Source organism: Dermacentor albipictus, unplaced genomic scaffold, assembly GCF_038994185.2.
Source record: "Dermacentor albipictus isolate Rhodes 1998 colony unplaced genomic scaffold, USDA_Dalb.pri_finalv2 scaffold_15, whole genome shotgun sequence".
Taxonomy (NCBI): Eukaryota; Metazoa; Arthropoda; class Arachnida; order Ixodida; family Ixodidae; genus Dermacentor; species Dermacentor albipictus.
The window spans coordinates 9,104,360-9,248,538 of NW_027225569.1; the positions used below are offsets into that span (position 1 = coordinate 9,104,360).

General features: G+C 51.2%; 2 protein-coding genes and 1 long non-coding RNA gene across 8 annotated transcripts; 2 read left to right on the forward strand and 1 right to left on the reverse strand.

The window, feature by feature from the left end:
* The first annotated feature begins 1,337 nt into the window (after positions 1 to 1,337).
* On the forward strand, positions 1,338 to 96,337 carry LOC135914147 (uncharacterized). 6 transcript variants are annotated; one of them, XM_070528876.1, is made up of 6 exons: positions 1,338 to 2,173; positions 27,992 to 28,774; positions 31,085 to 31,824; positions 40,385 to 40,467; positions 68,903 to 69,041; positions 96,127 to 96,337. In XM_070528876.1, exons 3-6 carry the CDS (start codon positions 31,136 to 31,138, stop codon positions 96,275 to 96,277), a joined length of 1,062 nt encoding a protein of 353 aa, XP_070384977.1. In that variant the 5' UTR covers positions 1,338 to 2,173; positions 27,992 to 28,774; positions 31,085 to 31,135; the 3' UTR covers positions 96,278 to 96,337. The 6 variants fall into 6 exon arrangements, 5 of the variants coding, with proteins under 5 accessions (XP_070384977.1, XP_070384974.1, XP_070384976.1 ...); XM_070528873.1 differs by lacking the exons at positions 1,338 to 2,173; positions 27,992 to 28,774 and having other exon boundaries at positions 30,918 to 31,824; XM_070528875.1 differs by lacking the exons at positions 1,338 to 2,173; positions 27,992 to 28,774; positions 40,385 to 40,467 and having other exon boundaries at positions 30,918 to 31,824.
* LOC135914118 (uncharacterized) lies at positions 29,603 to 30,676 on the forward strand. The gene has a single exon (XM_065446875.1). It carries the CDS (start codon positions 29,603 to 29,605, stop codon positions 30,674 to 30,676), a length of 1,074 nt encoding a protein of 357 aa, XP_065302947.1.
* LOC139051853 (uncharacterized) lies at positions 66,468 to 68,139 on the reverse strand. The gene is made up of 3 exons (XR_011509581.1): positions 67,971 to 68,139; positions 67,041 to 67,152; positions 66,468 to 66,829 (listed from the first exon to the last, which is right to left on the reverse strand). It is a non-coding gene; the product is annotated as an uncharacterized lncRNA (long non-coding RNA).
* Positions 96,338 to 144,179: the final 47,842 nt, after the last annotated feature.

Sequence of the window (144,179 nt, forward strand, 5' to 3'; positions counted from 1 at the left end):
TCCATGCCATCTTCCCTTTTCCCTTCCGGGGCACTCAGCATGCCGATCATCATCATTCTCTTTCTCTGGCGACATCAATAAACACTCTACGCGAGGCCCTTGTGCCCTCGCTGACCTCGCCTTGGGATACTGGCTGTTACCGTGCCCTCCATTTCTTTTTCCAATTGGCTTTTCTATCCAAACTTCCGCTTTGGGCTTTTGCCCCTCTTCATTTATTTTTGATTGGTTTAAGCCTGTTATTGCGTTAGTAGGAACGGGCTTTTCCCTCCTTTCTTTTATTTCATTTGAGGGAGCAGACTTCGAAAAGGGGCGGTACACGAGCGCTCGTGAGAGTGCTTGCCTGGCCGGCTGCATCGGGCTCCGTTTTTTCGGCAATAATGTGAGTACTTTTCGTCTTACGACTTATTCGCTTATCGTGGGCTGTTTCGGAACCCCCAGGGACCCCAGTCGACGCGCGGGAGGGGGAATAAACCGTCCATTTGCCTTTATTTTCCGTCAGTATTTCCCGGCCGCAGGCGGGGAAGCCAATATGGCTGCCCCCAGGCGGGTATGAGCCCATGTCGCGGCTGAAGCAGACGCGCGGGGGATCGCCCCAGGGTAACAGGCCACAGAGCATCGGTAGCTCGCCGGGATCGGGTACCAGTATCTTTTCGTAAGATGGCGATGAGCTGATAAATATGGTCGGGCAGGGAGTCGCAGTACCGAGGGGCGCGACGGCAGGCGTCGACTTAGGAAATGAACACACTACCGGGGCTCCAATTCCTGCTAATTTCACGGCAAACCCGATCAACCCGGCTGCGGATTTCAGGTTCACCGAGAAGTGGGATGAGATTGCCTCGCGTCAGCGGCGCGTTGAAGAAATCCTTTTCGACGACAAGACAAAAAATTACCGACGATTACGTTACTTCCTAATGCGAAATTTGAGCGCAGCAAATAAGCTGTTTCACCTTTTCGATAGATTGAGGCAAAGAAGTCGAGCAACACATGTATGCGCTATCACTGGCAGATAATTTCGCAGTGGCGAACGGCAGCGGCAATTTCGGCTCGGGCGGTGCACATATACAGATCCGCCGCCACCGATCTGGCTCTCTGATTGCCACCGCAAAGGGCGAACGGCAGCGGCAATTTCGGCTCGGGCGGTGCACATATACAGATCCGCCGCCACCGATCTGGCTCTCTGATTGCCACCGCATTGGAGGAGGAGCGAAGAAAGGAATTAAGTTCGAGCCGGCGCTTTGACAACCGGAGACTCGCAGGAAGAGGGGGGAGGGGGGCGGCGTGTACACCCAGCGGCAAACGATGGGGGCAGAAGCGCGCGCAGCAAGCGGACAACACGATAAAGGGAGCAGGGAAGAGATAGCAACGACTGACTGATGCCGCTGACGCCGATAGTGAGTCAACCCCAGCTGCGGAGTTGGTTTCAGGGACAACGCCGCCGATGCCGACACAAACAATATGATACCCTCGCTTCCGCAGCGCTAAGAACCAGGTCTAGCCGTGGGAAGGTGGTCACGTATTCGTCGACGTGCCGGGGCCTACGTGAAATAACCGGCGCGTCGGCAACTGAAGAGCACCCTATCCGCCACACAAGAACAGGGGGGGGGACCCTTTCCTCCTCTTTCTGCATGGTGGCGACGGTGTTCTATGCAGTCACGTTATCTTGACTCTCTAGCGGCGTCAGCGGCATCCAGCGGTATCAGTCGGTCGCTGCTAGCGCTGGGGGGATGAAAGGGGGGCGGAGCTGGTTACGAGGCCGACGACAACGCCGACGACGACGCGAAACCCAGGAACGGACGCCAAAGAGCTGCGCTCTAAAATTACTAATCTGGTTCGGGCTCAGATCATTACAGAGTTAAATGCAATTGTCAAGAACTGTGCAGATTTCCAGGCGGCGGCGGCACAAAGAGATGGTGAGATGCAGGAACTCCGCCGGCAGCTCGCCCAGGCCAGGCAGGAGGCCATGGAATCCCGGATACAGGCGGTCGTTGCGGGTATGTCGGGGCCCGACCGCTCGTACGCTGCGGCGGTGGCCGGCCGAGTCGATTGCCCGGTCACGTCGGCGGGGGCGCCGGGGCCTGGGCATGCCTCGGGGGCGCCTGATGGTCACGGGACTACGACAAGCATGGCGACCTTACGGCAATGGGTGCAGGGACACGTGGCATTTCTGACTCCGGTAAGTCCCACCAATTCTCCAGCTAAAGACATCATAGACCCTCGTAGTGCGGGACTAGTTGAATTAACTCTGCGCGAGACTCGTCTAGGAGTTACGGTCATTGCTAAGGAGACAACTACTCTTGACAGTTTACAAACGGCAGTTAATGGGAGCCCGATAACGCGTACGGCTATGACCATGCGCATTCCAGAGAAACGAAAACCACATGTTAAGCTCACTGGCGTCGACCCTGAGGTATCCTCGACGAACCTCATTGAAGCTATTAACGCCCGCAATCCCGGGTTCGAATTGGACACTGCCGCAAGTAAAGTATTAGTATCGTTTCAAGAGCGTGGCGGTAATATGACCCACATCGTTGAGGTAAACCCGGCAGATTTTCGGGAACTCATGCAAAAGGACAGAATTTGTGTCGGGTGGACCGCAGCGCGTGCAGTTGAAGACCTCTATGTCTCGTTGTGTACGTTCTGCGCGTCGTATGGCCACACGCGCCGCTTTCGCCCCGTTAAAGACGTCGCGTCTATGGCGACATGTACGAAATGTGCCAGTAATCACCTGGCAGAAAAGTGCACTGTGCGCATGGGGGATGCGGCGGTGGCCTGTGCGGCGTGCAGGGCGGCGGGAAGGGATTCTGCGGGACACCCGACGGGCGATATTGGCTGCCCGACGCCGGCAGAGCGGGTCGCAAGATTGAAAGCCCGTACTGACTACGGCAATTAGGTGGAGTGGGGCCCGCAGCGTTCCCCTCTTGGGGTTGGGGCGCTGCGGACCCTCTGCACAGGAGCTGGGTCCAGGGGTGGGGTGCGCGCAGACGGCGTGGTCGCATGCGGCGGGGCGTAGATTAAAGGGTGCGGGGACGCATGGGAGGGCGCTATTGGTAAGGGCACTCGGATTAATTGCCGATACTGTCAATAATCAGCTTTCAGCACGACTTTTAAATGATCACAGGCAATAATCTGAAATTCATTCAAGCGATTTGGATCATGCGAAGGCGGCGACAATGGTGCTGGTCCGAGCCATGCAGACGCAGGGAATCACATTTGCCGTCGCTTGTGATCCCTTGTCACAGACCGGCGCCAACCATGTTATATATATATATTTGTTTAGAGTGCGTTTTTCGGGCATCCCGCTCAGAGGCTACGGGAGGAGGCCGCGAGAGAGGGCGGAGAGGACTGCCCGGGGTCGAGGGGCATCTGGAGACGGTCGGCTTTGTGAGCCGCGCAAGCGGCTGTCTTCGGAGGCGGCTTCGCTGTCCCCTTCGACGGAGTCGGGGTTTGGCCGCGGTGTAAAATTACCAGAGTGGAGCAGGCAGAGCGCACGGCGAAGAGAGTTGTGCGCCCTGTGTCCACTGTTCGGTCGCTTCCGCTGGTCGGGATCGCGGAGACGGCCGGGGCCATAAATCGACAGTGCGCATGCTGTCTTCGGTGGCGCCGAGAAGAAAACGCCCGTAAATAACCGATGGGCACAGCACTGCCTTTCACCAGCGTCTTCCCTCCGCCAGCTCGTTAGCAGTTCGGTGGGAAGGGACACAGTCGGTTGGAAGCAGGCAGTGAAGAAGGTTGTGTGAGTCTTTGCGGCGTGCGGGGCCGAATTCCTGACGGCGAGGCGCGCGTTTCATCGCACCGGGCCCGCCGCCTTCGAGCCATCGCCGCAACGACTGCCACACGAGCCGTCCCCGTTCTTCGCTGCGCTACGATATGGTCTGTCCGCCGGCTTGTCCTCTTCTTCTTTTCTGTTAACTCTCAATGACTCCTGTGCCTCTAAACTCCTTTGTTTACTGTTGTTGTAACCCTGCCTGATTGTGTGTTCTGGTCGTGTTCCCAATTGTGTGTACTTCTCGCCAATTCTGTTCATTCCTACTTTGAGTTCTTTGTTACCTTATTGTCCGTGATCAGTTTTGTGTATGATTAAATGCTTGTCATCCCCCTTCAACGAGTTGCTTCGTGATTGCCGACGCACCGATACACGGGCGTCTTGCTCGGGCTGACCAACCCTGAATAAATAAATGTTGTACAGAAACCTCTCGCTTGTAGGCCGGGGCGAAGCGTAAAGCGGACCCCCTGTGCTCCGTCGGCTTGCGCCTGGCAGCCGGATCGGCGAGCGAGGTGTAAAAGGTTTTTTGTGACAATAATTGGCGTCCGCGACAGGACTTGGTCAGCCGCGTGTCGGTGCTGAGGATACGAAGGAACTCGTGTGAGGGGTCGTGCTAGTGGCAAGAAGTCCACTGTTTCTTTGAGCACGATGGCAGAGGCCGAGTTTGATAAACTCGTTGATCAGGGACGGAGCTTCGGCTTCGAAGGTAAAGAATTGTTTTCTTGGATAGAGCAAGAGAGAGCTAGACGTCGAGAAGAGCGCAATGCAGAACGCACTTGGCGGAGGGAAGAAGCTGAACGCGAAAAGACTATGAGAGAGGAGGAGTCCAAATTAAAGCTCGAGAGGGAAAGAGAGGAGTCCAAATTAAGGCTCGAGAGGGAAAGAGAGGAGTCCAAATTAAGGCTCGAGAGGGAAAGAGAGGAGTCCACCTTAAGAATGGCTCTGCTTGAAAAAGAAAAGGAGGTGTTGTTGCTGAGGCAGCAACCTGGCAGTTCCTCGGAAACGGACTCTAGGTCCGGGTCGGAAGAGAGGGCAGCTATGTCGGGAAACAAAGTGAACCCGCACAAAGTTATGCCTGTGTTCAATGAGCAACGTGATGACCTCGACGCGTATTTGATGCGTTTTGAGCGCGTGGCTCGAGGTCAAGTTTGGCCACGAGACCAGTGGTCCACTGCATTGAGCCTGTGTTTGAGCGGTGAGGCACTGAGCGTTTTCAGTAGGATGTCCGCGCCAGATTGCACGGATTATGATAAGTTAAAGCAAGCATTGATGCTACGTTTTAGAATGACCGAGGAAGGGTTTAGAGAAAAGTTTAAGGGTGCATCCCCTATGAACGGGGAAACGTGCTCCCAGTTTGTTACTCGGCTCACGAATTTCCTTGACCGGTGGGTCGAGCTGTCCAACACCAAGAAGGAATACAATGATCTGTTCGAGCTGATGGTGAAGGACCAGTTCCTTTCAAGCTGCGCGGCACCACTGGAACTCTTCCTAAAAGAGAAAAAAGATGCTACTCTTCACGAAATGATAGAAAGAGCGGAGCATTACGTAGACGCGCATGGATGGCCGAATTTCGCAAGACGTCTAGCTGCGAGGAAAGAGCCGTCAGCTACAACAGATGAGGAACAAAGAGCTGAAAGGAAAGACTGGAGCCAGTCAGCTGTGAAGGCGAGAGATCAGGAAGTGCAGAAATGCTTCCTTTGCTCTCGTACTGGCCATCGAGCCGAAAACTGTCGCGTGGGCAGAGCGGAGGGCAACAACCAACCTCTGAAATGTTTCAATTGTGGCAAAAGCGGCCACACTAGTTGGAAGTGTTGGCAGAAGGGTCCAAGCAAGCCAAAAGGCACGGCAGAAGAATCAGCGTCGTTGTGCATTGAGAACGGATACGTTGAGCTGAAGAATGGGGAAAAGGTCCCGGTCGTTGGCGCGGGCCTCACAGATGAGCCCGTAAATGTCAATGAGAAACTTCCAGTAGTCACCGGGGTGGTTGGGAACCAAAGGGTTCAGGTGCTTAGAGACACAGGGTGTAACACAGTGGTAGTAAGGAGGGGTCTGGTCAAGGATGGTGATCTCATAGGATCCAACTCTCCCGTGTACCTCCTCGATCGGTCGGTTCTCCTGCTTCCAGAGGCCTGGATAAGCGTGGACACACCGTATATCAAGGGCCGCCTTCGGGCGAAGTGTATGAAGGATCCCCTTTATGACCTGGTACTCGGCAACGTTGAAGGAGTTAGAAATGCCGCCGATCCGGATCTCGACTGGAGATTGGATACGATGGCCGCGACTGTGCCCTCCTCGAAAGAAGTACAAGCCTCAAGGAGTATTAGCGCTGAGCAGGGGTGCGACACTGCTGGAAACGAGCGCTCGGCTGTCGCAGACCCGTATGGTGACCAGGCAAACGCCGTAGTGACGAGATCGCAAGCCCGTGCGAAAAGACCGTTAAGGGGTCTTCGGGTGTCGGAGAATTCAGATAACGTAACCCGGCAAGACCTAATCAAGGCGCAGACTATAGGAGTCGGATAGACAAATTCGCGGAGGCGTGTTGTTATCACTGTATAATGATGTTTGTTTTTCTCAACGTCAGGGCTTCTATGTATCCATGCCACTGACGACCTCATGCAGTGTTCTGTATTATGTTTGTCCATGTGTTCTGTATGGATGCATTAGGCTTAGCTTTGTGTAGCTATAATGTAATACGATGTGGTTGCTGTCTTTGTGCCGTGCGACATCATGTGCTTCTTAGTACGGACAATACTGTGGACTTCGCGAGTGCAGTGGGTGCTCGTCAGCAGACAGTGCCAGAGGACTGACAGTGCCCATGAGACTGGGTCCAGATCCTCATGCCAGTGGGATTGGACTATTATTTTTTTTGGACAATGCAACTGTGAAGTGTGCATAATCCACCTGTGCGTCAGTAGATTCTATGCTAGTTTTGAGAGTACATTCCTGCTCTGCCGTTCGACGCTCACAAGTTTCCTGTTGTTATTGTGTGTGATTTGTCGCTGGCCTGTGGCTAGTAAAATATTACGCTGTAATATTCTTGAGCGGGGAGCTGTGTCACAGACCGGCGCCAACCATGTTATATATATATATTTGTTTAGAGTGCGTTTTTCGGGCATCCCGCTCAGAGGCTACGGGAGGAGGCCGCGAGAGAGGGCGGAGAGGACTGCCCGGGGTCGAGGGGCATCTGGAGACGGTCGGCTTTGTGAGCCGCGCAAGCGGCTGTCTTCGGAGGCGGCTTCGCTGTCCCCTTCGACGGAGTCGGGGTTTGGCCGCGGTGTAAAATTACCAGAGTGGAGCAGGCAGAGCGCACGGCGAAGAGAGTTGTGCGCCCTGTGTCCACTGTTCGGTCGCTTCCGCTGGTCGGGATCGCGGAGACGGCCGGGGCCATAAATCGACAGTGCGCATGCTGTCTTCGGTGGCGCCGAGAAGAAAACGCCCGTAAATAACCGATAGGCACAGCACTGCCTTTCACCAGCGTCTTCCCTCCGCCAGCTCGTTAGCAGTTCGGTGGGAAGGGACACAGTCGGTTGGAAGCAGGCAGTGAAGAAGGTTGTGTGAGTCTTTGCGGCGTGCGGGGCCGAATTCCTGACGGCGAGGCGCGCGTTTCATCGCACCGGGCCCGCCGCCTTCGAGCCATCGCCGCAACGACTGCCACACGAGCCGTCCCCGTTCTTCGCTGCGCTACGATATGGTCTGTCCGCCGGCTTGTCCTCTTCTTCTTTTCTGTTAACTCTCAATGACTCCTGTGCCTCTAAACTCCTTTGTTTACTGTTGTTGTAACCCTGCCTGATTGTGTGTTCTGGTCGTGTTCCCAATTGTGTGTACTTCTCGCCAATTCTGTTCATTCCTACTTTGAGTTCTTTGTTACCTTATTGTCCGTGATCAGTTTTGTGTATGATTAAATGCTTGTCATCCCCCTTCAACGAGTTGCTTCGTGATTGCCGACGCACCGATACACGGGCGTCTTGCTCGGGCTGACCAACCCTGAATAAATAAATGTTGTACAGAAACCTCTCGCTTGTAGGCCGGGGCGAAGCGTAAAGCGGACCCCCTGTGCTCCGTCGGCTTGCGCCTGGCAGCCGGATCGGCGAGCGAGGTGTAAAAGGTTTTTTGTGACATCCCTACATCAGGGCGGGTACGATTCCGCGTATTCCGGAGCCCGACAGTCCCCGCGTAGTCATTTTCGGGGACGGGTCGGGTTTCGATGGTTTTCCCGTCATGACCAGCACCAATATCGTTGCGGTGAAACTGTCAACGCCCTCTATAACATTTCTCTTGCTCGGACTGTACGCGCCGTTTAACACGCACCCAGGAGGATAACGTAATAATAGCGGGCGATTTTAACGCTAAACATGTCAACTGGGGTCGTGGCGGCTGCTATGGCCGGGGTGCAGCGGTGATGCAGCTGATCTGTGCATATGATCTGAATATCCAAAACGATCCCGAGTCGGCAGCTACGTACGAAAACCATTACACGGAGAGTCGGATAGACATCACCTTGGCTAGTGCCAACATGGCCAACAGAGGGTACATGTGGCAAGTGGCGGAAGAGGAGACACTTTCAGAGCACCGCCACATCGTATTCTCGTTCGAGGGAACGCCAATCATGCTCAGGAAAAAGTTAACGTTCGCGGGCCGCTTACGTCTAACACGTTGGCTCATAAACGAGCCTTGGTTCGCAAAGGTACAACGGCTGACGGTGCACACTGGCCAGGCCCTTGACCACATCATCAGGAAGTTTTACTTATTGTACGACAGCCATTACAAGAGCAACTTGCAGGTGCCGAAACGGGGGCCGCACAAGGCGAACGCATGGTGGTCGCCGCAACTAACCGTCGAACGCAACCGTGTTCGCGCATAGCGCAGACGCTATCAAAAGGCTCGAGACCCGTCCCTCCGCAACGAATTCCGATTAGCATTTGTGCGTGCGCGCGTCACCTACAGAAGATTATTTGAGGTAGCCAAGTCTCAAGCACTCAAGAACTTTTGTACGGAAAGTTCACGGAAATACATGTTCGGCGTAGCGTCTAAGTCGGCATTTGATAAACTCCGCCACCCCATCGTGTTGCCGCCCCTACGCACGCCGGAGGGTACAATGACCAAAGACGGGCTCGATTCCGCAGCATTACTGCTCCACACGCAGGTCGCCTGTGATGAATGATTCTGCGCAGGACACAGCTCTGCACAGGGAATTACGAGCAGTTGCAGGTGCCCCGGCTGTCGCCAGAAGGGACGATAAACCGTTCACCCTGCCTGAGATCGAATATGCCCTTCACATTGGTCGGACCGGTTCGGCCCCGGGCCTTGACGGCATTACCCTTCCCATACTAACATTACTTTTTCAATATCACTCGGGTTTCTTTTTATTTATTTTTACTCCGGCATTAAAATTGGGGCATTTTCCTGATACGTGGAAGAAGGGCAGGGTGGTTTTTATCCCTAAACCCGGACGACCTCCTGATTCTCCGGGCTCCTACAGGCTTATTGTAATGAATTCATTATTCGGCAAAATTCTTGAAAGATCATTAAATTCCCACTTCTATTACTTCTTACATTCCTCTCACCTCATTCACGCAAATCAATCCGGCTTTACACATGGAAGGAGTGCCGTCATGGCCCTGTACGAATTGCGCCGCGGACTCCAAGTCCTCAAGCAATCTAAAACGCCGGCTATTCTGATTGCCATCGATATTAAATGTGCCTTAGATTCGGTCTGGCACCCGCAAGTACTCTCATACATGCAGCGCAACGGTTGCCCACGTAACCTATTTAATTTACTCCGCTCATTTTTAACAGATCGAACCATTGTGTATCGTTCGCATTCGGGAGAAGTGTCTGCAACGCCAACGTTGGGGAGTCCCCAGGGGTCCCCCATCAGTCCGCTTTTGTGGAATGTGGTGGTCCGAGGGCTCTTAGAGTTGGATCTCCCAGGGGACGCGTTCGCTCAAGCGTACGCTGACGAGACCGTCATTGTTGTACCGGGTGCGAATCGAGCAGACATTGAAAGAAAGGCGGCCCGGATTCTGCAACGCGTGCAAGCATGGTCTCAGGAAGGAAGGGTCGCCAATAATGTAGACAAGTCCTTTTTTGTGGCGTTCCCTCACGGCTTTGCCTCGGTTGCGGGGCAGGGGCTCCAGGTGTGTATGGCCGAGGGACGTCTCCGTAAAAAAGACCGCTTGAAAATTCTCGGTGTAGTGTTTGATTCGCGATTAGGTTTTTAACCTCACGCGGATTACATTAGACAAAAATTGGAACGAACCACCCACAAAATTTTAGCTCATTTTCGCCTGCACTACTCGCTTCGAGCGGGTACCACACAGAAGCTATATCGTCAAGTCATTCTGCCAATCATCACGTACGCTGCACCGGTGTGGTGGTCTGATTGCCCCGGTAGCCAGCTTAGGGACAAGGTGGAATCCTAACAAAGAGTTCCGCTGCTTGCTCTAACAGGCGCGTATCGCACCACGCGAACAGCGGCACTGCAAATCCTTGCCCGGGCGCCGCCCTTGGACAGTTGGACAGAATGATTGCCGAGTTTAGATTATTTACCTTACGCCAGCCTATGTGTTTTGGAGCTCTGTATTTTCATCCGGCGAACATCGTATACGGATATGATCGGTGGACCGATCACCCGGCGGATCGATTCAGGTATCTGTTTAGCCGGCTCACACCCCGCGCAGCCATAAGCAAGTCACTTAGCCCTGCATTGCACACATATGATGGCTCCTATACGCAGTTTTCTGCAGGAGCCGCGTATGTAGTGATGAACTCTCACCAACACGTTCTTCGCATAGGGAAATTTAGCATACGCGGGGCCAGCAGTGCGTACTGCGCAGAAGCGGTTGCATTACAAGAAGCATTGGACTACTTAATGTTCTTACCCACATCGTTTCCCGTGGTTAATGTGTACTCCGATTGCCTTTCTCTTTTGTCGGCCCTCTCTGCCTTTACTTCTACCGACATGCGGGTAGTGCAGGTTAAGCGTGGCCTCCGGAGTCTATCAGCTCGCTTTTCCATTGCCCTGCACCATGTGCCCGAGCACCGTAACATTTCGGGAAACGAGTTGGCGGATGATGCTGCCGCTAGTGCTACACTTTACGGCCTCCCGCGCGTACTGAGCACCTCCATCCGAGCTATTAAATACCAACTCTACGCTCAGATGCAACCAACGTGAGTGGGGCCTCAAGTGGCGTTCTGCCAATGACGATACAGCTTTAATTCACTGGGTGCCCAGCGTCGTGCAGATTCTTGAGTTCTTCCCGCCATCCCGCTCGTTAATTCATATTCTCACAGAACACGGCCGCATCCCCTACTATTTGTACAGGTTTGGCCTTGCGCGCACCGCGCTCTGTCCATGTGGCATGCCTGCCGAAACATTTCACCATTACCTGACTGATTGTCCGTTGACGAGGGAGCTAGCGGGCCAACTGGACGGTCCCTCACGTGAGACCATTCGGGTTGCGGATTACCCGGTGCTGTTGAAAAGCGCCCGCAATCGAGCCATCCTTACCCGCATAGAACGCTTGGTCAGCGCGGCAGTGCCGGATTGCCCGCGGGATGTGCCTCCAGTGGATGCATGGTAAATGCTTTTTGGCCAAGATTCGTGGCTGCACCGCGGCCACTGCTGAACCGCTGGGCGTTCCAGCGACTGGGACAGCCGAACGCTGCGGAGCGGCCTGGGTGGGCGCCGTGGCTGGCCCCCTTGTATCCAGCGACTTGGACCCCGGCACTCCCTGATTCGGTGCTTGTTCTCCTCCCCTTTCTGAAGGCACCAACTACGCAGCATCGGCTGGGGGCTCGTGGCTGACCCCATGCCCATGCATTCAGCTCCTATACGGAGCTTAACCGGATGGTCAAAGCTCTAAACGTGCGAGAACGTCCGGCGTTGGAGCCGTGGCTGGCTCAAAACGTCCAGCTACTACACTGTAAACGAAAATAAACCCACCTGGGAGTTTTTAACAGGTGATGTGCCTTAAAACCTCCCCTCCTCAAGTGTTTACTCCGATGTATCGGAGCAAAACAGCGCCATTCCCTCGTTTCACTCCGCTGGCTAGCTGCGGGAGTATTAAGGCGACATGACGCGATTTTACTCCGCTGAAAAATCTTGTTCTCCCGTGAAACTCCGACAGGGAGTTTTAAAAAACTCCCCTCCGCCGAAGCAGGTTGGTCACGTGGCGCTTCCCATGAGGCTGTGCGCCTCGGCAGCGACCGGGCGCGTTCGGCCGAGTCGGCAGTGCTCATGGCTGACGGTTTGTTTATATCTGTGAAGTGTCGTTCCGTGACAGCGTTTCGTCAATTTGTTTCCCATATTTCCTTCCAGAAAGTGTTATAAGCATGCCTGAAGCTCACGGTATCTCAGCTTCAAGTACGTTAGCTCTGATCACTTTGCTGACAACGATGAATGCAAGAGCAACGTTTTCAAGTTCGGAAAAAGACTTAGGTATACCTCGAAGCTACTCACTGGCTCGTGATGTCGGCTCAGGTTCTGTGTTTTCGTGCTGCGTGACCTTGGCTTGTGTTCTTCAGTACGTGAAATACGACTTTTATGTCCTTTTGGGTACATGCTGACAACGTCCGGTGTAATGTTTGAAAGGACCGCGTAGCAATGGCAACAGCAGCCACTGTTCGAGCGACGATGTTCCTGCTAGTCGCAAATGAATGGCTTACCACAAGTTCGTTGCGGTGCTGTGTTGCCAGTGAGAAAGACCGGAGTACAAGCAACTGTTTTCATGTATCTGTGAACGGATATTCTCGCCCGAAGAAAAACGGTAGGACATAAGTATGCGTACTGTAAATAAAGCTTTTTATTGAGCGATGTGAATCGCATTGTTATCGCGCATATAGGTTATGGTGACGTCGTTGCTTCCGATAATGCATGAATATTACGCTCTATTTGAGACTGATTTAGACGCATGCCTGCTGGCTCCGAGTTTAAGGATTCACTCGACAGGTCAGCGATGTAGCTCCTTTTCACAACCGAGAGATATTGCTTGGACGCAGAGCAAGTGGTGCGGTGTATAAAACGTATGACTGCGCATTTTTCGGTGTTACGTCGGCTGCTGCGGGTCATGCTGACACGTAATAATTTCTTGCTACACTACCACTATATCGCAAAAATTTAATTTTGCTGTGAAGCACACGCACTTACATTTTTCTTGCTTACTCTAACTAACGCACTATTTTTTGGTCGCGAACGCCGGCAGTGTGCTAAGTCGCTTCAGCACTCACAAAATGGAATGATAATTTTGAAAAATTACGCCATTAACTTTTTTCTCTCACTAATCTGAATTAACAGTTTTGTGTTAATTAAGGTATTCTGTCAATTTCAGAGAGGCAGATCTCGTATGAACGAGCATGTGAGTCATAATTCTGAAAACAGCACAGCTGCTCCCTAGGCGGTTTCGAGGCACACAGTATCGTGGCTATATATACTGGAACCGTTGCTTCTTGAGTATCGCGTATACGTGGTATGGGGAACCAGCGCTGGATAGGCGGCGCGTCGAAAAGAGTGCGTTGCACGCCGCCCTGGCGACGAAACGCGGCATATTCCAGCCACACAACCAGACGACATACACACATACGCAGCCTTATAGTTCGTATGTTTCCGTTTTCGCGCCGCTTCAAGTGGAGTTTTTGTAAAGAAGCTAGCGCCATCAAGTGAAGAAGTGACGAAAGAAGCTTTTTAAGCTTTATATATTTTTCACAGTGCGTCGCGGCGAGCACGTGTGTTTCTTTAACGGTTGCGTCGTGTATCGATGCCATGCTTGCGTGGCTGCCTGCCTCGCAAATCTAGCAGTTATGGCTCCGGTCGTGCTGCGCTATGGTTTCGTAAGTATTAGTTGGCCTGAAGATATTCCATATTTCTCTGGCTAGACAAAAAATTCTGATGTTACTTCGCCACAGCAGTCAATGGAGAAGAAAGTTTTATCGCATCACTGACACGCGCAAGCAAAGGTTTGAGTGCTCCGCTGCTTGATCCGTAACAATCCTGGCTACATTTAGTACTAATTACATAAATTTGCCGGATGCATCTCAGCGCCGAGTCCTCATCCGCATGCGCATTTTTAAAACACATAGGTGGCTTAGTCGCGCGTGCGCTGGCACTATGCGCATACAACTCGAATTACAAGGCAGCTTCCCTCCCACATAATTCTTGACAATGAATGGATAATTTTTACCTTTCGTATCGTTCAGGAGAGCCGCCAGGGGGCCAGGGAGTGCGGACGTGGTTCAAGTCGGCTCCGTGAAAAGTTGCCTTGTCTGGTGGAAACAGTGCCGATTCATAGAAATAAGTGATGTGATCGCCTATCGGAAGACCCAAGGATCACCTGGATTACAATTTTATGACTATAAGTGGACTTTTGGATGTTTTACGGCCACTTTTATGACGACCGCGTCTCCCACCTAGCTAAAGGTAAAGCTAGCGTTGAACAAACGCGGCGGCTCGGCGGCAGCCGAAGCCCCCGGCATCCGCTTCGGAACCCCGCTGTGGAGGCACGAGGACCATGGAGGTGACCGTAGAGGGTAGAGAAATTACCCCCGAAGAACTGAGAACAGTGGATTGGATCACGAAAGTGGGAAAACATGTCAAGGAGCTGCAGGACCTTGCGAGAGGCGAACGGCGAGAAAGCCAAAACAACGGCGAGCGGACGGAACGCGGAACCGCGTTCGGGGAAGGCAAGAAGGCGGCAGCGGCGAACGCCGCGTATAAGCAGCTGGGGCACAAGATCGCGGAGCGTTCAATTGCGTCGCACCTCCCGCGATTACCGCCGAACGACTACAAGATCATCCTTCGGCCGAAGAACGGGCTGGCGCTCGCAAAAGTTCCGACTACCAGGCTGAGTGCGGCGGTGCGCATGGCAGCGCAAATCCCATGGGTTAAGGGACAAGAAAAGGACGTGCTTATTGTTAACGACAAGCAAGGCACCCTGATTTTCAGCACCCCAGATATGGACACTGTCTGGAAGGTGACCAAGATTAAGTCTATCAGGATCGAAAACAAGGACTACGAAGTCACGGCGTACCTCGCGCCGCACGAAGACAACGGGCGGGGTGTGGTGCACGGCATCGACCCGACATTGACAATAGAGGAACTGACTGAGGCCTTCGGTAACGCGAGGAACCCGCCGATACTTGGAGTTAGGAAGATGGGCAACTCCAGCTCGGCAATCGTCACCTTCAAGAACGAGACAGTGCCGAGGTGGATGTACTGTTATGGCGTACCTCTGAAGTGTGTGCTCTACAAGAAACGCTACGAGGTGTGCTACCAGTGTGGTGAGCTAGGACACAGATCGGACGTATGTGTCAGCGAACACGTTCAATGTCGGGGATGCGGAATGACGTCTCCACCTGAGGATCACGCATGTAAGCCCAAGTGTATGTTGTGCGGCAAAGGTCATTTAACGGCAGACCGGAAATGCAAGGAAGCTTTCAGGACCCCTTATACGATAAAGAAGAGGCAATGGGAAGCCAAGCTGCGCTTGAAGGAGGAAGAGCGGAAGGCGAAGGAGACCGACGTAGGAAGGAGCAGATGGGAAAAGAATCAAGGCAGATCCAGGAGTCCGTCAAGACAGCGGAGCATGTCGAGAGGGAGGTCGGATTCCTTTCCGCGACTGCCGCAGCGGCAGGAAGGGGAGACGCAACCGAAGGCTGGGCGCGGGATCCGGGGACCTCCGGCAGCGCTGTCGTCAACATTCCAGCGAGATCCACGTCTCCGAACAGAAAGGTGGGTTGGGCAAGCAGGGCCTCCCAGGATAAACGCGATGAGGAAATGTTTCAGATTAAGGAAGAGAATCGCATGCTTAAAGAACAGCAAGCCGCGATGAATAGGCAATTGGAGGAGCTTAAACTAGCCCTTAAGCCTAATACAGCACATGTTAAACAACCGCAGGTGTCGCAAAAGCCAAATATCGAAGGATCAGAGGAGCAGATAGCGTCTCCGCCTCCTGCTAAAAAGAGGGCGAAGGAAATGGAGAAGCCCATGATAGATAGGGACATAGAGACAGTGATAGACATTAAAATAGCGAAACTGGAGGAAAAATTTGAGACCAAGTCTGGTCAGGACGATGAATGGCGCAAGGCCTTCGAGGAACGCATGTTGGGGATGTTCCAAAATTTGACACAGCAGTTGCATCAGCGAGATAACAATCTCACAGAGCGACTGCATCAGAGGGATAATAAACTCACTGAAGAACTTAAGGCAGAATTTGCGAAGAGGGACCGGGCATATGAACAGCTCACCCAGCAAGTATTAGGAAATCAGCTAGTTGGCAGCCATGGCTCACAGATCCAGTAAAAACACCGTTTGGCAATGGAACTGTAGAGGCTTCACGCGCAAGCGTGCGGTCCTACAGGAATTCCTGAGGAACGGGGATCGACCGGAGCTAATAGCACTACAGGAATGCGGTAAAAAGGCAAAATTGTCGGGGTACAAATCCTACCTAGGCGAAGGTGAAAGCACGCAGGTGGCCGCCCTAATCAGGCGAAACGTCACAGCGGTGCAGCATGACACCGGGAATGCACAAATCGACCACGTCCTCGTAGAACTGATACCGCGAAGAAAGAAAGATTGTAGCTTGTTTGTATTAAATGTGTACAGCTCTCCCAGACAAAGAAAATGCGACTTCGGGGATCTCTTCGCGACGACGCTACGTAAAATTAGGAACAACCCGCTGTTGATCGTGGGGGACTTTAACGCTCACCACACGGCATGGGGATATAAGCGGACTTCGATTAAAGGTAGGCAATTGTGGGACGACATACAAACTCATAATCTGGATTTAATAACCGACCCGATGCAGCCTACGAGGAAGGGAAATAGTGTCGCGTGTGATACGACACCGGATCTCACCTTGACGGGGAGCGGCACTAAAGCCACGTGGTGCAATACAAACGAAGACTTAGTCAGCGATCACAAAATCATAGAAGTGGTGGTAGAAGGAGGCCCGACAACCTCCCGAAAAAGGAGGGTGGAAGCTGTAAATTGGGACTCTTTCAGGGCACTCAGGGGAGACCCGGCTCCCATCTCTAATATTGCAGAGTGGAGCGATGGCGTAGTGCGCACTGTTAAAGAGGCCACCGAAGTGGTGGAAACGGAGGGGGACAACGAAGCGGTAGACAGGAGATTAGTTAATCTCTGGAGGAAAAAGAAAAGGCTGGAGGAGCGACTTCGACAGAGGAGATGGGATCGAAATATCAGGAAACAGATAGCGGCTTTAAATAAGGACATTGAAGAGCACGCCATCACGCTCACGAAGCAAAATTGGGGAAACGTATGCGATCAGATGGAGAGGAATATGAGTACCGCGGGGACGTGGCGACTTCTTCGCCACCTCTTAGATCCGGATAGCACAAAGTCAGCGTCAAAACAACAGCTGGAAAGAATGGCACATCAGTTTGATGGCACTAAGGAGGAACTCTTAGAAGAAGTTAGGAATAGGTACATCAATCCCGCCGGACCTGAACCCCTCCCGGACTACGGAGGGGGAGAGAATTCGGAATTAGACGCCCCCATCACACTGGCTGAGGTCAGGGCGGAGATTAATCGGCTACGGACTAAGTCAGCGGCAGGGCCGGACAGAGTGAGCAACAAAATGCTCCGTAATTTAGACGACAGCTCAATCGCCAACCTCGCAACGTACATGCAGGACCTCATTTCATTCTCATTCCCAACCTCATTTTCATTCCCAAGCCGGGCAAAAAACTGGGCTTCGAGAACCTCAGGCCTATATCGCTCACCTCCTGCGTGGGTAAGCTTATGGAGCACGTCGTTCTGACGCGGCTCAATAGGTACATGGAGGACAATGGTCTGTATCCGGACACCATGATCGGTTTTCGACCAAAGTTATCGGCATGCGACGTGATGCTGCAGCTCAAAGACCAAACTATAGACAAGCAAACGCGAGACACGAAAGTGATCGTGGGGTTAGATGTGGCAAAGGCATTCGACAACGTGAAGCACGTGTCCATCTTGGAGAATTTGAACTCGCTCAATGTCGGGAAGAGAGTGTACGATTACATCAAGGACTTTCTTACCAACAGGAAAGCCACTCTCAAGATAGGGGAAGAATCTATAAAGAGCATTGACCTGGGTAACGTGGGGACGCCGCAGGGCTCGGTCTTATCACCTACCCTCTTCAACATTGCCATGTTGAAACTCCCCGAACGGTTGGGGGAAATTGAGAATCTAAACTTTACCATATACGCGGATGACTTAACACTATGGATAAACAAGGGCAGTGATGGGCAAATTGAAAGCTCCCTGCAAAATGCAATTGACATTATCGAGGAATACCTGAAACCCAAAGGACTTAAATGTTCGGCCGAAAAGTCGGAAGTACTGTTCCTGATGCCCCCCGGAAAACAGCGGCTTCACCAAAGGCGCGAAGCGGGCATCCACCTGTACGTTAACGGCGCCGAGATCCCCGCGGTCGACAGTATCCGCGTCCTCGGGCTGAGGATTCAGGCAAACCGGAAAAATTATGAAACGCTTGCTAGGTTAGAAGCCAGTTCAAATCAAACGTGTCCTCTTATCAGGCGAATAGCGAACAGGCACGCTGGGATGAAGGAGGCGAATCTCCTGAGGCTAGCACAAGCCTTTGTAATCAGTAGGATAGTGTACGTGGCACCCTACCTCAAGCTCAGTTCTGTAGAACGGAACAAGCTCGAAATCATTATTAGGAAAAGTGTCAAGGTCGCGCTCGGACTCCCCCCGAACACGCCCACCGGCAAACTTATGCAGCTGGGTGTGTCGAACACTCTCGAGGAACTGATTGAGGCTGCCGTTACCGCGCAGCACCAAAGGCTACTTGGATCTAAAACAGGTAGGAAAATTTTAGAGAAATTAGGCTACGAGCCAAAACATGAGCAAGTGCGCTCAGGCGACATACCCAGACAGATCAGGGACAGGATAAAAATACCTCCGCTACCCAGAAACATGAACCCTGCCTTTCACGACGGCAGACGTAAAGACAGGGCAGAGGCATTACAAGCTAGATACACTTGTCGACAGGACGTCCTATATACGGACGCTGCGGAATATGCAAGCAAAGCGGCACACGCGGCCGTGGCGGTTAGAGAAGATGGAACACCGGTGGCGTGCTGCACAGTCAGTGGCGTCGAGACGGTTGAAGCTGAGGAAGTAGCCATAGCCTTGGCCCTCAGCCAAAGGGGGGTAAATGTGGTCATCAGCGACTCCAAAGACGCTGTGAGAAATTACGAATCAGGGAGGGTGACGGAGACTGCCATCCGTATATTAAACAGGGAAGGAGGACCCAGGCAGCTTGTTCTGCTCGTTTGGGCACCAGCTCACCAGGGACTTAGAGGGAACGAGGAGGCTCATTCGGTCGCCCGAGGTCTCACTTACCGGTCGACCCCCGGAAGCCCCCAAACCACCGAAACTATAATCAGAAGAGAGGATATGCGCGCATACCATGAAATCATAGCATACTACAGACTAAATCGCCAAATCTACCCGGGAGCGGACAGAACGCTCAGTAAGAAAGATGAGGTTATGTGGAGGAAATTGCAGACGGGGGTTTTTCGAAACCCCGTACTCTACAGCAAGTGGCATCCAGGAGTGTACAGGTCAAAGTGCAGGTTCTGTGATGAGGCAGCAAATCTGGTTCACATGGTGTGGACATGTCCGGCTAAACATGATAGCTCGAGAACTCTAGAATCCTGGGAGGCTTTGCTCCGCAGCCCAGACCACAACGTCCAGCGGGACATCATCGGTCAAGCCCTTGCTGCTGCTGCGTCTCAAGGCATTCCGGCCGACGGCTAGGGGCGAAGGGGGAGAAGCATTTCTCTTCTGACGTTCATTGACTGGTGCTTTTAATAAAGTTCTTCCTCCTCCTCCTCGTATCGTTCACTTGGTGCGGTGGCGTTGGAAGGGGCTTGGCGGTGGCATTGCGAAGGAAAAATGGTACATATGCCGGATGGTGCATGCTATTGCTCATTTTGTTTCGGACGAAATACCGACTGCAGATTCTGCTGATTGGTACTGTCTGCCATGGCTGACCGTCTTCACTATCTAATAAACCAAGGATACACGCGAAATTTGATTTAGAAACCAGCCCGATACCGCTTGACAGGGCGACAAGACGGGAGCTTACTCCGCTCGCCTGACTGCCTGGATCCAACGCCGCCTCCGTTCTTGTTCGTAGGGTTTAGATAGAAAGACGCAGAAGGATACATCCTCCCTCATCCCGACTTAGTTGTGGCACTTGTATACGCAACAGTATCGTCGGCGCCCTTTTGTTTTCCTTCGACTTTAAGGGCACGCAACGCAATTTTCGTCCGCGGGGGAGGCTGCATTGTGCACGTTCTGACCGCCAGGGCGGCGCTGCAGGCGCCGCGAATACTCCAGCGCTGGTTCCCCATGTAGTTCAAATTTCTGCATTGGGCGTTTCTGAAATGTTTATGTGTGTTATGATATATGTGCTTTCATTCACGTGTTTCGTCGAACTTGACGCGGTCCCTTGTGCATATTTCCAAATTTGACCAGCAGCCTCTGTATGTAAAGATGTTCGCGCAAACTCACGCGATGCCTCTTTTTATAGTCCCGTTGCACCTCGAAAGAGCTCCGCCATTGCAAAGCAATAAATAAAGAAAAGAGAGAAAAAACTCCCATAATTCCATTCAAGAATTCCGCCCGCACGGAGTAAAATTTCTACTCCCATCATACGGAGCATAATAAACTCCGAACCGGGGGGTCGCTATAGGACAAGCATTATACTCCCACCTCGGAGTTATTTCAGTTTACAGTGCTATAGGACCCCGGCGTTCTCTGTTTGGCTTTCTGGCATTGACTGCTACCAGCACAATAATGGCTGCCAGATTGTGCTCAGCATGTTGCTGCTTGCACATCTGCTCCTCTGTATTTATAGACCCTACTGCATACCCTGCCTTATGCGGACATTTAACGGCGCTTTCGCGGGCTCCAGCTGGGTGCTGTGGATACTCGCGCCACTATGAGCCCTTTCGAGATACTATTGGTCACTTCTGTCTCGGGCTAAATGCAGCGGTCAGAATCCGGGTGGTCTCGGTGACCTGGCCATGTCCATTGGCTCCTTTAATACGCCAAGCCCCGAGTTATGTTTCCTGGCGTGCCGCCGCTGCGGTTTTGGGTGCAGCACTCATGCAAGCACGGTGCGGACCTAGGTGCGCGCCGGGTGATTACAAACCTTGCCAACCGTTCTGTTCACGTAGTTTTGCTAATTCGTTCCTTTATTTCTTTCCGTCCTCCGTCTCTTCATACCATTCCTCTTGTCCGTTTTTCTTCATTTTAGCGTTCTCCATTACCAACAATTCTGTTCTTTGTTCTCCTCCTCACATTCCTCACTTTAGCAGCGGATTTACTTTGGCACAGGAGCAGGCATCTGCACGCCGCATTGACAATTGTTCCGTGTGTTACATATACTTTTGCTTCCTTCTACTCTGCCATACGTCTACATATCTCGGATGGAGGCTTAAGTGGGCCATTATAGCTCGCTCTTTGGGTTTTGGTGACGGTGGCTGCCCGACGCTTAGTGTTGACCGGGCAGTCATTGTCACCACTTCTAATCAGTGCTCTCAAGTCTATTTTCAGCTTTTCACGTACCGGTTTTGGAGCCAACCGGCCGATCCAGGGACATGGCCGGCTTTTTCACCATCCCTGTCATCTTACCTCTTTCCCTACAAGGGCACTCCGCATGCGGATCATCATTATTAACTTTTCACATGAGAAATCAATGAACGCTCTACGCGAGGACCCTGTGCCCTCGCTGACCTCGCCTTGGGATATTAGCTGTTACCGTACCCAACCTTTCTTTTTCCAATTGGCTTTTCTATAAAAAATTTGCGCTTCGGGCTATTGGCCCCATTTTATTTATTTTTGATTGGTTTAAGCCTGTTATTGCATCAGTAGGAACGGGCTTTTCCCTCCATTCATTTATTTTCTTTTATATGAGGGAGCAGACTTCGAAAAGGGGCGGTACACCCGCCACATGGTAATTGAATAGCGCCAGCGCAAGCTCGGCGCAACAAACAAGGCGGAAACCTCAGCCCTAGATATTTTTCTTGTTTGAAGGTGCGGTTGTAGACCGCACGGGTAAGTGCCTCGCGAGCGCTGCAGTGACCACAGGACACACGGAGGCGGCCGAAGAAGGCGCAATAGCCGTATAGCACTGGCCACGGTGCCTAGCGCTGCGATCGTGATCAGCGACTCGCAGGCGGCAATCCGTGGCTTCGCGCGCGGTCGCGTCTCGCGGGAAGCGGTCCGCATACTCCAAATTTGTGACGACGGCGGCTCGTCATCGCCCTCGCAACCCCAAAATTCTACAGTTTTCCTCCTCTGGACCCCGGCACACACCGATGTCGCGCTCGCGGGCAACGAGGCGGCCCACGCCACGGCTCGAGGACTCACACGCCGAGCCGCCGCTGATTATGTGGCCGCCTCCGCCCCCGAGAGCGGGGCATCGGATATGCCGGATCGGGACACTACAACAGAAACACAGCAACAGGAATCACAATGGGCGTGGGGCGATCGCCTGACCACGTTCAGAGATCTCACCCAACACTACAGACTCCAAAGACGCACATTCCCGCCACCACACGACAAGTTAAACAGGAATGAGGCCGTAACTTTACGCTTGCTCCAGACGCACAGCTACCCTAGCCCCGCGGTCCTACATCACTTCTACCCAGGTTTATATCCAACAGATGCCTGTAAAGCTTGCGGACAGCGAGCAACGCTGCGACATATGCTATGGGAATGTGCCGGCAACCACGGTAATGGGACCACAGCCGTTCGCGACGCGTCCGTAATCGCGGCCGTTACCACAGTACGGGAAGCCTCGAGCTCGCTTCTCCCCGACGCCGCCCCAGCTGCGGGTCCCGCCGGGGACCTTCTCCATCGGCGCCGCAGCCGCTGGGAGGCGGCTCTCAAAAGTTCAGAGTTGACAGACCAACTCTGGGCCGTCCGTGAAGCCAAAGATGCCGCCCGAGTCCAAGGACTTGGAGCCGCCACCTGAGGCCACCACAACGAAATTGCCGGCCATTCATTAATAAAGTTTCTTCTCTCTCTCTCTTGAAGGGGCTGAGGTAAACGCGAGAGCGGGTTCCAAAAAGGACTTTTGTACGGCGTTTTATAAGAGTGCGTGACCGGACTAAGGCGTCAAAAGCGCTGCCACGTCCAGTGCACCGGACGTGGGCGTTCCTGCGGCTATGACGACTGGCCCGGGGCCCGCTGGTCGCGGTCCCGCCGCGTCTGCGGGTGCGGCGGCCGCGCTCTCGGGCGCTGGCGGCCCGGCGGGCGCGCCCGCGGGCCGCATGGACTACGCGGCCGCGTTGCGGGCGGGCCTGGCGCATGCTGTCGACGCGGCCCGCGCCGGACCCGGTGGTGCTGTGGCGGCGGGCGCCGAGGTGGCGGGGCCCGTCGCGCAGCACAAGCACGTCGCGTTCCTGACACCCGTGGCGACGACCCAGACGCCGGCTCGCGACGTGCTCCGGCTCCTCAAGACCAACGTGGACCCGACGGCCAAGGACATTCGGGACGTCACCCTACGTCAAACGAGGTACGGGCTGACCGTGTTTACCGATAATGGGCAATCGCTCAAGAACCTCGAACAGGCCATAAGCGACAATGCAGTCACGCGCGCGGCCATCATCGTGCGTGTCGCGGAAAGGAGAAAACCTCACGTCAAGTTCTCGGGGGTCGACCCTGATGTCGGCCCCGACGAGTTTCTAAAGCTATTAAACGAACGGAACAAGGGGCTCGACTTAGATCTTGAGCAGTGCAAGGTCCGTGTCGCGTTTCGCGAAAGGGCGGGCACGCGCGCATACTTGGCTGAGGTGGACTCGGCGAGCTTTCGAAAGCTCATGTCGCGACCGCGCCTGTCGGTCGGCTGGAATTCGGTGCGCGCGCGCGAGGACTTGCACGTCCCGACGTGTACCTACTGCGCGACTTACGGCCACGGGCGCACGACGTGCCCGCACCAGACAGACCCGGCAAAGGCGCAGTGTATGAAATGCGGTGGCAATCATCTGGCAGTCACGTGCAAGATAAAGATGGGTGACGTTGCGGTGTGCTGCTCAGAATGCGGCAGGGCGGGCCGCAGTGATAAGAGCCACCCTACCGGTTTTCCGGAATTCTCGATTCTTGTAGAGAGGGTGGCCCGCCTCCGAGCGCGCACCCAGTATGGCGAGCCCCAGTGAGGAGAGCGCCGCGGGGTGGGGGGGAGCGAACGGCGCGGCGCGGCGGCGGGCTGGCGGGCGTCGCGGACACACACGTTCGAGCGTCAACATGTCACCACCGGAAACGGTCGTGGTGATGCAACTTAACCTGGACCACGCGAAGCGCGCGCTGGCGGCCGCGACGCGTCGGATGCAGGACCTTGACATCACCATCGCGGCAATCAACGACCCGCCCTGTACCGGCAAAACGAAGCCACAACTGCCGCCGGACTTCGCTTATTTTGCAGTGGAAGAGGAGCCGCTAAGCGCAGTCCTTGTTCGCCGCCCGCGCTTTGACGTTTTCCCGATGTACGTTTCCCGGGGGGTGGTCGCGGTACGATGCACTACAGCACAGCGCGAGTGGTTGCTCGTCGCGGCGTACGCGCCGCCGCACTGCTCCATCGAGCCGACCCTGGACGAACTCTCGGCGTGCTTGGACAACTATAACCTGCACGAGATCCTGGTCATGGGCGACCTCAACGCGAAGCACGCCATGTGGGGCCCGCGTGGCCACGACAACCGCGGTTCCCGCGTGATCGAGTTTGCGGCGGCACGGGAGTTGGTCGTCCTGAACGACGCGGCGTCCCCCCCCCCCCCCCACCTACTGCAACATTTACACGGACAGTTGGATTGATGTGACGTTGGCGACCCCCGCGCTCGTCCGTCGTGGCTACAAGTGGAGCGTGTCGTCTGACGTCACATTCTCGGAGCACCGCGCGATCGATCTCGTGCTGTACAGCGGATGCGAGCGCGAGCGACGCCTGACAAAGTGCGGCCGGCTGCATTTCGTCGCCGAATTGCGCGACCACCAGTGGTTTGAGCGGGCCGGCGGAGCGAACATCAGCTCGCCGCAGACGCTTGAAGCGATGCTCAGCCAAATGTATACGGTTATCGAGAACGTGCGCCGCAAACATCTCAGGCCGGTCCTCCCGCACAAGCGTGGCAAGAGTTGGTGGACGCCGGACCTGCAGATAGAGAAGAGCCGAACGAGAGCCCTGCGGCGTCGTTTCCAACGGTGTCGGGACGACGCACTGCGGCCACTCCACCGCCTACGATACAGCGAGGCCCTGGCTAAGTTCCGACGCAGGATTGAACACGCGAAGGCGTCGGACGCACGCGAGAGATGCGACGATTGCAGCCGCAAGTCGCTGTTCTCGGCGCCGTTCCGGGCGGCCTTTGGTAAGGGGAAAGGGCAGCTGCATTTGCCGCCGTTGATAACACCTGACGGCGGTCGGACGGAAAGCGTCCTGCAGTCGGCTGCCCTGCTCTTAAACTCCTTGATAGCCAAGGACGACGCTCGAACGGACCTGCCAGAGCATGCAGCGATACGCGAGCAAAGCGCGCGGCCCAGCGTGTCACGTCTGCGGGACCGCCCTTTTACCGCCGGGGAGCTCGCTGCCACGCTTGCCAAGCTTGTCAACGGCTCGGCCCCAGGTCCGGACGGTTTAACGACTGACGTGGTCGTCGCCCTCTGCTCGTTCCACCGGCGTTTTGTCCTTAACATCTTTAATGCCGCACTAACACTGGGCCACTTCCCCAAGCTGTGGCGGAAGGGCAGGGTCATCTTTATTGCGAAACCTGGCAAACCACTGGACACGCCGCAGGCTTACCGCCCCATTTTCGTGACGTCTATCCTTGGGAAGGTGCTGGAGCGCCTGCTGTTCAGGCGCCTTTACCACTTTCTCCTCACGGGGAATTACTTGCATCCCAATCAATTTGGATTCATACACGGGCGTAGTGCAGTTCAGGCGCTGACATCTCTCTGCCAATACATCGGCGAGTACAGAGCGCGGGGCATGCCAGTCACGCTAATCTCTCTGGATTTTCAGGGGGCGTTTGATAGCGTGTGGCACCCCCTCGTGTTACAGTACTTCAGGGAGCGCCAGTGCCCCAGCAACTTGGTGGACCTGCTGCGGACGTTCCTCGGCGATCGCTCGGTGGCATTTCACTGCCACTCGGGAGTCGTCGTGACGGACGCGACACTGGGCAGTCCCCAAGGGTCGCCACTGTCCCCCCTGCTTTGGAACGTTGTCGTGGACGGCCTGCTGCGCTTGGAAATGCCGGAGGGAGTCCGCATTCAGGCGTACGCGGACGACACCGTGGTCCTAGTCCCGGCGAAAAACCGCCTTGAAACCATGGCGAAAGCCGCGGCCGCCCTGACCTCAATCAAGGCATGGACAACCACCACCAAGGTCCGCCTCAACCATGACAAGACCGAGTGTGTCCTCTTTTCATTCGGCAGGGGGGGCATGGAAAAGAGCAAACCGACCATCAAGATTGACGATAGTAAGAAGGGTCTTAAATTCAAGAATTCTGTCAAGATTCTCGGCGTTTTGGTCGACCGACGATTATCGTTTTTCGACCACGCGGAATACCTGCAACGCAAGGCCGAGACGCTCGCGATGAAGTCTCTCACCTTCATCCGCATGCACGCGTCCCTCGATGCCAAGATCCGCCGGCACCTCTACCGCCAGGTCCTGTTGCCGGCCATCACGTATGCTTCGCCCGTGTGGTGGAGTGCGCAACCCGACTGTCGTCTCCGAGCGCGCGTTAACACGGTGCAGCGCACGCTGCTGCTGGCGCTTACTGGGGCGTACCGCACCGCGCGCACGGAGGCGCTGCAAGTCCTTTTAGACCAACCACCACAGGAGCTCGAACTAGATCGATTAAACACCGAGTTCGACCTCTTCCAACGGCGACGACCCGTCACTTTTGGCCGTTCCAGTTACGCCCCGGCCGAAGTGTTGTGCCCGCGAACTGTTGGCGCGACCACCCTTCGGAGGCGCGAGGCTTCGGCTTCGAGCGCCTAGAAGCACACGAGGCGGCGGGCGCCGCCAGACGTCCGGGCACCCACCTTTACACGGACGGGTCGTTCACGTCCCGGTCGGCTGGAGCCGCAGTGGTAGTGCTGACGCCGCGTGAGCGGATTGTCGCCGTGCGGCGGTACCGGCTGAGCGTCGCGGCTAGCTCGTACTGTGCTGAAGTACTCGCCTTTCAAGAGGCGCTTGACTACATCCTTTCGCATGATCCGGCGCCACCGTTTTATGTCTACTCGGACAGCCTGTCTCTGCTCACGACACTCGAGCGCCCTACCACCAAGGACACCCGGATGCACGCCATCAAACAGAAGCTTCTGCGCCTGGAGAAACGCGCCCCGTTCGTTCTACATCACGTCCCCGCCCACAGGGGCGTGTATGGCAACGAACTGGCCGACATGGCGGCGAACGCGGCGGCATCACGAGGCATTTTGAGGCGCACGCAGTTCACGTTTCGCGTCGTGCGTTCCTCGTTCCACAGAGAGACGACGGCGCGATGGAACGCTCGTTGGTGGGCTGATCACAGGGATACGGCGTTATTTCAGTGGGTCCCTGTGACGTTCTGCATCCCGCGTTTCTTTCCGCCGTCGCGTCGATTGACTACCCTGTTTCCGTATTACTTCGCCCGCTTTGGACTGCAGAGCGCACCGACCTGTCCCTGCGGAAGGAAGTGCGAGAGCGTCGCACACTTCCTCACTGAGTGCATCTTGACGCGCGAAGTCACGGACGAGATAAAACAGTGTGCCATGCAACCACTAACGCCGCAGGTGTATCCTCTGCTGCTACGAAGCGCGCGAATACGGGCGCTATTAGAACGACTTGCACGAGCGCTCGTGCAAGTGTCTGGCCGGCCGGTTCCATCGGGCTCTTGATTTTCGCTGCAAAACAAGGTATTTCACATTCGGCATCTCTAAATTTTAGCAGGGGTTCTTTTTAAACGTGCAGGGACTCGATTCGGCGCAAAAACCGGGCGGGGTAGGGCTTTATTTTCGGTTTACGAGTGAATCCTTGATCGGCCGGCCACCGGGCACAATATGGCTAGGGCTCATACCCTTTGAGCCCCGGCCATGCCCCACACACGCAAGAGCAAGCCCGCGTCGCCGTCCCGCTCGCCCCCGCGGCCCTCGGCCGCCGGGGGTTCGCCCCGCTCGCGGGACTCCGAGTTTTCCGAGGACGGCGACGCGCTTGTTGCGCGTTTCAGTGCCCTCGTGGACCAGCTCCACGTCACCGCGGAGGAGAACCGGCCCCCGGCCGGCGATGGCGAGGAGGACGACGTCCAATCCTCCGTTTCGGAGGCCACGGCCGTGGCCGCGGCGCGACCGGCGGGCCCTGCGGGCGGTGCCTAGCGGCGGTGCCAGGACATCCAGGCCGAGCTGCTCGCCTTCTGCTCGGCGCCTGCGAACAAGGTGCCGGTGGACGCTCGCGTCTTCGTCATGCGCAAGGTGTCCGAGCTGGTCGCCCTGTGCTCCGGCCTGATGTCCGAGGCGGCCGCGGAGCGTGGCGCGGTTGCGGCCCTGCGGGGCCAGCTCGCTGAGGTGCGCCGGGAAATGGCCGCGGTGCAGCGAAGGGCGGGCGTCGCCGAGTGCAGGCTGGAGGGCCTTGTCGGGGCCGCGACTGACCCTGCGTGTGCCGGCCTTCCTGGCGCCGGGTTTGCGGCGGCGGTTGGCGCCGCGGCGTCGGAGGCCGGGCGCCTGTCGTCTGTTGGCGCCGCGGGCGCGTACGCTTCGGGCGCCGGGCCGATGGCGCCCGGTGCGGCGAGTTACGCCGCCGCCCTGCGGTCGGGCGGCTTCCTCGATGCCGGCGGGGCGCCGGTTGCGCCCGGAGGCGCGGCCCGGGGGCCCGCGCTACCCCTGCACGACCACGTCTGTTTCCTGACGCCGACGGCGCAGACGACCGCGCCGGCGAGGGATGTCGTCCGCCTCCTCAAGGCGAACATCGATCCTGCGGCCAAGGGTATCAAGGACGTGTCCCTCCGACACACACGGTACGGCGTTACGGTTTTTTTCGGACATAAAGCAGTCCATCGACAATTTACACAAGGCCATTCAGGAAAATGCAGTCACTAGAGCCGCGCTAATCGTCCGGGTTGCGGAAAAGCGTAATCCGCATGTGCGTTTTTCGGGCGTGGACCCTGACGTCGCGCCTCAGGATTTTATTGAGAGGCTCAACGACCGCAACCCGGGCCTTAACCTCGACCCCGCCAAATGTAGGGTGCGCGTGACCTTTAAAGAACGGTCGGGCACCAACGCCTATATTGCGGAGGTTGATCCGCCGGCTTTTCGCGCTCTTCTCAGTCGTCAACGCCTCTCCGTAGGCTGGACTATGGTGCGTGCCAACGAGGACCTTCACGTCACCACGTGCACCTTTTGTGCCACGTATGGTCACGGCCGCACCACGTGTCCAGTTCGCGCCGACGCTGCGAAAGCAGTCTGCATGCGGTGCGCGGGCAATCACCTGGGCGACACATGCCAGGTGCGCATGGGAGACGAGGCCGTGCGCTGCGCGGAGTGCGATCGGGCCGGTTTATCGTCTGCGCACCCTGCAGGATTCCCGCAGTGCCCCATCCTGATGGAGAGGGTGGCGCGGCTGCGCGCGCGCACTAACTATGGCGGACAGTAGCACGACAAGCGCTGCGGGAAGGGGGGGCGGAGCGCGCGTGGGGGAGAGGGGTGGCGCGGCGGCAGTGGGCGGGCGGCCCGGCGGGGCTAGCGCCCGTCGGGCCGCGGCGCACGCGGACACGGCGGTCAGCGTCGCGTTCATTCAATTAAACCTCGATCATGCCAGACTGGCCTCACACCACTTGGTCGATCGCATGTCGGAGACGGGCGCCTCTCTGGCGGCCGTATCCGACCCGTATAGGCCCGGGGGCAAGCTACCTCGTATGCCGCCGGAGTTCACCGTGTATGCCATCGACAGGGATCCGGCGGCGGTGGTGGTTACGCGACGACCGCCATACGACGTCTCCCCCCTTTTACTTTCCAAACTGGTCGTGGCCGTTTACTGTGAGGCACGCGATTTTCAATTCGTGTTTATCTCTGCATACGCGCCGCCACACCGACCGATGGACGACACCTTTCGCCGCATCGAAGAGGCTATGGCGAAGGCCCGCACGCCTAACATCGTCGTCGCGGGCGACTTCAACGCGAAGCACCCGGCGTGGGGCCCCTGTGCGGGGGATGAACGCGGCGCCCGCCTCATTGCGTTTGCCGGGGCGAACCGCCTCGTCGTCCTCAACGATCCCCAGTCGCCGCCAACGTACGAAACGCGCTACGCGGCCAGCTGGCTTGATGTCACGCTGGCGACGCCGGCCCTCGTCGCGGCTGGGTTCGATTGGACCGTTCGCGAGGACATCACGTTCTCAGAACACAAGAACGTTGCGGTTCGTATCGGCGCTTTTCGCGACGGCCGTCCTCGCCGTCTCACCCGCTATGCGCGGGAGGAATTGTTGACCGCCCTCTCAAGCGAGCCGTGGTTCGCGCGGGTTTCGGGGGCTACCCTGCATTCGCCTGGCGCCCTCGACGAGATCCTTGCCGGGTTCCAGCGCCTCTTTGACCGGTTTTGCCGGGCCAACCTCCGCCCTGTCAAGGGCCCGGGGAGGCCATGGTGGAACCCGGCGCTGGCGCGGGAGAGACGCGCCGTGAACGCGTTGCGGCGCAGATACCAGCGCTGCGCGGCGGACGATTTGCGGGCGGATTTTCGCACGGCGTACAGCAGGGCCCTCGCAGTTTTTCGCTGCCACGTTCGCGCGGCCAAGGCCTCGCACCTCCGCGGGTGGTATACTAGTTGTACGCGACGCTCCATCTTTTCCGCCGCGTATCGGGAAGCGTTCGACAGGGTGCGCCCGCGTCAGGGTGCAGGGTATACGCCTACAACCTGCAGGGTGTAGACACTTGCACGAGCGCTCGTGCAAGTGTCTGGCTGGCCGGCTGCGTCGGGCTCCGCGATTTCCCACGAAAAACCAGGTATTTCCTATTCGGTATGTCCAAATTGTAGCTGGGGTTGTTTTTAAGCGCGCGGGGATCGTATTCGACTCAAAAACCGCGGCAAAAAAGGGTTCAATTTGCGATTTTCCGCGACTGCCTTGTTCCCGGGTATTGAGCCCAATATGGCGTGGGCTCATGCCCGCTGAGCGCCGGCCATGCCCAGAACGCGCAAGGGCACGAACGCGTCGCCGTCTCGCTCCCCCCCGCGGCCCTCGGCCGCTGGGGAGTCGCCCCGCTCGCGGGGACCCGATTTATCGGAGGACGGCGACGCGGCGGTCGCTCGCTTTTCGGCTCTTGTTGATCGGATGCAGGCCGCTGAAGACGATCAACCCCCGGCCGCCGATGACGACAGGGACGAGGTGATGTCCGAGGCCTCGGCGAAAACCGCTGTCACGGCCGTGGAGGCAGCGGACCCTAACGCGACCCTGCTCCAGTCGATGAAGGACATGGAGGCCATCGAATGCGCGGTCCTCGAGTTCGCGTTCTTGCCGACCAACCGAGTCCCCACGGAGGCGCGCACCTTCTTCGCGACCAAGATCGTGGAGTCGTACGCCGTCTGCTCGCGCGTGACGTGCGAGGCGTCCAGGCAGTCTGCACTGGCCTCCTTACTGCGGAGGCAGCTCGCCGAGGCGCGGCGGGAGGCGGCCGAGTTGCGGGAGCGCCTGGCGGTCGCCGAGGCCCGGCTGGGCGGTCTCGTGGTCTCGGTGGACGGCCTGGAGCGTGGTGGCCGTGGTCCTGCCGTGCTCGCGGGCGGCGTTTCTGCGCCCTCGGCCGCTGGCGGCTCGGCGGGTTCGCCCGCCGGCCGCATGGATTACGCGGCTGCTCTGCGGACGGGCCTTGCGCCCTCTGCTGGCGCGGCCCGCGGCGGACCCGGTGCTGTTGCGGCGGCGGCCGCCGCGGCGGGGAGGCCCGGCGCCCTGCACAAACACGTCGCCTTCTTGACGCCTGTTTCGACGACCGCGACGCCGGCGAGGGACGTGCTTCGCCTCCTCAAGTCGAAAGTGGACCCGCGAGCCCAAAATATCCGGGACGTCACGCTGCATCACACTCGGTACGGACTGACCGTGTTTACGGATAATGATCAATCGTTAGCCAACCTCGAACAGGCTATAGCCGCCGACCCAGCCACGCGCGCGTCTATCTTCATGCGCGTCGCGCCGCCTCGCAACCCCTGGGTCAAGTTCACGGGTGTCGACCCCGACATCGGCCCGGATGACTTCCTGCGCACGCTGAACGAGTGTAATGAGGGTTTAGATCTCGACCTCGACAGGTGCAAGGTCCGCGTGACGTTCGGGGAACGGGCGGGCGCGCGGTCGTACGTGGCAGAACTCGACGCGGACGGGTTTAGGCGGGTCATGTCGCGGCCGCGGCTCACGGTGGGGTGGACGTCGGTGCGCGCGCGCGAAGACCTACACGTGCCCACCTGTACGTTTTGCGCGACGTATGGGCACGGGCGCACGACGTGTCCTCACAAGGCGGACCCGACTAAGGCGCGCTGCCTGAAGTGCGGCTCCAACCACCTCGCCGCCACGTGTAGAGTGAAGATGAGGGACGCCGAGGTGCACTGCACGGAGTGTGATAGGGCGGGCCTCGGCGACGCGTCCCACCCGACCGGCTTCCCGGCGTGTCCCGTGCTCGTTGAAAAGGTGGCGCGCCTCCGCGCGCGCACCAATTACGGCGACCCGCCGTACACTCTAAGCCAAAAAGGACTAAAACGGGTATGGCTGTTAGTCTCTTGGGGGACTAAATGACCTGCCACACATTTTGAACCAATTTTGGACTAACTGCGGGAGCAAATGCAGCGGCCTAACTGGGGGAGCAACTACGGCAGACTAAAAGTGAGGGCAACTTTTAGACCCTCCCAGTTAGTCCCTAGAGGATCAACGGTTAGTCTGTTAAAGTTAGTCTACAGGAGTAACTGCAGGAGCAACTTTTAGTCCCTCCCAGTTAGTCCCTAGAGGACCAACAGTTAGTCTGTTAAGGTTAGTCCACAGGGAGTAACTGCAGGAGCAACTTTTAGTCCCTCCCAGTTAGTCCCTAAAGGACCAACAGTTAGTCTGTTAAGGTTAGTCCACAGGGAGTAACTGCAGGAGCAACTTTTAGTCCTTCCCAGTTAGTCCCTAGAGGACCAATGGTTAGTCTGTTCAGGTTAGTCCACAGGGAGTAACTGCAGGAGCAACTTTTAAGCCAGGGAGGACCGTTGGTTGGGCTGGTTAAGTTAGCCCAGAGAGTCCTTGGTATACAGTAATGACATATAGATACAGAAGATTTAAAAAAAATTGACTGAAAATATGCAGCAGTTCAAACAAAATAAAACAACTCCAAAGTATACAGCAGATGAAACGTGTCATAGCCAGAGTAAAATCATGAAAATGAAATTAAGTCAGGAGCAGTCACAGTCAAATATAAGTTAGAAGCACTCTACAACCCCCGAATGCAGAGATCTAACTTGGCTCGAACTTGACTTCTGGCAGTCTCAAGACAGCTTCGCCGCGCGTCGTAAATCGTGCTTGATCTTGCGGACGACTTGGGAACGACTTGGCTGCGTCGAAGTCCGCTCAAGTTTGAAGTCTGCTCCCGGGCTAGCTTGAAACTGACTTCGTGTGTTATTCCAACATGGCAGCCTCCCGAACGGACGTCGCGCGGAAGTTAGCTGCTTTCGAGTTTGCTTGCTACGCCCTGGATACAGCATTTTCAGAGGCGCAGCCCTTGCCGAAAATTCCGCGGCTTGTATCCTACGTGACCGAGGGAATTCGATGGAGCTGTACGACGACGAACAATTCCTCGGTCGCTACAGATTCACGAAGAACGCCGTGCGACTTCTCGCTACGTTGCCTATCCGGGTAAGCGGGGACAATAGAGGACCGACTGTGTGCCCCCCATGCTGCAGTTGCTGATGCTTGTGATGTTTTACGGCGCTGGCACGTTTCAAACAGTCACCGGAGGTCGGGTCCGCATTCCTCAGTGAACAGTGTGCCGCGCACTTGGAAAGGTGACTCTGCTCATCGCGAAGCACCCGCGCCCGACGCTGGTGCGCTTCCCGCAGTCGCGGAAAGATTGATTGCGAGCGTATTTTCTCATCTCCGATGACTACACATAATAAAAAGTAGCCCAAATAAGTCAGTCATGCAGAACATGTGCGCTTACCAGTTTTGTGGCGCTTTCCCTTTTCTTCCGCAGCTTCCTCTTTCCGCTTTTGCTTCAGGTTGATCCAGCATTTTTTCAGTTGCAGGTGATCGCGCCGCGTAATCCCGTGGTTGGCATCCAAATGTTTTGCTATTTCTTTCCATGTCTGATTCTTCTTGGTCAACGACGCGACGTAAGTTTTCTTGCATTCCACAATATGCTTGTAGCCGTTCAGGAGTGTCGTCGGCAGGCTCCTTTCGTCTTCTTTAAAACGGGCTGCCGTCTTGCGTTGCGGTGCATTCTCTTAGGAGGAGACCGTACGTGAGTGCGACATTTCAGCGTCAAAGCCTGTTGACAGAACAGCAATTTCGTACCAAATGCGGCACGCGGCCGTCGCGCGAGCCCCACAACTTGTTTTCCTAACAGACGACACTTTCCTAGCAGACGACACGCACTGCCAATTTGCGATGTCTACGACCGTGCCGCACTCTCCCTCTCGTTGTTCTCGACAAACCCTCCATGCGAAGCAGACAAATCGTTTGCACGTGTCATTTTATTTATTTATTTTGTTTTTTATCGGGTGTTGTCACCCATATGGGTCCGGGCAGGGGACTCAACGGCGCTCGGTACTCTTTGTTCGCAGCACATGTTGCAGTTTTTTTCTTGTTTGTGACTCCGGCCTAGTGCGTTCGAATAGGTTGGCTTTTTCTTCAAAGGGTCACGTAGCCCTAGCAGAACACGGGCCGTCGCCTTCCTCCTGGAAAGCCTATAGGCGAAAAGGGACGCGCGAGCTCCCTCAGAAACCGACCGTATGCCTCGTCTCGGCCTCTTGTATCCGGTTGCCGGCCCAGACGGCGCATGAACGCCTTGCGGCAATCGAGACCAAAGGCCGTTTAAAGACCACCATACGAACCAACCATTTCGTTCGCTTCTCTACGGCAACAAACATGCAACAAGACCTCTGAGTTAAAGATAAACTAAAACCAAAATAAATGTGACGATAAAATTGATTTGCACTCAAATACACTGTCGCCTAAAAGTGTAGCGGCGACTTGAAAAGATGGTGAAACCTGCAACTCAAAAAGCGCGCCAAAACGCCGAAACTTGAAGACCACTTAAATCCGCCGGGAACGCGCGCGTTCCGCAAGCAACACTGCCCATCGCAGCGGCGGACGTAGCCAGATAGAATAAGTTTACGCAAACTATACTTCAGCACTTATGCCCTGGTGGAAATTTGGAAAGATACATACTTTTTTGCTGTACAACGTGCCTTACGCTAATAAATTTATTGTTAACCTCGAACACAGACGAGCAACCTGCTTTTGTATTGAAGCACAGTCTTGACTTGACGAAGCAAGTCAGCTTGAGCGTCTATGAAACGCGAAAGCCGACTTGGGCGTTTTGAAGTCCGCCTCTTGCTTCGGGCCGACTTCGTCAAGTCAAGTCCAAGCCCGATCCAAGTTAGATGTCTGCATTCGGGGATTAGTGTCTCTTTAATATCCTGGTGAGATGCGCAAACTTAGGGCACCTTGAGTGAATTTAATTTACTTCGTTGAGTGTCACTTCAGCAGCAGGGTGCTAGGTGGCAAACCAAAGTGCCATTCAGGTATACTGAAAATGATCCTACAGTGAAATCCTAATATAATAAACTTCAGGGGACTACAATAAATTGTTCGTTAAAATGAAAGGTCATTATAGCAAAAGCCCCCGAATTAACAATTCCGTGCATTAAGCCATCAGTGTGTTAAGTTTTGACTGTGTGGGCCATCCACAAAAACTTTGGAGTTGGTCCTCTGCCTATTCTGTTGCTATTTTCCATTGACTCGGCCACCATGTACCACCAAAGCACCGGGGCGCACATGAAAGAGACGCTGTCGACAAAAACACAGACAAGCTCCCAGACGCCTTCAAAGCACAATGTTATTTTTTCTTCTTTTCTTTTTTGTCACTTTCATTGCCGCATGCGGTCACAAAACCTATTATGTCGTCACCTCCAGAAAGAACAAAATAAAAATTTGTGGTCTCCTCGCTACGCTCACGGCGCGCACGCTGCGATTCCGCGCGCGCCGGACGACCACCGCGGGTTCGAGCACTCCGAGGCGCCATGCGTGCAGGGCACCGCGTCCGCGCCTGCTCCGGCCCGCTCCTTGTGCCGACGCGCAGCTGCGCGCGTACGCGCCCCGCCGGCCCCAGCTTAGGGGGAAGGCGAGACCGCGCGCGCAGCAAGGGAGACCCTAGGCAAAGCTCTCGAGAAGCCAGAAAGTACATTTATTAAACTGGGAGTCAATACAAACATCAATTTTAACGTCCCGTCCGAATCTGAAGCTAGTTACACAAAACATGGCCGAATGGTCGCCGGTGGCCACTAACGGCGCACCGCGGCAGAGAGAGAACAAAGAAACGAGGAACAAAGAAAAAAGAACCCCAGCAGTAAGAAGTTGCCTATCCTTCGGTCAGCGCCTGCCATCGCGCGCCCCACAGCAGAGAAAAGGGAAATAGAAAGAAACGACAGACGAACAGACGGGGCCACGATCGGCAGACGCTGCCTCAAGACATCGAGACGACGGAAGAGTGCGCGCGTGCCCGCCGAGGCCAGGACCTCGACGAGCCGAAGTAACCATCGGCCGGCGGCGGACAAAGGGGGCCACCGCCGGCAGAGAGGAACACGTACGCACCTTCAGACGCCCCGATGTGGTCTCCCCGGGACCCGACTTGCGCGCGCTTACCCGGAGTGCACGCAAGCAGGGCCTGAATCCCGCCAAAATGTTAGCCAATGGCGAAAGCCTAGTGACCTTCGTGTGGGCGGGATGACAGCAGAGCGACACTGTTTTATGACCCCTGCCACCCCTTCCAGGCAGGGAGGAGAGGGAGTCAGAGGACTAAATTGTGCCGTTGATCCCCACCGTCGACCGTTACCTTGCAAGGACGAACACTTAGTCCCTCAAATTTGCGCACGACACTTCGCCTCTTCACACGGCACGCACGGTGGATTAACCGTTGATCTAAAGGTCTAACGGCTGCCGTTAGTCCCCTTTTCCCTGTTTTCGGCTTAGAGTGTATATGGCTCACTAGAGGCGAACAGAAATAAAGTTTACTGGGGCGGTACACCTGCCACATAATAATTCGATAGCGCCAGGGCATGCTCGGCGCAACAAACAAGGCGGAAACTTCAGTCCTGGATATTTTTCTTGTTTGAAGGGGCAGAGGTAAACGCGAGGACGGGTTCCAAAAAGGATATTTGTATGGCGTTTTAACGCGATAGCGTTAAGGAGCTCGGGTCGCAGAAAAGCCGGTGTCGTCGGCGTCGGCGTTTGCGGCGTTGACCGTGAGCGATAAATCACGGCAGGCGCTTCATAAATAAAAAGCAACTTCCAAGATTGGCCCGGTGGGAATCGAACCAGGGTCTCCGGAGTGTGAGACGGAGACGCTACCACTCAGCCACGAGTTCGATGCTTCCAAGCGGTGCAAACGCGCCTCTAGTGAATGCGGTGTTGCCTTCGAAACGAGCCGTGGAAAGTTATACTGCGGTGTATATCGGTAATTATGAACATGTAACGTACAGAAGTCACAATTACACGAGTTGCGAAGTGCGTTTCCACTGCTTCTGCGCTTTTTATTAGAGTGCGTGATGGGACTGCTGTGTGAAAAGTGCTGCCGCGTCCAGTTCGCCGTGTATGGCTAACTAGAGACCAACAGAAGTAAAGTTTACTCAGGCGGTACTACCGCCACATCATAATTGAATAGCGCCAGTGCAAGCTGAGGCCAACAAACGCAGCGGAAACTTCAGTGCTGGATATTTTTCATGTTTGAAGTGGCAGAGATAAAGGCGAAGGCGGGTTCCAAAAACGATTTTCGTATGGCGTTTTATTAGAGTTCGTGACCGGACTAAGGTCTCAAAAGCGCTGCCGCGTCCAGTTCACCGTTATAGCTCACGAGAGGCCGACAGAAATAAATTTTACTGGGAAGGAATGGTCGCAAACGGCACAATTAAACTTGAACCATGATAAGTCCATTTGCGTCCTTTTTTCTTTCGGCAAGGGCGAAATGGAGAACAGCTTGCCTCCCATAAGGATAGACCGAGAGAACAAAGGCTTGAAGTTCCATAATGCCGTAATGTTACTGGGCGTGATGATCGACCGCCGATTATCCTTTTTCGACCTCGCAGACCATCTTCAACGCAAGGCCGAGACGTTGGTGTTAAAAGCCACGTCATACCTCCAAATGCACGCAGCGCTCACTCCCAAAAACAAGCGCCAATTATATCGGCAAGTTTTACTGCCCGCCGTGACGTATGCGTCGCCCGTGTGGTGGACGGAGGGGCCCGACTGTCGCCTTAAGGCCCGGGTAAATACCCTGCAGCGCACGTTGCTCCTTGCGCTGACCGGGGCGTACCGCACGACACGCACAGAGGCACTTCAGGTCTTGCTCCACCAGCCACCGATTGATTTAGAGCTGGACAGGTTAAATGCCGAGTTTTCCCTATTTCTAATTCGCCGTGAAAGTCGCCGTCCTCTTCGTACACGCATGTACGGGTACGGTTCAACAATCTAATATTTGCTATTGTGGACCTACGCCACTTACCCCCGGCATACGAGCGAGGCGAAGCCCCTCCATATCTGGTCGAAAGGCCCAGCATGCAGTAGGGGCAAGGGCGTGACGTTCAACTAATGTGTTTGTGTCATGTAACAGAAAAGGAAATGGAAAAGAAATAAAAAAACAGTGTTCGCCGTGGTAATCGAACCACTGACTTTCGATTGCCCTCTTAATGCTGCTGGTAGTCCTCTTTCCCTCTCGCCCGGCGCTGCGACGACGATGTAACTTGTCAATAAGACAGACATCGACCTGGCGGACAGCTACCACCTTACTACGGCCTAAGGTCGCATCCGTCGCTACGACGCCCGAGGGACTCTTGAACTCCACCGTGCGGTCGCTAAGAAATATCCGCAGTAGATCCACGAGGTTGCTGGGGCACTGGCGCTGTAGGAAGTAATTCAAGACGAGGGGGTGTCACACGCTGTCAAATGCCCCCTGGAAATCCAGGGAGATCATCGTGACAGGCGTGCCCCTCGCTCTGTAGTTGCCGATGAATTGGCACAGAGATTGTAGCGCCATGACTGCACTTCGACCGTGCGTAATACGGAACTGGTTCGGGTGAGCGTAATTTCCCGCGAGGAGAAAGTAGTGCAGTCGCCCGTACATCAAGCGCTCCAGTACTTTCCCAAGAATGGAAGACATGCAGATGGAGCGGTATGCTTGCGGCGTGTCGGGTGGCTTGCCGGGTTTTGCTATAAATATGCCCCTGCCTTTCCGCCACATCTTGGGGAAGTAGCCCAGGGTAAGCGCCGTGTTAAAAATGTTTAACATGAATCGCTGCTGGGACGTGCAGAACGCGACCACTATGTCTGTCGTCAAGCCGTCAGGACCCGGCGCCCAGCTGTTCACTAGTTTGCCGAGCGTCGCTTCGATCTCGCCGGCGGTGAATTAATGGTCTCGCTCTTGCGATATGTAGGGCCGAGCGCTCTGCTCGCGGATTGCTCTGTGTGTTGGCAGGTCCGTGTCGGCGTCGTCTTTGGCAATCAAGGTGTTTAAAAGCAGCTCGGCCGACTGCAGAACGGTTTCCGTACGACCGCCATCTGGTCTTTGCAACGGCGGCAAAAGCAGTCGTCCTTTGCCTAGCGGCTTCAGTACAATAAACGCACAACGCGCGGACGTCGATGTAAACGATCCGTCTGTGAAGACGTGCGTCCTCGACTCCGACAACCCCCTGTTTCCTTCGGGCACGTCGACTCTCCTCAACGGAAAACCGCGTGCCTCCGAAGGGTGAGCCTTCCATGCGTCGTATGGATAGCGCGTCTCTCTCGTCGGGTGTGAATGTGTGTGCTTAGCACGTCACCACTCTTCGCATCTGGAACAGCGCGAACTCTGCATTGAACCTGTCCAGCTCCAGCCCGATGGGTGGCTGGTTGGCAAGCATTTGATGATGATGATATGTGGTGTTTTGTGGCGCAAGGGCCAGGCTTGGCCAAAGAGCGCCATGACAAGTGGTGATGTTGACGATGTATTGCGGAAGATGTGACTTGGCTGTAAAGTGGCCTAAAAATAGTCGCTGTAGAGTGCGTAAAATCTACTTGCTATAAAATTATGGCGATGACAGATAACGAATACTATGAACATTGAAATCCATCGTAAAAGAATGATGCAGAATAAAAAATATATGAGATTGTAAAATGCCTGGAGCGCTGTTGCCTCGCCAGAGCCCTTGAAACACTAGGGCCTAGAGGCACGTGCTACACGAAAGAACTATCACAGCGCCATCCTCTGAAGAGAGGAGACGCTACGAACATGTGGGGCTAACAACATGCAACACAACATCTTTCAGATAACTTAGGACTGCGTTAGTGTCGAAGAGCGGTTCTGGGCCGAGTAACATTACAGGATGAAGGGGAATATGCTGCCGGTATGCTAACGGAAAATGTTTCTGTCAGATTCGGCTTCCCGACACTCCAGGAGGACATGGAGGACGGTCAGCCTCTCTCCGCATCTCCCACAGGTTGGGGGATCATTTCCAGTGAGTAAAAAATTGTGGGTGCCAAATGTGTGTCCTATTCTTAGACGACAGAATAGGACATCTGTTCGGCGTGATTTTGTAGCAGAGGGCCAGAGCCCTAACTGTGGCTTAATTAGGTGGAGCTTATTATCTGTTTCCGCGTCCCACATGCGTTGCCAGTGGCCGCGCATCCTCCTTCGCAAGAAAGGCCTGAGATCTGTGACAGGCACCTCAGCGGTAAGGTTAACTGCTTGCGATGCGATAGACGTGGCCATCTCGTCCGCCAGAACGTTGCCCTCGATGCTCCTATGGCCAGGCACCCAGCATATAATTATATGCTGCTTAGATACGTACGCTTTACACAAGGCGGTGTAGAGTTCATTAAATACGGGATTTTTATGTTTGCTGAGTGACATTAAGGCCTTCACGACGCTGAGAGAGTCTGTATAGATCGCTGCTTTCGGAAGTTTCGATTTTCTTATGTGCTTTACAGCAGAGAGTAGTGCGTAGGCCTCGGCCGTAAAGATACTTGTTTCCGGATGCAGTACATCGGATTCCGAAAACGATGGGCCGACGGCTGCATATATAGGATACCCCGGCATTTGACTTCGAAGCATCTGTGTAGAACTCTGCGCAGGAGTGCTTGTGCTGGAGCTGTAGGAAATGCATTCGGATTTCGGCCTCTGGAGCGTGCTTTGTAACTTTTATAAAGGATATGTCACATTGTATCACCTGCCACTCCCAAGGAGGTAAGAGCTTGGTTAGGTGCATTAGGCGATGCTCGAGGAGCGGGACATGCATTTCATCGCTAAGCTGCTTCACACGCAGCGAGAAAGGCTGTCTTATGGAGGGACGATTGCTGAAAAGTGTAGCGCACGTCATATCGGTAACGTAGTGAAAACATGGATGTTCAGGATTGCAGCGTACTTTAAGGAAATATGTAAAGCTAATGTGTGATCTCTGTAGGTGAAGAGACAATTCATTCGATTCGGCATATACACTTTCTATCGGGCTTGTTCTGAAAGCGCCAGTTGCTAAGCGGATGCCCAGATGGTGGACAGGATCCAGCATCCTTAGCGCGCTCGGGGCGGTAGAGTTGTACACTACGGCACCATAATCCAATCGTGACCGAATTAGGCTCTTGTAGATATTCATTAGACACTTTCTGTCATTACCCCACGTAGTCTTAGATAGAAGTTTCATTAGGTTCATTGTTTTTAGACATTTTTCTATCAGATATTTAATGTGTGGTATGAAAGTAAGTCTATCGTCAAGTATAATACCTAGGAATTTGTGGTCCTTGTTTACAGGTATTTGGTGTCCACACAGTTCTAAGCAAGGATCCGGGATCAGGCCTCTCTTTCGTGTAAAAAGAACAACAGAACTTTTGTTAGGATTGATTTTAAATCCATTTTTCTCTGCCCATTTTGATACTTTGTTCAAGCCATGCTGTACCTGTCTCTCGCACACTGCGAGGTTACAGGACTTAAAACCTATTTGAATGTCGTCCACATAGACAGAATAGAAAATAGTTGGCGGTAATGAAGCACGAAGCGTGTTCATCTTCACGATAAAGAGCGTGCAGCTAAGCACGCCTCCCTGGGGTACACCAGTTTCTTGTATGAAAGGACGTGACAGTACATTGCCGACTTTTACCCGGAATGTACGATTGGACAAGTAGTTTTCTATTATGTTTAGCATATTGCCATGAATGCCCATTTCTGACAAGTCTCTTAAGATGCCGTAGCGCCACGTTGTGTCATAGGCCTTCTCCATGTCGAGGAATATGGATAAGAAAAACTGCTTGTGTACAAATGCGTCCCGGATATTTGCTTCTACACGTACAAGATGGTCAGTTGTGGAGCGCCCTTCTCGGAAGCCGCACTGATAAGGATCAAGCATTTTGCTCTGTTCAAGGAAAAAGATGAGTCGCCGATTTATCATTTTTTTCAAACACCTTACAAATGCAACTTGTGAGGGCTATTGGGCGGTAACTTGCTACTGAGGAAGGGTCTTTTCCTTGTTTCAAAACAGGGACCACAATGGCTTCCTTCCACGCAATTGGAAGGTACCCTGCATCCCAGATGTGTTGAAAAGTGTGAGTAGTGTGTGAGTAGTCGGCAGGTGAGCCCGTTTTCCGGCCACTTTTCGAAGATTTTCCGCGTCGCCACGTCGGCACGACAGCCAGGCTGGTAGACAAGGCACGGTAGGCCTAAGCGTCAGCGGAGCCCCGATCCGCTGCGTCGGCTTCCGAGATGGAAGTCGTGCAAGTCGACGGGGAGGAAATATCGCCGACGGAGCTCGGAGAACAGCAGGGATGGTGCGAGATCAAGCGTAACACCAAGAAGGCGGCGGGAGACGCCGACCCTGCGACGCACCAGCAAGCCGCGACAGCGTCTTCCAAGAAGGCGGCGTCTATAAAGCAAGCGACGCACTACGTGCGGAAGATCACCATGGCGAGCCGAATGCCCAACCTACCCACGGACGACTACAAGATCATCGTGCGGCCCCGGGACGGCATCAACGTGTCGAAGTACCAGAAGGACCGCGTCCATTGCTGCATACGCAACGCAGCAGGCGTGGGACGCGAGGCAGCTGAGGAGGACAGCGTTTGTCTCAATGAGCGCCAAAACGTGATAGTGGTGAGCACTCCGTCAGAAGATCGCGCTAGACGATACGGCAGCATTTGCAAGCTGCGCATTGGCGACCGCGAGTTCGAAGCAAGCGCCTACAGAGCGGCTCCGGAGAACACATCCAAAGGTGTTATCAGGGGCATATCGCTAGACCAAAAGCCGGCGGACGTCGTGAGAAGTCTCGTGAACCAGCGAAACCCGAACGTCCTGCATGCCAAGCGCATGGGGAACACGAGCAACGTGGTCATCCTCTTTGACGGCTACTACGTGCCCCGTTACGTGAACTACGGCGGGATGTTGATGAGGTGCTCTCTCTACAAGAAACAAATCGACATGTGTTACGAGTGCGGTCGTCTGGGACACAGGACCGACGTGTGCCCCAACCCGAACGACAAAAAGTGCCGCGGGTGCGGATGCAGCAACCCACCCGACGACCATCGGTGCGAGCCGGTGTGCCAACTGTGTGGGAAGGGTCACCTTACCGGGGACCGCAAGTGCAAAGCCAGGTACAAGACGCCGTACCTAGTCAAGCGACGACAATGGGAACGCAGAATGCGCGAGGAGGCTGAGGCCGCTTACGCCAGCAGCAGCACCTACGACTGCAGAGAGGAGAGCTACCGACAACGCCCCACACAGAGACGAGCTAGCGCCGACAGCCGCTCGGCCTCGAGGGAGAGCCGTGCACGTAGCCGCACTCGCTCCCGCACTCGTTCTCGAGCCCGCTCTCGCACCAGCTCCCGCCCCCGCTCGGTGAGGCCTCGCAGCAGGTCGACGGCCCGTGCCAGCCATGCAGCTGCAGCGGAAGATGGACGAGGATCCAACCCCCCACAGGTGAGCTGGGCGGCGGTCGCCTCCGGAGGCGCACCTCGTGCGCCGCTATCGCGAACCGAGACTGCCATTAATAGAAACCCCGGAGCAACTAGAAGCAGCAGTAGCGCTCAGAGTAGCAACTACGGAACAGAAAGCGTGTTACAGAAGCGACTGGATCAGTTAGAATCCGTCATCAAAACACTACAGCAGGAAAATGCTAGGCTAAAGAACGAAATTACCACGTTAAAAGGGGCCCCAGCAACCCCCTCTCCTCCTCCTCTGACCAAACCAGTCGCCGCAGACGCAGCTGCTCGAACGGTCGAGAGCGCGGAGGAAGTCATGGAGGCGCAGGACGCACAACCCGCTCCTACTAAACGCAAGGCGCTAGACCCGCAACAGACCGAGACCACATTGCAAACGCGCGAGCAGAAACTCCGCGAGCGAGTCGACAGACTCGAAGACAAAGTAGACGCGATGATGACGCAACAAGCGCATCAAACAACGCAACTGAACCGCGCAATCGCTCAGCAAACCGCGCAAACCGAACAGCTGAGCAGTGCAATAGCACAACTCACTCAAATGGTTGCGGCGCTCCAATCGCGCATAGACAATATTGAAATGCGGCTCCCGGGCGCAGCGGGTCGCCCGGTACGGACGACTGGGAAACCGTACCTTAGGCCGATACCGGACGAAGAGGTGCAGGATCAGCCGGACGGCAAATAATAATGCGGACAGTCACGATGGCTCAACACACCACACAAACACAACGCCCACGACCGCGTAACACACAGAACACGTTCACAATCTGGCAGTGGAACTGCAGGGGGTACAGGAGGAAACGGGGGCATCTTCAACAATTCCTACGCAACCGGGAACGGCCTGACGTAATCCTATTACAAGAAACCAATGACGCGGTCAAGCTGGCCGGTTACAAAGCGATCGATGAGGCCGTGACCGCGGGAGCACCGCCGGCCGCTGCAACGCTAGTGAGACGCAACCTCACCGTGGCGCAACGCGAACTCAAGAACGTTAGAATACCGCACGTGCTGATTGAGCTTATTCCGACGAAAGGGCGCGGTCTGTTTGTATTGAACGTGTACAGTAGACCTAAAGGCAAACACCGCTTTAGCACGTTACTGCGAAAGGCGTGCGAGGCAGCCGGCGACAGGCCCTTAATCATCGCGGGTGATTTCAACGCGCCTCACGCGGCGTGGGGGTACAAATACGAAACGCCGAAGGGTAAGCGCCTGTGGGAAGACGCGCAGAATGAGGGGCTGGAGCTCGTTACGGACCCTTCCGCGCCCACACGCAAGGGCAACAGCGTATGTGCGGACACTTCGCCCGACCTTACGTTTACGAAGAACGTCGCTGGCGCGCGGTGGCATAACACCCAGGAGGACTTGGGTAGCGATCATTCGGTGATCGAGATCCAGGTCGATGTGGGACCGCACTACCATCACCACGGTCATCGGGACGGCACCAAGGGCAACCACTATCGGCTGGTAGAATGGGACGCGTTTCGCAAAGCCCGGAAGGAGCATAATCGCGGCAGCGATGCTATCGACGACATCGAGAGCTGGACCGCGACGCTCAGGAGGGATGTCGAAGCGGCAACGCGGGAAGTACCGCAGGAAGCACACCTAGAGGTGATAGATAGTAAACTCCTACACATGTGGGAAGCCAAGCGCAGCTTACAGGACAGGTGGAAGCGTCAGCGACACAATCGAACGCTACGCAGACGCATAGCACGGCTAAACAGAGACATAGAAGTCCACGCATTGCAGGTATGCAAAACGCAATGGGAGGAGACGTGCAACGGTATGGAAAATCAGCTAGGAATGGCCAAGACATGGCACCTCCTCCGGCACCTCTTGGATCCTGAGGAGACCAAATCAGCGCACGCTCATAAGATTAACAAGCTAGTACACGACTACGAAGGCACGTCCGCGGACTTTCTAGAAGCCGTGCGAACCCGTTACGTCAAGGCAACTAGCCCCGTCTCGCATCCGGCGTACGCGGGGAAGAGTAACGTGCAGCTAGATAAAGACTTTAGCGTAGCAGAGGTGAGGGCGGTACTGCACAAGCTCAACAGAAAATCGGCGTCGGGCCCGGACGGCGTAACCAATAAAACGCTCCGCAACTTGGACGACGAGTCGATAGAACGGCTGACGGATTACATTAACGTGTGCTGGAATGCCGGCGCGATACCGAGCTCGTGGAAAACGGCGCGCATAATTATGATCCCCAAACCGGGCAAACGGGTACAAATCGACAATCTTCGACCAATATCCCTGACGTCCTGCGTCGGCAAGGTCATGGAACACGCGGTTCTCACTCGCCTTACCAACTACCTCGAGGACCGAGACATGCTGCCGCACACGATGCTGGGGTTCCGTCGTGGCCTTTCTACGCAGGACGTCATGATTCAACTCAAACACCACATCGTAGACAATCCCACGCGATCCACAAAAGCAATACTCGGTCTTGACCTCAAAAAGGCGTTCGACAACGTAAAACACGCTGCGATACTTGAAAGCATACGAGCATTGGGACTGGGCGAGAGAACGTACGACTACGTACGGGACTTCCTTACGGGTCGCCATGCCCGCATAGTGATCGGCGGACTGGAATCGCAAGACATAGACATAGGTTGCACGGGCACACCGCAGGGCTCTGTCATCTCGCCCATGCTCTTTAACGTCGAGCTTCTCGGATTACCCCAGAAACTGGCAGAGATAGAAGGCCTCCACCACAGCTTGTACGCCGATGACATTACGCTCTGGGTTGCTGAGGGAAATGACGGCCACGTAGAGCAAACCTTACAGGCGGCCGTCGACGCGGTACAGGAATATCTACGTGACACGGGCCTCGAATGCTCCGCGGCCAAATCGGAGCTCCTGCTTTACAGACCCACGCGCAGGGGTCGCAAACCCAGGAGCTCCGATTCCGCAGCCGAGCACGCCGACAGAGAAATTAGAGTAGTCACATCTGACGGCACCATCATCCCGCATGTTCACAAAATTAGGGTACTGGGCTTGCACCTGTCGGCCAACGGCCACAACGGCGAAACCGTACGCAGACTAGAGCGTGCGGTCAATGAAACTATCCGGTTACTGATACGCATCACGAACAGACATAGCGGAATGAAAGAAAGCAATACGATCCGCCTGGTACAAGCGTTCGTAACCAGTCACATAAAGTACGTCGCCTCCTACCTCAAGTGGCAGGTGGCCGAACGAACTAAACTAGACCGCCTCATCCGCAAGGCGTACAAACGTGCCATAGGATTGCCGATCAATACCAGCACGGATAAATTTCTCGAACTGGGTTTACACAATACCCTAGACGAGATAATAGAAGCGCACAACATCGCGCAGTACGAGCGTTTGTCAAAAAGCAGAACCGGACGACACATTCTCGAGACGCTGGGCATCAGCTACTACACACAGCAGGGCGAAAAGGTTGCGATACCCATACCGATTCGCGAGCGCATCGCCGTTTCGCCGTTGCCCAAGAACATGCACCCGACGCATCACGCCGGCCGGCGCAACAGGCGCGCGCGAGATTTACAAAAGAAATACGGCAGCAACAAAGAAACTGTCTACGTAGATGCGGCCCGTTACGAGCGGCAGCGTGGTTTCGCGGTTGCAGTCACGGACCATAGCGGAACTTGCGTCGCGAGCGCGACGATACGCACGGAAGAGACGGAGGCGGCCGAGGAAGCAGCGATAGCCCTCGCGGTGGCCACCACGGATGCCGAGGTGATAATCAGCGACTCGCAGGCAGCGATACGCAACTATGCTAGCGGCCGGATCTCCCGGGAAGCGGCCCACATTCTCCAAATTCAACAGGGCAATATTTGCCGCAAAAACGACCGTTTCCTCGTATGGACCCCCGCCCACACGGACCCTCCGCTCTCGGGAAACGAGACGGCCCACGCCACGGCTCGAGGACTTACATGCCGAGCCGCGGCGCCCGCCGGCAATCCCGACGTCTCGCCCACCGCGAGAGCGATGCAGGAGTGGACGTGGGGGGATCGCATGACCACTTTCAGAGACATCACGCAACACTACAGATTGAACAGATGTAAATACCCACCACCGCACGCCAACCTAAACAAGAAACAGGCGGTTGCCTGGAGGCAATTGCAGACACACACATATCCTAACCCGGTGATCCTTCACCTCTGCTACCCCGACATATATCCGTCCGACGCCTGTAAAGCGTGCGGAGCCAGAGCGACGCTGCAGCACATGCTGTGGGCATGCGCCGGTAGCCAGCAGCAGGAGTCTCCGACGAACGGGATAGAAATGGCAGTCTCGGACCGAGGGGCGCGTTGGGAGGCGGCGCTGCTCAGCCACGACCTCGCCGATCAACTGTGGGCCGTCCGGCACGCCGAGGAAGCCGCCCGGGTCCAAGGACTCGAGGCCGTCACCTAGGCTGGGGTGCTTATGGCCCCACCCCACCCAAATCGCCGGGCATTTTCAATAAAGTTTTTCATCATCATTTCATACATAATTCGATCCGATCCTGGTGCGGAGCTCTTGCATGCGCTCAAGGCAGCTCTCAATTCAGCAATACCAAAAGGATGGTTGTAAGGCTCATTCTCTCGACCTTTTCTTGTTAATGGCTTACGTTCTTCTGTTTGTTTGTATTTGAGAAAGGATTGTGTATAATTTGTTGGACTTGACACGCTCTCAAAATATTCCCCAAGTGAGTCTGCCTGATCTTGTAGGGTATCGAGTTCTGTGTTTACCGAAGGGAGTGCATGTGCTTGTTGCCCTCTTATCCTATTGACCCTGTTCCAGGCTTTCGCCTCATCTCTGAACGAGTTAATATTCGATATAAACTTCTGCCAACTTTCTCGTCTGGCCTGTCGGCGGGTTCGCCTGCCTTCGGATTTTACTTTTTTAAAGTTGACTAGATTCTCTGCAGTGGGAGAAGCGCGTATCAATCCCCACGCCCTGTTCTGTTTTTTACGAGCGATCCTACAATCGTCATTCCACCATGGGACACGCCGTTTGCAGGCCAAGCCTTTTACTTCTGATATGCATTTAAATGCGACATCTATTATGAATGCTGTAAAAAACTCGGCTGCAGCGTCAATTCCTAACGAAGACAGGTTAGCCCATGAGATACTAATTAGAGATCGAAATTTCTCCCAATCAGCTGTCTCAATCTTCCACCTAGGAGCGTATGGTGGATATTCGTTTTCTTTATGTGATCTTAGCAGTATAGGGAAGTGATCGCTACCGTAAGGGTTGTCGGTAACTTCCCATTCAAGTTCAGGCAGTACAGACGGGGAGACTATACTAAGATCTATTGACGAAAAGGATCGGTTTGCAAGAGAGTAATATGTGGGTTCTTTCTTATTGAGAAGGCACGCTCCAGAAGAAAAAAGGAACTGTTCAACAAGGCGACCTCGCGCATCTATACGAGAGTCGCCCCACAGGGCGCTGTGCGCATTGAAATCGCCAAGAACAGCATAGGGTTCTGGCAATTGATCGATCAAAGAGTTTGTTCATGTTCATTCATGTTTGTTCAGTTGGTAATGCGGGGGTATGTAAAGGGAGCAAATGGTGATGAGTTTGTTTAGTAGGACAACTCGAACCGCCACTGCTTCAAGGGGCGTTTGTAGCTGTAAAGGTTGACACGCAATACTTCTACGAGTAAGAAACGCAACACCACCCGATGATGCGACGGCATCATCGCGATCTTTGCGGAATGTAACATACGTACGGAGAAAGTTTGTGTGTTTAGATTTTAAGTGTGTTTCCTGTAAAAACAGCACTTTTGGATTATGTTTGTAGATGAGTTCTTGCAAATCATCAAGGTTTCTACGGAGACCTCTGACATTCCATTGAATGATTTGTGTATCCATATATTAAATTTAATCGGTGCTGTGTTTACGGAAACGGAAGGGATGTCTTAGATTACAGAGCCCTTTCGAGGCCCTGTAACCGGGGTTTCGCTCTTTTTGAAGCGTTCGAGGGAACCTCGCCGCTCCTTAGGCGCCTGAGGCGCCTTGGAGCGGCGTGTCCATTGTAGTGTAGTGTCCATTGCCTCTTGTGAGGCGCCGGACACGTGCTCTTGTGAGCGAGAAGTTACCAGGGAAGGGCCGCCCGCCTTGGAGGGCAAGACCCCTGCGCCCACCAGCCCGGAGGTCGATGGGGTTCCCTGGGGGATTTGGCTGCGCCGGCCATTGCCAGCACTGGAAGGGACCTGGGAGGTTGAGGAAGCCTCGGCTGCACCCACCTTCGGGGTCGATGGCCCCTTTTCCTCGGTTGGCGGAGCAGCGCTAGCTGCAACCACCGTGGGGGCAGATGGCGTAACTGCCGACTCACTGCGTGTGGGTCGGACAGTCGCCGGAGGCCGTTGTGACGCTGCCCCCTGACGCGCCACTTCGGCAAAGCTTTTCTTTGGCAGGTATGCTACCCGCCTGCGTGCCTCTTTGAACGTTATATTTTCCTTAACTTTAATTGTTACAATTTCCTTTTCTTTTTTCCAAGAGGGGCACGACCGCGAGTACGCGGCGTGATCCCCGTCACAATTTACACAGTGGAGAGCGTTCTCACAAGCTTCAGAGGTGTGTTCTTGATTACTACATTTGGCACAAGTTCGGCGGCCTCGGCAGCTCTGCGAGCTGTGGCCAAAGCGCTGGCATTTGAAACAACGGAGTGGATTGGGCACGTACGGCCTAACATGGAGCTTGATGTACCCGGCATCGATTGACTCGGGCAGGACACTTGAACCAAATGTGATTATTAGGCGCTTGGTCTGGATCTCTTTGCCATCTCGCCTTATCTTAATTCTTCTGACATTGATAACATTTTGCTCACTGAAGCCCTCCAGGAGTTCCGCTTCAGTCAGTTCAAGCAGATCGTCATCCGAGACAACACTGCGGGTGGTGTTCAATGTACGGTGCGGGGTTACTGTTATGTGGGTCTCCCCAAATGACACTAGTTTCGGTAGTTTTTGATATTGTTTCAAATCGCGGAGCTCCAAGAGGAGGTCACCGCTTGCCATCCTGGACCCCTTGTAACCTGGACCAAAAACATCAGTCAAGGACTTTGACACAAGGAATGGTGAAATGTTTCGCACTGCTTTGTTTGGCTTTTCGGAGTGAATAACATGGAACCGGGGAAAATTCTGGATTTGGTGTCCAAAAAACTGAAATACATCTTCGGTGCGCCCTCGTTTCTGAGGGCGATCGGGAAGTTTGGGGAAAGAAGTTTCCATGAAAATATATAAAAATTCGGCAACAGCGCCGACCGCCCACCACGGAGCCCAACGAGGGGACGCGGCAGAGCTTGCGTGCAAGTCTGCACGACGCCAGTCGTACGCCGCCACTATAACCAAATATGGTGTACCCAAGGTTGGATAGCCACACAGGGTTAACCCTTGACGCCAAGAAGAAGGAAGTAAATAGAAGAGAGAAGGAGACAGGAAAGGTGGAAAGTAAGGGAAAGACGAAGGTTGTAGGAAGAGAGAGACAGGAAGAGGCGACTGCCGATTTCCCCCGGGTGAGTCAGTCCGGGGGTGCCGTCTACGTGAAGCCGAGGCCAAAGGGGTGTGTTGCCGCCGCCGAGGGGCCGTAAAGGTCCAAACACCCGGCATTGGCTCAACTCCCAGGATCCCCTTTTTCCCGGACACGGCTAAGCCGCGCACGGCTACGCGCGGGAGGGTCCAACCCTCGTGTGCTCGGGTACGTGGTGTCGCAACACAGGCAAGCATTTGTAATGCGGCCGTTCTCGCCGTGCGATAAGCGCCGGTGACGGCCAGGAACATGGACCTCTGTACCGAACCATGCGGGCTTTCAGCCTGCAGCACGGTGACTCCGATCACCAGATTGGATACGCATAGATTACCGTCAGCAATAGCACTTTCCTACAGAGACGGCGTCTCATCGGCGAGCCCACTAAAGTATACGATCTCAGGAACGTCAGCGACTTCATGGCAAGCGCCTCCGCTTTCTGTTGGAAGTATTCGGCGTGTTCAAACAATGACAAACATGTGTCGATCACCACTCCCAGGAGCTTGATTGATGTCTGGAACGTAAGCCCATTCTTGCTACCGGACGTTCTGATGGTGGGGTTGCTCTTTTCCATTCCTCCTTTCCCGAGGGAAAACAGGACGCAGAACGTCTTCTCTTGACCTTGTTTGCCGTGGTCCATTTTTCTATCGATTGAATTGCGTCCGTTGCTACCGCTATGATATATGTGATATTACTGCCCGGCACTAGCACTACCGTGTCGTCCGCGTACGCTTGGACGCGCCCTCCGTTCGGCATCGGCAAGAGGAGCAAACTATCAATGATGACGTTCAACAATAGTGGAGAAAGAGGCGACACCTGGGGACTGCCTAGCGAAGCCTTTGTTGACACGGAGCCGGCATTCAACGCATATTCCACGGATCGTTTCACCAGGAAAGTGTCGAACACCTTCCCCAGATTTCAAGGGCATTCGTGGTCCCTGAAATATTTCAACACCAAAGGGTGCCATACGTTGTCGAATGTCCCCCGAAAATCTAGCGAAATCAGCACCACCGGCATGTGCTCCTCCTTGCGCTGCCTAAGGACGCTGCTCAACGCGTGCAGCGCCATCAGTGCGCTCTTGCCGTGGGTGAAGCCGCACTGGTTCCGGCGTACGTGTCCCTGCGAAACCATGAAGTGATACAGGCAGCCCTACCGGAGCCGCTCGAGCACTTTCCGCAGGATTGAGTTCATGCATATTGGGCTGTACGCGCTCGGCGAATCCGCCGGCCTACCTGGTTTGTATATGAATGTGATCCTGCCCTTTCTCCAAATCCTTGGGAAGTAACCAAGCCTCAGCGCCGCATTCAGCAGCAAGGCCACTAAACGCGGGTGCGCGGCGAAAATGCGTCGTGCCACGTCCGTCGTCAGACAGTCCGGCCCGGCAGCCGAGCCGAGCGGCAACTTGCGAAGTATACCACATCAACCTCGGCCCAGCGAGAACAGCCTCCCTTTTTCTTTTGTGTCGTACGGCCGGCCAACCGCCGCGCGAATCAGTGCGTGATCCGGGGTGTCCGTTTCCGGCTTGTCGCAATGTGAGGTGCTGCAGGAGCAGCGACGCCGACTCTAAGACGCTTTCTGTCTGGCTGCCGTTTAGCCTCGTCAGCGGCGGTAGCATGACGCGCGTGTGGATCTTTCCAAACGCCAGACGGAATGCCGCTTGAAACGGTTTTTTACTGCATTGATTGTAGTACTCCCTGTCTGGTGGTTCCTTGGCGCGATCTACCTCTTTTGTGTACACTGCGAGTGCCCGGCTGTAGTCGTAAGCGCTCGCAATTCGTCACATCGGCGTCGCTGGAACCTGCGCCTGATCGCGTCGACCACTCTTCTCTTGGGGGTCCAGTTCTGGCGTCCACCACGACTTGCCGTTGCTTCCTTTCTCCCGCGCAGGACGGAGCTGTCTCCCGCATTCTTTTGCCACGATGTCATAGAACTTCGCGAGGATCGCGTCCAGAGCACCCGACGAAGCGACGTCCGCACTGCTCACGCTCGGGAACCATCGCGTTTCTCGGAGGGCCGTGATCCACTGCCTCCTCCCGAAGCTGGTGAGTCGCGTGCCCTTCGCCCTATCACCGGTGTGTGAGGTGCACTTACCGGTGCTCCGACATCGTCTCCTCCTCCGGCACCCACCACGCGTACCCGCGCTTCGCGAGCGATGGGCATGCGTGGTCCGCGCGCCCGCGCAGCCCATCCTTACACCCGGTACACCGCGGGCGCAGGGACCCCGACCGCACGCTCGCCAGGATCGCGCACTCGTTACCAGGCGCCTCGACGATGGATCCGTCGAGCCTTCCCTCGGCGACGATGGCTCTCCTTTGCAGTCCCGCGGTCTCCCGGTGCGCCTCAACTAGCTGGCCCTGCATGGCGTGGACCACGCCACGTCGGCACTGAGGTCCGCACACAGGGCCATGATCCCGTAGATCCGACTAGTGAAGAAGTTGTGCGCGGCGACGGGCACATTGTTCGCAGCGTTCGAACACTACTGATAGATCTCGATCTAGAACAGTCGCGCCTGGACTCGCCCGCGGAGGTCTCCGGCAAGCGCGGGAGCAGCCACCACGGTCGCCTGCGAGATCGAGGACATCGCTTGGTCCTCGTCGTCATCTGCCACCATTAAGTCTTGTCCGTTGCCTCTGACTTCACCTGCAACGCCGCGGTGGCGTAGATGTCGCCGTCATCGGACAGATCCCATTTCGGCGACGAACTCACGCTCACGTTGTTCGCCGGGGACGGCGAGATGTTATTCACCTTACGTGTGTTGGGCACGGACAGCTCGAAGGGTATCAGTCATGGCCTCGTTAGGCTCCGTGGCTGTCCGCGTTGTATGTGCAAGTGAACGACGGTTGAACCTGCATTTTGCTCTCCGGCGTTTCAACCGATTTTAAAGGTGATATATATTCCGAGTGTCAAAGTTTAGCTGTGGGTTGTTTTTAAAAGTATAGGGACTGTAGTAGCTTCGATGAGCCGGCCGGACGTGGGACCTACGACATGAGGCCTAACGGCCGGTGCCCGGAGCGCCGCAAAAGCAGAGCCGGACAGCTCGAGTGCGTGACCAGACAAAGAATCCCCATAGATAAAGAATCAACTTTAGAGTAGGGAAACAGCACCTCAGCAGTGGTTCGAAAATAAGCAGCGGCAGCGCAGGGAACTTACTTAGGTGCACGTCAGATGGGGCTGCTCAAACCAGAAGCGGAAGTCTTCCTTAGAGAAAAACCCAATATGGCTGCTTTTTGCCGGTAGCGTACGCTGGTACTGGTACGTGCCCTGCTTGCCCTGCCGGCTATGTGGCGTGCCTCAATGCCTTGGCTGCCTCATAGCTGGTGCTTTCTAATTGTCAGGAGACCAAAGAACGTGCACTTTATTGGCAGAAGACAAGCAGTGTACAATAGCAGAATTACTCGTGCTCGTGCAATAGCAGAAATAAAATTTGCATGTCGAGATATGCTTGAATCATTGACCCGAGCTCGTAAACGGCTTACCGTCGTCGTCGCATATGGCGGTCTGGTAACGAGCGACAACCAGCGGCGCAAGCAGATTAGACTGTGTCCCACCTGTTTGCTGCGGCAGTCGCCGTTAAAGATGAGCAACTTGCGTTGCGATGCTATCGGGTGCTGCAGGCATCTGCTGCCGCAGCCAATACAGCGACATGGATTACTCGGCATTTTAGCGTTTACTCCTTTCCATCCTGCACGTTTCTTTTCTTTTGGAGGCCGCTAATGTGTGGCTCACACTTGGTGTCCCAAATTATCTCAATATGAACAAGTCGCTTTCGTGGGCATCCCCTTCATCAGCCACTTTTGCGGGCCTTTCCACCCATGTGGCTATCAACTTCATACACGTCGGACCATGTACGCACGTATGCTGGTCTATGCTCGTGCTTAATCGCAGCGGAGAAAGGTCCTAGGCACAATTTGCCCATGGCTGCAGTAGGAAATGATGAACGGGGAGCACGAATCACCGTGTGTGCAAATTGGGGGTCTATGTGGCAGTGTAGAGTGCAGGAGCAAATGCTTACTTCGAGAGACTGCTTTCTAATGCAACTTAGCAGGCTGCCACATCGGAGAAGCATAACACGGCGACCGTAACCTATCAGATAACAGCAAAATTAAACAGCAATCAATCGCCACATAGGGTTCAGAAATACATTATACATTCGCTACGAACCATATGGCAACAGTGAACATTCACATACACGGGTCTCTTAATATACATTCAGCTGCCTACTCAGAGGCATAATGCTTGCCTCCGTCGCATGTGGTCGTCTGGTAACGAGCCACAACCAGCAGTGTAAACAGATTGCACCGAGTGTCCCACCTGTTTGCAGCTACAGTCGCCGTTAAATGAGCAACTTGCATTACGAAGCAATCGGGTGACGCAGGCATCTGCTTCCGCAGCCTACACAGCGACTTGGACTACCCGGCATTTTAGCGATGACTCCTTTCCAACGTGCAATCTTCTTTTCTTATGGGGGCCGCAAATGTGTGGCTCACACTTCGTGTCCCACGTTATCTCAATATGTACAAGTCGCTTTCATGGCCGTCACCTTCGTCAGCCACTTTTGCGGGTCTTTCCACCCATGTGGCTATCAACTTTATACACGTCGGACCACGTAAGCACGTATGCTGGTCTCCGTTCGTGTTTAATCGCAGCCGAGAAAGGCCACAGACACTATTTTCCCATGGCTGCAGCAGGGAAGGGTGAACGGGTAGCAAGAATCACGGTGTGTGGAAATTGTGAGTCCATGTGGCTGTGCAGACTGCAGAAGCAAATGCTTACTTCGAGAGACTGCTTTCTAATGCAACTTGGCAGGCTGCCACATCCGAGAAGCATAACACGGCGACCGTAGCCTATAAGATAACATCAACATTAAACAGCAATCAATCGCCGCATAGGGTTCAAAAATACGTTATACATTCGCTAAGACCCATATGGCAACAGTGAGCATTCACATACACGGGCCCCTTAGGATACATTCAGCCGCCTACTTAGAGGCACAATACTTGCATTCGTCGCATGTGGTGGTCTGGTAACGAGCGACAACCAGCAGTACAAATAGATTGGACAGAGCGTCGCACCTGTTTCAACTGACAGTTGCCGTGGAAGATGCGCAACTTCCATTGCGAAGCACTGAGGTGACGCAGACATCTGCTGCCACAACCAACACAGCGACATGGACTACCCGGTATTTTATCATTAACCCCTGACCAACCTGCACGTTTCTTCTCTTTCGAGGGCCGTTAATTTGGGGCTCACACTTGGTGCCCCACTTTTTCTCAATATGGACAAGTCGCTTTCGTGGGCATCTACTTCGGCAGCCACTTTTGCGGGCCTTTCCACCCATACGGCTATCAACTTCATACACTTCGAACCATGTAAGCACATATGCTGGTCTCCATTTTCTGCAAATCATGGCCGAGGTAGGCCACAAGCACAATTTACCCATGGCTGCAGTAGGAAAGAACGAACGGGGAGCACCAGTCACGGTGCGTGTATACTGGGAGTCTGTGTCGCTGCGCGGACTGCAGGAGCAAACACCTCGAGATACTTCTTACCAATGCAACTGACCAGGCCCCCGCAACCGAGAAACGTAACACGGCTACCACAACCAAGTGGGGCAGCAAAACCAGATTCTGCAATCGATCACTTCCGTGTAGCTTGCGCTAAGACCCAGGCTATCGAGGAAGAACAGCAATCATCAACGTGACTAGGAATATGGAAAATGAGAAAGCTTGCATTCAAGAGGGAAGCCACTCTGCTCTGGAAGCATTGAAGGCTAAAACATCAAGAAAAGTAAAATTATTCATAGCACACGGTGCGTAGGTTAATGCGAGACGCATGCCGATGCTGCATCAGCTATTTCAGGAGAGGAACTGTGCATAACAACATACACTACAAGATACTGCTACAGATATGTTAGGCTACTAGACAGTGACTGGTATTAAGTATCAGCAAAGAATCGGTTGTCCTTTACATTTGGATGAGGATCAATGATCTCTAACGATAATGGGCAATGAAAAAGCTTGAATTTATAGAAGAAAAATTACACTTGGCAGAAATCGAATTGTAATGGCCAGGGAGCTGATTAAGGGCAAACTGACGGAACTCTTTTGCCCAGAGTCGTCCGTGCTTGGGCAGAAGTTGCAGGTGCATCTGAAGACGAAGAATTTCTAGAAAGTCCCTTTTGAGTTACCTGGATGACTCAGCCAAACGTCCGTGCTGGTGGAATGGTGGCTGAAGCTCTTTTCATTCTTGACACAGTCCTCTGCAGACTTGATATCTCATACGAATTCTTCTGCATGCGCTTCTTTGTTTGTGGTGCAAAAGCCTTGTAAATTCGGCTCCAGCCCCTTCCTGTTGGTGTAGATAGGATCCTGTGATGACCAACATGTGCTAGGCATAGGCTCTGTTGGGGCAGAACAGTGACACATGAGATACAGCACAAATTAGCCAAACTCATGTGTGTTTAGTTTATGTTCGAACCAATTATACTGAACCTTATATATGAACAAACATTCATAACTGCTGCAAACAAATGAAATGTATCTCAAAACTAGCAAGCCAATACAGCATATATCAAGCATATTTATTTCTGAACCACGTGTTGTTTACCTTGTAGTAGCAGCCAACGTCTACACAATGGCCTTGTTGTAGCAGGCAGCAGCTTCTGTTTAGTGCGTGGGGTATGTTGCTTTATACTGGTGCCGTCGTCATTACTGCATGTCTGGAATAGAAATATTGAGTAAATCAGAAATTGAAAAGGCACAATTTTGCAATATGAAATGCAAGAAAGTGTGACATATATTGTAATGGTTTGCGACTACAGAACACATACGAATGTACACTGTCTGTTCTAGGGTGCTAAAGAAGCATGTTAAATAAATATTGCTTTTGTCCATAAAATTGATGTCTCGCTAACTATAATGCATGTCAGAGAGCTTAAGTACGTATTATTAAGATCACAAATGAGAGCATTTGTGCGATCATTTATACACTAGAAGAGATCAGATTGCTGGTTCTACAAGCAAATGCATGAAAGTCATGAAGATATTAGAACTAATTGATTATTTTTCTGTACGAACGTGATGCACCACTTCACTATTGCAAAAATAAAGGCCCTACGGTAAACCAAACTGAACAGCAAGAACTTTTGGAACCAACCAGTACGAAATATGGGTGAATTATCATGCTTGCAACTGTTTAGTACATTAAATTTTGTACTTTCACTTAATTTTACCAAAGCACTATTCAGTTTTGTGGACGAAAGATGTTGCCGGCGGATTCGAAAAAAAGCTTTATATGCATATTGATAAGGCTACTCAGTCATCTGTGGCCACGGCTACAATAAGATGAAAAATGACACGCGCGTTCCGATATCCCTCTCTCTTTCCTGATTGTGTCTGTATAAAGACAGCTTCGCAAGCAAAGGTTTAGGTAGGAAACAGCAATTAACTGAGTATCCTGACTGCCCACATGTAACGCTGGATCTAGTACGTTAACTTGTCCCCGCCTCCAAGCTAATAAGACGGGTATTATATAACGATTAAAGCAGCGGTGTTAAACGACTCACCGTTATTGCCGTTGTCAGTCGCAGCAGATTCCAGCTCCCGTTTCGATGCAGGCTTGTTCTGAATGGCTGACGACCGAAACCGAACTTTCGGGCTTACATGCTCACTTGCAAACACGTCACTCCACCCCAAGGTAAATAACGCGAGACATTGAATCGAAATAAACTAGTTTTAGCAGCAAAGAAAGCAGTGAGTGTACGAACGAATGAGTCCGTGCCGCCGTGCACTCAAAAATACCGGTAAAATTTTTAAATTTAGGCCAGAGGTCACGTGAAAGATCGATGATGCTGAACGCTATTTGCGTTTATTATGTCAAAGAAACAATATTCTTACTAACAAACAGTACAATATCTAATCAGCAATAATAATTTTGCCCTATTTCTTATGTAATAAAAATGCTTCGGTAATTGTAAGAGAAAGTTTGTAAAATCAAATTGCGCCTATTACGGTGCCTTTAGCGGCAAATGTTGGAACTAACGTAAGCATCCCGAAGTGATTTTACTATGCTGGTTTTGTTAGCAGCAGCACGCGGTTGATTTTGTCGCCCTCTGTGGCTATTTGTTGAACTTGAGAGTGTGCAGGGGCTGGAATCGCTTTATGCCAGCGAGGGCACATGCAGCAGGCATACTTACAGCGTTTGGCGCAGAGTGGCACCCTGACGTAAACGATTCGAAACCGAAACTGGAAGCAGATACAGGACATTACATTACCTCTCCCTTGAATGAAAATGCGCCACTCCCTCTCCTCGCAACAAAAGCAAGTCATAAGTTACAGAAGAGCACAGAAGTCTAAGCGTTACACAATGAAGATTTCCCAGTGTATGTTTTGGACATGTCATCATTTGTCATTATGCAATGAATAGGATTTTCTACTAGTATCAGTTATGGACATGCATCATCTACACATTTTAGTTGGCGTTGGCCAAAAGTAAAATAATCTCAGTGGAAATGCTGCTCACTACATGCCATCTTATTAACTTGAACTGAGTTGATTAATGAGCACGTTAGCACTTGTGAACCCGTGTTTGGTGATGACATCCTTATAAAATAGAAAATTCAGGGACATGTACCTATCACAGACTCTTGTTTTTCCAGGCGGACATCTTTGGCTTCCCCATTATACGAGCAACACACAACATGAGTGAAAATGAACACGATAGCACTACAGTTCTGAAGAGTACCCGTCTTGGGAAGACAACGACGAGATGCACACTTGCCTACACAGATCACACGTGATAAAGAGTTCACCGAGCGCAAGAAGTAGAAAATGCCAACGTGCGTGTGCCTCCTGGGACAGCACTGATGGGTGGCTCATTCGCTCTGAGCCTGACTCGAGACAGCCTTGTGGCTCTCATGGATTGAAGATTGTGCGTATAAAGCACTTTACACTCCAAGATATTGCAGCACCTAAGTAATATGCAATATACTTTTTGGCATAAAAAGACGAATTCGTATAACAGTCAGTACCGTGGTGATGATGCGCGTACTGCATGATTACGCTACAAGAAATGTAACCCCTATACCAGTAGGAACTGGAAGATGGGAAAGCATCATCAGGAAATGCGTAGTCACTGGAATGACTCCTCTCAGTTAAGGTTTCAAGACAATCCTGTCGCTAAGGGCATTACACAAGTTTCGACGAATTTGAGCGTTTGCCATTTTCAAGATTGGAAGTATTGCGACCTACCCTACAGTAAACCTTAAATGAACCTGAGTACTTCGGACCAGACGTTCTCGAGTTACGTACTCAGACAAGATCTCCTGGACAAAATTGAGGGCATTTTGTTGCGCGACGACGGTCCACGTACGTCTGGACATTTTTGGCGTATGAGCCGAATTCGCATGCAACCACTTAATAGTCTGGAAGCTGTATTCAGTATCCTGATCACAGAAAAAAGTTGTCCTTGCTTTAGCAGTTTCCTAAGCGGTTCTACCAATTCAGCGTACTGCGGGATTAGTTTAGCATAGTACCGCGAGAGACCAAGAAATGAATGCAGCGACTTCTTGTCAGTTGGCTGCGGTGCATCAACAATTGACTTGACTTTGTTTTCCACCGGCGAAATGCCGTTTGAACTGAACCTATGTCCAAGAATAGTGAGCTCTGAGACACTGTATAAACACTTTGCATTTAGCTCTATGCCAGCAGCTGAGATTCAGGAAAGCGCAGTTTGCAGATTTTTATCATGCTCAGCTTGTGTGCGGTCCCGAATCAAAACATCACTTAGACAGCACAAGGTACCTGGACAGTCTTTTAAAACAGATGCCATTATCTGCTGAACAGCGGAAGGCACAGATGCCAATCCGAAAACCACACGCTTACAGCGAAAGAGACCGTCATGAGTGATGACTGTAGTAAGCTCACGGCTTTTCTCGTAAAATAAAACTTGATAAGCGGACTGTAAGTTCAACTTACTGAAGACAGTAGCACCAGCAGGTCGATGCAACAGTTCGTCAGCCCTCGGTAGTGGAAAAAGCGTCATTGACAATAGCCTTGTTGGGTTCTCTAAGATCGACGCAAGGTCGAATGGAATTGTCCTTCCGAACCACGACGAGCGGATAAATCCACTCGGACACCCACACTCGTTCAATGATGTCAGCTGATTCTAGCCGTTGCAGTTGAGCGGAGACTTCCTCACGGAGAACCAAGGGTAGAGGACCCAGCTTCACTGAGACTGGTTGCACTGAAGCTCGAAGACGAACGTCGTGAATGAAGCCCCTTGAAAGTCCCAATCGTCCTGAGAACACATGGGCGAACTCTGTTGGAGCGTTGTGCGGAGGAGACGAAAGCTGAACGCTTGGGTCAGCTGGAAGTCCTGATACTTGTTGACATGTGAGCGAAGACCCTTGAAAGTCAATGCACAAAGCTTGAATGGCGTCTAAGCCCAGAAGAGAAGTGCCTTGGTTCGTGACGTGAACTGTCACTACTGCAGCACTGTTGCGGTACTTGACGAGCACAGAGAATTGTCCTGAATGCAAAATTTCTTGCTGCGAATAATTCTTGAGTCGAAGACTCGAAGGAGATAAGGAAAGAACAAGAACCTTGAAATGTTCTTCGCACAGGGAGCTGCTCGTCAGCGACACCGTAACCCCTGTATCTACGAGCAACTTGAGTGTAGTACTCACAATGAGGACTTCGGTGCAAACTGTTGCCGGACGGAAATTCGGTGCTTGAATTGCGAGCACAGACATGACTGTAGTGGGCGATTCTGTATCGGCGGTAGCGGAAACAAACTGCGTTCCAGCAGGAGACTGTCGCTGAGTTCTGTTCCTCGAACGGCAAACTGAAGCGTAATGTCCCACTTTTCCGCACGCACGGCAGGTAACGTACTTGGTCAAACAGCCTGCATCGGACGCGATGTGGTGAGGTGAACCACATCGGTAACAATGGACTGCAATGTTTCGACTGGCTTCACGGAGCTCGGGCCGGGCGCCATGTTGGCCGGCCTCCCCAGGTTGCGTCGTTCCGCCATGCCGTCGAGCGCCATACTGAAGCCCCCGGGTCGAGGGAGAAGGATGGCGGGGACCGCCATCTTGCGCGCCCGGGTGAGGAAGGTATTGGCTGTTGACGCAATCTTGACGTTGCGTCGAGACGCGTTGGACAAACGAGTTGTTGAACATTTGAAATTCCTCGTGGACTTGCTCCACGCTTCGTCCGATTTCTTCGGCTTTCTTCAGCGTGCGGAACGATCCTTCGTACAGTAACTTTTCTCGTATTCTTGCTGATGCAACGCCATGCAAGATTTGCTGACGAAGGGACTCGTCGTACCAAGCGGCGAACGCACAAGCAGGCGCTAGCATTTGTAACGCGGTGTTGAAGTCCTGAAAGGTTTCCCCGGGTCGTTGCTTTCTATCCCTGAATGTAATACGATCCACCAGGGGATTGGTGCTTACCTCATAATATCGGTAGAAGAGGCGCAGAATGTCTTCGAAAGTTGCAGTTGTCAGGTCTATTCGCGACGCCAGGTCGTAGTAGAGAAGCTGGCCCTCGAAGCCTAAGTTACCGAGTAAAATTGCTTGCTTCCTCTTGTGTTGTAGTGCCTCGCATCCGGTCGCCTGGAGAAACTTGCGAAAAGGACGCTTCCACGTGAGCCACGGTACCGGAAGAGTACCGGGTAGCGCAAGCAAAGGCGGTATGGATGGTTCAAACGCCATGCAGGCCACAGAGCACAAAGGCGCAGAAGTTGCTGTGGACAGAGAAGCAGACGTAGTTGACGCGTCTTGCATGTCTGAAGCAGGAATGGAACGGCAGAGGCAATAGGCAGAAGAACGCTTTACCTCGTCGACAGTTTAGTGCGCGAATAGCGACGGAACGCGCTGCGCAGCTGGACGTTGCACAAGTGCAACGCTAGCCGCGTGCAGGCAGGAACCGGCGTCTGCGGCAGCATAACGGCATGGCAGCGTTGATTCTCGTCGCCAGATTGTAGTAGCTACGACGAGGCGGCTGGACGCGGAACCTACGGCGTGAGGCCGAACGGCCTGGTCGCGAGACGCGGCCAAAGAGCCAGACTTCTCGAGTCGGCGACCGGGCCATAGAATAAAGAACAACTTTAGAGAAGGGAAACTGTACCTTCCACAGTGGTTCCAAAATAAGAAGCGGCAGCGCATGGAACTTAGTGGGGAACCCGACAGATGGCGCTACTTAAACAAGAAGCGGAAATGCTTTTTTTTTTAGTACACTATTCAATATGGCCGCTTTACAGCGGTGGCCTACGCTGGGTACGCGCCGTGTTCGCCTCGCTGGCTTTGCGGCATGCCTCAGCTGCCGCGTTTTAATGGCCAGGAGACTAAAGAGCCTCTACTGACGCCCATACAAACAAGCCACAAGTGAGTGAACAGGACGTGCGACTTTATTGGCAGAATAAAACCAGTGCACGTTCTCATACAAGATCAGAAATAAAATTTGCATGTCGAGATGCGCTGAAACCATTAACGCGAGCTCGTAAACTGCTCACTTTCGTCGCCGCACATGGCGATCTGGTAACGAGCGACAATCAGTAGCGCAAGTAAATTGGGCAGTGCACCACCTGTTTGCATTGACAGTCGCCGTAACTTGCATTGCGAAGCAATCGGGTGACGCAAGGCATCTGCTGCCGCAACCAACACAGCGACATGGACTAAAAGGCATTTTAGCGTTCCCGCCTTTCCAACCTGCACGTTTCTTTTTGTTCTTTCGGGGGCCGCTAATGTGCAACTCATAGTTGGTGCCCCACATTCTCCATGTGGGCATCACCATTTTGCAGCCACTTTTGCAGGCCTTTCCACCCATGTGGCTATCAACTTCGGACCATGTAATAACGTGTGCTGTCTCCGCTCACGCCACATCACGGCCGATGAAGGCCCACAAGCATAATCGGCCGGCGGCTGCAGCAAGAAATGTCGAATGGGGAGAGCACCAATTACGGTGCATGTAAATTGGGAGTCTTTGTCGCTGTGTGGACTGCAGGAGCAGATGGTTACCTCGGGAGACTGTTTCCCATGCAGCTAACCAGGTCGCCACATCGAAGAAACATAACACGGCGACCATTATCAAATTAGACTCTGCATTCAATCACCGCATAAGGTTCAGACAATACACTGTACATTGGCTAAGATCCACATGACAACAGTGGGCATTCACGCACTACAAGTTGCATACAGCACATTCAGCTATCCGACTTCAGGCCCAGTGCTTGCCTACGTCGCACATGGTGGTCTAGTAACGAGTGACAACCAGTAGCACAAGCAGATTGGACAGTGCCCCACCTGTTTGCAATGACAGTCACCGTAACTTGCACTGCAAATCAATCGGGTGACGCAGGCACCTGCTGCCATAGCCAACACAGCGACGTGAACTACCTGGCATCCTAGTGTTACCTCCTTTCCTACATGCACGTTTCTTTTTGTTCTTTCAGTGGCCACTAATGTGTCGCTCACACTTGGTGCCCCACCTGCTCTCAATATGGATGTGGTCTGTTTTGTGGGACTCGCCAATTCGCAGCCACTTTTACAGGCCTTTCCACCCATGTGGATATCAACTTCATACACTTCAAACCATGTAATCATGTATGATAGTCTCTGTTCACGCCAAATCATGTACAAAGAAGGCCACAAGCACACTTTACCCATGGCTGCAGCAGGAAAGGACAAACAGGGAGCACCAATCACAGTACATGTAAACAAGGAGTTCGTGTCACTGTGTGGACTGCAGGAGCAGGTGCTTACCTCGAGAGGCTGTTGGCCAATACAACTAAACAGGCTGCCACATCCCAGAAATGTAACATGGCAACCATGACCAAGTGGGACAACATTGAAACAAGATTATGTAATCAAATCACTTCAGCATACTCTAACATAACGCTCAATCTATACATTGGCACTATGCATTGGCTGCGATCTACATGACAACAGTGAGCATACACGCACATGGGCTGCTTGCGGCACATTCAACCGTCCGACTGTAGGCATAGCGCTTGCCTTCGTCGCACACTGCAGTCTGGTAACAAGCAACAACCAGCAGCACAAGCAGATTGGACAGTGTGTCCCACGTGTTAGTATCGACAGTCGGCGTTGAATATGAGCAACTTGCATTGCGAAACAATCGGGTGACGCAAGCATCTGCTGCCACAGCCAACAGCGACATGGAGTGCCCGGCATATTAGCGTTACCGCCTTTCCAACCTGCATGTTTCTTTTTGTTCTATTGCATGCCACTAATGTGTAACTCACACTTGGTCCGCCACATTCTCCATATATGGACATGGTCGGTTTTGTGGACATAACTATTTTGCAGGCCTTTCCACAAATGTGGATATCAACTTCATACACTTAGAACCATGTAATTATGTATGAGAGTCTCCGCTGACGCCAAATCATGGCTGAGGAAGGCCACAAGCAAAATTTGCACACGGCAGCAGCAGGAAAGGACGGAACGGGGAGCACCAACCACGGTGCGTGTAAATTCGCAGTCTATGTCACTGTGCAGACAGTAGGAGCAGGTGCATGCCTCGAGAGACTGTTTCCCAATGCAACTGACCAGGCTCCCACATATGAGAAACGTAACACGGTGACAAGTACCAAGTCGCACAGCGCCGAAACCATATTCTGCAATCAATCTCTTCAATGTAGCTTGCACAAAAACACAGGCTGTCGAGCAAGATTAGCAATCCTGAATGAGACTAGGAATTCAATATGGGAATGAGAAAGCTTGCATTCAAGAAAGAAGCCACTCTACCTTGCAAGCATTGAAAGCCAAAAACATTAACAAAAGTTAAATGCTACATAGCACACAGTGTAAAGGTTAATGCAAGACACACGCCAATGCCGCATCAGCTATTTCAGGAGAGGAATTGCACATGGCAACATACACTAGAAAGAACTGCTACACATATGTTATGCTACTAGACAGTGACTGGCACTAAGTATGAGCAAAGAATCGGTTGACCTTTAATGTTTGTATGAGGAATAGGAATGATCTTTAACAAAAGTGTGGAATGAAGAAGCGTGCATTCATTGAAACAAAATTATACTTGGCAAGAATTGGCAAGGCCAGGGAGCTCCCTAAGGAAGGGCAAGCTGACAGAACACTCTTAGCCAGCGTCGTCTGTGCTTGTTCAGAGGTTGCAGGTACATCTGAAGACAAATAATTTTTGTTGTTGAGGTACCTGGATGACTCGGCCAATATCCGTGCTGGTGGAATGATGGCGTAGACTCTTTTCACTCTTGAAACAGTCGTCCGTAGACTTGATATCTCATCCAAATAATTCTGGAATGGCTTCTTTGTTCGTGGTCTTGTGAATTCAGCTCCAGCCCCTTCCTGTTGGTGTAGATGGGGGCTCCCGTGATGACCAAGATGTACTTGGCACAGACTCTGTTGGGGCAAAACAATGGCACATGAGATACAGCAAAGGTTATCCAAACTCATGTAGTGTTTTCTTTTATGTTCGAACTAATTATGCTGAACTGTAAACATGAACAAATGTTCATATCGTCTGCTACAAACAAATGACATGTATCTCAAGACTAGCAAGCCAATACAGCATATATCAGGCATATTTATTTCTGAACCAGGTGTTGTTTACCTTGTAGTAGCAGCCAAAGTCCACACAATGACCTTGTTGTAGCAGGCAGCAGCTTCTGTTTAGTGCATGGAGTGTGTTGCTTTATACTGGTGCCATCCTCATTACTGCATGTCTGGAACAGAAATTTTGACTGCATCAGAAATTGAATAAGCACAATTTTGCAATATAAAATGCGAAACGGTGCGACATATACATTGCAACGGTTTGTGACTACCGAACACATGCAAATGTACACTGTTTGTTCTAGGGCGCTTAAGCAGCATGGTAAATAAATATGGTTACTCTCCGTAAAATCGATGTCTGCGTAACTACAATGCATGTCAACAGCTTAAGTATTATTAAGATCACAAATAAGAACATTTGTGCGCTCGTTTATACACTAGAAGAGATCACACTGCTGATTTCACAAGCAAATAGATGAAAGACGTGAAGCTATTAGAATTGATGCATTCTTTTTGTGCATGAACGTGATGCACCGCTTCACTACTGCAATAATAGATGTCCTGAGGTAAGCCAAACTGAACAGCAAGAACATTTGGAACCAACAGGTACGAAATATGGGTGAATTATCATGTGTGCAACTGTTTAATACATTAAATTCAAGCTTCAGTTTATCAAAAGGTTATTCGGTTCTGTGAACGAAAGAAGTTGCCGGCGGACTCGAAAAAAATATATATATTGATAAGGTAACTCAGTCACTTATAGCTACGGCTAAAACGAGATGAAAAATGTGACGCGCGTTCCGATATCGTTTCTCTGTCGTGAATGTGTGCATAATGATGGCCTCGCAACTGAAAGTTTATTTCGGAAACAGCAACGGAGGGTCCTGACTGCCCTTATGTAATGCAGCATATAGTTCGTTAACTTACCTCCGCCTGTAAGTTAACGAGACGAATAAATTACATAGCGATTGAAGCATAAACGACTCACCGGTATTGCTGTCCCCAGTCGCAGCAGGACCCGGCTCCCATTTCGATGCAGACGTGTTCCACATGGCTCACGACTGAAACCTAGCTTTCAGGCTTACACCCCAAGTTAAATAACGCGAGATATTGAAGCGCAATAAGCTGGTGTTAGCACAAATTAACCAACCAATGTACGAACCAAGGAATCCGTACCTGCCGTGCACGCGAACATACCGGTAAAAATTTTAAATCCAGGCCAGAGGTCACGTGGGAGGTCGATGATGCTGAACGCTATTTTGCGTTTAAAATGACAAAAAACAACAAAGTTGGTAATGGAAAGTACAATGTAAAATTAGGAATTATACTTTTGTAGTCTTTATCATGCGATAAAAACGCTTCGTTTACTGTTGAAGAAAGTTTGAAGGTTAAAATTGCGCTTACTACGGCGCCTCTAGCGGGAGATAATGCGCTCAACGGGGAACCTTTTTAATTGGCGTACTATGCCTGTTTCTTTAGCAGCGCCGCGCGGTCGATTTTTTCGCCCTCTGTGGCCATTTGTTGAACTTGAGAGTGTGCCACCCCTGACCGGGCAAAGAACGCGTTTGCTCCAGTGAGCGGGAACGCAGCAGGTATACTTACAGTGTTTGGCGCTGAGTGGCGCGCTGACGTAAACGATGCGAAACCGAAACTGGAAGCCCGCAAAAGATATTACAGGGACCTAATTCGACGCGCGGGGCAGCGCCTTAAAGTGGTATTTTCTTTTTTGCGAGCCCTTGTTGCGGGTGGCGACGGAGCCTAACACGGCCATGGCTCATACCCTTTGAGCTGGCCATTCCCAACACAAGCAAGGTGAATAACATCTCGCCGTCCTCGACGGAGAACGCGAGCACGGGTGTGTCGCCGAAATTGCATTTTCCCGATGACGGCGACGATATCCGCGTCACGGCGGCGTTGCAGGTGGAGTCGGAGGCAACGGACAAGTCAGCGGGCGGCAGATGGCGAGGGGACGAAGCGATGTCCTCGGTCTTGGTGGCGGCTCGTGCGCTTGCGCGAGACTTCTGTTTGCGAGTCCAGGCGCGTCTGTGCGAGATCGAGGGTGAGATCTATCAGTACTGTTCGAACGCCGCGAACAAGGTGCCCGTCGGCATGCGCAACTTCACTGTAGTCGCTTCGACGGCGGCCGGGCGCGGGATCCACGGCATGATGCCGAACGGCCTGGCGCGAAGCGTGGCAAGCCGGACTGCTTGTGTCGGGGACCAGACAAAATAAATGACTTTATCCCAGGGAGAGAAAACGCAGCAGGTATACTTAACAGCCCTCAATCTCCCAAAGTAGCGCCATTCATTTCCCTCCTCCTCCGCTCGGCGCGGCCTCGACGGTGGCGCCGCCGGTGGTGGGCCTGCCGTAGCAGACGACGGCTAATGCCTGTTTCACATGATGCGATTTTCGTCGCACCGGAAGTGCGATTTCCGTCGTTTGCGATGAAAATCGCAGTCGCGGTGCCGACCCCCCGATTTTCGGCTGCGACCAACCGGTTGGTCGCACAGTCGCACCGTCGCACCGATCGCTGCGATTTTCCGTCGAAATTGCGCGGAGAGCTGCCAAAGGAGCTATTTCGCTGGTTTGTTTTGGAAAATGGCGTCTCGATCGACATGCGCGGAGACGTGGATCGTCGAATTCGGTACGTACGCGAAGGGACAATAAAAAACTTGTACCGCAGATTGCATTCTCCGATTTCTATGCGTTTGTTGACACTCTGCACAGGAAATGAAGTGCATTTTCACGTTTGCTTCGTACGCCTTTGCGAGTTGTCAGTGCTAGGAGGTGTGCGATCCCCAGCAGACGACGAGGTCGCTACAATGTTTTGTTGAGTAGCATGCAAAAATCGTGCTTACGGAGCAGCTTGAATTATTTCAACCTCGGCAAGGGCAAATGACAAGATAGCAAAGTACCCGAAGTTTCAACGTTGCGCTGAACGCGGTACCGTTCAGTTGCATTTTCTTGTCGGTTTTTAAGTACGAATTTCCCGATGCATCTTGAAAGCTTATCTTGCCTCTTATTAAATTTGACATAGCAAAAGTGTAGGCTATCGTAATGAATTTGCTACCATAGCATTAAATCCATGGCTTGAATAAAATATTACATGCACGTTTAGTTGCACCTCTTCTCTGGAGAATTTTTTTTTCTTGCACAGAAACCAATAAACATTGACTATGTTGCGGAATTTGTATCCTTACTGCATCTGTATGAACGCTTGCTCTGCAAGGTAATTAACTGTACAGCTAGTAGATTAAGTAAATACAGTGACAACGTACCCTCCTGCACAATTATGTAGAACTCGTGCAACAATGCGAAAAGCAGGCAAACGGCCTGTTCTTGTGGGGATAAAACAGTATAAAACGACACGCTGAAGAAAAGTAAATCAAAACTGTGCAGTGAAGTCAGCCAGTACAAGCAGTTCTTGCACGTTCACAGCTGATCAAGTGCGCAGAAACATTCATGCCTTACATGTTTCTAGTAAGTTTCTAATAAGATTGTGATCACATATATTAGTGTGTAAACCCATATAACGATATCCGCTGCGATTACTATCTTTATAAGTAATGAAATACCATGCTACTTGTAAGAACATATATTACCTGAGGATTTTAGAACAAATTTCTGCATTTCAACTATACACAATATGTGGTTTATTCAATAAAAGAACACAAACTGGGCTTTTTTGCAATGACAAACTTATTCCAAACTTTACTTACATACAGGCAAGAAAAAAAATTATAGACAGAAATATTGTTCTTCAATTTGTTCACCTGCCACTGTGGCTATAGCATTCTGCTGCTAACACAAGGCGAGGGAATGATTTGCCAGCCATGGAAGTTGCATTTCGATGGAAGTCATAGGTGCTAAAAAAAGCTCTTGCACTTAGATTTAGTTCATCACCTTTTATTGAACCCTTACACTTCAAAATGCTATTGCACGGGGTGCATGCTTATGCAAAATCTAACACCAACAGAAAGCAAAGCGCAGAATTGTAAAACAACCATCTTTCATGATAATTCAAGTGTGTAAATATTCATTGCATCAATATGTATTGTTCAACAGCACTGCACAAGTAAGCATGATCAGGTATAGCAAGTACTCGGTCAGGAAGCTGGTTCTACAGGTGTATAAATGTCAAGGCATGAATGCTCATGCTACGTCGCACACATAGCACAAAGAAAACCTTTTTCAAGAGTTGTCTCTTCTGGCAGATATGAGTGGGCCATAAGCAGCAGAAACTTTATTGCAGGACATTGTGTAATACAGCTTATGAAAGAATGAACAGAGTGAAGAGGCTTTTAACAGCAGTACCTCATGCTGCTCTAATAAGAGGAACGATGAGCAAAAACATTTCTGGTAGAGCACTTAAACTAACTTTCTGAAAGACAGAAAATTCCAGGTGAGAGTTGGAGGTACGTTTAGCCCACACACACCAACAACACGGGCATACTACAAGAAACACTACAGCCTATGGTGTATTACAGTCTGTGGGAAAGCTATCTTATACAGAAATCAAGAATGATGCAACAAGCCCTCGACAACACTGCAGACTTTCTTGGCTAGTCTGGCCTCTCGCTTTCTGATAATTCAGCTCATATCGACGTCAGAAAAAAAAGAAAGACTAGAATCAAGAACTACCCCAGATTGCACATTGTGATCCACATAGCTGTACAAATATGCCCGCAAGTCAACATCCACAAATCCTCAGCTAGTGTAAGCCCATGACGGCAGAGCCAGCATGTGGGTGAAACAATTATGCAATGCCTGGACGCAACTTCCACACCTGGTGAAAAGAATAATCTCGAAATAACGGGGGTGGGCGAGCGGATACTATAGAAAATCGCAGATGCTGTGCTTGTGTCCAAGGTATGGTACGGTATGAATTACCAGCAGCACACAAAAAAGACAACTCATCGAATACAGGCATCGGGTAGTAATAACAGGTCTTTCCAACTGTACCATGCTTGAAGACCTCTATGAGAAAGAGCTAACGAACAAGCACCTAGACAGAGTAGAGTTGCAGCCTGCAGCACAAATTCTTTGTCTCAAGAGCTCAGAACCTCCTCCCAAGATACTATGCCAGCTAGCATATGAGATGCAAAGACGACTACCCCTCCCTTCAGAAACACAACCTCGGGAGTACCTGAACTTGAAACACAACAGGCCCATACCATGGAATATGGGGGCAAACAATTAGGCCAGGAGACTATATGCAACTGCCAAACACACAGAGGAGGTTGCTAGTCATGAAGATACAAGTAAACATAAGGCACATATAGTACACTGATCTGGCAATAGCAGTGTAACAGTAGTATGACACTACATAAAACTAAACCCCATATAAGTGAGTACCATTCCAGGTCATCCTACACCTAGAAAAGCTGAACGGAAAGCAATCAAAGCAGCACTTGTAATGCAGATTACACCCTGCACAACACCCTGCATAGATTCACCAGAAACTGTCTGGGCCTGCACATCACACAAGATTGTCAGGAAAATCAGGAGATTAACACGCGACTTGCCAGCACATGGCCAGAAATTAAATTACAGGATACATAGCCATGCAGATATTCCAGGACACAAGCGGGCTTATAAGCCTGACATAATAACTGAAAACTAGATGAGTTTGTGTGTATTCATTATTAACTAAAGTGCAACAGATAGACAACACACAAGAACGAAGCACTCTATGTGTTCACTTCGTTCCTGTCCATCGCATTTCTGTTGCAGTATAGGTAATGAATTCATATGGCTGCACAGGAGAAGAATGATACCTCTGCCCAAGGGCCCGATCGTGCATGCAAATCCACGCGTGTGCACACACACACACACACACACACACACAAATGTTGCAAAAGTGCATAGCATGAAGCAGTATCAACAGGATGACACTAGATATGGATGAGGACTAACTTTCAACTGAGGTTCATTTGTAAAAATGTGGCGAGTTGTAAAAGGGCGATGAGCAAAATGAGAACAAGGTGAAAGCAGGAGCCAACGTTTCGACAAGTGGACTTGTCTTCTTCAAGGTCCACGTGTGGAAACGTTGGCTCCTACTTTCACCTTTTTCTCATGTTGCTCATCGTCTAGAATTTCCATCTCCTGCCTTCCCCGAGTTTTCCCCAGAAAAAGAAAGACATCTTTGAAGGATAGATAAAAATTGGTGCTTGATGCAGCCAAACATAAATAAAAATGCTACAGAAAGAAAATAGAGAAAAATTCCAAGTGCAGGAAAAAATAATTACAATTGCCAATCCTGCATGCCAGCACCTTTCAAGAAACACTGTTGTTATTCCAATAGAAAGACTGACAGCTTGCTTATGCAATGCAAGCACATTCTTCCAGTTCCATGCCATTGGGGAAAAAATGAGTTTCCTGGAAGGTAGCCACTTGCACACTTGGTGATCACTGTTTTTTTTCCCTGGACTTGTATATCTATATGTATTTTCCCCCTTTCCTTCTTTTATGCTTGGTTTCATCAAGCACTAGTCTTTATCGGGTTTTATTGCTGTACTACTTTGTGGTAACCTTTATAGATCACTGCATTTTCACAATAAACCTTTTAATTAGAAGTTAGCATACCCTATTCTTACTGCTTCACACTGTACATTCTTGCTACATTGGCCAAATAAAAGATTTTATAAGGTATCATGAGGGCCATTAAAGTGACTTGCTGCAGTCTCAAAAAAAAAACGAATAGCCTGGCTGCAAATGGCACCAAAGAACACATAGGACAAACAAGAAAACCGTGATGATCTAACAATCAAAAGTAAACGCTTGCTGACAAGCAATAGACTGAACATACACAAAAAGGAGAAGCAAAAATTCATGTGCATTTCCTGACGGGAAATGCATCCATTTCTAACGGAGGCCGTGATGACAAGATTAACCCAGAATTTTTAGATCTACAGCTTCCGTAATTTCTCTAGGCAGCCGATCTGCACAGAATGCTAGCTTCTTCCTCTACAATGCACACTCACATGTGGAGAGTGCATTGTAGAGGAAGAAGCTAGCATTCTGTGGAGATCGGCTGCCTAGAGAAATTATGGATGCTGTAGATGCAAATACACTGGGAGAATCTTGTGTCAGCATGGCCGCTGTTACACTTTCAGAGATGGATGCGTTTCCTGTTGGGATCTGTATGGACACGCATCAGATCTTGCTTCTGCTTTTTGTGTAAATTCGATTTATTGCTTGTCGACCAGCATTTACTCGGCGTGGTCAATAAACTTTCATTTGTTAGTACACTCATGAGATTATCTTGGTATCTAGCAGAAAGCTGTTCATTCTTTTTAGAGTGAAGCTGTGTATGCCTAGGCAAAACACTCATGGTCCGATCACAAGAACCCTAGCGTAGGGGTATGAGCCATTGTTTCGGGGGTTGTGAGCCATTGTTCGTCTTACATGAGGGACGGAGACATTTCCTGTTGGGTAGACATAGAAATGCTTATGCATTTAACACGTAAACATTTATCTACGCATTATTGCAAGGAAGGGACACAGAGTGGGACGGGGTTAAGACAAGATCATGATGTCATTATTATCTTGCAGCAAAGGTGTGGCGGGCCATTGGCTACACCGATAGTGACGTTGTTTCTCTCTAGCAGCAGAGCGCGCGTGCAGAAGTCTCTCTCAGACTTCCCTATAGGTTCAAAAATGTGTCCCTGTATTTAATTAAATGAAATGTGCAGCCCCGGTGTGTCACTTGGTAACTACAGTGCATAACTGAGTTATAAACATTATGATTAACGCATTACAAAACACAAATGCGTAACATAATTCAGAAAGACTTCGATGGACCACCTGGATTAACACAATGAACCGCTGCTCATCGCACTTTCGAAGATGGTGATCTTGCAAAGTGCAATGTGCGGCATTCCAAATAAACAATGTGATAAACCCAAGCCAAACATGTGCATAACCTCATTAAGAAACACAGACATAACCAATAATATAGGAAGACTTGAATAAGCCATTGGAATTAACCCAGTGATAAAAACCGGGGCTGCACATTTCAGCTTCGCTGGTTTTCCATCTGTACAGGGTGCATGGGCAGTAACTTTTTCTGTTATTGTTTGTTAAGTATTGTATAATGTTGTGCCAGTAAAACACGTTGGGCTAGTTGGTGCAATGTAGTGGTACTGCTTTTTTTGCTGGTTTTTTTCTTAATGTTGTGCCCTTCTTCCTTTTGTAACAACTTTTTTATTCCCCCTTGCATGATACTCCAACCTTGCAGCCTGCGAGGTATATAAATAAGTACATAAGCACGTCATTCATTCATCTGCATACACCTCGCACCATTCCTTGCTCAAGAAACGTCACTGTGTTGATGTCTCGCAGCGTGCATCTACATTAACTGCCGTTTGCGTTTTGGTATGGTTTGTGAACAGTGTAATGCATAAAGATTACATGACATTAAGGTTGTGACCTATGCGGTGCATAAGCAAACCTTGCAAAAGATGACAAGTTGGATTGTTGAAAATAAGACAAATTGTATATATCGCAGTTACTTTAACAGCATTTAATTGACCACTTGACAAAAACTTCACTTCGCATAGATTCCAACACGTACACTGAATGCAGTTTTCTTTTTTGCTTATTAATGCAGTCGTTACTGCATGGCCACATTGTAGATTTGAAAACAAAGTGAAATAAATTTGTTTGTTGCAATATAACAATATGTGCAGATCACTGCGATTGTAACCCCAGAACTTAATACAAACATGCACACTATAGGACGCAGACAAATGTTCAGGACAAATTTCAGAATGTTTGCATCCTGATACTTATGAAAGTCAACGGTTTCATTCCATGGCTGTCAATGAGAGGGAGAGAGAAAACTTAATTGTGTTCGTGGAACAAAAACGCATTGATAAGCTTAGGCATATAGTCATTGCTTAAAACTTTCGAAATGAATAATTATAGCTTGCTATCGACATTGAAGCAGCCTTTCGACAGCAAGAAAAGGAATCAGTTTTTTCAGCTCTGAACATTGAATTGCAGGAAATGCAAGCAGGCATAAAATTCTGCCAATATAATCTGTTTAGGAATACCAAATTCGAATAAACATTGAGACTTGCATTTGTACTTTCTCTGGCTGAGCAATCTAGTTTGAAATGACTCCCATAAACATGTCGTAACAATGTTGACCTAATACAGGTTAAATGCATGACTAGCTTAAGAAATCTGGATGATTGCTATAAATTACAGTGAAGAAACTATAATATCTAATAACATTAATAATATAATAATAACATTTATTTCCACAAAACAGGCTAACCGTGAGAGGCGTGCGAGGCTGAGCAGAAAGCTGAAAGATTCTACGGCAAGTGCGCCTGCCGTGGGCCTACGATCCTGCATTATGAATAGCGCATATTGATATGGTCTTCTTGTTAGAAGTTCCGAGTATACTACCAGCGCGAGACACGGGACAACAAAGTGGACGAGAAGCGTGTCTTTTAGAATGCTACGTTACAACGTACAGGTCTCTACAAAAGTGACGGCAACTGCTCGAAACATTTGATGCGTGGGCTTTTGCGCCTTTAGAAATATTGAGAGGGGGCTCCCATATATATATTCGCAGCGCAAGCACGGCGATGGACGAACCAGGCTAGCGCTAAGGTTGAATTTCACAACACAATTTTCATTCCACGTCGTATTCACACAGATCGTTTGAGGCTTCGTTCAGGGGCACACGCGGGCGTTCAGGTTGGTGCTTCTTGTTGCGTTTGGCGTAAGAATATGGCTAGGAGCAGGCACCACATATGCGCAATGACAGGCAATATACACGCATCATTTCTCTAGACGCTGACGCCGAGCACGGGTAGCACGAGGATCTTGTTGGGCTGATACGACAACTTCGTGGCAGCCGAATTCCGAATACTGCATATACGGTGAGGGTAGCTATATGAACTTGTCGATAGGTCATCTTGCAGATTGTTGTAGCACAGGCAGAACGAAACGGTCATAGAAGGTAGATAAGACAACACACATCGCTGAACCACCTGCGAACAGCTGTTTACGTGCGCGATGTCGCACTGAGATACGGAAACCGCCGTCGCGCACCACAAGACAAATCTTAACTAACGTTTTTAAATGAGTAAACGTACATATTATTTGCTTATAATCAAGAGAAGTCAATAATATTATAGTGTAAACGTTTTATTCACTACAATAAAAGAATTATGCAGCGTGTGCCACGACACCTGGCACCAAGCAACCCTGGGCATCGCACCAGTCGCATTGTTGAAATCGCAATCATGTGAAATGAGCCCTCTAAAAATCGCATTGCGACGCGTGCGACAGCACCGATTTTCGTCGTTGCAGTCGCAGCATGTGAAACAGCCTTAACACGCTACGGGAGGAAATCCACAGAAAAGTTCGTTCGAGCCCTGCGGAGCAGTTTTAGAGCGCAGCTCTTTGGCGTCCGTTCCTGGGTTTCGCGTCGTCGTCGGCGTTGTCGTCGGCCTCGTAACCAGCTCCGCCCCCCTTTCATCCCCCCAGCGCTAGCAGCGACCGACTGATACCGCTGGATGCCGCTGACGCCGCTAGAGAGTCAAGATAACGTGACTGCATAGAACACCGTCGCCGCCATGCAGAAAGAGGAGGAAAGGGTCCCCCCCCCTGTTCTTGTGTGGCGGATAGGGTGCTCTTCAGTTGCCGACGCGCTGGTTATTTCACGTAGGCCCCGGCACGTCGACGAATACGTGACCACCTTCCCACGGCTAGACCTGGTTCTTAGCGCTGCGGAAGCGAGGGTATCATATTGTTTGTGTCGGCATCGGCGGCGTTGTCCCTGAAACCAACTCCGCAGCTGGGGTTGACTCACTATCGGCGTCAGCGGCATCAGTCAGTCGCTGCTATCTCTTCCCTCCTCCCTTTATCGTGTTGTCCGCTTGCTGCGCGCGCTTCTGCCCCCATCGTTTGCCGCTGGGTGTACACGCCCCCCCCCTCCCCCCTCTTCCTGCGAGTCTCCGGTTGTCAAAGCGCCGGCTCGAACTTAATTCTTTTCTTCGCTCCTCCTCCAATGCAACCCCTGTGCGGTGGCAATCAGAGAGCCAGATCGGTGGCGGCGGATCTGTATATGTGCACCGCCCGAGCCGAAATTGCCGCTGCCGTTCGCCACTGCGAAATTATCTGCCAGTTCTTTCTGAGCCATGAGCGAGACGACCGATGGAAGTCCTCCGTCTGCTGCTGCTGCTGCTAAACGAGCTGCCAGAGCAGAGGCCCAAGCGCCGTCGCCGTCAGAATCCAGAGGTGCGTGCCGCCGAAGCAGAAGCTTAACGTCGCCGCCGTCGAGATGATCCAGGAGTACGCGTCGCCGAAGCAGAGGCTAAGCGCCGCCGCCGAGAAGACCCTGCCGTTCGCGCCGCCGAAGCGGAGGCTCATCGCCTCAATCTATCGAAAAGGTGAAACAGCTTATTTGCTGCGCTCAAATTTCGCATTAGGAAGTAACGTAATCGTCGGTAATTTTTTTTCAATCGAGATCGTTATTCGTCAGTCGGTAACTGGCCTTTAGAATTTCGTGTTGGAATTGCGGAAGAAATAGAGAAAAGGACCATTATTCAAGGCGTATTTAAGGCGTAAAGCACGCGACGTTGAGAGTTCGTGTTGCTGAAACACGACGCAAGCACGCAGTATACTCAAACACGCGTGTAATTACCAAATTTTCAGGTGTTGGCAGCGTGAAAGTATGTGTACGTGGTTTCGTAGGCTCATTTGCGTACCTGCAGGACACTATTGTTCGGCCGGTGCGTGAGAGATTCCGGCTGTGTGCGGTCAGCAACGACTGGCAACAGGGCCGTTTTGTTTCATTGCGGGGTGCTTTGGTAATCGAGACGATATACTGTTTCTTTTTATAAGTATTGCTGCAAGAGGGCTCTTGTAATGGCTAACGGAGGCCACTGCGCAGCACGTGAAATTACAATAAAGCAGGCGGCGCAGGGAGTGTTCGCATACCAAATTGGCTGTCCGCGAACTTATACCCCCTTGGCATGCACAGGCTTCGGCGAGCCCCATCCAGCCCTGGTCCTAGCTTTGGCGCTCCCGTTGCCGCTTTGGTGCCCTGGAGGCGCCGTCAATAATACGAAATAATGACAAGTTGTTACAACTAGTAAAGAAAATTTATTGAAGAAATACAATCGCGCCGAGGCGCCAACTTCTAAAGCAGCGCTAGCGCGCCCGCACGAGTATTATGAACGCCAACGAGAAATTTACCGGCCCACGTACGACTCTACGATCAAAGTGCACGTTAAACATCCCCAGGCGAGCCAGATAAAATTATCCGGAGCCATCCACTACGACCTCCATCCTAGCTTTAGTCGCTTCGGAACGTTGAAAGCGTTATACACCACAAACCAAATCAGTGCATGCGGGCGTACATTCGAAGCTAAAAGACTGCATCGTTAAGTCATAGTGAGCCTTGCAAAAGCGTCGAGAATGTGCAATCTTCTGGTGGAGCTCAAAACACACCCTGAATAATGTAGCATTTATGTCACAGGCCAGCTGCAGATGCGTGCATTTCACCGCAAGATGAAACTACATGAAACAAAGAGAGCACATTCGAAAAAAAAAAGGAAGTCAGCCAACGCGCTAAAAACCACGCGGAGCATGAACACACACTTTTTCGAAGCGGAAGGCATGAACTACACTCTTAAGCCGAAAACGGGGAAAAGGGGACTAACGGCAGCCGTTGGACCTTTGGATCAACGGTTAATCCACCGTGCGTGCCGTGTGAAGACGCGAAGTGTCGTGCGCAAATTTGTGGGACTAAATATTCGTCCTTGCAAGGTAACGGTTGACGGTGGGGATTAACGGCACAATTTAGTCCTCTGACTTTAGTCCCTTATTTTCTCTATATCACTCATGGCTGAACCCCCGTATACATGCAGGGTGTCCCGTGTAACTTAGCCAAACCTTAAAAATATGCAAACGCCACGTTGCTGGACCGAACCAGTTAATGTTCTTTGCAGTCGCTTGGAGATTATGTAATTATATAATCAGTCTTAATTAATTATTCAGTTGCTTATTTATTGTAATTAAGTGAAAGTGTCAATGAGAACATGGTAGAGCTACACAAATACTCCCGATGCAGCTTTGTGTTGCTCAATACGGGCTACAGAAAAGTGTTTTTCCGGGCGTCAAATTAAAATAGTCTGCGAACACACGCAAAGTGCCTCGAGCGGCCAGTCGCGCGGCAATTTTTTTCTGTATTCGCGGGCTTCTTTCACGCTCGGAAAAGCACTCTTATGTCGCACGTATTGAGCAACACAAAGCTGTATCGGGAGTTTTTTCATGTTGCTGTACAATTTTCTCGTTCACGCTTTCATATCTAATTATATTATTTGAGAAGTTGATTAATTATTGAAGCGGTCTGCGCTGGACGCATGAAAGAAGACAAAGGAATGGGCTAGGAGAGAAGTGAGGAGGAAGAAGTTGGAATAAAATGGCGGACGACACCCGTCTCACTTAGATTATGTCATTTCTGTTGCCGTTCTAGTTAGGAAAGCTACATTTTGGCGCAGCCAACAGTTTTCGAAGACCAGCCATGCGGGTGACGTTTTTCGTCGACCAGGCGTCATCGGAGTATGTTGTGTTCACCCGATACCAAGTGCACGGTGAGCCAGCGACGGAACTTCCTCTTGAAGTTAGTTCTACCACGCTGATCAACGTGGTGCTGCAACAAGCTGCAATCAGCCGCCAAGCCCTCGTGCAAACAGGATCGGTGACAGTGAATCTACAACTGCAGAGACTGAGCGAACTCGTTCTGGAACCCATACGACGTGGCACCCTCAAAGAGGAAACGCCTGCCGGGAAGGTGAGCCTAGACTTGAGTGTTATGGAACTGCAAAGGAACATTATACAACAGATCGAAATAATGAGAACTTTCGTCCAAGCGCTTAGTCGAGAGCAGTCAGCACGCAGCATTGTTGAACCAGATGTTTTTGAAGGAAACTCGCAAAATGCACACTACTGGCAGTGGTTTTTCGAGTACGCCTGTGACAAGAATATGTGGCACTCCGACGACACAAAGATTTTGAATATGCGCCGCTATTTGGGCGGTATAGCCAGAAATTGGTATGATGTGCACCTCATGGATCATGGAACAACATGTTGGGAACTGTGGAAAATCAACTTTTTAGGGGCTTTCGAAGGCAACGCAGTGGAAAGATGGGATGCGGCACTGCGGTTCAGTTATACAGGTGGCTCTCTGCTTGAGTACTGTCTTGAGAAGCGTCGCCTATTGTATTCTGCAGAACCGAAGCTGTCTTCTGCTGTTGTAGCTTTGATAACGCAAGGGTTGTGTATCGAGATACGTAGTCATGTCCAGCTCAAAGGTCCAAGAAAGTTTGATGACCTTCTGAACTTTCTACAGACCTCAGTGCCAAGAATTACATCGAGAAGACAGCCAGATGGTAGAACAGAGCAACTTGTTTCTCGTGAGTTGAGTGAGCATCTAGAGTCGTGGCCGTCAACTGAATGTGAACACAGCTTCATAAACAAATCTCTGGGAAGCGTAAATCATGACTGTGAGGATGGTGAAGAACCAATTACCGCAGTTCACGGCAACCTACTTCCACATAATCTGTCTTCCGTGCATCACAAGCCCCAGAAAAAGAGCTTCAGTGAGACAGTGTATTTGGTGTCGTCAAGCTTATTGTACGCCCCCATTAAGGTAGATTGCATTGAAGTGAAGGCTCTCGTTGACAGTGGCGCTTCGGTATCTATCATCAACAAGACTCGAGTGGATGCCAGTCGTCTGCACGCTGGTAGAGCATTGCGTGTCCAAGCCTACGATGGGTCAGTGTTGTGGATTGTTTTTCACGAATAGATCTCTGCAAGGGCTTTTGGCAGATTCCACTAAGTGAAGAAACAAAGAAGTACACCGCGTTCATAACCCCATTTGATTTGTTTGAGTACAACCGCCTACCATTTGGTTGGAAAAACTCCCCTGCGTGGTTTCAGAAGGTTATGACGGACATTCTGAAACCTTACCTGGGCATATTTTGCAATGTGTACATCGACGACATCATCATCTACTCAAAGACAAAGGACGAACACCGTAGTCATCTTTCAAAAGTTCTTCATGCCCTCAGTCTCGCCCAACTCAAAGTCAACTTCAGGAAAAGTGCGTTCTTTCAAGATACCGTAGTATTTCTTGGCAGGGTGTTTGATGGACAGACTAAAAGCACCAAGCAAGAATCGGTAGAGAGAATCTCCAAGCTGGTAAAGCCTTATGATGTGCACTCCCTGCGCGTTTTTCTTGGCCTTGCAGGACACTTCAGGGCGTTTATCAAAGACTACGTACTGAGAACAAGGTGCCTCACCCGTTTAACACAGAAAGACGTGCCTTTTCATTGGGACGAGAAGTGCGAAGCTGTCTATCGTGAGCTTGTAAAACTAATATCGTCGGACCCCATCTTGCGAATACCGGATTTTTCTTTGCCTTTCGTGCTGAACACGGATGCATCACATTATGCTACCGGTGCAGTTCTATACCAGAAGCCATCCAAACAAGCTGATCAAACCAAACACTACGTCGTGGGGTACTACAGCTATACCCTGAAACCCGCCGAAATCAATTACTGTACCACAGAAAAGGAAGCTCTGGCCGTCTTAAAAGCTGTGCAGTACTTTCGTTCTTACCTGGAACGGGCCAAATTCAAATTCATACTTTTCACGGACCATCAGGCACTGACTCAACTTCTGAGCATGGCCCAGCCAAGAGGCCGCATTGCTAGATGGGTGAACTATCTGCAACAATTTAATTTTGTAATTTCGCACCGCCCTGGCCCACTCCTCACTGACGCTGACGCACTATCAAGATTACTTGCACAGGAATCAAGCAATAATCCAGAGACAATCAGTCATATTAAGCTAAGGGAAGGTACAGAAGAGCTCCAGTTTATCAATGGAAGGTATCACGTACCACCAACTATGATTCCAAGGATTCTTCATCTATGCCACGACACCCCTGAATCGGGTGAACATGATGGCTTCTGACGCACTTATAAGAAATTGCTCATGAGATTCACATGGCCGGCCATGAAAAACGACATTAGCCATTACATCCGCACATGCCACCTCTGCCAGGTGAACAAAGTTAAATTCAAGCAATCGACAGATGTTATGACCAAGCCTGAATATTCAAGCGTCCCGTTCGAAGTAATTCATTTCGACTTCGCGGAGCTCAAAAAGGGGAAGGAGTAAAGCGAACGCAAGCTTTCTTGCTCTCCATAGATGAGTGCACTAGGATGATTGCGGCTAAAGCTGGCAAAGAAGACGCAAACATCGTAATAGACCTGCTCAAAGCTGAATGTTTTAAACCCACAAAGACGCTCGTCTGCTACAACGGGCCAGCTTTCCGGAGTGCCAAATTATCAAAGTGGGCACAGGAGCATGGCATAATGATAAAGTATTCTTCTCCGTACCACCCGGCAGCAAACGGCCTAGCGGAACGTGCCATACGAGACATCAAACAGTATCTGAAGATGTATCCAGACATTGCCGGTGGCTGGAAGTGCTGTCTCGAGGCCGCTGTGAAACATCACAACAGATCATACACCACGGGTTTAGACTGCAGCCCTCATTTTGTAACTTCGGGTACAGCGCCCATACTTTCTGCAGATCGTGAGCTAGGTCTCCTAGATAACCTCAAACTTGCGGAAGTAAGGAAAACTGTCAAAGAACAGGAGGTCTACAAGCGCCGCATGAAGCGAAACTTTGATAAAAGGCACAGTAGCGAGGTACCGGACATACAGCCTGGAGATTATGTCCTTGTAAGGTAAGGAGCTGTGCCCTCAAATTCAAAATTTTGCGGACCATTTCAAGTTATTAAGACTGCATGCCAGCATGGAATATTGAAGAATGTCTGGTACGCCGGAGCCTCGGGCCAAACGGAGTGCGCCGCTATTGCAAACGTATTCAAGTATTACCCCACGAGGTGTAATTAAAATAAATCCGGAAGAGTGAAGCGGTCTACGCTGGACGCATGAAAGAAGACAAAGGAATGGGCTAGGAGAGAAGTGAGGAAGAAGAAGTTGGAATAAAATGGCGGACGACACCCGTCTCACTTAGATTATGTCATTTCTGTTGCCGTTCTAGTTAGGAACGCTACAATTATGACTAATTATGTAATTAGGCAGAATGAAAAAAATAATCGAGCATCAAACATCCCCACCTCGGTTCTGTCCAGCAACGTGGCATTTGCACATTTCTAAAATTTGGCTCCAGTTACGTGGGGCACCCTGTATATATGTCTGCGAAACACCAGCAAGCGTCATCTGCGCAAGCCGTTTCGTACTCCGCATTGCTCAGTTTTTACCGCACTGCGACGATCACGACAATAATAACAATAACGATAGCGATTTGGTCACATTGGTCATAATCCACGGTGTGAATGCAGTCGGTACTCAGCGGCGAGTTCCAGATTTGGTAATCGCAAGCGCATTCTTCGCAGGCGCGCATGACGCCGTTGGTTAACATGTCTCTCATCTTCGGCTGGCTGTTTCGGTGCGCTTTTCTTCTTTGGCTGACATCGGAGCCACCAGCCTTGCATTGGTAGGGAGCATTTAAGGAGGGAGGGAAGTGGGGTTTCTGGCTCTAGCGGCATTTTTCAGACTCTGGCGATGGTTGTGTAGAGGCCATTGCGTTGTATTGCCGGGGGGGCTCCGTGTCCCTCTCCTCCCTGCCTGGACGGGGTGGCAGCGGGTCATAAAACACTGTCGCTCTGCTGTCATCCCGCCCACACGAAGGTCACTAGGCTTTCGCCATTGGCTAACATTTTGGCGGGATTCGGGCCCTGCTTGCGTGCACTCCGGGTAAGGGCGCGCAAGTCGGGTCCCGGGGAGACCACATCACGGCGTCTGAAGGTGCGTACGTGTTCCTCTCTGCCGGCGGTGGCCCCCTTTGTCCGCCGCCGGCGGCCGATGGTTACTTCGGCTCGTCGGGGTCCCGGCCTCGGCGGACACGCGCGCACTCTTCCGTCGTCACGATGTCCTGAGGCAGCGTCTGCCGATCCTGCCCCCGTCTGTTCGTCTGTCGTTTCTTTCTATTTCCCTTTTCTCTGCTGTGGGGCGCGCGATCGCAGGCGCTGACCGAAGTATAGGCAACTTCTTACAGCTGGGGTTCTTTTATGCGAAGCATATTACGAGGGCTCAACCCAGCTCCTCAGGCGCGGCGGTGACCATGAAATCACGTGACACCGTGACGTCACGACAGAGGAGAAGTGGCTTTGGCTCAACTCTTGCAATACGGGCTGGGTGGGAATCGAACCAGGGTCTCCGGAGTGTGGGACGGAGACGCTACCACTGAGCCACGAGTACAACGCTTCAAAGCGGTACAAACGCGCCTCTAGTGAATGCGGTGTTGCCTTAGAAACGCGCTGTTTCTAAGGCGTGCGTCTCTTGCTCAGGCGCACATTTCGTTGCCGCGCCGAACGCTGCTTTGCTCGACGCTCACCGCGTCCAATGCGGGGCGCGTAGTCGCTGCCCTGTAGCCCATTGTCTTACACCCCTTGGCGGGTCGACGGGAACGCTGTCGCGTTCCACTCTTGAAGGCGAAGAAGTAATGCATGAGTTGTTTCTTCGTCTAGCCGAACCAAATATAGCCAAGCAACAGCAGTTCACCAGGCTAAACAGTGGTTCAACAACTAAAATAAAGGCTAGTATGCTTCGCATCCTGGGCTTAACCTTACCTAAGCCACAGCCATTTTTTTTCTTTGTTCTTCGTTTCTTTGTTCTCTCTCTGTCGCGGTGCGCCGTTAGTGGCCACCGGCGACCATTCGGCCATGTTTTGTGTAACTAGCTTCAGATTCGGACGGGACGTTAAAATTGATGTTTGTATTGACTCCCAGTTTAATAAATGTACTTTCTGGCTTCTCGAGAGCTTTGCCTAGGGTCTCCCTTACTGCGCGCGCGGTCTCGCCTTCCCCCTGAGCTGGGGCCGGCGGGGCGCGTACGCGCGCAGCTGCGCGTCGGCACACGGAGCGGGCCGCAGCAGGCGCGGACGCGGTGCCCTGCACGCATGGCGCCTCGTAGTGCTCGAACCCGCGGTGGTCGTCCGGCGCGTGCGGAATCGGAGCGTGCGCGCCGTGAGCGTAGTGATGAGACCGCAAATATTTCTTTTGCTCTTTCTGGAGGTGACGACCTAATAGGTTTTGTGACCGCATGCGACAATGCAAGTGACAAAAAAGAAAAGAAGAAAAAAGAACATTGTGCTTTGGAGGCGACTGGGAGCTTGTCTGAGGTTTTGTCGACAGCGTCTCTTTCATGTGCGCCGCGGTGCTTTGGTGGTATATGGTGGCCGAGTCAATGGAAAATAGCAACACAATAGGCAGAGGGCCAACTCTAAAGTTTTTGTGGATGGCCCACACAGTCAAAACTTACACACTTATGGCTTGATGCACGGAATTGTTAATTCTGGGGCTTTTGCAATGTTGACCTTTCATATTAACGAACAATTTATTGTAGTCCCCTGAAGTTTATTGTATTAAGATTTCACTGTAGCATCATTTTCAGTATTCCTGAATGGCACTTTGGTTTGCCACCTAGCACCCTGCTGCTGAAGTGACACTCAACGAAGTAAATTAAATTCACTCAAGGTGCCCTAAGTTTGCCCATCTGACCAGGATATTAGAGAGACACTAATCCCCGAATGCAGAGATCTAACTTGGATCGGGCTTGGACATGACGAAGTCGGCCCGAAGCAAAAGGCGGACTTCAAAACGCCCAAGTCGGCTTTCGCGTTTCATAGACGCTCAAGCTGACTTGCTTAGTCAATTCAAGACTGTGCTTCAACACAAAAGCAGGTTGCACGTCTGTGTTCGTGGTAAACAATAAATTTATTAGCGTAAGGCACGTTGTACAGCAAAAAAGTATGTATCTTTCCAAATTTCCACCAGGGCATAAGTGCTGAAGTATAGTTTGCGTAAAATTATTCCATCTGGCTACGTCCGCCGCTGCGATGGGCAGTGTTGGTTGCACGCGCGCGTTCCCGGCGAATTTAGGTGGTCTTCAAGTTTCGGTGTTTTGGCGCGCTTTTTGAGTTGCAGGTTTCACCATCTTTTCAAGTCGCCGCTACACTTTTAGGCGACAGTGTATTTGAGGGCAAATCAATTTTATCGTCACATTTATTTTGGTTTCAGTTTACCTTTACCTCAGAGGTTTTGTTGCATGTTTGTTGCCGTAGAGAAGCGAACGAAATGGTTGGTTCGTATGGTGGTCTTTAAACGGCTTTTGTTCTCGATTGCCGCAAGGCGTTGATGCGCCGTCTGGGCCGGCAACCGGATACAAGAGGCCGAGACGAGGCATACGGTCGGTTTCTGAGGGAGCTCGCACGTCCCTTTTCGCCTATAGGCATTCCAGGAGGAAGGCGACGGCCCGTGTTCTCCTCGGGCTACGTGACCCTGTGAAGAAAAAGCCAACCTATTCGAACGCACTGGGCCAGAGTCACAAACAAGAAAAAAACTGCAACATGTGCTGCGAACGAAGAGTACCGAGCGCCGTTGAGTCGCCTGCCCGGACCCATATGGGTGACAACACCCGATAAAAAACAAAATAAACAAATAAAATGACACTTGCAAACGATTTGCCTGCTTCGCATGGAGGGTTTGTCGAGAACAACGAGAGGGAGAGTGCGGCACAGTCGTAGACATCGCAAATTGGCAGTGCGTGTCGGCTGTTAGGAAAACAAGTTGTGGGGCTCGCTCTACGGCCGCGGGCCGCATTTGGTACGAAATTGCTGTTCTGTCAACAGGCTTTGACGCTAAAATGTCGCACTCACGTACGGTCTCCTCTCAAGAGAATGCACTGCAACGCAAGACGGCAGCCTGTGTTAAAGAAGACGAAAAGAGCCTGCCGACGACACTCCTGAACGACTACAAGCATATTGTGGAATGCAAGAAAACTGATGTCGCGTCGTTGACCAAGAAGAATCAGACATGGAAAGAAATAGGAAAATATTAGAATGCCAATCACGGGATTACGCGGCGCGATCACCTGCAACTGAAAAAATGCTGGACCAACCTGAAGCAAAAGCGGAAAGCGGAAGCTGCGGAAGAAAAGGGAAAGCGCCACAAAACTGGTAAGCGCACATGTTCTGCATGACTGACTTATTTGGGCTACTTTTTATTATGTGTAGTCATAGGAGATGAGAAAATACGCTCGCAATCAATCTTTCCGCGACTGCGGAAAGCGCACCAGCATGAGGCGCGGGTGCTTCGCGATGAGCAGAGTCACCTTTCCAACTGCGCCGCACACTGTTGACTGAGGAATGCGGACCGGACCTCCGGTGACTGTTTGAAACGTGCCAGCACCGCAAAACATCACAGCCATCAGCAACTGCTGCATGGGAGGCACACAGTCGGTCCTCTGTTGTCCCCGCTTACCCGGATAGGCAACATAGCGAGAAGTCGCACGGCGTTCTTCGTGAATCTGTAGCGACCGAGCAATTGTTCGTCGTCGTACAGCTCCATCGGATTCCCTCGGTCACGTAGGGTGGGTCGCGGAATTTTCGGCAAGGGATGCGCCTCTGAAAATGCTGTATCCATGGCGTGGCAAGCAAACTCAAAAGCAGCTAACCTCTGCGCGACGTCCGTTCGGGAGGCTGCCATGTTGGAATAACACACGAAGTCATTTTCAAGCTAGCCCGGGAGCAGACTTCAAACTTGAGCGGACTTCGACGCAGCCAAGTCGTTCGCAAGTCGTCCGCAAGATCAAGCACGATTTACGACGCACGGCGAAGCTGTCTTGAGACTGCCAGAAGTTCGAGCAAAGTTAGATCTCTGCATTCGGGGGTTATTGTAGAGTGCTTCTAAATTATATTTGACTGTGGCTGCTCCTGACTTAATTTTATTTTCATGATTTTACTCTGGCTATGACACGTTTCATCTGCTGTATAAGTTGGAGTTGTTTTATTTTGTTTGAACTGCTGCATATTTTCAGCCAATTTATTTTATCTTGTGTATTTATATGTCATTACTGTATACCAAGGACTTGGCATTTGTATGCTAGTATTCCTTTTTTGTTTTGTTAATTGTGGCTCAAGACGATGGTGGCAATATGTAATTAAAAATAAACATGGGTTACTTGAGTTCGATCATTGTTTTTGCTTGAAAAGCTATGGCAACCTGGAATCATTGGAAATGTGATTTCGGTGCATGACTGAAAAGTATGATTTATTCCAAACACTATATTCAATCCGAAACACATTGTTTCGGATTGAATGGTAATCATTCCTGTTTGAACCGTTAGCCTCTAGAAGAACATTAAGGTGGTATAACCATTACCTTTATGGTGGGCAACATTTAATCTTGGGGGAACAACTGTTGGTTTAGTGGAAGTACTTGAAAGGAAGAACATTTCTCCAGAGAAGGGCGATCAGATAGTCTCTGGGCTAACATAACCAGCCCAACCATTGGTCCTCCCTGGCTTAAAAGTTGCTCGTAAAGTTAGTCCCTGTGGACAAACCTAAACAGACTAATCGTTTATCCTCTAGGGACTAACTGGGATGGACTAAAAGTTGCTCCTGCAGTTACTCCCTGTGGACTAACCTTAACAGACTAACTGTTGGTCCTCTAGGGACTAACTGGGATGGACTAAAAGTTGCTCCTGCAGTTACTCCTGTAGACTAACTTTAACAGACTAACCGTTGATCCTCTAGGGACTAACTGGGAGGGACTAATAGTTGCCCTCACTTTTAGTCTGCAGTAGTTGCTCCCCCAGTTAGGCCGCCGCATTTGCTCCCGAAGTTAATCCAAATTTGGTTCAAAATCTGTGGCAGGTCATTTAGTCCCCCAAGAGACCAACAGCCATACCCGTTTTAGTCCTTTTTGGCTTAGAGTGTAGGCTCAAAATAAGAGGTTGTGAGTAGCCGTGGCCCTTACTTCACAAAGCCGTGCGTTCTTTGCCACTTCCTCGAGGTCAGCTCGCCCGATGCTGTGAATCCACAGTTCTTTTTGCGTTGTGCCCGCCGGATGGCAAAGCAAAAGGTATTCGCCCTCGCTGTGTCTGTTGCGACAACCGAAGTCGCAGCAGCACGGCATCGCAGTTAAGTTCTCGGCCCTGCACGTTCTATTACGCTAACGCACTCCGTCAGTTCGCCTGCCGTACTTCGCCGCGCAGGCCCAACCGTGGAGGTCGGTGCGCGCTGGAAAGAAAAAAATATACAGAAGCGCGGCGCCAGCTCCGCACTGGAAACAAAAAAATATACATAAGCGTGGCGCCTGCTTCCACATGACACAGATTGGCCAATGGGGGAGCGGAGGAGGCTGGGGCGACAGGAGAGAGAGGATTTAATTAAAGAGAAGGAACAGGAGGCGTAGAGGAGGACGCGCCAGGGTGAGCGGGGTGGCGGAGAGATCTAGGAATGGTGCTACTTTTCAAACATTGAGGGGTTTTAGGTATACTTACAGCGTTTGGTCACATAGAAAAGAGATTTAACAAGAGCGGACACTTCCATAAAGCGCAGCGGCCGAATTGACTGTAGCGCACCAAGCGGATGGGATTAACACCTTCCGGTTTCGGTTTTGGGCGCGCGCGTTTTGTACGCCAGCTGGTAAACGCCGCGTCAGCTGCACTGATCGGCGCGGCATTTTAACGCGATAGCGTTAAGGAGCTCGTGTCGCAGAAAAGCCGGTGTCGTCGGCGTCGGTGTCAGCGTGTTGCGGCGTTGACCGTGAGCGATAAATCACGGCAGGCACTCCATAAATAAAAAGCAACTTCAAAGATGGGCTGGGTGGGAATCGAACCAGGGTCTCCGGAGTGTGAGGCGGAGACGCTACCACTCAGCCACGATTTCGATGCTTCCAAAAGGTACAAACGCGCCTCTAGTGAATGCGGTGTTGCCTTCGAAACGAGCCGTGGAAAGTTATACTGTGGTGTATATCGGTAATTATGACCATGTAACTTACAGAAGTCGCAATTACACGAGTAGCGAAGTGCGTTTCGCTGCATTTCTTCTGCGCTTTCCGCACACGGAGAGCCATCTTGCGGCAAACACAGAAGACCCCCTCCTCTCCATGTACGGCGCTGCCCCGACAGATGGCGCGCCACGCGCGCATTGGAGCTGTCGCGGCTCGGACTCTCTCCCCTGACAACGCTTCGCCTGGCTCCCTCTGTAGAATCAAGCGTCCTTCCTTTCTTTAGATCACTATCTCTCTATCTCTCTGCCAGTGCCGATCACGGCGTTTGGCTGGCGTGCATCATTTCCCCCTCCGGGATACCGAGTTCTTTGGTTCGCTCCGCTTGCTCAGGCGCACGTTTCGTTGCTGCGCCGAACGCCGCGTTGCTCGACCATATGGCTCGACGCTCACCGCGTCTGATGCGGGGCGCCTCGTAAGTGATGGCTGCCCTGTAGCCCATTGTCTTACACCCATTGGCGGGTCGACGGGAACGCTATCGCGTTCCACTCTTGAAGGCGAAGCTTAAGCGTCCTCCAATTTTTTTTCGCTTCTACTACTGAACCACGCACGGCCTTGGCTCGGAATCATTTTGTTCTTTAGTAAATATGATTGTGAACGATCTTGACAGGCCCCCACCGAATCTGTGCCACGTGCAATTTCATAAAGTAAACGCAAGACATCTTCTGAAATGATGAAACGTTTATTTTGCTCAATATATAAATGCTCGTTCCGGGCTTTTTGTGCATTCATCCACAGTTGTGGCACCAGGTAAGCAGAAGTCGTCGCCGTACGAAGCTCCATCGGATGTTATCAGCTGAAGAAAGGTAAATTACAAGCATGTATCATATTGGTATATTGACCCAAAAGGAATATTGCGTATAGAGGCGAAGCGTGCGTAAGGGGTGGATGGGCGGCATTACAGATAAATTCACTTTTAAATACATCTCGTAGCAAATAGACTCCTTCCAAACAAGGCCATAAAATATGAAGAAAGCACCTAATTATCAAGGATCCCTTGCTTCCCGGACATTATTTCCTGCACATTAACATCACAAATACACGGGTGACTGCGCGTTTCCAGAACAACTTGCCCTTAGTCGACGTGATGGTATGCCAAACACAGAGACCACAACACTGGTTCTCAGCCAGACTATGTTACGTGTTCGGAACATGCCTGCTAATCGCACTCAAGAGAAATTAGTGTGCAACGCCTATTTTCAGTCGCTCAGAAGACAGACTGTCAAATTCCTGGTTTTTGAGCTCGTTGGCGTTATGTTTTACGCGTCCTGCCAGCGTAGCAACGCACTCCCGTGTTATCCCTCTTGGCGATCGCTCGTTGCGTTTTCGACAAGCGTGAGTATCGGAAAAAGGTATACATATGTTCTTGGAGGGCATAAAAGGCGTCACAAACTTGTCCCACCAAATTTCAGTACAGGCCAAACTAACTGTCACCACAGCCGGCTTGCTTCTTTGCTAACTGCTTCACAACCGCAGGCGCGCCTAGCATGCCTCAAAAGTATTCCAAAACGTTAAGAAAGAAATACAATTATTTTGGGGGTCAGAGAAAGCGTCACGAACTTGTCCCAGGAATATTCAGTACACGCAAAACCGTCACCACAGTCAAGCTGCATTTTGCTAACCGCGTCACATAGCCCGGTGCGGCAAGCGTGCCCAAAAACTACCGAACTATGTTACAATAATGTTTGTGCTCATATAAAACGCCGCAGATTTCAAAGTACGAGTAATTAGAGATTTAGAACAGCGTTTGTCCCCTTACGTACGTTAAATGTATAAGCAGCGTTGCGGGCCATTACAGTGCGTGTCCTTTGAAGTCTTAGTTTACCTTACGGAAACGCAAACGTTATAAAACAGGACGCCGTCTGATGCCTCGTGCCAAACTTATCAAGCCGAGATGGTCCATTAGCAACCATTCTGCTGTTGCTATGTGGACGCGTCTCGTTAGCGTACGGGCGCCAGAATCGCCGAAAGATCTCAGAAAATGGACGTGCTATGCGCTCATAACTAACCTTTCCCCTTTTTTCCTGGGGCCTCTCGCTTGAGAGGTCACGCTGTTAATTGCTCTAGTTTCGCGCGCTTTTTCCTAGCCGCTTTAAACGCCCTTCGCCCCGTCGCTTCCGCTGAGTGCAGCCCTTGTCAGGGCTCTCGGGCGAGCAGCCATGGGTTTTTGAGCCGCCACACCTGTCGAACCTCGCCCTCATGGGTGATAGCCAGGATACTGCGGCGCTGTACCGCACCGGTACTCCACAAGGCCGCTCCCGTGCCCTAGACCTGCTTCTCAGGGAAGCAGGACGAAACCTACACAACCCATCGAGGCGTCTTTCGCCTACAACGAGGCTCACCAGCCGCAGGACACGCAGAGCCGGCCGACTCTCGCCAACTGACGACGACACCCGCCCGCCCTTGTCCACACCTCAGGCCGGCCCCAGTTCGCCCGCCCCTGACCCATCTGCAGCTATGGACACTCCAGTGCTGCACTTTTACTTTGTTTCACCTGTGAAGCTGAACGCACCACCTGCCAGCTGCCAAACGCCGCCGACCGTTGACAAGGATATCGCGCATGCGGTATCAGGCAGCGACACCACCTCCGAAGCCACCTCTCCGTCCCTGTCTGCAACGGACAACAGCTGTGCTAGCTCGCTTGCCGACAGCCTAGCCAAATCGGATCGTGCCTCTACGCCATCCTCGAACACTTGTAGTGAAGCTTCGTCTGCCACTACAACAAACACCTCCTTCAGCGAGACATCTACGGGCGCTGATTGCGCCTCAGCCCCCGCGGCCTCCCCCCGATCTCCTGTTGACAGGGGGTCGACTGACCCCGCAACGGACGTCACCCTGCCGAACGCGCCCCTATACAAGCGATCGTGCACGAGCCGGATTCCGCCGACCTCCCCCGTTGCCATGACAACGCTCGGAGTCTGCCCGCCCCAGCGTCTGACACGCGGGAAGCAGCCGAAGCGCCAACCAGCACGCCCTCACCACGAGCGCCTGTTGCCGCCGTCTCCACAGACAGCCACCCTGAGCGAGCCGCTGCCGCGGTACCGGATTCCGCCGGTTCCACTGAGAGCCTTGGCAACGGACATAACCCGCCTCCCTCCACCCCTCCTTGCGAGGAGGACAACATCGTGCGAGCAACGCTCGGTGAACCCTCTCCCCGCACCCCCGCACCCCGCCCGGCTCGCCGACGGCCTGCAAAGAAGGGGAACGGAAGGAAAAACAGACAACCAGCCTCTCGCGAGACTGACCAAAGCAAACTGGTGGGCTCCAACACATTTCTGTTGTGAAGTTACAAAGAATGTACGCAGACATAAGCAAGCAAAACAATAAAATGACATAAAAGAAAAATACCAAGCTAGCTCGAAAAACAGTTTAAATTGGCTGAAGCAATGAGAAGTAGATGTATTACAAACTAATACATTTAGGCACGCTTGTGGAAGTATGGTTGACAAGAATTGTTTTAAAATGCACCTGATAGAGTAGTGTTTGATCCGCACCGATGGCACCGGCTGTTGGAACCTCAGTGCTGACACCCGTTGTTGCAACCGGACCGTTGGCGCCCGTTGTTGCAAATGGGTCGCAAGCCCCAAGGGTAGCGTTGGCCTGGCGGCCTGGGGCACACTGGAAGCATCCGAAGGTCCCAGCAAAGCATGAGGCGACTGCTAACAGAACAACTTGTTTATTCTAGCATCGCAAAAAGCGGGCGGTCAGGTCGACCGAAGTAGAGAGACGGGAAAGCACGTTACTCAACAGAAGAAATCGGAGCCTCTCTCTTGGCGTCCGGGGGCAACTGCTCTTATACTCTCGGAGTTGAGAGCAAGAGGGAAGGTCACGGGACTACGTCACGTGACAGCAAGGCACGGACGGACTGAGACATGTAGAGACGTGTAGTGACGCATCAGACGGGCCGGCGCCGGTCAGACCTCCTCGCTTCACACTTGGGGAGCTCCTCTCCCCGGCTGCCGCGCTTTGACAAGCGTGGGCACACACACACACACGCACACACAAAGACACGTGGCACTGAACATGCCGGGACGCGCTCGGCGGGGATGCGTCGCGGCCGCTCCGAACGGGCCAAAATGTCCGCCGCTTTAAACGAAGCCCCCGCGTCTGTTGCTGCATCCGCGCGTCGTAGGCGAAACGTAACAGTAGTCACGTTGACTGCGACACCGTTTTACTATAGCACTGCTGAAGTTAGAAGCAATATTTGAGAAAAAAAATGGCTGTGGCTTAGGTAAGGTTAAGCCCAGGATGCGAAGCATACTAGCCTTTATTTTAGTTGTTGAACCACTGTTTAGCCTGGTGAACTGCTGTTGCTTGGCTATATTTGGTTCGGCTAGACGAAGAAACAACTCATGCATTACTGCTTCGCCTTCAAGAGTGGAACGCGACAGCGTTCCCGTCGACCCGCCAAGGGGTGTAAGACAATGGGCTACAGGGCAGCGACTACGCGCCCCGCATTGGACGCGGTGAGCGTCGAGCAAAGCAGCGTTCCGCGCGGCAACGAAATGTGCGCCTGAGCAAGAGACGCACGCCTTAGAAACAGCTCGTTTCTAAGGCAACACCGCATTCACTAGAGGCGCTTTTGTACCGCTTTGAAGCATCGTACTCGTGGCTCAGTGGTAGCGTCTCCGTCCCACACTCCGGAGACCCTGGTTCGATTCCCCCCCAGCCCGTCTTGCAAGAGTTGAGCCAAAGCCACTTCTCCTCTGTCGTGACGTCACGGTGTCACGTGGTTTCAAGGCGACACCGCCGCGTCTGAGGAGCTGGGTTGAGCTCTCGTAATATGCTTCGCATAAAAAAAATATTAATTTCTTCACTGGATGCACAAGTGTACTTGCATATGAGCACGTATAAAAGGCCCATATGAAACGTGCCGAAATGTCGCTGAGAGTATGCTGTCGTACGCGCAAGAGTTGTTCGCTACTTTCGTTGAAGAAAAGCTGAAAGCATGCGTACAGTCATACTTCTAGTCACCGTACGACCCCAATATATCGCTCACCCTCCTCGAGTCCGCGCACTTTCAGGTCTACAAAGTGCTTCAAGCCGCCACCCGCAACCCTACGAATCGGGCTACATTTAAAAACTAGTACTGGAAATTGCATGCAATATTTATTTGTACATGCTGTTGGCAACATGACATCTACATCGCTCGAACGTGTTATTGGCTCAAATATCATTAGCGCCCCAAATGAGTAACATTTTTTTGGTTGTGGCAAACGTGCAGGAAATCGCACGATCAATTATGGCGGTCGGCTGCTTTTCACGTCCTGCACCCGAGAGCAGTGGGAGGGCGGCCTTCCCGACGGCGCGTGCAAGTACCGACGGGCACTGATCCCAGAGGCACGGGCCGTGGGCCGTCGCCGCAGACTCCGTGACAAGCAGCGCCTTCACGACTTCTCCTTTGCTGTCAATAAAGATGTTTCTATCATCATCCCTCCCCATGTTCCTGTGGCATGTTCGGTTCATGAATTTTTATTGTTTACTGAGCGATAATGGGGAACATGTTTCTCTCCCCCGTTGGTTCATGAAGTTATTTAGTACCTGAGATGTAGCCGTAGCGCTGCTCTGGGGGTGGAAACCCCAGCACGCGGTAACTCATGAGGTTGTGGTAAGCAGCAAGAAAATATAAACTGTAATAACAGCCATAGCCATAACGACATGAAAACAGCAACTTACGTGAGAAAACGTGCAGTCCGCTTCATGCCACACGCGTTCTTTGCGTCACACCAGATGTATTCACTCGAACGAAGGTAAAGAGAAACTGACGGAATGACGACAAGTGCACGTATTGCTGCGTACCCGCATGGTACGGCAGGAACGCGTGAAATGTAACCGACGTAAGGTACTGCAGTTGTGCATGGTGCACCATGTACTCGATGTACTCCACTATGGCGCCATTGCTACACAAGACGTTGTTTAGTGTTGTTACTTTCAGCCGATTTGCCGTATGATATATTCAATGGAAATGATTGTTTAAAAAGGGTTTTCAGTCGCTTTAATGATAACTTAAATAGTAAATTACATGTGCTGAGGTGCAAGTGTAGAAAACAAAAGGGCACCAAAGTAAGCGCGTCGATTACGTACATTGGCACGGAGCAATAGCAGACGACACCAAAGGGTGTGCTTGTTTGACATGTCCTTGTGCATAGCATGGGCCAAAGTAACGGCCACGAGACGCAGTGTGGATTTATCTAAATGTTTTAGTTAGCTAACGCTCATTTGGCGTCAATTTTCTGCGTGCGCATAACTTAAGAATGTAATTTCAACGCACAAGAAATACGAAGCTGCGCCTAGCATACTCTCAACAATCCCCGGAGCAGACGGCTTTAGCGCGGGCTATCTGGACGCGAAAAAGAGTGGTCAGTTGTTGTTAGTGCTGCTGTACGTGAGAAAGTGGTCACTTCGTTGTGTGAAGTTGAGTTCGGCAGCTTCTCGCACGCTACAGCAAGCCATGGCACGGAAGCGTAGCCAGAAGTTCGGTAAGAAGAGAAAGCGCATTCTTCTAAATATGCGCAAGTTTCGCTCCTTCGCTACGTCCTCGACGTCTGGTGCTGGGCAAATGGCAAGTTCACCAACGGAAAGCGTTGCTTCAGAAGTGCTATTTGGTGAGGATGATGACACTTCTCAGCAACTAGCACAGTCAGCACCTTTGCAAGTCTCCGCATCGTTGGCGAATGAAGACACACAAGACAAGGTCGGCGAAATACTGGAAGGGAGGCGGCTGGTCGACATCAACCATTTCATTGCCTCTTACCAGGCACTGTCGAGGCACGAGCCTTTCGATTGCTCCTTTGCGGACATGCAGTTTATGAAGGAGCGCCGGCAAGGGCTGATCAGCGCGTTCACCTTCAAATGCAGAATGAGCAACAGGGAAGACGTCATCACCACAGAGCCGCCCCCAAAGGAAAATCCGGCTATGATGGACGCAAACACGGCAGCGACGTCGGGAGCTGTGGCCATTGGCGTCGGTTACACGAACCTCTCCGAACTTCTGGGCACGCTAAATGTTCCAACGATGTCATCAGCAACTTTCTCCAAGTGCCAGGATAAAGTCGACGACACCATCGAGATAGCTGCATGGGACATGATGAAAGCGGCTGGCGTCGAGGAAGCACGCCTAGCCCGCGAGTGTGGAGACGTGGACGAGGACGGGGTACCGACGATCACAGTTGTTGCTGACGGCGCCTGGTCCAAGAGGTCATACAAGAACCACTACGATGCCTCATCCGGAGTAGTGAGTTTGCATTGCACTTATCAGATACCTCAATAAATAATGCCGAATACAGGCCCCTGTGTTCATAGCTACGCATTTTAAACGCAAATTGTATGTATGTCAGAGCCCAGAGCACAGTAGCATAATTTTTTAAAGATTTGCACAACAACTGATCGTGGAGGGTATGCAGCGGTGCGTATATGTTTTGTAGTGGTGCCCGGAGTGGTGTAAGCGTGTATCAGGGGCAGGAGAGCGGTTGGGGCCCCGACTGCTCCCGAACAAGTCGTCATGCCGAGACTTCTTGTATGACATTTTTCTAGCGAACTTGTTCGGTAATACTGCAGTATGACTGTGGGTTGTAGGTTTCACTGAAAGTATGCATTCAGCAGCATTGGTAGCCATTGCCGTAAATTTATTTTTATTTTATTTATTTCCCGTTTACACCGGCTTGAACTGTATTAAGTACTTGCGATCGGAAAACATAGTGATGCTTCGTCCCAAAAGAGTAGGCAGGCGTTGTGGCCCTCTCGGTGTCAGGTGTCAACTTGCGCCACTCTTGTTTCCTTTGTGTGTTTGTAAGTTTCCATGGCTGATAATAATTATAATAATAATGCTACACGAACTTGCAGTCATGTTGAACATTTGGGCTTCGTAAAAAAACATGAATGTAGGTGTGCAGATGCGCAAAGCATACAAGAAATAATTAATGGAACCTCTGTACGAGCGAACTTTCCATATGTTGTGCAAATTTAGTCGGTGGCCTGAACCCAGCTTGAACCATCACAACGAGTAACTGTAATTTATTTGCTAAGAAAGAGAGTAAGATATTCTGAACAAGCTTGTGGTGAAAGATGAGCTAGAAGGTTCTGCGTTAAGTGAGATATAAGAACATCGAGCGGGAGCATGGTAGAAAATTAAGCAGGTGCACAGAAGGTCGGCGGGCTAATAAACGACGGTTCCAAGAAGCGTGTAAACCGTCTTTTCTTTTTTCTTTTTTCTGTTCGCACTCTCCTTGAAGGCTTCAGCGGTGCAGCAACTAATTGCGCACTTGTTTCCTATTCCAAGTCTTTTGTAGAATCAAAGTTATTGTAATGCGCATAACTCAGACAATGTTAACATATTTTCGATTAAGTGTTACTGACTGCAATATAATCGCAATGCACAATATTGAACGTGCAATTGATGCGACCTTTTCGGTGACGCATTCAAAAATTTGTTCGATTGCAAGCGCAAGGAACTGTGGTAGTCGCAAAAGTTCCTCTATGACGAGAAGAGGGAAATTTAGGTCATGCCAATCGTGCCGACCTTCGAACGATGACAGTAAAGTGCGTCGCAAGAGTGAACAGTACTTGAACGTCAGTATACTTGGTGACGTATGCAAATTAGGAGTAATTCCATCTTCCCCAATAGTGACTACAAAAAAAAAAGCTGCGTCATTGCGCTGCATAAAAGCAATGTTGCGTAGTGGTGCTGTTTGACAAATCTTGTTGTATGAAAGAGAAAAAAAGCATGAGAATCCCCTGCATCAATTTGTTAGGCAAAGAATTGAAAAAGATAAGAAGTGCAGTACTGGAAGCACATGCACCGATTCATTTCACCACGGATCTGAGTGCACAGACATTGGGAAGTTTTATGGGAGATCTGTCCTATTACACGCAAGGCTTTACCTTTTAGTTATAGTATTCCCTGTGCACGTGCAACGTTGGACATAAGAAGGTATGGAATTCATTAAAGGGATAAAAATTGTCTGTTCCGCGAACAAGGAAGACGTGCGCAGAAGTACTTTGCACTGCGGAAGAAAATGCGGTTAGCCGGTACACGCAGGCGTAATAGCGTCGTAAGAGTAGCTTGTACATGAATATGTCGCTTTTGCCAGTGATGTGACGTCCATGTATGAAAAATGTATATACACGCCCTCTAACATCAGTCTTCGTACATTATTCCTGTTGTTTCCCATTATGTAGGACAGCTAACTTCTCCCACTTGGTGTTTATTTTGCTCCTCGCAACGTTTGACTTAGGTCGTAAAATAAGACAGCAATAACATCGCAAAAGCACTCTTTTTAGGTCACTTACGATTTTCACGTGCCTTTTACACGAAGGGGATTCCTATAAGCAGGAAATTTTATCCTCTCAATGCACTGCACTTTGTCAGTGTGCACATTCCTATTTGCACCGGGACCGTTTATCATTAGTATCCCTAAACTCAGGAGCCACAGCTAATTTCACTTTTTATGCGGTTAAAATTACTTAAACGTCGGGGTTTTCACGTGACAAGACCTCGATCTCACTATGACGCACAAACAATGAAGCATAGTTTCGACCGACTCCTGCTCTTTAATGTACAGCCAACCCACAATGCACGGGCCTTTCGTACATTTCATTCGCGGCGAAATACGGCCGCCTCTAAGCCACCACGGCAGGTACCATTTGTCAATTGACATGTCTCCCTTCTAAGCGCGGCTACAACTCATCGAATTGTTCTACTATGGTGTCACTGTTACAGTACGGAAAGAGTTCACTCTAGACAGATATACAGGATGAGGGGAAGAATTTAGTGAAACCTGGAATATGCACGACCAGACACGTACCCAGGATTTTTTTTTCGGGGGGTGGGGGGCAACCCGGTGTAACCTTTCTATGTAAATGAGGGGGGGGGAATGTACCTTTAGTAGTAGAAATCCTAATAAGGCCCACCATTCGCCATAAAGACGCGTAAACCCGCAAAGCACAATTGAAATAAGGTGTATCTGACAGGAACGCCTATGAGATAGACTTCTCCTTTACTTGGCAAACAAGGAACCACATCAAATGCACTCGAGCATGAAAGAAGTAACGGAAGAACACTGACAACAGCAAGTAAACAAGAGAAAGCGTAAAGGAAAGATTTCTAGTAGCGTTTTTTTAATCAACTCTGGAAGAATTGTAGAGAAATGTATATATTTGCGGAACAACCACAGTTCTTTTGGATCCCTCATTTACTGCTTTACCAATTAAAGTGCCAAAGCCGACTGGTGTTGTTACTTGGGAAGTTGGGTAACGAAGCGCGGTCACGAGTCCCGTAAAACCGCGTAGAGCGCAGGACTCTGAGGTTCTAGACGTACTGCGGCCGCCAGCGAAGGTTATAAAAACACCCAATCTAGCAAAGCAGTGAAGTGGCTACATCAGATGGCTCGACTAATAACTATAGAAGCATCATTCAAAACAGATGGCATTATTCTCCAGTTTCGGCAACGTTTTCTCAGCTTCCTTTTCCAATAAAAAGATGTTCATCCATAAATATTTTCACACATACAGGTAAATTTGTTCATTTTCGCTTTTTTTCCTGTTTGGTTGTTGCCTTGGCTCTCGCGCTTAGTAGATCGCTTAATTTCTCAACTCCTTGCGGCTCTTGTTTCCAGTTGGCGATTTCGTAGGAACAGTGCTGCACAATTAGGGAAACACCAGACGAGGTAACGGGTGACAGTCATATTGCTTATGAGTTTAACGGTCATTGCAGGCTGTGATATTGGACGCTGGTTCGCGTTACGTTATTCTCCAACGTAACAAACCAAAGCGCGGTTACGTGGTTCTGAGGATCTGCCAGTGTCGAGGCGAGCCGTCACTCGAGGAAATGTTGCAGGAAAAGAAAAAGTTCAACGCAAGCGACGTTTTTTCCGGCCATAAGTCGTTGCACGAGCACACAGACCGGCTGAGAACGAACCAAATCGCTTTGTTGGTCCCTGGATCAGTCTAAACAAAGAAGGTTGAACTGACGAAGCATCAGCGATGCGCGTAATCGTTGAATAGGTGATGGCAACTGAACGCATCTCGAGTTAATCGCGCGGGCACCGAACTGAGGAGAAAACTGGCCCAGGAAATGCCAATAGCATACTGCCTACCAAAAGGAATGGAAAAATTGACGACCATTCCACTATGTGAATATGGAATGGCAGCGGAAGCTGACGACAGCCAAAGCTCTCAAACGACAAGCGAAGTACTACACCTTTGCCGTGGGTCGGCCCCAAGGTAGTAAAAAGCCGGGCCATTACCTCCTGAACAGCTAATGGCCAGGCCGACCTGCGGCGGAGGTGACGCAGGCAGTCCCCATACGTGGGCCGACGCCCTAGATAGTGCATTGCCGGGCCGACCCGCGGCGGAGGTGAAGCAGGCGTTAAGCACTTCCCATACGTGGGCCCATCCGGATGATCTCGAAGGGAGCGTGTTCCCGGCCCACAGGGGTATGTGCGATTGAGCTTGTACTCTTTCTGCACTATCACCAGGATCAGCCCACATGATGATTTCTTCTGATGGCGGACGCTGGAAAAACTACGGAAGGTTAGTCGTATACAGCGTTCCTTGTAAAAGGCAGCGAGATCTCGACCGCCGAATAGATTGATTTGTCGCCACTCTAGCAATGTGTATGAGAAGTGGTGGCGTGGACAGGAAGGGGGATGGGGTGGGCTATGCCGCTTAATGTGGGGGCGGGGGGGGGGGGCTCGGGCCATCCTTTGAGCACGTGCTTGTGCGCGACCATTACTGAATGGTTGAGAATGCATACGGTGCTATGACGTGGACAAACATATGACACACTTGATCAGTGAGTGAAATAGCTAATTCCTTATAATGAACTGTTGCACCATTTTAATACAAGAAAAATTGTGTGTGAATAGTAATGTAATTGTTCTTATTAAAGAAATGTACTTGTTAGTGAAACTGAATACGTGTACCGTTTGTAACAGGAATGTGAAGAGCGTTTGATATAAGCGTTTCTTACATTGTCGCACTGACTATGCGCTGGTTAATGTGACGGTGAGGGTGCATAGTACCAACATCGAAATAAGTTACAAGCGAAACAAGTGAAAAGTAATATATAAATGTCGACGTAACGTCGGGTTAATGAAAGACAATTGCAACGTTGCGTTTAGCACACTGTACAAGATTTTCTCGCAGTTGTTTTTTCTACTACGCCTCACTACAGATCACGCAATGCCCTCCATCAATGAATAGTTGATATAGTTTAACTTTTCCTTAGCACACTAGCTGCTTGTCATCGGAAGAACGCCCTGTACGTGCTCGTCATCACCATTAGTCAGCACGTGTACTTGCGGAGCGCGTCATTCACAACCTGCTTTTTCGTGAAAGCACAAGCCACGCAGAACGTGCATCGGTGAGCGTACGCATACAGCTTAAATTTTCGCAAATTTGTTTACTTTTCACTTGCAAGATCTACAACTGCATACATGTTCAAACGAAGGGAACGTGCATATTTCCATAACCAGGTAGCTCAATTGACAAAGCTTTATCGCTATTAAAAGGACATTTCTTTTTACCAATACCATTTATTGTGCTGCTTCTTTTCGTGGTGCATCAGATTCTCCTTTCGTCTAACAAAAACAGTGATGATGTAAATGCATTACAACATCTAGGAAATGCGCATTTGTTGCATCAGTGTAACCTGCCCTGAATTCGTGCATAATTTCACGTCTCCCCATGGTGGATTGAAACGGAACGAGGCTGTTCTTATTTCTCCTTGCACAGTTTCCACCTATTGTACAACGTCATCTTGAAGAAATGTTGCTTTTATTTTCGGGTTGTAAGTCGATAGTAACTGTAGCAGCCAGAAATTGGCATGGTCATATTCGGTGGCGCCCCTATCCGTTAAGGGTACTCCGAAGAACTCGTTCATGCAAGCAGTTACCCATAATAAGGCACATGTTTTTTTCATTTCCTGCACTTCCGGTCGCAGGTGCGCAAATTGAAAGAATCGCTCGTTTTTCACATAATATAAAATGGGTGATAGTCACTACCCTTCCTTTTTTGCCCAGGCTGCCATCATCGAATTCCGGACGAAGAGGTCCTTTTCGTAGGCGTGCGAAATAAATTTTGCACGTTTTACGCAAGGGAAAAGGTCATTGGAGGACCGAGGGAGCACACTTGCTACCGAAATTGGCGTGGTAGCCCAACGAGCATGGAGCGCGACATAATTGTCGAAGGCTTTCGGCGCAGCCTTGATATCCAAGGCCTAAAATACACTAGGCTGATAGCCGACGGTGGCTCTAGCACTTACAAGTGCGTACTAGAAGCAGCGCCGTATGGCCACCACTTTGTGCAGAAGGTGGAATGCCGCAATCATGTCCTGCGGAACTACTCAGGCTGCATCAGAGTTATTGCCCAGCGAAAGAGACCGCAAAGGCTGCCATCCTCCCAAAAGGTGCTCCTGCTTCAGGCAGCAGTGCGGCTGCGCATTGGCGTCGCCTCTGCAATAAGATATCGCAGTTCGCAGGACGGTCCTCTGCATCAGAAAATTAGACAACTCGAGGCCGACGTAAGAAACGGACCAAGCCACGTGTTCGGCGAGCACCAGCACTGTGCAACTTACTTCTGTTCCGGCCCAAAAAATGACGAATTTAACCGAGTTCCCGAGCTGCGGTCCACGGGCGTGTATGAAGAAACACTCGTAGCAATGAACCGAGTGGCTGACAACTCGTTCAGCCTGATACACGACGTGGACAACAATGCCGCGGAACACTTGAACTCGGTGGTTGCAAAGTTAGTCGGAGGCAAGCGCGTAAACTTCTGCCAGAGGCGTTCGTACAACACAAGATGCCTCGGTGCGGCAGTATCGTTCAATGCTCGAGGAGGCTATCACCGTGTGCTACATACGAGCATGTACAAAAGCAGCCCAGGGCGATGGACAAAAGCCCACGTAAAGAGCAAGGAAGCGCGACTGACCAGAACTCTTGGTCACAAAATCGCCGCAAGATCAAGGGCACGAAGTACCCACGGAGAGGACCCGCTGCCGCATAAAAATGCGAACGCGGATCATGATTACGGGCCGAACGCACAGAGACCCGAAATCGAAGAAGAACGCTTCGCACAGGCATGCGAGACCTTTCTGGAGACCCTCGAGCTGTCGGAAGAGCAACGAGAACAACTCGAACGAGACACGAGAGGACAGGCCGAGAGCCCAGTGTGGTTCCAGGAGCGAAGGAAGCGCCTGACCGCTTCTTCTTTCGGCAGGGTATGCAAAATGAGAGAGCACACCAGCTGCGAGAAGACCGTGCGCGCGCTCTTGTATAGTTCTGTTGATACTGACCAATGCGCTTCGGCCGACAACACGAAGCACTAGCCATTCAGGAGCTGGAGGAGCATCTGGGGGTCCAGGTGCAAAAGTTCGGTTTGTTTGTCCACCCTGCGCACTGTTACTTGGCTGCAAGCCCTGATGGCCTAGTAGGAAACGACATAGTTGTAGGAGACTGGAAGCTCATATAAAGATCATTTTGGCACATATCTTGTACGTGACATTCTTGTATGAACTCCTACACCACGCTGTGGGTACAGAAACGTGACTGCAAGAAAGGTGCACAAGTGCTTGTGGCATATTGAGGTAATTTTTGTTGTGAGGAGATGCCGCAGCATTTCTGACCACATAATACGAAGAGGAGTATGGCACACTTTAAGAGCGAGCGCCATTGCCCTGCGAAGGGGCCAATGCTTAGTGATGCACTCTCAGAATGGGGCCTTTCGGCTTTCTGAAAATAGGCTAGGCCCCATTGAGGCGCGCTTTCTTGTCTGTGGCGCAAACGCAAAAGTGAACTGTGCTTCAGATTACGTGCCATATTCTGTGCCATGTAGCACGAAGCAGTGCTCTACGAAATAATCGGGAGGTATTGATGTGCAGACAAAGAAGTACGCATTACCCACTCGAAGTACGTATGGCCATCGTCATACAGTGGCGGATGACCCTTGCCAGTTAAGATGGACAATTGTTTGAAGCAACAGGGGTCGAACCATTTTGCCATAGGTGCGATAGGGCAACACGTGTGGCATTACAAGCGGACCGCAACTCATACTGCAGACAATTCGCTACACGTATCATACAGTGGTCATCTGAAGTGATTCACTTGGGAAGGTGGTGCAATGTAGAGCAAGGACGCTTGAAAAGAAATACTCCGTCTGCGCCTCCATGAGAACTGTTGCAACAAGCTCGATTGCAAGGTACGAAGATGAAAAGCATGAAGCACAAGGACAGCTGCAAATGTGATCCCAGCAAGGAATTTACATGCAATTTACTTCACCATGCATGTGAATGGTGAGGCAATGCAGTTCGCATAGACCAAAACTTCCTGTTTTGTGTAACGATGATGCTATATGTATTGCGACATCGTGAGGACCACCGCATTTTGAATCTCACTTGGCAGCTGACTTAACTCTGAGCCGACGTTGTGATGCACGTGCATGTGGCACGAAACGACCCAATCAAGTTCACTTTGTGCACCAATTGTCTAACGAGTAAACTGAAGGGTACAGTGATACAAAAATGACTTCACGCCATGTATTACACACATGTGTGAAACACGCCGCACATGTAGATCACACGCTGTTTTGATGTGTAACAAATTATGTTTAATAGCTTTCCCACTGCAGCACTGCCACTTTGTCAGCATGCATCGAACAGTTCTCACTTTGCATGCGTGACAGGACCTGCCCTGGGTTGTGATCACAATTTTCCAATAGGCATTCCATGGTTCAGACGAATGTGTCACGCGAACAGATCAATGGTACTTCGCTTGCACGTTTGCAATTTAAGAAGATGCATGAAGTTGCGCGTTGCAGCCACACAAAGTGGCGACCACACCGAGCTGCACATTGCATGCCTTACAGTAGGAGTCCAACGTAACGTTGGGGCCGAGCACACATGGCAGCTTATGATCACAGTTCATATCGCATCTGAAAACCTCGCAATGCAAACTTGGCAATACATTCATTGTGCTGCAACGTGTTAGGGCCGTGTTCAAGGTCGTGTTAACTGCTACGTCACACGTGGTGGAGATTGCTCCTATGGTCCGGAACGCCTTCTGGCCTGCTCTACGTCCTGGAGCTTCGCTCAGGTAGCCGTTTGTGCCAGCTAATCGCCCTCAAGCTGCAAGACGCTCCATCACACATCGACATCTACAATCTCGGCTACGTCTGCCACATGCTCTCCTTGGATCATCTCTGGGCCCTTGCACGATCCCCATCTGCTCGCTGGCCTTCACAGTGAAGATGTGCAGGATTGGCTTGACAACTGCGCCCGGGTAAGTTCACGCAACCGGTGGGGCAAGGCGATTAGGCTACGCCGCACAAACTTCTAACTCAAGGCCGTATCGAAGGCTTCTTCATTCAACCACAAGATCGACTTCCCCGACTGGAATTCTTTGAAGAAGGTTTTCGTCCTCCGGCAGTTTGTTGCGCACTCGAAAGCAGCAACTATGCAAGTCCCACACCTCGCATGTAGATGATGTCCTCTCATTTCGCCGACATGTCAACGCTTCGATGATGGAAACCGACAGAGTACGCCTTGTACTCAAAGGCATTGTGACTGCAGCCTTGAATGTGTTGGCCACCAAGGATCCTACCTGCATTGCTGATATTATATGCATGTGCCAGCGCCTTGCCGACCACGAATTTCTGCGAATGGCGCCGGACACCTTTGAAAGCGAACCCACAGCCGACCCCTCTTCACGCGCACTGGAGCGCGCCATCACCCCGCCACAGCTGCAGTCTCTTGACTTCTCGGCAGGTTCCATTCCTACCCAGCATCTACACCACGTGTGGAGGAGCACTTAACGGAACCTAAAATGCGCCCCGAACACGTGGCAGTGCAATCACAGTACAGGCACAAAGCAATGTCATGATGGGTCTCAACATGCAATGAAGCCTAAGAACCTGATGTGACCACAATGAGGTACACACAATGAGCACGTGCATAAGAAATGGCCATAGCACTTTGTTATCCATTTTCAGTCTGTCAGATCGGACAACACAAATTACAAGCAATGTGCAAACACTCTGTTGTAGTGTTGTATGCTCTACACATTCACATTTGCTGCATGCACGTGATGCACAACATTGCAGTCTTCACAATTTGCTAATTTTACAAGCAGTACCTGAAAACATATGTGATTGTTATCCTCTGAAAACATACTATTTTCCCCAATTGTGCCACCCTTCTGGGCATGCACGTCTTCAAGTATGCAACGTTTTCAACAGCATGTATATGTACCGGGTTCGCGAGGTATTTGAGAGCACACTTTTGCCTTCACGCACAGGAGAGCATCTATAGCAAAACACAGATTTTAGAGCGCAGCTCTTTGGCGTCCGTTCCTGGGTTTCGCGTCGTCGTCGTCGGCGTTGTCGTCGGCCTCGTAACCAGCTCGCCGACGAATCTGCTCCGCCGCCGCGCATGCGCGCTGTCGGCTCTCCGGGCGAGGGAGGATGATGGAAGGGAGGAGGAGAGACTGTGGAGGAGGGCTGGCTACACAAATGGCTCTTAGGCGTCCGTTCCTGGGTTTCGCGTCGTCGTCGGCGTTGTCGTCGGCCTCGTAACCAGCTCCGCCCCCCTTTCATCCCCCCAGCGCTAGCAGCGACCGACTGATACCGCTTTCGTAAGTCCGCTACCGCACTCACGAAAGACGTCGTGCACTTCCTGCAACTCGCATTAACCGTCCATCGATCCACACCGATGTTAGTAGTGGGGGACTTTAATGTTGACATAAAGACAAACAGCAATTTCCTAACACTTATGCGAGAGAACATCCCGTTCCTCTCGCTCGTAACGCGTCCCACGGCTGTGACAACCTCGCGAGGCACTTGTATAGATCTCGTCTTTGAGAATCAAGCATTGGTGTACCAAGTCGAACATATATCAGTCTATTTCTCCGACCACAAAGCTTCCTTCATGACTGTCAAGAACTGTTAGTGGAGTCTTTGTTAAAGGAATACGTGTGAAAAAAAAATTATGTGATAGCGCATACATGTGTTGCTCGATTTCTTTGCCTCAATCTATCGAAAAGGTGAAACAGCTTATTTGCTGCGCTCAAATTTCGCATTAGGAAGTAACGTAATCATCGGTAATTTTTTTTTACGAAATTGTGGGCAATAGTTCCGTAATGCTTTGTTCCCACAATTGGTCAATGGATTCACCGTCCTCAGCAACGACACATTCAACTGCGCACGTGGCAGCGTGAAGGGGTTAAGGGGCCACTACAAATGTTCGCATTCACGCAGCTATGGCAGCCCTCAGCGAGTGTTTCGTATTATTTGGCTGTTTCTTGGCACCTCTCGCAATGCCGCCTCACATGAGCTAGTCGAGTGGATAGAGATGTGGAGAGGTACGAAGTCTCCAGTTGGGAATGACAGGGTCATGGAAGCTGTCGGCAAACCACTCCTGTGTAATGCAGGCGGTGTGAGCGAGGGCTTGGTGTTGCTGACCGTCGTAACATTTTCCTCTAGAAACAGTCTCTGTCCGGGGCGTTGCAGTGATGAGCACCTCTGCGTACGAGGCAGCATTAACGCGGACACCTTCTGCAAATCAGCGTGCCGGCATGGTGTTACCGTTGTTGTGGATGATGGAAATTCCGTGTAGAACACTGCAGCTAACTCATTGGAACTTGCACAAAGCGACCTGCCATTACGGCAGGAAAGTTTTCGGTCGTGCTCAAAGTTCTTTTCATCGGAAAATAAATACCGCAGCATTTGCGGCTACTCGGGCCTCTCCAGCTTGATCAGCAATCGCTAGGAACACAGCCGAGTAGGTGACCCTCCCGAGTCTTAATGGACGTAAGTTGCCCCCTCATCATCACATATAAATGGTACCGCATGCTGTCGTGCACAGCGAGCCTGGCAGTCGACTGTGCCACCTGGATCTTCTTCCCTTGGTGGTCACTCGCGATGACTTGCAGCCGCCAGAGGGAATCCGTGGTTCTGGCAGGGTCTGACCACTCTCTGCGCTTTTCCTTTTAGCCGCAAATGCCGCACCATTGCAATGACACACACTTCTGTCCGAACCTTCCAAGCGAGACTTCGCTCCATTCAGGGAGGTAGCAATTTCCCAGTTGCTGCGGTATGCAGCCACGGTGAGGAGGACTGCATGGCGTTTCGTTTTCTGCGTCAAACTCTGTACACTTCCATTTTTGAGCTGTGACCGCCTTTTCCTTCATAGGTGGTCGACCAACGAATTGCCACATGCATACATAGTTTTCATGAGCATGCAGCAGTTTGCGGCTATAGGTGTAAGTGTTCTCAAATACCTAGCTTACTCGGCACATGGAAAGCCGAAAGGCATTCCTTTGATGTCACAGCTACAAAGCGCAGTTACAGCACAGCCTGTAAACAGTCTCACATCATTCGGCACATTCAAGTGGCAATGATGCGGAATGTTAAACATTGACCCAGGTACATGCCTTCCGTTTACAAGTGTTCAGCAACGTAACACACTTCGCATTTTCGCCTCCCAGTGTGCAAGATTCCGCATTTCTCGTAACACCTTTGTCATTAATGGGGTTCGCACACTCCGAATGGCCACATTGCATTTCGTACCGGCTATGTTGCTTGCTGTCTCGCAGAATGTCACTTTCACCGTGATATAATTCAATATCACACGTGCAGTGCCTCTCTGTGTTCACATATATTTTGCTTGGGGCTGTGGCATTTCTATTCAACATATTTCATTTGGTACGTTTCTAACAGTGGCGCACAATTCTATCTGTCGTGTGGTAAAGCCACGCAGGTAAGCTGAGGATCGATGCACTGCTGAGCAGTGTCAATTTCAGGATAATGCCAAGACATTGTGTTTTTCTGATTTTGTTGTTTTCTGTGCTGTTTGCTGGAGTTCCGTGTGTTATGCCCTTGTACTCGTGCATGTGGCAAGTGTTGTCTTTTTGTGGTGCGACTTTTACGTTATTGCTTCTTTATTATGGCCTGTGCATGCGCGCATATGTAGAACTGTTACTCGTTCTGCTGATACCAACACGATCACAATAAATTAACCTTGCCTCCCGCACGTAATCATGTGCTGCAGTGTTCAAATGATGTAAGTTTTGTTGTGCTTGCAGCACCTCCTTCGGACACACGTGTTTACTTGAGTACAAATGCTTAAACACATCGAGTCATGAGTTGCCGTTCACCTCATTGTCACAGTAAGCACGCTACCTCAATATGCACTACTTCAAATGATCGAGGAATAAGGCACATTTCGAACAAAAGAGTTCACCACATCGATGTGTATGCACACTGCATCGTACAGGCTGCGTTCGCAATGCACCCACAATAATCCCAAATCATGCGTCGCATTGTCTGCATGACTAATAATTCATATTGGACAATGGCATGGCGCAAGATACACGGATTTGTGCACATGTGGAACGCTCTGTTAATGATTGCAGTACTCGCACTAACTCACACACTCGGCTGTTAAGGAAACGCTTCACAAAACTAAAACACAATTGCACATGGGCATTACACATTTAGCCACAATAGACCTGCCTTGAAGAAGTTGAGAGAGATGTACACAGTTATCGACATCAGTTCATCTGATATGCAGTTACCGTTGCTTGGCAACGGAGACCACCACCCGTTCATTGCAAAGCCGTACAGTGTCGATGCATATGGATCACACAAGGATAACGTATCATGATGTTATGTGTTATGCGAACGGGACACAACAATGGTCAGGATGCATGACGTTGCCAATGAAACCTCGTTAGTCTGTGTTAACGGAGAGCGATCATCAACATGTTCAGAGGTGGTGCAGCTTCATGTAAACACACATGGACATGGCGCTCCCTGCATACGTGCATGCAACAGGATACAGCTGTCCAAGCAGGACAGAGAAGGAAATTTTGATGTTTGTCGGTCATTGCAAAACAAGACGCAAACACGTCCTTAATGCAACCCGAAACGTCCACCGGTCATGCGAAACGCACAAAGGAGATGATGTATGACTGCTCCCACCTTGCCGTGCTGTTTACGGGGAGGTGGGGCCAATCAAGGTGGCATTATGCTGCTTTTATCCTGCCACCCCCACTGCTTGCATGCATCTGTGCACATACGTGGTAAGCGAACGTCTCACTTCAAAATGCTGCCGAAGCAAAATTGCTACCTCCTGCAACATGTGATTATGTGTGCATATATGTTCACTGCAGCACAAGTATAGGCACCGTGGTTTGCATTGATGCATAGTGTCGATAAGAAATGCAATGGTTAAAAGCAGTACGCACAGTGTGTAATAGTGGGCGCTAATGGATGGAAATTTCACTAAATAATTACAAAGTGCAGCGAAGTGCTCCAAAGCGTCCCGTGCAGATGCTACACACACACGTGCATGTAAGGTGAAGGCTGATTTCATTCACAAAGAAATAATTGCATTTCTGCGGCGCACTGCAGAACAACGCCTACCAGCGATACAAACATTGCACAGTCATACCGACGGCTGAGCAATAACACGTTCTTGTTGTGCAGTAATGCAATGTCATTGAGCAGTGTACATTGCAAAAAAAAAACATACACACCAAACGTTGCGCACGGTACGAAAGACATGTTCCTGCAGCACGAAACGTTTACACTGCTGTGCCTCCACAAAAAATGTGCCTCCACAAAAAATGTGCACACGCAATAAATGAAGCGTTACATGGCATGACACATCGCAGACCCTCTTGGCCGCGAATATGGCGTGTCTGTGCATTTACAATTCATTACGAATCTGCATACCTCTATACGGAAATCTCGTAATGCTGTGACACTAACATGACAAAAACAGGGTGAGCGCGAGACATGGACATTCATTTCAATGAGCATAATGAAAACAAGGTGAGCACTGGAGGCAACATTTTGGCAAGTGGCCACGTCTTTTTATGAAGCATACTAGCCGCACAACCACGCTCTTCCTTCCTGCGCCGCGCACGGCCGCGTAGCTACCATATGACATCATAACAGCTGCAAAGCGGACGCTTAAGCTTCGCCTTCAAGAGTGGAACGCGACAGCGTTCCCGTCGACCCGCCAAGGGATGTAAGACAATGGGCTACAGTGCAGCGACTACGCGCCCCGCATCGGACGCGGTGAGCGTCGAGCAACGCAGCGTTCGGCGCGACAACGAGATGTGCGCCTGAGCAAGCGACGCACGCCTGAGCCGACGACACCGGCTTTTCTGCGACACGCCCTCCTTAACGCTGTCGCGTTATAATAAAGGCTAGTGTGCTTCGCATCCTGGGCTTAACCTTAGCTAAGCCACAGCCATTTTTTCCAGTACACATATGTTGAAAGCGGAAGCCAACATTTCGACATGTGCATTTATCTTTGGGCAGGGCATCATCGGTTTTATATGTTGCACTGCTGTGTACACACACCGCTGTTGTGCAGCGAAAAGACTCATCCAAGCACTTTATAGTAAAGAACCAACACTAACGTCTGTTTCCAACAATAGAAACAGTACAGGCCTATTCGATGTGGTACATGAACGAACGAACACGCAAGCAATGAACAAGGAACTACTAACACGGAACGAATACAAAAAATAAGCAATCAATAAATACATAACAAAGCGCTTCGATACATTGGTTACAAGAATTGGCACATAAATGGCAAGTAAATAAATAAAGCAAATAAATAAAAAATAAATGGCCTCCTGCGTCAGGTCCTGCTGACGCAGGAGGAATCAACGGAAAAAAAATCACTGGGGCTGCTGCGGCTGGTTCCCCTGCGGCAGGTTCTGTTGCCGCAGGAAAACCGTCAGTGCCGAAGCGAGCGTGGTCACTGGGCGAGCTGCTCCTGGAGCACTTGGAGGTGACTTTCCTGCCGCCCCAGGATGTTGCCCAGTCTGTCCAGTGATTCTGCGATGCGCTCCATCGCGGCGGTTTGCTGTGAGAGGAGAGGGGAAAGAAGGCACTTCACATACGGTGTGTCCTCACGCGGGTTCACTGCTGTGTTCGTTTGGTTTGCAGAACGTATGTAATGTTACGTCATGGACTTTGAAGTCAACCTTGTCCGATGTGTTGCATTCACACACAACCAACTTGCACTGTTCCCTCTTGCAGCCTCACAGTTATGTTACACGTGTCGTAGTGGGTGTACTTCTGGAAATGCCAGTGTGAACGTTCAGTGACATGTTTTTGCTGTATGGATATCAGTGCGTTCTCCTAAGCGGTACGCAGGTTAAGGTAGCAGGTGTAATACAAAATTTATTCGTGCCACATTTACAGACCCGCATCGCAATATTTCACTGAGCTAGTTGCGTCTAGGACCACACCTGCCAATGTAAGTTGCTCAACATGTCTGGCACACTTCGGCCAGTAGTTCTGGTTATATGGGGGACCTGCATATCAAAGGAGCGCTAGTACAGAATTATATTTCATGTTATTGTTTCGTTTGCAACAACAGCGTTCGTCCAAATGTGAATCGCACATACTAACCCCACTCTACCACAACAATACAAACTCATTCAGGCGCTGCCCTCAGATGTATCCTGCAGTCTACATAACGTGCTTACAAGTGTACGGCTTGTGGGATGCATAAAACAGCAATACAAGCTCCTCGTGCACTGCAACTAACCGCCTTATGCATTCACTCCATGCAGCAAAATAACAGTGTCGTCCTCACACTGCAGCACATCTAGCCATCCAACCTCTCATCCACGCACATACTTCGGTGCCTGTAATTTCACTAACCTCACAGATCCGCTAAACACTGCACGATGAGAGCACATCTTACTGCTGTCCCTGTGGCCTTTCACTTGCCGAATGCCACTACAACCTATTGGTCGCACCACCTACCAATCTTTACGGCACTACTACTGCTCATTACCAACTACTACACTGCCATCCTCCTTCCAGCACACATTCCCTTAAAGAATTGTGCCCAAGGCAGGCACCCAACGAAAGCACTGCTTATGATGGCTGACTATACCTAATGAACCATTACTCATGAGAAGTGCATACCTTTCTCGACTCTGCAAGCAATTCGCGTTGGATGGTGGCTTGGCTCTGCGCAACATGCACAGTCCGCTCACCATCCAGCACTGCCTGCTCGAGCAGCTCGCCCTCGGAGCGCGGTGGCCTGCTCCGTGCACCAGCTGCTTTAAAGAAATGGTGAAACATGTGGTGAATGCTTGCAAATACAGGGAGAATGAGCATGCGTGGCACATCAGAGGCTCGCACAGTGACAGGACATATAATCCTTCCAACTGTCGATGTGCATTACTTCTACTGCAAGCGCGACACCAGCGAATCATTTTGTGCCTCGGCTCAGTAGTCCGTTGCTGTATGTAGGCAGTGTAGTTCCCTACCACAAGAGTGTATACAATAACTGAACTTCTTTCTAGCCTGTCCAGGCGGTCGGAAAGCGAAAGTGTAATCAACAGCGGCAGTTCCTGCACATTGCTCCGTATCCATAAAATTGTGTCATCTGCACTGCTACACAGGTTCTTTCATTAAGTGGTGGTTGTGCAAAGCTAACGAGGCTCAGGTTACTCCGACAGTTACTCCTCCCTCGACTGTCTGCGTTGTTGCAATTAACAGTGTGTAATATTGAAGCGTTTCTGATGACACCAGTTCCACGCTACACAATGTACACTATACAAGACTTCATTTTTTGCACTTAACAGATTATCACGATGTGAGCGGCACCAGTATGAGCCTTTGGATGCAATGTCCATTCTTTTAAACGCTTCCAATTTATACTTTGTGTGCACTCTTCGGTTTGCACCTACCTCAACTTGGACAGTGGACAACAACTAGACATATTGCTAAAGCAAAACTTTTTGCATCATTTTAACTTCCTCAACATCACTACCCTTTCAGGCTTTTCCTCCAAACAATGCAGCTGTTAGTCGTGCCTGCCGGCATCAAGCACTGCTGGAGCATGCACGACACTGTGCGTACATTTGGTGTAACGCATTGTGCGGACATCACCATAAGCTCTCCTCTCGCGAAACCGCACCCTACGGCGTGGCCTGGCAAAAAAAATGCATACGACACCTACGCTTGTTGCGCTCATTGCATGTGTCCACAAGTGATACGTATAGTGGCTTACCCTCGCTGGGCCTCGACCTTCGTGGCCGGGCGGGTCTTGATGAGGCACGCCTCCCTGTAGCCCCACTGGGCCCCGGCTGCGGCTCTACAGCTGTGCCCACCGGCGCCACGGGTGGTGTTTGGCTGGCCTAGTAATATGCCAACATAAGGAAGGAGACATTATAACAACTGTATACTGCCTTTCAGATGCGATATGCAACTACTTTGCACTGTGTCACACCAGCACCCTCTCTTGGAAAGTGTACAGCTACAGACAACACAATTTCAATTTCAACACAGGGTCGAGTTGCTTCACCCTGCACTACCACTTCATTGGTCGAATAGTTAAGAGGATCTAAACGGCACTACGCAGGGCATGTGTTGTCCACCACGATGGCATAATGTGCACGCCTCAGGCTCCTGTGTATTTCCTGCTAAGTGCAACCACGGTGCACTTCTCTGACCTTCTTAGGCACTGGCATCACCATCGAAAAGCAAAACGCAAGAGTACACCTGCAAAATAGTATCCTCACCTCCGAGCTGCTGGTCGACATGAAGAAGGGCTCTCCAAGGCCTCTGGTGGCACCGCTCACTAAAAGCTTAAGGACGCGGCCGCGGATGCCGCCCAGTCGGCCGCCGCCGGTTGCCCTGCAAGGAAACAGTGCGCTCGTAAGAATACGAACCGCATTCATTAAAGCCTACTTTTCACTCACCTTTGCTCGGCCGAAAGATTCCCCGCGTCACGCCTGCATCTGTACACAAACTTGCACCACCACAGCCTCCACTCTCGCTCTGTCTTAACTGGCGGCCCTTCTGCATTGAGAAGTGCCGCCAGTTGCTTCCACAAATCCTGCATTTTTGCGGCCGAAAATTCCCCACCGAATTCCCCCGACCTACTAGCAAGCCGTGGGTTACTTTCCATAAAGTTTACTATAATTTCCTTCTGCCGAATGGTAATTTGACGCGCAGGCATGGCTGTGATGATCTTCGTTCATGTACAAACACACGCAAACTGGCCGTCTGCGCGAGCAAGACCGCCAAGTAAATGAACACATTTTCTGGGATGGTAGCCTTTATTTCCGACAAATAATTAGCCTCCTGCTATTTCATCTTTTGACACCTGCAATTTCGTAGAAAAACAACGCTCTTGCACACTGCCGTCTGTTCACAACTCAACGCTTGCAACGCACACTTACCAAATTTTCGGACGGTAGCAGAAGGCCAGCAGACGACTATACAGCGGGGTCCCGCGCGTCTTCTTCGAGGGCTCCGCTGAAGCTTCGCCATTCTTTGCATGACCTTGGCGGTGCGCGAAAACATTGCACACACCCATTCTCAAAATGAAACAGCCACAATAAAACTTGCACACGCGCTACGCCGGTTCCTTTCGTGTTTGCTCAGCTCTACCCATTTTCAAAATAGGGCGCCATGTTGACACGACGCCCCTCTGGCGGTGCTTGATGACTGACATACACACGCAGAAACAAAAACCGTCGGTTTATGATATCACCCAAATGTTGCTTCGCAACTATGTCAGTGGTAGCACAATTTATTCATTGAGATACAACATTTCTCACTTTTTTCTCTCATTTCCTTTACATAAAGCGACCGGAGCCAACCGTGGCCAGTGCCCAGAACCGAGCCCAGAACCACTGCAATCGATTACGACACACCCGAGTCGTTCTACACTCGCCGGGCGCAATCTCTCGTGCGATGTGAAGCGTTCGAGAGCGCGCGCTGGTAGTGCGCGCTGACGTCACGAGTGAGCAGGCGGTCGGCTTATCGAATGTGACGTTCGCCGCGGCGAACGTTTCAGAATACGTCCCCAGGATGCGAAGCATACTAGCCTTTATTTTAACGCGACAGCGTTAAGGAGCTCGTGTCGCAGAAAAGCCGGTGTCGTCGGCTCAGGCGTGCGGCGCTTGCTCAGGCGCACATTTCGTTGTCGCGCCGAACGCTGCGTTGCTCGACGCTCACCGCGTCCGATGCGGGGCTCGTAGTCGCTGCGCCGTAGCAAAGCCACCTAGAAAGAGTCTGTAGCACGCCGCAACCTTCGCTTCTCATTCCAACGAGCAGCTCTGCCTCCAGGAGGCATCTCACCTCGTGAGTGTCTTGAAGAGGCAAGCGCAGCTGCTTATATTGGCCTCGAGCTCCACCACTGGAAAGGCTGGCGCCACCGTCGGCGTGACGTGAGAGATCACGTGGACATAGCGGCCGCGTCGGCTGCTTCGGGCGCGCCGAAGCAAGCTGAAAACGAGTTTAAATTCCCTCGTACGCTGCGGTCCTCATTTCGTGGCGAAATTTTCCCGCTTCGAGTGTCTCCTTTACAACGCTTGAAAGCACTACAATATGTAGTGGCTGCCTTTGAAGGCTCGCAACATGGTAGGCTAGTGCTCAGTGCCGCAGGGCCGGACGCACGTAACGGAGGCTGGTGTCAGCCTTATTCACACGTAGCCGCAGGACAAGAAGCTGCGTGAAGCTTGGCTCGCGAAACATAAAACCGGCAAACAGTCATCGCCTACAACTCGGGTATGCAGCAAGCACAGACGCGAGGAAGATTTCTGCTACGGCGCCCGGTCTGCGATGTTCTGAAAACGCGCACTGAGACGCTCGCCCGAGTCCGCTGCCCGACTAATGTCGTGACGGTTTGGTCTATGAACTTGTCGATGCTATAGATACTGGTAAGTTCAGTGGAGTGGAAAGGCAGCGGTAAGAAGCACAATTAAACAAAGCCTGGCATATGCTCATGTTTGTGTTATGAATTAATGCACTGGATTACAAAAAAGGAGCAGCGGGAAATTGCACGCTGAGAACACCGATAAACATACAGTGCGACGCAACTCGAGAAATAGTATTGAAAGGTCAAAGAATTTAGAAGAAAAGAAATTGAATCGTCGCGACGGCACATCACAGTCCCCGTAGGCGTCGAAGTCTCTAAAATGAAATTATTTTTGAACAGCTGTGATAGCGCCCACGCAACAATGGTTGCTTGTATACTGTCAAATGCTCATATTGTCACGTGGTGGTGACGTTAAGAACACAGTAGCAATACTGTGATAGACAAAACTAACTTTTATTGGGCGAACCTGTGCCCACAAAACAGGCTACACTTATAGCACAACGATAGCGGCGAACACGGTCGGCGATCGTCGAAAATCTGATCAGCGGTTCAAGCGCGTCGGCTTTTATACACAATCGTCGAATGTTCCAGACTAATCGTTGGGACCCGCGTGCCTTCCATAAAGTTCTACATCATTCGCGTCAGGCGAATAAATTAGATAACACAAGGTTCGGCGACAACAGACTGCGGATAGAAGCATCGATAACTTTCCAGAAACTTCGGATACATGCAAGCGCGTCTCGCGCTGTGCGATAAGATTTGTTAGGCGGCGAAACCTGGTCGCCCGATAAATATAAATACACGTGTCAATACCCCCCTCTTAAAAAGCATTGTCCCGATGCTACAAAGAGAGCGAAACACAAAGGGACACTTGAAGTCCAAAGGTCAGTTACGTGACGTCCCAAAGTTCGTCAACGCTGGTGGTACGGCTTGAGCCGCACAACGTGGACAATTTCAGGTCGTGAGCGGCGCCGCTGTGACAGCGAAATGCCGTCTGGCACGACCTCGTAGTCCAGTGCACCAATACGTCGGATGATCTTGTACGGTCCAAAATAGCGGCGCAAAAGCTTCTCGCTCAGTCCTCGTCGGCGTATAGGGGTCCAAACCCAAACGCGGTCACCGGGCTGGTACTCGACAAAGCGTCGTCGGAGGTTGTAGTGTCGGCTGTCGGTCCTCTGCTGGTTCTTGATCCGTAGGCGGGCGAGCTGTCGGGCTTCTTCGGCGCGCTGGAGATAGCTAGCGACGTCAAGATTTTCCTCGTCAGTGAGGTGGGGCAGCATGGCGTCGAGCGTCGTCGTCGGATTCCTGCCGTAAACCAGCTTAAACGGCGTGATCTGTGTTGTTTCTTGCACCACCGTGTTGTAAGCGAATGTTACGTACGGCAGGACGGTATCCCACGTCTTGTGTTCGACGTCCACGTACATCGCTAGCATGTCGGCGAGGGTCTTATTCAGCCGCTCCGTAAGACCATTCGTCTGCGCGTGGTAAGCCGTTGTCCTCCTGTGCCTTGTCTGACTGTAGTTCAGAATGGCTTGGGTGAGCTCCGCTGTAAAGGCCGTTCCTCTGTCGGTGATGAGGACTTCTGGGGCGCCATGTCGCAGCAAGATGTTTTCGACAAAGAATTTCGCCACTTCGGCTGCGCTACCTTTCGGCAGTGCTTTAGTTTCAGCGAAGCGGGTGAGGTAGTCCCTCGCCACGACGATCCACTTATTTCCGGTTGTTGACGTCGGAAAGGGTCCCAACAAGTCCATCCCGATCTGCTGGAATGGTCGGCAAGGAGGCTCGATTGGCTGTAGTAATCCGGCTGTCCTTGTCGGCGGTGTCTTGCGTCGCTGACAGTCTCGGCATGTTCTGACATAACGGGCGACGTCGGCGGTCAGGTGCGGCCAATAATACTTTTCTTGTATCCTCGATAGTGTCCGGGAAAATCCTAGGTGTCCAGCGGTCGGATCGTCATGTAGGGCGTGCAATACTTCTGGATGAAGTCCTGACGGGACAACAAGAAGGTATTTGGCGCGGACTGGTGAAAAGTTCTTCTTCACGAGTAGATTGTTTTGAAGCGTGAAGGAAGATAATCCGCGCCTAAATGCCCTGGGGACAACGTCGGTGTGCCCTTCCAAATATTCGACGAGGCCTTTTAGCTCCACGTCTGCCCGTTGCTGTGCAGCGAAGTCTTCCGCGCTTATCATTCCAAGGAAGGCGTCGTCATTCTCGTCGTCTTGCGGCGGCGGGTCAATGGGGGCGCGTGACAGGCAATCGGCATCGGAGTGTTTGCGTCCGGACTTGTAGGTGACAGTGATGTCGTATTCTTGTAGTCTGAGGCTCCACCGCGCGAGTCGTCCTGAAGGATCCTTTATATTCGCTAGCCAACACAACGCGTGATGGTCACTGATGACTTTGAATGGCCTGCCATAAAGATAAGGGCGAAATTTAGCTGTAGCCCAAACGATGGCGAGGCATTCCTTTTCGGTCGTAGAATAGTTGCCTTCCGCTTTTGACAGCGACCGGCTAGCGTAAGCTATCACCTGTTCGACTCCGTTTCTCCTCTGGACTAGAACGGCACCGAGGCCTAGGCTACTGGCGTCAGTATGGATTTCTGTATCGGCGTAATCGTCCAAGTGCGCAAGTACCGGCGGCGACTGCATGCGCCGTTTGAGTTCTTCAAATGCGTCGGCCTGCGGTGTTTCCCACTTGAACTCAACATCACATTTAGTTAGACGTGTCAACGGCTCGGCGATGCGTGAAAAGTCCTTGACAAAGCGCCTGTAGTAGGCACACATGCCAATGAATCTACGCACTGCCTTCTTGTTGATGGGTTGTGGGAACTGTGCGATTGCAGCTGTCTTTTGTGGGTCTGGACGGACACCAGATTTGCTGATTACGTGGCCTAGGAACAGAAGCTCATCGTAAGCGAAGCGGCATTTTTCCGGCTTCAAAGTAAGCCCTGACGACTTGATGGCTTCTAGTACTGTCGCAAGCCGCTTGAGGTGATCGTCGAAATTTCCGGCGAAGACGACGACGTCATCCAAGTAAACGAGACAGGTCTGCCACTTCAATCCTGCTAATACCGTGTCCATGACGCGCTCGAACGTTGCAGGCGCCGAGCACAGTCCGAATGGCATAACCTTGAACTCGTAGAGGCCGTCTGGCGTGATGAAGGCGGTCTTTTCGCGATCCCTTTCGTCGACTTCTATTTGCCAGTATCCAGACTTGAGGTCCATCGACGAGAAGTATTTCGCGTTGCAGAGCCGATCCAATGCGTCGTCTATCCGTGGAAGGGGGTACACATCCTTCTTCGTGGTCTTCTTCAGTCGACGATAATCGACGCAGAAGCGTAGGGTTCCGTCCTTTTTCTTTACCAGGACTACAGGAGAGGCCCACGGGCTTTTCGACGGCTGGATGATGTCGTCGCGCAGCATTTCGTTGACTTGGTGTCTTATAGCTTCGCGTTCTCGCGTCGAAACTCTGTAAGGGCTCTGGAGGAGTGGTCGAGCGCACTCTTCGGTTATTATGCGATGCTTTGCGACTGGGGTTTGTCGAATCCTCGATGACGTCGAAAAGCAGTCTTTGTATCGTCGAAGCAGACTTCTGAGCTGTTGCTTCTTAATCACGGAGAGACGGATTTATGTCGAAGTCTGGCTCGGGAGCCACGGTCGTCGGGGTAGATGCGACAGAATCCGAGAGGACAAACGTATCGCTGGTTTCCTGAATTTCCTCGATGTATGCAATCGTCGTGCCCTTGTTGATGTGCTTGAACTCCTGGCTGAAGTTTGTTAGCAACACCTTCGTGTTTCCTCCGTGCAGTCGAGCGATCCCTCTTGCGACGCAAATTTCACGGTCGAGCAGTAGACGTTGGTCGCCTTCGATGACGCCTTCTATGTCAGCGGGTGTTTCGGTGCCGACCGAAATGACAATGCTGGAGCGAGGCGGGATGCTCACTTGATCTTCGAGCACCCTCAAGGCGTGGCGACTGCGAGGGCTCTCCGGCGGTATCGCTTGATCTTCCGACAGCGTTATTGACTTCGACTTCAGGTCGATGATTGCGCCGTGTTGGTTCAGGAAGTCCATGCCGAGAATGACGTCTCGTGAACACTGTCGGAGGATAAGGAAGGTGGCAGGGTAAGTCCGGTCATGAACGGTAACTCTTGCCGTGCAGATTCCAGTCGGTGTAATGAGGTGTCCTCCAGCGGTTCGAATTTGAGGGCCTTCCCATGCAGTTTTAACTTTCTTCAAATGGGCGGCGATATGTCCACTCATTACGCAGTAATCAGCCCCTGTGTCCACTAAGGCGGTAACTGCGTGGCCGTCGAGAAGCACGTCGAGGTCGGTGGTTCTTTGTCTGGCGTTGCAGTTACGTCTTGGCGTCGGATCACGGCTGCGTCGTGTTGAACTAAAGCTGGAACGTTGCGTCGTCAAGTCATCGTTCGTCGGTGTAGTCTTCGCTTCCTGACTTCGTCGGGACGGCGGCGTGTCGTTATGTCGTCGAGATGGTTTCGTCGTCGTCTTCGTCGGCGGCGGAGGATCTTCGTCAGTTCGACGAACAGCAGCCGCACCTCCATCGGTTGCTGCTTTTAGTTTTCCGGATATGGGCTGGCAGAGCGGCCCCGGGCTGGGCCGGTGTATGGTCGGAGCTGCGGTGACAGGTAGCGGCCTGGTGACGGCGAACGGGATGGTCGTCGAGGGTTCCACTGAGTGGCAGCGAGGTAGTCGGTGATATCGCGAGGTCGTTCGCCAATCTGTGGTCGCGGCGCGTTAACGGCGAACCCTCGGAGCCCCATATCCCGGTATGGGCATCGGCGGTAGATGTGCCCGGCTTCTCCGCAGTGATAGCGAAGCGGACGGTGGTCGGGGGTGCGCCAAACGTCAGTCTTCCTTGGAACGCCGCGTGAGGGGACTGTTTGGCGTGCTGGCGGCGGGGGTGGTGGTGGACGACGGAACTGTGTCGTCACTGGGCCCTGGCGTGGACGCGGAGGGGGTACGTGACGGCGGGCTACAGCGGCGTATGTCATCGCTTGCGGCACAGGCTGCGGCCATTCAGGGGCTACTCCAAGTTCTGGTTGGAGTTCCTCACGCACGGCGTCGGCAATCGAAGCCACTTGAGGCTGTGACGAAGGCAGGACCTTGCGCAGTTCTTCGCGCACAATGGACCTGATGGTCTCCTGAAGGTTGTCGGAATCCAGTCCTTGGATGGCGTACTGCGGCATGAGCCCCTGGCGGTTATATTGCCGGGTGCGCATCTCCAGAGTTTTCTCGATCATCGATGCCTCTGCAGAAAACTCAGCTACGGTCTTCGGCGGGTTACGGATAAGTCCTGCGAAAAGTTCTTGCTTGACACCCCGCATGAGGAAGCGGACTTTTTTCTCCTCTGGCATTTCTGGGTCGGTCGCGATCGTCTCGTTTGGCAGCTGCACTCTGGTTTCTAGTAGTGCTTGGGCTCGCTCTTTTCGTACGACGCTTGTAAACGTTTGCAAGAAGCCGCTTCGGAACAGGTCCCATGTCGTTAAGGTGGCTTCCCGATTCTCGAACCAGGTCCTGGCGGCGTCTTCCAGTGCGAAATAGACATGCCGCAGCTTGTCGTTGCTGTCCCAACTATTAAACGTAGCGACCCTCTCATACGTCTCAAGCCAGGTTTCCGGGTCCTCGATTGTTGATCCGTGGAACGTCGGAGGTTCCCTGGGCTGCTGCAGCACGATGGGGGACGCTGGGGCTGCCATTGGGGTTGCCTTGGCGAAAATCTTCTTGGTATTCTCAGGTAGAAGTCCGTGCTCCGGGGGCAGCTGTTGAAGACGGCGGCTTGCTCGATGCTCCGGGACTACGTTGGTGTTCTCTTTGCGGTCCGGGCTTGTATCACGGCTTGTCGGGGGCGTCCGGTACATGGACCAAAAAAAGCACCTCCACCAGATGTCACGTGGTGGTGACGTTAAGAACACAGTAGCAATACTGTGATAGACAAAACTAACTTTTATTGGGCGAACCTGTGCCCACAAAACAGGCTACACTTATAGCACAACGATAGCGGCGAACACGGTCGGCGATCGTCGAAAATCTGATCAGCAGTTCAAGCGCGTCGGCTTTTATACACAATCGTGGAATGTTCCAGACTAATCGTTGGGACCCGCGTGCCTTCCATAAAGTTCTACATCATTCGCGTCAGGCGAATAAATTAGATAACACAAGGTTCGGCGACAACAGACTGCGGATAGAAGCATCGATAACTTTCCAGAAACTTCGGATACATGCAAGCGCGTCTCGCGCTGTGCGATAAGATTTGTTAGGCGGCGAAACCTGGTCGCCCGATAAATATAAATACACGTGTCAATATTCTGCGGCCTAAAGCTCATGGCACGGTGTGAAAACGCACGCGCGCGCGGGGAAAGCGAAACAGCGCGCACAAGCATGCAGACGCGCAGTCGGTCGCTGCGAATCTGCGCGATCGCTGCATTGAGGCTTCGTTCTATTACACTCCATTAAGTTATACTAACGCTATAAGAACATATTCCACATAGTTTGCTCTCGGCGTTTACCTACCTTTCACGCAAGAAGCCGCTTCGGGAGACTCCAACGCGGCGACCACGCGCAGTGGCGTTCACTGTACGTATTCGGTAAAGAGATAGAGTCTGTAAACGATTGTGTGCTTTCAGTTTGCCCAAGATTATTATTTAGACAGTAAGAAACTTCTCTCGTTTCGAAAGTACTTACAGAAATGTCCGGGAGAGCACGCGCGTGGTGTTTTCAGTGAGCGCTGACAGCAAAACCTACGAGGAGCGCGCCACGTGATCCCTCATACTACGCCGCGAGGCGCTTCCGATAGATGGCGACTCCGTAACTCCTCGCCGCCAATACCGCCGCGACGGCGCGAGTTGGAGCCCCGTTTCTCCTCTGTCGTGACGTCACGGTGTCACGTGGTCAGCCTTGAAGGCGACGGCGCGAGTTGGAGCCCCGTTTCTCCTCTGTCGTGACGTCACGGTGTCACGTGGTATTGAAGGCGACACCGCCGCGCCTGAGGAGCTGGGTAGAGCTCTAGTAATATGGTTCGCATAATAAGGCGCAAACAACGTGTATTCTACAACAGAACAAGGCGAAGTCTACCGGATATTCACAGGGGCTCCACGGTCACTGTTTATGATACGACACACATGACATGGGCACCAGCAGTTGTCATAGGCCCGGAAAGTACACCGCGCTCTTATGTCGTTGCAACAGAGAATGGGCAGCGTCTACGACGCACGAGGGAGCACCTGAGATCAACAGAAGGACAAGCTTTCCCCCCGCAGAACGAGTGTACAACAGCGACCCCTCAGTCCTCCCCTCAGCCGAGCAACACCGAGCAACAAGCACCTCAAGAGGCGCTACGTAGAAGCACACGACAGCGTAGAGAGCCGCAACGGTATCCTCTCCCAGAACGCCACGCATAGACAGTTCAGTGGAAGCTGTGCAAATTGACTTATTACTTGGTTGTGCAATCTTTCGTACAATCTTGTTTTTTTTCTTTTTTTTCCTCAAAGGAAGGAAGATGTGACCAGTGGCTACGTCATCAAGAATATCTTGATACGTATGCGCAAGCCTGGTCTGCCTGCGTATAAACACACATGCTTCTGGCAATAAATCGCTCTTTCGTTTCCTGCTGCTCTGCTGTCCACACTTGGCGTCAACAAAAATACCAATTCGGCCTCTTTGCGTAGGCACGAATGGTTTGACATTGCAAACATGACATACATATGGCATGAAAATTGATTTCCAGTTATCACAGCATTGTAGTTAATAAGTGCACCTGTATGTGTGCGAGACAATGTCGTAGTTGCCGTAAACGTGATTGCATAGTGTATCTTCCGTGGAAGAACCGTGCACAGTGAAACATATCAGTAACAGCAAAACAAAAGTGAACAACACCTAACGAAAATATGGCAAAAGTTGTACATATAAGTTATACCGTCTCACTTGGACAAATAAAAATACACATGAAATGAAATGAACTTGGGGGGAAAATACGGTTACGAACAGAAATGAAAAAATATGGCAAAAATTGTAAATACAAGTTATACCGTCTCACTTGGTCAAATAAAAATACACACGAAAAGAAATAAACTTGGGGAAAAAATACGGTTAGGAACAGAAACGCGAAAATATGGCAAAAATTGTACATAGAAGTTATACCGTCTCACTTGTTCAAATAAAAATACACACGAAAAAAAATGAACTTGGGGAAAAAATACGGCTAGGAACAGAAACGCGAAAATTCTACATATAAGTTATATAATGCCTCACTTGGGCAAACTTGCACTACAAATGAAAATACACATAAGAGAAATCACCTTCCAAAAAATATGATTAGCGACATAAATGTACGGATAATAGCCATATCATCCTTTGGTGCTACATACAAAAAAAAACACATGCATTCGTGTTTCAAGTGACATCACAGCACTATCAGTCTTCGCTGCCATGGTCACGCGTGACCTGCACATCAGTTCACAAGACTGGCTACAACTTGGCGGCACAAGAGCGTGCGAGGACGTATGGGCACCATCACCAAATGCTGCAGCGGTGATTTGAACGGAAAGATAGGCAACACTTGTACCTACACAGCACTAAAGGATGATATGGGGGAAAAAAAAGCTGTGCCTCATGCCTGAGGCGGCGCGCGGAGGTGAGCGAGGGCAGCCAGCAGCTGGCGCAGCGTGGTTGCGATGAGAGTAGTGGCCTCTCACGAACCACGCATCTCGGCTACCAGCTGCTGTAGGACCCGCCGGGTCGCCCTCTGTTCTTCCACCAGCTGCTGGTGATGCTGCGAAACAAATTCACTTAGTTAGCTACAGGCTATGCAATGTAAATGCTCGATTTGCACTGTTTGCAAGTGTTGTAGTTTCAGCAAGGTTACTATTGAGGGCAGCGAGATCATTTACATATGACATGACAAATGGCCGTGCAAACGTATGTGGTCTGTTATGTTAAAAACGTGTGAAACCTAGCAAATCCTACCAAGCTGTCTCTGCCTGTCAGAAAACAGTATTGGTGACTAGTTGAATTGTTAAACAAATGATGACCATGCTGTGGCGATACATGCAACCATGGAAATGTTTTGTAAGTTGCTATGTGTTAAAGAACACCTCAAAGGAGATGTATAAACGTGCATGAGCCAATGAGCCAAATGACTATAGATGCCTCTCATGTGTAACATGGTTGTAATGTACATTATTACCATGTGCACTAATCACCTCTTCAAAAAATGACCCGGCCAAGTTGTACGCACTTGCCTATTTTGCTGCAGCAACAGCTGATGGAAGTTCGCGGCCTCCGCATTTGCCGCCACGGCTTGCTGCCCCTGCCGCGCATACTCGGTGGCTGTACTGCAGGCCGCGTCCTCCAGCAGCTGTTGCCGGGGTGGCCTGCGCGGCTGCTGCCGAGCTGATGGCCCGTAAAAATAAAATCAGTAAACAGGTTAAACAAAAAATTTCGCTCCATCCTGCGTAGACATTTTACTGGTTCATTATCAGGTGGAAGCCCAGAAAAATAATCCCAGCAGCACACCGTTCACAAAATGAACAGTAAATTTGCATAAACACAAAGGCACTACACCATCATAAAATACTACACTGATAGTACTTTCAGCTTGTATGCTGCACAAGCTGCATTACAAATGGTGTTAATAGTCAAACAGATTATTGTTCCATTTTGCAGTGATATTTAGGCAGGCACTTTTTCTTTGCCATGTATATAATATAAATACACAATTTCTGTTTGAAAGGTCTTGACAGATACTGCTTTGTAGCTTTGAGTGATGTGTTCGTATTGCAATAGCTGCTGAAGTGCCTTACGTGCAGTGCCACTAGTCCCCGGCTCCGTGCCTACAGAAACGCGGGCAGCTGCTGCTGGGGCAGGGGGCACTTCGGCATCCGGCTCCTCCTCACTGGAGGTGTCCTCCTGGAACAATTAAGTACAGGACATAATGTGATTAGGTTCCATCAACTGGTTGCAATGTCTATTTCACTTATAGTTTTTAAATCAGAAAATTCTTAATCCAGCATTGCGACATACTAGTGACTTGGAGCTTTGACAACTCGTTGCTAATGCTTTTCGGATTACCGAGCCATGAAATCCACCACAAGGTGTTTCTGAACAGCAGTGGGGCAGCATTTCCCTTCTTCCAAAGTACGGATATCATGTGCTGGCATGTGTGTTGAATTGTAAGAAAACACACACAAGCACACAACGGCAAAATATTCACCACGGTGTAACTTCCCGACATCGGTACACATAGCAACGAACATTGCTACTCACCTCGGAGTCGTCGCGGAAAAACTCCACAGGAGCGGAAGCTGGGCCGACCGAGCACGACGAGCACGCGACCCTCCAGGCCGCCCAGCTTCCCGCCTCTCGTCTTCCTGCAAATGCATGAACACCGTCAGCTTATACGTTCCGAAGACGTTGCTAGTCGCGGGCTCACCTCTTCTCGGCGCCGACCTGCGCCGCGACCTTTTTGAAGTCATAAGTAAGCCGGGCCCAATAGAGGCGCCAGCACCGGGCTGCCTTTGCTGCCTGTCCGATCGCGTTTAAAGCGGCGGCAATCTCCTCCCACAGTGTATTTTTCTGAGCAGCACTCATACTTGGCGAGAAGCTTGTGGCGCCTCTCGCCAAGTATGGATGCTGCTCTATAAACTGAACCTACAGAGCGGCCTGCGCGGCCGAAACGCGCGCGCTTTTTCGTTGATCCGCCATTTCTTCTTCGTGCTCAATTTTCGCCGGACCACAGCAAATTAATACCAGCAAATCGTACCGTTTCAGATATCACTATGCCGTTAAAACATAATGGTTACATTCATTTAATGTGTTGCCATTCTATCACGCCATAAATGTCACGTTAAATTTAACACAAGTAAAAAACAACAACAAAAAAAAAACACTTTTCTCGAGCAAGTTATATCCAGCAGAAGTATCTGTACCGCCCGCACGGGGGAATGGATCACTGCGCATCAGCGTGTGGCAAAGAAAAAGAAAATGAGCCTCTGTTACAGACTACCCTCGATTTAAATCAGGACCTACATTCGGAGATAGTTGCGATCGTTTATAGAAAACGTTTACTTACCAGCTATCTGTTGAGATGCCTTCCAACCTTCATCGATTCTTCCGTATCCTATGCGAATAAAAGCAAAAGAGAACACCATGCGATCACCGCAGATGTTCAGATGCTACTGCTCAGTCACTAAGCAGAAGAAAGAATGATGTGTTTACTCACCGAGCACTACGCTTTCAGTCTTCATGATGTTCACAGCTTCCAGAATTCCTGTGCGAAAGTACCTCGTACGCAAGGATTTCATCTAATCAGGCAGCGTTACGGACAAAAATACACCAAGAGCGGCCCACAGAACCGATCAGCTATTTTCACGTAGCCGCCATCTTAAGTGTGCGTAGCAAAATGGATTGGATGCGGAATTGGCACATTTGTGGCTATGAATCGAAAAATTAAAATATTTGTGTTTCCTTTCAAGCGCGCTTCAACTTCTCTTGCGTTAAAAGATTACAAAACACTTTCACTCTCAGCGACACGCAATTGTTCTTTTATCAGACGTTTATATCTAAATGTCACTTGCTATACGGTCCCTCCGCAAATAAAAAACAAGCAAAACATGCTTTCGGCAACGATGGCGGCTGCTGATTGGGCAGATTGAAAATCGTCGCTGGTTCCCGCCCCCATACGCAGAAATTGTCGCGTCATTTTGACGACCGCCGTTTGGAATACATTTTGTTTGGAATGGAATTACGTTATCGCGCCCCTGGATGCACTTCAAGCTGCGACATGAAAAGATTATAGTAGGTGAAAAAACCTACTACTTCGACCACACTACTAACCAGGTCATTGAGGAACGCCCTTAGCCATCATTGAGACGAAAATGTACACCGCAACCACAGAACTGTCAGCCTTTATCATTCCTGCTCGCTAACATTCGAAGTGTTGTTCGCAAGCGTGATGCACTGTGCAGTCTAATAGGCTCATCTTCTTGCGGTGTCTTACTACTAACAGAAACATGGCTTAACACATCAATCGATGATACCGAAATTCTCCCTTACCTCTCGCATTTTGACATTTTTCGGAAAGATAGACCCTATAACTCGCGCGGTGGGGGTGTATTAATCGCCACTAAGCGTAACCTACATTGTTCACTTATAAACCTCTCTTCACAACTGGAAATTATTTGGATTCGATGCATTGCTACACACCCGCACATTCTGATTGGTATTTGCTATCGGTCCCCTAGTACCGACAGTTCTTTCACGCCTTCACTTCATGAAGCCTTAAATACATTAACAAAAACATATCCTAACAGTCCTGTCCTTCTGTTTGGCGATTTTAATTTTCCAACTATTGATTGGTCCGATCCTGCCTCTACATTATCTAAATCCAGCCCCGGTAGTGACTTCTTAAACACGTGTATGACATTCGGCTTAACGCAGCTCGTCACTGACTCAACAGGCGTCACTGCTCACTCGTCCAACGTTTTAGATCTTGTATTAACAACTCACCCTGATAACTTTACCCCTGTCACCTTATTGCGCGGCTTGAGCGACCACCTGACAGTACATGTTTCGTTTCGTTGCAACGTACTAAAGAAACAGAAAAAATCGGAAAACACACTCTATGATAAAGGGGACTACGTCAGCATGAACCGAGAATTATCTGAGTACTTCGACACGTTCGCCGCTAACTTTCAACTAAATTCTTTCGAGTCAAACTGGCTGCTTTTCAAATCAGAGATGCATCGCCTTATACGTCTTTACATCCCCACCATTACAATAACAGAAAGAACAACATCACCATGGTTTAATGTATCCCTCAAACGACTAAACAATAAGAAAAAACGGTTGTTTCGACAAGCCAAACAATCTAATTCTTCTTGCACATGGCAAAAGTATTACGCAGTCGAGAAAGAATATGACAAGTTAACCTCTCAACCTAAACACAAGTTTCTTTCTACCACTTTACCAGCTATGCTACAAACTAACCCGAAGCGATTTTGGAAAACTATTAATCCTAATCAGCGAAATGAGATATCACTTATCAATTGCTCCGGACTTCCGATCCCTGAGACTGAGGCTGCGGATCTTCTTAACAGAACATTTAGTTCAGTTTTTACTCATGAATTACTTGATGGCTTGCCCGATCCACCATACTTCACATATCCGCTCATGCAAAATATCACATTCGATCCCATCGGCATTGTCAAAGTAATTGAATCATTGAAGAACTCGTCATCTACAGCAGTAGACGGTATCAATGCCAAAGTTCTAAAAAATACTAAACATGTCTGTAGCCTGTTTTTATCACTCATATTCCAGGAATCGCTTAACAGCGCTTCCATTCCACATGACTGGCAGGTGGGCAAGGTCATCCCAGTCTTCAAGAAAGGAAGCCGATCATCACCGAGTAACTACCGTCCTATTTCTATAACAAGCGTGTCTTGTAAAATAATGGAACATATTTTATACTCGCATATTGCTAACTTCCTAACATCCGTCAATTTTTTTCAGCCAAGTCAACACGGTTTCCGCAAAAATTATTCCTGTGACACTCAACTTGCTCTTTTCTTGCACGATTTACATTTAAACCTAGATCGTAACATCCCGACTGACGCAATATTTTTATATTTCGAAAAAGCATTCGATAAGGTCCCTCATGGTCGTCTCTTAATAAAGTTATCGCATCTTAACATTCATCCTTGTGTTCTAAGCTGGATTCGAGGGTTTTTAGCTAACCGTGAACAATTCGTATACGCTAACTCACACTTTTCAACCTTAACACCCGTGCTTTCAGGCGTACCTCAAGGTACCGTACTTGGTCCCCTCCTTTTCTTAATATACATCAATGACCTACCTTGTAACATTTCTTCTCATATCCGACTCTTCGCTGATGATTGTGTGGTTTACCGAGCAGTTACTAACCCCAGCGACCATTTGGCGTTACAAAATGACCTATCGCGCATACAAAACTTGTGTACCACTTGGCTCATGTCATTAAATGTAGCTAAAACCGTGTTAATGTCTATTCATCGTCGTCGTAACTACGTTATCCCTAATTATAGCATCAATAACACGCAGATTGCAACAACGAATTCATTCAAATATCTTGGTGTGTACATCTCGCATGACTTAACTTGGACCTGTCATGTTAACCACATCATAAACTCTGCTAATCGTACTCTAGGTTATCTGCGCCGTAACCTCTTCCTCGCTCCTCCCTCTATTAAACAGCTTGCTTTTCTAACCTTTGTGCGGCTAAGCTTGAGTATGCCGAAGCTATTTTTGACCCCCACCACAATAACCTTATTAATGCCCTCGAGTCGGTTCAGAACCGCGCGACACGATTTATCCTGTCAACTTATTCATACCATACAAGCATCTCGGCACTAAAAGCCCAAATAAACCTACCCTCTCTAGCCTCACGCCGTAGAATTGCCCGTCTTAATCTTTTTCATAAATTCTTTCATTCTTTGCCTCTTGACAACCCGTACATAAAAAGAGCACATCGCATTGGCCGCACCAGTCACTCTAATACAGTATATCCCCCACAAGCCCATACCGTTACTTTTCAGCAATCATTTTTTCTGCGCACAACACGAGACTGGAATGGCCTGCCCGCCGAAGTTGCCACTATCATCGACCCACTTGCATTCAAGCGACTCATCGGAAATATCCCTTTGTAATTTGTAGTATCTCTTTGTCACTAACTCCCCACTCCCTCATGTAATGTCTCAACAGAGACCTTTGAGGAAATGAATAAATAAATAAACGTCCGTCCCTTGACTCGGATCGCTGCTTTTTGGCCGTAGGCAGTAGCGTGACCCTCGTTGTCGGCCTGCTTCCATCCACGGTCTCTCCTCCCTTGTCTTGTTCGGCCCTGGACTCGGCCGGTCCGCGTCGCCTTGTTTAACTCGGTGGGGCTTCCTGTAGAGTTCCCTGCATGTCCAGTCCCCTAACTGGTGCTTCTTCCCGCAGAGGAGAGACTTCGGCTCGCAGGCGTGCTCCTGCGGCTGATTTCTTAGCTCGCAGCCTCTGTGGCGGGTGCTTCTTGGACCCGGGCAAACGTCTTGCCTGTATCCAATCTTGCCGCTGCGTAGCACACGTTGTAATTTTTCTTATACAGATGACATGGAATCCATTGACTGAAAAATTTTACGGCCTTCGGTACTTTCAGATCCTTGAACTTAATGATGACAGATTCGGATGTTCTTCCTCGTCTTCTTACTGCCGTATACGTTGGGTTCCGTGTGGTATCCAACGCCTTGTGTGTTTGTTCTTCCGTCAGCTCCAGATTAATCCCGTAGATGACGCCTTTGCCCCCTTCCGGCATCGACAGCTGGGCAGTCATTTCGATATCTTCTTCTCCGGCTCGGATGTTCATGATTTTGGCGAAAGCTTCTGCCCTTTCTTTGTTCGGGGTTGATATTCGGATCGTTAGGTTGTTTTTGTTGAAGATAATGTCCTCATTACCATGGGGGGGTAGCCCGGCCGCCTCAAGGATGACGTTTCCGGCGAGAACCCCTACCTTCTTCTTTATGCTGTCGAATCCTCCTGCTGGTCGGATGACAATCTTCTCTGTGCCCGATGGCAGGCGAACTTGAAGCTTGTTTACCGTCCCCTCTGCCCTGGCGTTGTTTTTCTTCAGGGTTGAGAGTTTTAACGCGATAGCGTTAAGGAGCTCGTGTCGCAGAAAAGCCGGTGTCGTCGGCGTCGGTGTCGGCGTTTGCGGCGTTGACCGTGAGCGATAAATCAAGGCAGGCGCTTCATAAATAAAAAGCAACTTCCAAAATTGGCCCGGTGGGAATCGAACCAGGGTCTCCGGAGTGTGAGACGGAGACGCTACCACTCAGCCACGAGTTCGATGCTTCCAAGCGGTGTAAACGCGCCTCTAGTGAATGCGGTGTTGCCTTCGAAACGAGCCGTGGTAAGTTCTACTGCGGTGTACATCGGTAATTATGAACATGTAACGTACAGAAGTCACAATTACACGAGTTGCGAAGTGCGTTTCCGCTGCATTTCTTCTGCGCTTTCCGCACACGCAGAGCCATCTCGCGGCAAACACAGAAGACCCCCTCCTCTCAATGTACGGCGCTGCCCCGACAGGAGGCGCGCCGCGCGCGCATTGGGACTGCTGCCAGGCGCGTCGCGGGACTCCCTCTCCCCTGACGACGCTTCGCCGTGCTCCCGGTTTAGATCACTATCTATCTCTCTGCCCGTGCCGATCACGACGTTTGGCTGGCGTAGATCGTTTCCCCTCCGAGACACCGAGTTCTTTGGTCCGTTCCGTTCGCTCAGGCGCACGTTTCGTTGCCGCGCCGAACGCTGCGTTGCTCGACGCTCACCGCGTGATAGGTGGGCGCTAAGTCCGATGCGGGGCGCATCGTAAGTGATCGCTGTGCCGTAGCGCATTGTCGACCCCTTGGCGGGTCGATGGGAACGCTGTCGCGTCCCACTCTTGAAGGCGAAGCTTAAGCGTCCTCCAATTTTTCCTGCCCTTCTTCTTCTAATACTCCTTCCACCTTCTATACCGGGGCGTATCTGCCGCCTATGGAGCTGCACCAGCTCTCTTCGGTTTCTTCTGTATCAGCGAAAGCGCCAATGTCCATCTTTTCTCCTTCCTGCTCTCCAGGGTGGTGAGGTCTTTCTGCATATTTCTATCCGATGACGTTGGCTGCACATTCCTTCCGGCAGTTGCCGTAGCTGTTGCGGCTCCGCTTCTTCGCTCCTCTGCCGGCGTCTCCGCCGACGCTGCAACCGCTGTCCGTGGTTGCATCATGCTTGCGCCGGCACAGCAGGTATGGGAGCTGCTACGCCGTTGCGTTCCCTCGGTGCTAAGCTTAGCTGGCGGCGTTGTTGCCTTGAAAATGCAAACTCTTGAAGAGATAAGAGAAGTGGTCTCACCGTGGTGATGGCAGTAGTTCCGTGATCCCTTGGTGTTCGCGGTTCTTCTCCTTCTTGAATTTTCGCTGTAGGACTCAAACTTACGAGGATATGGACATTTACGTCAGAGCTCGATGTGAGGGCGACTTCTCTACATCGCGCCCCCTAGCGTCCCCCCGTGTAGGGCGTAAATCTTGGAGAGGAGCAGCGAGGTTCGTTGCAGCGGAGAAGACAGCTGGCTGTGTCGAGAGCGGCGCGCGAAAACGTGCCGGTGGCTTCAATGGTGATTGAAATTTATCTGTTGTTCAGAAGAAAAGAAGTGACATGATGTATCGACACAAAGTGTTGAGAAGTTCAATGGCGACTTCGGGTTATGTTACCACGGCTAAGTAAACAAATTGCTCACTAGTTGTAGTTTCTGGGAAATGTAATCCTTTGTCGTCTGCCGGCTTCGTCCATCCATGTTTTCTCTTGAAGAATTGATATCCTTTAGTGCTCGTTGAGCAGGAGGAGGAAGAGGAGGAGAGGGAAAGAGGAAAATTTTATTTTATCTATATCTTGGAATTATCCATTTATTCTTTGGCCAACCCTCCATAGCAGGTATCAGGCACGTGTTCGATAGGCAATGACCACATCAATATTACATGCAAGTCGTTCAGTGCACAGACCAGCTGGATACCATCTGGTGGAGCAACAGGGCAATCATCATCAGCTTATTTTTATTTCCACTGCAGGTTGAAAGCGTCACCCCACTTTCTCCAGGTATCCCTGTCTCAAACCAGCTGATCCATGTCATGTCTGAAACGTTTGTAATTTCATAAAATCACCTCCTACGTTCTGCTGTACTCAGCTGTGCTTCTCTTCACTTGGCATGCGTTATGTAACTGCAATGGACCACCCAGTATTTCTCCTACGCATTACATTGCCTACCCAACTCGTTTATTGATGCGAAGATATAAAATGGCAAAATGAGCGAGAAAGCTGGCGTCTGTAGCCGCGAAAGAGCACCTAAATTTCTATTCGCTGTGACGCCACATCACGGGCGTGCCTCGATGGAGCAGAGCTCACGATAGCGTGTTGCGTGTAGAGAGAAGGGATCGCCGCGACGCCACGTCAGTGCTCGCCAACAAGGAGCAGATGCGGCCAAAGTCCCTTAAACTTCGTATTGTCACGCTTTGAAGAATGCCGCGTCCTCCTCGCGTGCTCTGGCCGAGGCCGACGCCGCGTAGCAATTGGTCTAATAGCATCATGTGGCCCTCGCGCCGTGCATTAGCGCCATTTTCGTTCGAGAAGCATCTACGGAGTGGCAAGGACCGTGTCGCCGTTGCTAAGCTCCAGCAGTGTAGGCGGTGCCATGGTTGGGGAGCGAACGTGAAAGAGAGGAGAAACGAGGAGGAGTGAAGGCGGAGGAGGAGAGTGTCGCTACTTTACGAAGTTTAAGGGGTTTTATATGTGGCGACCCGACGCTGCGGGGCGGGGTAGAATGGCTTGTGGTCGGCGAGGCAGTCGTGTGAAGGTACGTCCACATTAGCAAGAAAACGCGCGCGACACGGCGCGCGCGGCCATCGACTCTCTCGTGACCGGCAAAATTCACGAAAGGCGACAGCAATGCGCGGCAATTCTTCGAATGGGTGCGAGACCCATTTTTCGCAGCAGCAGCAAAACGAACGCCAATCAGAAGCGAGCAGTGCAGTTGTGGCGCCACCTGTCTCACAAGCAAATAACCAAAATTAAGCCCTCTGAGATCGAGGAGTGACAGGCACGCCGAAAGATCTCAGAGGTTATATCTTGCCATTTCGGGCATTTTTGCTAAGCGCTCTCATACCGCCATCGAGACAGAATTGGCTTCGCAATGAAAGCGTTTTTAGAGACTGTCCGCGGGTATGCGTGCGTGTATATATGAGACATGCAACGTCGATTCCTAGGACAAGGAGTTGCGCGCCAACCAATGGAACATTATAGGACAACAATCTGACATGACAGGTGAGTAATACATGAAATGTTCTGCATGTTCTGCGCGTTCAAGGAACATATGCTTTGTTGCCGGAACATGTGCTGGCGTGTAGATGTGATTATACATACCATGGGGGCGAGCAAGCAGTGGTGAAATTTAAGAATTTTCGTGACCGCTGGCTCAAGATATCACATGAGAAAAAGAATGTCTGCTAAAGTGTAGCTCCCAGGAAAGACGGCAAAGCTAAAGCACAACTGGGCCTACTATGACATTGTCGAGAGCATTCTACGAGCACATCTTAGTACGCCGAAAAGTAAGAAGTCCTTCATCGCTGTTCTCTATCGGCGCAGGGAACCGATCGAGTGCAGATAGGGGAAGTTTTGCTGCCTGGGTAAATGTATGCTCGCTAGCGCATGCGTACGTTTACCCCCGTATTCAGAAAAGCTTTAAAGCCTTGGCATGAACGCCCGATGCGCCGAAGGAAACGAAATGAGCGTCTGGTGCATGTTCATGTCAGGCGTTTCTTACGAAGTTGCGACATCAATTTCTATACGCGGTTGCTCTGTCGTCGTGCTAAAGAATGCTGCTCTGTGTGGCTATCGAAGCTTCGAAGACGCCGGTATTCGGGCGCCGTGCACGAGGCTTGCATTCGTGCCAGCGCGGTCCACCGTACTTCTGTATCTCTGCGTTAAAACTGTCGAATAATGTCTTCAAAAGAAAATGTAAAGTTTACTATGTTGATAACATTATGTTTTATTCTCATTTGTACTCCTGTATTATTGTGCAATAGTTATTATCTTGTTCTGTATACTTGATTGTATTGTTTGCTTGTCGATTTCTCACCTTCGCTGTGCCGTGTATAAGGGGGCTCGAACCCTCGACAAGTAGACTAGCTACCACTTTTTGTTCGGGCCTCCTTCCAAATGTTCTTTGGAAAAATAAACATGATTTGATTTGATTTGAAATGAGTTCATATCGTAAATACACTCACATCTAATGCACAACATGTTATTTCCACGTAGAAATATTGTTTTTGCATAGCGGCCGTGCTCTCGGCCTTTCTCCGTGTTGGAACATTTATTGGCTGCGTGTGTTGCCACATATGTACAACTGTAATCTTCAATATTTTCCCGCCCTAGTCGGTCATGTCCGACAGCCCCTGCTTGTGAATGGATATTACCCTGCTTTGCGAGTGCTCTCGGACAGGTAATGTTATCGAAGCAGTTACAGCCTAAATTAAACCAGCCATTGCAGCCAATAAATTAGTTTATTTGACTTGGTATTTTGCTGCGCGGGGATTTTACAGTGTGAAGCAACACAGCAGAACTGCATTGATTAGTTGCATATAGCCGAATAATTAAGAAAGCTTTACCTATGTGCGTGTAGCGAAGAATACAATACTTGGTGTGCTGTTGCTTTCCAAATTAGCTACAAATATGCCTCTGCTGCAATGGTAAGTGGGAATCCCATTATTTACGCTGCTCTTGAAGGCCTAAGGAGTTTGAACTATGGTTCCTGTTTTCACAGACACCTGCAGCTGGCTGAAGAGGACCGTACAACCAGCGGTTCTTGCTGTCGACCACTATTTTGTTTGTTTTTGTTTACGTACCTAGGCGTGCATTTGGCACTCTGAGAAATATCTCTTCAGCATAGAAAACTCTTATATGCAGTTGTCCCCGAAATGTATGCTTTTTAACATTATTTGGCACAGTTACGTATGACGTCTATGGATGCATGAATGGATGAATAACTTTATTGAGGTCCCTCGGCGCTCGCGATTAGCGCGCAGCGGGCCACTTCCATGTCGGCACAGAAAGGCCATGCCCCTCCGCCGCGTTGTGGCCCCGACGGACAGCCCAGAGTTGTGTTTCAGATCCGAGCTGCGTATAGCTCGGTCCCATTCTTCCTCTGTGGTCCTGGACCCTGGCGCCAGGTGGCAACCCCAGAGCATCTCAGCAAAAGCGACACGCATTGTGAGGGTGGGCGTCCGGAATGATATTGTCACGTGGTAGTGACGGTGAAGAGAGAACACAGTAGCAGTACTGTGAAAGGCAAAACTAGCTTTTATTGGGCGAACCTGTGCCCACAAAACAGGCCTCACTTAAAGCACAACGATAGCGGCGAACACAGTCGGCGATCGTCGAAAATGTGCTCAGCGGGTCAAGCGCGTCGGCTTTTATAGATCAGTCGTCGAATGTTCCAGATTAACTGATGGGACCCGCGTGTGTTCCACAAAGTTCTACACCATTCGTGTCACGCGATGAAATCTGATAGCACAAGGTTCGGCGACAACAGACACGCGGATAGAAGCGTCGATAACTTTCCAGAAACGTCGGATACATGCAGGCGCGTCCCTCGCTCTGCGATTACAGTTGTTAAGCGGCGAAACGTGGTTGCGCGATAAAGATAAGTACACGTGTCATTACCCCCCTCTTAAAAAGCATCGACCCGATGCTACATACAAGCGAAATAAAAACACCCGTAGCAAAGAAAACAACAAAAAATAAAGAATTTCGTCAGCGTCCGTAAAAGGGTTTAAGGCGCACCACGTGGACCACTTCAGATCGTGCGCGGCGTCGCTGTAAATGCGAAATGCCGTCTGGCACGACCTCATAGTCCAGAGCGCCAATACGTCGGATGACCTTGTAGGGTCCGAAATAGCGTCGGAGTAGTTTCTCACTGAGTCCTCGTCGGCGTATCGGTGTCCAAACCCAAACACGGTCGCCGGGCTGGTACTCAACAAAGCGTCGTCGGAGGTTGTAGTGTCGGCTGTCGGTCCTCTGTTGGTTCTTGATCCGTAGGCGGGCGAGCTGTCGGGCTTCTTCGGCGCGCTGGAGGTAGCTAGCGACGTCAACATTCTCTTCGTCAGTGACGTGGGGCAGCATGGCGTCGAGCGTCGTCGTCGGGTTCCTGCCGTAAACCAGCTTAAACGGCGTGATCTGTGTTGTTTCTTGCACCGCCGTGTTGTAAGCAAATGTCACGTACGGCAGGACGGCATCCCAGGTCTTGTGTTCGACGTCGACGTACATCGCTAGCATGTCGGCGAGGGTCTTATTCAGCCGCTCCGTAAGACCATTCGTCTGCGGGTGGTAGGCCGTGGTCCTCCTGTGCCTTGTCTGACTGTATTTCAGAATGGCTTGGGTGAGCTCCGCTGTAAAGGCCGTTCCTCTGTCGGTGATGAGGACTTCTGGGGCGCCATGTCGAAGCAGGATGTTTTCGACAAAAAATTTCGCCACTTCGGCTGCGCTACCTTTCGGCAGTGCTTTAGTTTCAGCGAAGCGGGTGAGGTAGTCTGTCGCCACGACGATCCACTTATTTCCGGTTATTGACGTCGGAAAGGGTCCCAGCAAGTCCATCCCGATCTGCTGGAAGGGTCGGCAAGGAGGCTCGATTGGCTGTAGTAATCCGGCTGGCCTTGTCGGCGGTGTCTTACGTCGCTGACAGTCTCGGCATGTTCTGACATAATGGGCGATGTCGGCGGTCAGGCGCGGCCAATAATACTTTTGTTGTATCCTCGAGAGTGTCCGGGAAAAACCGAGGTGTCCAGCGGTCGGATCGTCATGTAGGGCGTGCAATACTTCTGGACGAAGTCCTGACGGGACAACAAGAAGGTAGTTGGCGCGGACTGGTGAAAAGTTCTTCTTCACGAGGAGACTGTTTTGAAGCGTGAAGGAAGATAGTCCGCGCTTAAATGCCCTGGGGACAACGTCGGTGTGCCCTTCCAAATATTCCACCAGGCCTTTTAGCTCCGGGTCTGCCCGTTGCTGTTCAGCGAAGTCTTCCGCGCTTATCATGCCAAGGAAGGCATCGTCATCTTCGTCATCTTGCGGCGGCGGGTCAATGGGGGCGCGCGACAGGCAATCGGCATCGGAGTGTTTTCGTCCGGACTTGTAGGTTACAGTGATATCGTATTCTTGTAGTCTGAGGCTCCACCGCGCCAGTCGTCCTGAAGGATCCTTTATACTCGCTAGCCAACACAAAGCGTGATGGTCACTGACGACTTTGAATGGCCTGCCATAAAGATAAGGGCGAAATTTAGCTGTAGCCCAAACGATGGCGAGGCATTCCTTTTCGGTCGTAGAATAGTTGCCTTCCGCTTTTGACAGCGACCGGCTAGCGTAAGATATCACCTGTTCGACTCCGTTTTTCCTCTGGACTAGAACGGCACCGAGGCCTAGGCTACTGGCGTCAGTATGGATTTCTGTATCGGCGTACTCGTCGAAGTGCGCAAGTACCGGCGGCGACTGCATGCGTCGTTTGAGTTCTTCAAATGCGTCGGCCTGCGGCGTTTCCCACTTGAACTCAACATCACATTTAGTTAGACGTGTCAATGGCTCGGCGATGCGTGAAAAGTCCTTGACAAAGCGCCTGTAGTAGGCACACATGCCAAGGAATCTACGCACTGCCTTCTTGTCGGTGGGCTGCGGGAACTTTGCGATGGCAGCTGTTTTCTGCGGGTCGGGGCGTACTCCGGATTTACTGATGACGTGGCCTAGGAACAGAAGCTCGTCGTAAGCGAAGCGGCATTTTTCTGGCTTCAGAGTGAGCCCTGATGACGCGATGGCCTCTAGTACTGTGGCAAGCCGCCTAAGGTGATCGTCGAAATTTCCGGCGAAGACGACGACGTCATCCAAGTAAACGAGACAGGTCTGCCACTTCAATCCTGCTAATACTGTGTCCATGACGCGCTGGAACGTTGCAGGCGCCGAACACAGCCCGAATGGCATAACCTTGAACTCGTAGAGGCCGTCTGGCGTGATGAAGGCGGTCTTTTCGCGATCCCTTTCGTCGACTTCTATTTGCCAGTAGCCAGACTTGAGGTCCATCGATGAGAAGTATTTAGCATTGCAGAGCCGATCCAATGCGTCGTCTTTCCGTGGTAGGGGGTATACGTCTTTCTTCGTGATTTTGTTCAATCGACGATAATCGACGCAGAAACGTAGGGTTCCGTCCTTTTTCTTCACTAAAACAACTGGAGATGCCCACGGGCTTTTCGACGGCTGGATGATGTCGTCGCGCAGCATTTCGTCGACTTGGTGTCTTATAGCTTCGCGTTCTCGCGTCGAAACTCGGTAAGGGCTCTGGCGGAGTGGTCGAGCGCACTCTTCGGTTATTATGCGATGCTTTGCGACTGGGGTTTGTCGAATCCTCGATGACGTCGAAAAGCAGTCTTTGTATCGTCGAAGCAGACTTCTGAGCTGCTGTTGCTTAATCACTGGGAGACTTGGATTAATGTCGTAGTCTGGTTCGGGAACCATGGTCGTCGGGGTAGATGCGGCGGAATCCGAGAGGACAAACGCATTAGCGGTTTCCAGAATTTCCTCGATGTACGCGATCGTCGTGCCCTTGTTGATGTGCTTGAACTCCGGGCTGAAATTTGTCAGCAACACATCAGTTTTCCCTCCATGCAGTTGAGCGATCCCTCTTGCGATGCAAATTTCACGGTCTAGCAGGAGACGTTGGTCGCCTTCGATGACACCTTCTACGTCAGCGGGTATTTCGGTGCCGACCGAAATAACAATGCTGGAGCGGGGCGGGATGCTCACTTGGTCATCGAGCACACTCAAGGCGTAGTGACTACGAGGGCTCTCTGGCGGTATCGCTTTATCTTCCGACAGCGTTATTGACTTCGACTTCAGGTCGATGACTGCGCCGTGTTGGTTCAGGAAGTCCATACCGAGAATGACGTCTCGAGAACACTGTTGGAGGATAACGAAGGTGGCAGGGTAAGTCCGGTCATGAATGGTAATTCTTGCCGTGCAGACTCCAGACGGCGTGATGAGGTGTCCTCCAGCGGTACGAATTTGAGGGCCTTCCCACGTAGTCTTAACTTTCTTCAACTGGGCGGCGATGTGTCCACTCATGACGGAGTAATCAGCCCCTGTGTCGACTAAGGCAGTGACTGCGTGGCCGTCGAGAAGCACGTCGAGGTCGGTGGTTCTTTGTCTGGCGTTGCAGTTAGGTCGTGGCGTCGGATCACGGCTGCGTCGTGTTGAACTGAAGTTGGAACGTTGCGTCGTCGAGTCGTCGTTCGTCGGTGTAGTCTTGCCTTCCTGACTTCGTCGGGACGGCGGCGCGTCGTTGTTATGTCGTCGAGATCGTTTCGTCGTCGTCTTCGTCGGCGGCGGAGGATCTTCGTCAGTTCGACGAACAGCAACCGCACCTCCATCGGTTGCTGCTTTTAGTTTTCCGGATATGGGCTCGCTGACCGGCCCCGGGCTGGGCCAGTGTATGGTCGGCGCTGCGGCGACAGGTAGCGGCCTGGTGATGGCGAACGGGACGGCCGTCGAGGGCTCCACTGAGTAGCGGCGAGGTAATCGGCGATGTCACGTGGGCGCTCGCCAAGCTGTGGACGCGGCGCGTTGACGGCGAAACCTCGCAGTCCCATCTCCCGGTACGGACATCGTCGGTAGACGTGACCCGCTTCTCCGCAGTGGTAGCAGAGCGGGCGGTGGTCAGGAGCACGCCAGATGTCCGTCTTCCTCGCGTAGGTGCGCTGGGCGACGGGTGGTCGTGCTGGCGGCGGCGGCGACGGACGACGAAACTGTGGCGTGACAGGGCCCTGGCGCGGTCGCGGAGGGGGGCCTTGACGGCGTGCGACGGCGGCGTAGGTCATTGCTTGCGGCTCGGGCTGCGGCTATTCAGGGGCTACTCCAAGTTGTTGATGGAGTTCCTCACGCACGACATCGGCAATCGAAGCCACCTGAGGCTGTGATGATGGGAACAGCTTTTGTAGCTCCTCCCGCACGACAGCTCGGATAGTCTCGCGCAGGTCGTCGGTGGCCAGTGACTG

Excerpts from the sequence above, each read along its gene's own strand:
- LOC135914118 (XM_065446875.1), top strand. The coding sequence starts at position 29,603 with ATGTCGGAGACGGGCGCCTCTCTGGCGGCCGTATCCGACCCGTATAGG.
- LOC135914147 (XM_070528873.1), top strand. The coding sequence starts at position 30,929 with ATGCCCAGAACGCGCAAGGGCACGAACGCGTCGCCGTCTCGCTCCCCC. Across the intron at positions 40,468-68,902 it reads AGGTTGGGGGATCATTTCCA|GTGGAGTCGGAGGCAACGGA; the intron begins GTGAGTAAAAAA and ends GCGGCGTTGCAG. Across the intron at positions 69,042-96,126 it reads GCGTCTGTGCGAGATCGAGG|GAAATCGCACGATCAATTAT; the intron begins GTGAGATCTATC and ends GCAAACGTGCAG.